Source organism: Dendropsophus ebraccatus, chromosome 8 (genome assembly GCF_027789765.1).
Source record: "Dendropsophus ebraccatus isolate aDenEbr1 chromosome 8, aDenEbr1.pat, whole genome shotgun sequence".
NCBI classification, from domain to species: Eukaryota; Metazoa; Chordata; class Amphibia; order Anura; family Hylidae; genus Dendropsophus; species Dendropsophus ebraccatus.
In genome coordinates, this window is record NC_091461.1 from 90,710,586 (window position 1) to 90,853,758 (window position 143,173).

The window sequence follows — 143,173 nt, forward strand, 5'->3', positions numbered from 1 at the left end:
GATAAAATTGGCAGCTTTCAGCTCTCGGGCCCTACCTGAGGTGCTGACAGTGTGCTGTAGCCGGCAGTCCCCTAGTGAGCATGGTACTTTTTGGTAATTTTCTGTCCAGAGGATTATGAACAATCTCACATCTCCTACTGTAATGAAGTGTCAAAGAGGCGCTGTTTGTGCTGCACCTCACCACTCCTCCCTCCTCCCCCTTCTTCATGAATAATCAATAACAGCTGTTATTTGCCATTAAATGACAGCCATCCGATCAATTTTAACAGTGTGTGAACATAGCCTTTCTGTGTTTTAAATCCACTCCTGGTTTTGGTTGCAAAATACTGACCAAAACACTGAGCAAACATTATGTGTGTGAACATAGCCTTAAAAATTATACATTAATAAGAAAAAATAAAATAAATAAGACCTCTATTTATTTTCCATCAGGTCTGTAGGAAGGTGAGTTACCCCTAGACCATAGCTCCAACACATTTTGGAACAGTGATTCAACATCTGAGTGTCTCAGACATAACCTGCCTACAGAGGACTGATCTGTAATCAGGGACACTAGCTGACAGCTGAGCGAGCAGGAGGCCGGGCAGCATTGATTGTTCATGAAGAATAGGGAGGAGAAAGGAGTGGAGAGGTGTACCAGAGTGTGGTACAAACAACACCTCTTTGACTCTTCAGTACAGTAGGAGACATGAGATTATGAGAAAATTACCAAAAAGGCCCCATGCTCACTAGGGGACTGCCAGCTACAGCACACTGTCTTAGGTTAGGCCCAGGAGCTGACAGATTCCCGTTAAAGGTAGCTTTACACGTACTGGATCCGTAACGGATTTCACGCTGCGAGTTTGCAGCAAAATCTGCTGCAGATCCTGCTAGTGTGAAGTTGAATGGGTCACATACCCGCAGCCCCTTTAACCGCCCGCAGCCCCCGAAGCATACAATACCTATTCCAGGGCTGCGGCTGTGTGTGAGGCTCCCGGGTCCCCTCGCTCCGCATCAGCCAATCAGCGCACGGCAGCACTGATTGGCTGATGGGGACCAACAGGAGGCGGGAGCCTTACACACAGCCGCAGCCTTGGAATAGGTAATGTAAGCTCCGGGCCGGAGGCTGCGGGTGGCAGGGGATTAAAGGGGGTGGGTTACATATCCGCAGTGGAATGAAAATTCAGCAGATATGTAACCCCATAGACCTTTACACTACTAGGATCCGCAGCCTGAAATCAGCTGTGGATCTGATACGTGTTAAGCTACCCTAAAGGGGTACTTGATGTGTAAATTATATTTGTTTAAAAATCGGAATCCTTCAAGTAATTGTCAGCCACTGTATGCTTTGGAAGAAGTCATGCACTGTTTCCAATGTGACACAGTGCTCCCTGCTGCCACCTCTGTCCATGTCAGGAACTGTCCAGAACACTATCAGTTCCTGAGATGGACACAGGTGGCAGCAAAGAGCATCATGTCTGACTGAAAAGGGCATACGGCAGATAATATGTTCTAGATGGCCTAGATGGCCTGAGTTTTTTTTTTTAAATAAAAGTAACTTACAAGTTTGTATAACTGGCTGGCATTTTGCTCAAATCAGTCGCTATCCACCAGGAAAAGTGTCACAGAAGCAGCTTTGTGTCCTCAGTCCTCTCACATTCTATCACTGCAAAGCTGCAATGTCACCAAGTTCTCCAGTGGTGCAGGCGCCTGTGTCACTGAGGGCACATTGATGGGACCCAGGTGCCATGGAAGCTACTGCATCAGCAACAATGATTCGAGGCAGGACAGGGAACACAAAACCCACAAGCACACAAACTTCCTGTCTCCATGACTCTGTCCAAAGAATAAAGGTGCTGATTTTGGAGAAAGGAGTCCCCAGAGAGGACACAAATACAGGTATCTGGCCATACATTTTATTATCAGCAACATGATCCTGATAAAGTCAGGATATGCCTGAAGGGTAGGGGTGACAGTATCACTTTAATACAAACCGCTTGACCGTACAATCACACCCAGCACCTAATATTCACACATATTATTAAAATTAAGTTCTTGTCTATCTGACCATTAACTGAATTGTCAGACACACTATAAACCCACATATATTAGGAATGGGAGGGCATATCAGTAAACTGGGTTTTGGGTTGCCTACAGGTCCTCTTTAACTTTTGATCCCTTATTAGGACTTTGGCTGTCTCATTCAGTGACTGACAGCACTCTTTGCATGGGTACACAGAGATTATTATGTTACTGATTAGGACTACACTCTGTTTAGGACCTCCCACTGGACTTGCTGTTTAGAACCACCCACTGGACTCACAGGCTTAGAAACTGCAGAAATTTAAACTAATAGGGGAGATTTATGAAAGGATGTAAAATCTACACTGGTCTAAACTGCTCACAGTAACCAATTACAGCTCAGCTTAAAGCTCTGGTAAAATGAAAGAGGAGCTGTGACTGGTTCCTATGGGCAGTTTACACCAGTCTATAGTTACACCCTTTCATAAATTTTGGGCCATAATCTTTAAATTACAATGAATCTTTTCCAATAAAATATATATTTATCTACTCTAAGCTTTTCCCGCATTTGACAGACTGCCAGTTCGACATTATAGGTTCCCTCTAAAATGAACCAATAGCCTCCCTGGGGGAATGGTGTTTGGCCCTGGTAGCGTACAACTCTCCCATGCTGTGACCAGCAGACTCTGGTGGGGAAGAAATGTCAAAATATCGATCTTTAATCCTCCATCCTGAAGCCTGGTAACAAGGCATAAGGGAGAAGCTGCAGTGGCATGTAGTCACACTGCCTCTGCCCTCTTCCCTAATTTAAAGGGGAACTCCAGTTAAGAAAAATTTTACCTTGTTCTATCACCACCTATAATCTAAGCTTGTTTGTAATACGTCTCTATTACATGAATTGGTCAATTTATCTGCAGCACACCCTGACTCACAACCTGAAGCTGCAGAAAATCCTCACTTCTTGGTCCACTCTGTCTCCACTCCTCTGTCTTCTCCCTTCTGAGGCAGAGGTCACATGAACTCTGTCTCTTCTATTAGGAGGGAAGCTGTACTGCCTCTTCTGTAACTTCACCCACCACTGACATCACTAATTAATCACCTGACCGAAGAAAAAAACAGTCTCTCCTGAGTAGTATAGGGGAAAGAAGACACGTTTGTTCCATCTCTCACTGTGTAATCTATGTAGATGAATAGATAGATACTGTAAAAGATAAAAAGATAGATAATGTACTGTGTTTACTGTGCAAAGCGGAAACAGATCAAGCCAGTGGTGGGAAGAGACGGGTGGGTTACCTTGCAGTTGGCTCCGAGGTGCAATGCATGTTGGTAGATGTAGTTTTTAGGAAGGGTGCCATGACGTAAAACTGGGATCATTTGTAAAAGTTTGATTCAGGGGCTAGGAGCAACGTAGGCAATCAGGAAAGGTGTCAAACAATAGTGAGGGATTGTGTATTTTGTTGTGTTGTGTATTTTGTTGTGTTGCATATTTTATTTTTTATGGAATCACTGGAGTTCCCCTTTAAGGTAAAGTCCAGCATTCAGGCTGCCAATCAAGCGTCAGTGGCTTGGAAGAGGATGGAGGCAGCAGGACTACATGTTGCTGCGGTTTCGCTCTCATGCCCAGTTATTGGTCGCTTGGATGGAGAATGAAAAATTAATATTTTAACATTTCCGCCCCCTTGAGTCTGCCAGGCACAGAAAGCTACTGCACCTAGCACCACCTAGGTCTTTTGTTCCCTCTAAGAAGTGCCAAATGTAGCATCAGAAATCAGGAAAATATTAAAAGAAAAAAAAAAAAAAAAATGAGCTTTGGGCTGAACCACCAGAAGGCCATCGCCTTCACCTAACTAGTTCTGGTTACCAAAATAGCATTTTTTTCCCGGTTGTGTTTTTTGGTTCAATAAGCAGCTATTTTTTATGGATATCCCCACTGGGATCCATTTATATATGGATACATAAGCATTATTATATCAAATAAGGCCACGGCTGGACACTGGTGATATGGTGGAGATCTAACACCTGGACATTTCTGCAGATGAGGCGGCGGGATGTGAGTCAAAACAAGGGAGGGTGGTATTAAAACACAGGGAAGGTCCCTATCTGTATCTGTTTTGTAGCATGTGTCCATTAATGCCAAGTACCTATTTAAATTAGCATATTATGCACATAGAATCTAAGCCCTAATGAAATGAGGACTGTGAAACATGCAACCTCCCATTACATGCAGTATTACCCCAATCCTGCAATAATAATCAATAACAAACCAATACTACCTCTGTCAGGTGACAGGAAGAGAAATCATTCATTGTTCGGTAACGGGAGAGAAAGGGCAGGGATGGCTCCCAGAACCATGAATCAATTCAGCTGCCCTCTGGTTTTTAGCAGGGAAACACTTCTCCTGGGTCTCCTGTTGGACTACAACAAAATGGCCGCCGCTGTCCATTGTTGAGGACACATTAGTGTTGAGCAGGTTCTATAACCGTTTAACGTTGGACGGACGGTCTGGGAACGGTGACGTCATCTCCAACCAAATTAGAACGGAGGAGTGGATGCGGGACCATGCGTTGCAGATCCGACCAATCCGCACCCAGGGAATGCTATGCCTGACATGCGTTTGGAACGCAGGAACCAGCAGTAGGCTAACGCGATTTCCGGGGTGGGAGATAGGAATATCGCTTACTATGTAGAGGAGTCACAGCTACTCACTGAGCTAGGCTTACCTATCTGGGAAATACATGAGAATAAAGTGCAAAACATACAGCATTGTATATAAGGCTGTCACACTAAACCATCCTATTACACCCTTCCCTTTCATCCCCACCACCTATTCCAGTTAACCCTTTAAGGACGGGGCCAATTTTCGTTTTCGTTTTTTTCCTCCTTGTGCTTAAAAGGCCATAGCCTTGTATTTTTCCACCTAGAGACCCACATGAGCCCTTATTTTTTGCGTCACTAATTGTACTTTGCAATGACAGGCTGAATTTTTGCATAAAGTACACTGCGAATCCAGGAAAAAAATGTGGTGTGGTGAAATTGAAAAAAAAAAAACGCATTTCTTTTATTTGGGGGGTATTTGTTTTTACGCCATTCACCCTGGGGTAAAACTGACTTGTTATGCATGTTCCTCAAGTCGTTACGATTAAAACTATATATAAATTCAAACCATTGTTAACAAATATATATTCCTTAAAATCGCTCCATTCCCAGGCTTATAGCGCTTTTATCCTTTGGTCTATGGGGCTGTGTGAGGTGTCATTTTTTGCGCCATGATGTTTACTTTCTATCGGTACCTTGATTGCACATATACGACTTTTTGATCGCTTTTATAAAAATTTTTCTGGATTTGATGCGACCAAAAATGCACAATTTTGCACTTTGGGATTTTTTGGCGCTTACGCCGTTTACCGTGCGATATCAGGAATGTGATTAATTAATACGGTTCAGGGAAGAAAAAGAGCGCGGCACCTCACACCTATGGCTGACACTAGTGCCTCTCGGCTGCCTCTTGGGGGGGGCATTTTTGGGTCTGGTCCTGTGATATGGGGGTTGCAGGGCCGTTCCATGGCCCCCCTTCCCTGCTCATGCACACCTGCGGGGGTGGTGGCCACTGACCGACACAGTGTGGACCCATGTGTATCAGATACTTGCAAGCGGTACATGGGGCAGTGTGGCTTGATCAATTCATACACAAAATTCTGATGTTTTTTATGCAGCCAAGAGGCACTAGTGTCAGCCATAGGTATGAGGTGCAGCGCTCTTTTTCTTCCCTGAACCGTGATTAATTAATAGTTTGGGCGATTACGCACGCGGCGATAGCAAACATGTTTATTTATTTATTTACTTTTATTTAAAACATGGGAAAAGGGGGGTGATTTCAAAATTTTATTAGGGGAAGGGGCTTTTTACTAATAACAATACTTTTTTTTTTTTACACATATACTAGAAGCCCCCCCTAGTATATATACTTTGATCTCTCATTGAGATCTTTGCTGTATACTTATAGCAGATCAATGAGATCGGCACTCGTTTGCTTTCGGCTGCTGCAGCCGAAAACAAACGAGTGCCGAGCCGGGGTCGGCGCCATCTTGGAGCGGACCCCGGCCGGCACCACACACGGAGATCCCGGGCTACACACGGCACCTGGGATCGTGGCGGTTCAGAGCGGGGTCGCCGCATGGCCCCGCTCTGAACACCTCCTGGAGACATATGACATACAGGTACGTCATATGTCCCTAAGAGGTTAAAGGGGAACTCCGGATAAGAAAAACTTGTTTTCTATTAAAAATATATGTATGTTATGTATGTGAATGACCCCCTTCCCCGTGTTTCCCCCCACCCACGCTAGACTCGGAAGTGTAGTGCTCTATACTCATCTGATCCGTGTCGACCCCCGTCCGCCATCTTGTGACAATGATGTAATCTTCGGGCGGCCGGCCAAACCGCTCCGACCGTCCCTCGTGCTGGTCGCCCTCTGCCGCGATAGGCTGAGCAGCTGATGACGCGGCAGAGGGCGGCCGGCACTAGGGACGGTTGGAGCGGTTTGGCCGGCCGCCCTTAAGATGACATCATTGTCACAAGATGGCGGACGGGGGTTGACACGGATCAGCTGAGTATAGAGCACTACACTTCCAGGTCTAGCATGGATGGAAGGAAACACGGGGAAGGGGGCTATTCACTAACATAACATACATTACAAAGTTGTATAACTTTGTAATGTGTGTTATTTAGTGAATAATTGTTTAGCGCCGCACTACCCCTTTATATTATCACACCAAGTTCCTTCAGCTCTGCACTATTTCACAGGACTGGATCCCATGGTATGTATTTATATATATATATATATTAAATGTACTTTTTTTTTTTAACATGGGAGTGTATGCATGATGCATACCATAAATTGGCATCTATCACAGCTACATAGCAGACGTATCCTTTAAGAAGTTCCCCCACTGGACACCGCCATTATTTTCCAACAGCGTGACCTGCTCCAAAAACCTTTCCTTATTGAATATTTAAGGGGTGCCACACTGGAGAGAAGCCATTCCTATGTTCAGAGTTTTGTAAAGGTTTTGCTCATATGCAACTCACAAAAAGTTAGGGATATTTGGCTTGCGGGTGAAATGTATGGAAACATTCATGACAGTGATATGAAAGGAAGGCATTTAAGTAGCAGCATGCAATAGTGATTTTCTCATCTCAAACAATTTATTGAAACAAAAGCCAACAGTAGTAGTGGGTATACCCCAACAAAAAATGTCATGTGACCCATTCCAGCTTGGCAATTACGTCTCATGATGTTCGCCTTACTGTCTGCTGAGGCATGGCATCCCGCTCTTCTTGAAGGGTGGTTCTCGGGTCATAGAAGTTCTGGGTTACAAGGTTATGGGCCTCTGCACAGTGATTCAGCAGATCCCATAGATTTTCTATGCGATTAAAGTCTGAAGGAAATGCCAGTCTCTGGTAGCCATTCCCTAATGATGCAACCTTAAAGACCTAAAGCATTGTTGTCTATGACTGTTAGATTAGGTCTGTATTGTTTATGCAGAGGCACAATGACTGGATTTAAGGACAACTCCCATGCTAAGAAAAAAAAACTAAAAAACAATCAAAAACATAACATATACTTATCATCCCTCCTGAGCTGTTACTGTTTGAATTTCCCACCGTCTGCTTCCCCCCTGATTTCCATTCTTGGTCTTTATTTTTTCCCTACTGGTTTCAGCTTCCCATGATGCACTTTGGCTGCTGTGACGTTGCAAGTGCCTGCCCCTCCATTCACTTCAACTCCCACCATACACTAAACATGACCCCCTTTCTCTCTTCAATCAGGCTGTTGTATAATCACACAGGTTGTCAGCAATGTAGTGTACATTGCAAAGTGACATCTGCAGGATGGCCGTCCCTAATTAAGTCAGGGCAGCAGGGGAGAGATAAGACGGGGGTCAGTCACGGAGAGAAGATAAACAAGTGACATGACTCCTTCACTCACTGAGTCCACTCGGCAGCAGGAGAAGGGGGGGGGGGGTCCTGTAGCTGCCTATGTGCTGGGAGTCAGTCCCGAGGGAAGATAAGCAAGTGACATGACTCAGATGGCTTGCAGTTGCTCATCCAATCGGACTGAGCAAGCAGAGTCACCTGACAAGGCAGGGGAGGCTGGTGTAACAGGAGCTAGAGCAGCCCTCCTGCTGATGACTCATCGTCACAAGAAGGAGCTGAGAGAAGAGCCTGGTGACAACAGTAATTAGGTATGTGTGAGTTTTCTACACTTCCTGGTGTGGGGTTGAGGGGGGAAAAGACCGGGAAGGAGGGCAGATGGGTGATTGAAGCATATTACACAGTTATATAACTTTGTAATGTGCTTCAATTACTGGGAAAAAGTTTTTCATGGAAGTTGTCCTTTAATGATTTTATCCAGATAGCATGGACTTTTCACTGTACCATTCACATAGCGTAGGGCAGTTCTGTATTGACTAGACACACCTGGCCACACTGTAACATCATTACGTCTGGTGAAAACAGTCGCTGATGCATAGTGATCGCCTTGACGCCCCCCAACATCATTGGGGCCCATCATTTCATCTTTGTGCTGTTTATTGCTGAAAGTCAATTTGCACTGAGGCCCACTGGTCCCTCGTCCAGCATGGAAGGAGAGCAATATGCTTTAGCCACTGTTGCCTGTGGTGGTGTTACAGTGTGGGCAGGTGTGTCAAGTCAATACAGAACTGATCTGCACTTAGTTTACATGCTATTTGCATATTCACAAACTTTTAAAGCCATGCTCTTGCCCATAGGCTAGGTTCACACTTATGTGGAGTAAACACCATCAATGGGATCTCTTGGGAATCCCAAACTGTTTGTCTGTACTTTGAGAGAGGCCCTGAATGGAGCCCAAACGGAAGTGTGAACCTATTCTATTTTTGGGGATTTTTACTATTGGCCTTTTTGGCTGTTTTTACAGACTTTTTTTTTAAACCAAACGTTTGGGCTTTTGGTATGATTTTTTTTTAGGTACTGGTCTAGGTTCTGCACTGGTTTGGTAGTAAAGACTAGTAAAAGCAGTAGTTAATGACCAGGCGACCACTTAAAAACATTCTAAAAAAACACTCAAGAAAAGAGCATAAGTTATTTTTTTGTGTGAAATCAACTCTTTAATTTCAATATATTTTAACAACAACCTTCATAGCGACATTATATAACACTTGTTTCAAATGTTTCATCTTAAAATATAGATGGAATAGCCATTCTCTTCTGAAAAGAACAAGGGTTAACATTGACAATGTCCTCTAGTTTACTGCGTCAGAACAATATGAAATGTACACAGGCTCATTACTCTCAGACATACGGAATGCTTACATATTACATTAATAAGACAAACACAAAAAATACTGTTATTTTTTTTTGCATAGTGCCGAAATCTTGTCTAATGACGCAATGAAGACCAATATTCATTGGATGCCATGCAAAATCCAGATGGAACTCTTTGTTCAGAAGAATGCATTTACCCTATTAACCACACCTACAGATTAAGAAATGTTAGAGAGTGTGTGTCTGTCAGGGTTCCAACCGAACGTCTCTCTAATAGTGTGCTGTCCAAATGTTCGGCTACTAGAACCCGCCACCATGCTCTCCGTAACTCAAAATGTTGCTAAGAAACCTTTACTAGACCTATGTAAACTAGTGCAATGGAGACATGAGCCTCTTGTCTAAATAAATTGGTGCTTTGCAAAAACTGGACTCAAAACGGTCAATCCTTCAAGGCAGCACAATCTTTATTCTATTGTAAAACATGCAGCCAAAGTTCTTACAGGTTCCTCAGCTTTCTTGAAACATACTAGCTTTAGGGCTTCTCCCAAGGACATGTAAGAGAAGGGATTTCAGTGTTCTGTATATACATTGTCAAAGGAGATCAGGAGCATACACTGTATGTACTACAAAGAAATGGTCTTATCTCCAGTTTCATGTACCCTCATCCAGTAGTTGAAGCCACTTATGGTAAAGCCCTTAGCTTGGTGGCCTAACTATAACTAAAGTCTGTCTTTCAAGAGACCCATATTGATGTTGGGTTTATTTGGTAGGGAAAATAATAGAGATAAACATTACAAGAATGAGAGTAGTTAAAAGAGAAATATTTTGACTATGAAAGTCTGTGTGCCTAACAAAAAACAGGTCACCATTACACCCCTGGCTCCTGATAAGGGCCTATTACACCAGTCGTTAAGAGGAGCAAACGAGCGCTCATTTGTTCCTTGTTCCCCGCTCGCTGACGCCGCTATTCATCGCGGCAGCAGCGAGCGGGTGAGTGCGGGAAGGGGCGGCGGGGAGCTGCAGGGGGGCTGCCCGGGTGATCGCTGATCGCCCAGGCAGCCCATAGGATATAGCAGCGTCTGCTGCCGATGCTCCTATTCAACGGAGCGACGGCAGCAGATCGCTGCTATATCAGTCGCTTGTTTTTCAACATGTTGAAAAACAAGCGCTGGAACGATCGGCCGACATGAATGATGTCGGCTGATCGTTGCACTGTATTCCACGGGACGATTATCGTCCGTAGCGGCCGATATCGGCCGAATATGGACGATAATTGTTCCGTGGAATAGGGCCTTTAGGTCGCCCTACTGATGGCTCATTTCCACATCCAAGGAGGTTGGTCTCTTAAGTGCGCTCTTTGTGGGCACTTAAAGAGTCACAAAGACATGTCTAAAGTTTTGATCAGTCAGGGTCTGAGTTTTCAAACAGTGACTGGTCAGGAGAAGCAGTCACTGTCTGACTGTCTGATGCTCTCTCTACTCTGTGTCCATCCAACAGGGACAGCTCCATAGACTTACATTATGTGGCCGTCCAGGTCATGTGACACAGAGCCAGGAGAGAATGCGCTGAGCACGGACATCTCCCACTTAGACCCTAACCGGCCAAAACTTTATACATGTCTCTGTAACATGTCAAAATTATTAAAGCAGTGAGTCCAGTTGCCGCCAGCAATTGAGGAACACACTGGGCGGCCAGAGCCGCTGCTTGTAGGAGCACTATACATATCCATGATCTTAGCTAAGAATAGAAACTGGATCCTGGAATGGTTTTCCTGGCTGTTATATTCTACAGTATTGTGTTCTATAATGGCCAAACACCTTGGCTATTGAGGTTTGCAGAAGGTAAAACAGAAATACTGAAATGACTGAACTAACAACATTTTCATGGTACAAAATAAAATGATATTGCAATAATGAATTATAGTTGAATACTACACTAGCCTACGAATAAATTACATTATAGGATAACGCTAATGATAAATTAAGAGAGAACTTTAGCTACAAAACCATTAGGATTCAGAAACTTCACCGCAGATGCTATACTATAACATTCATGGTACATCAGGACAGGCTGCACCAAAGAACTGGGCCTCCACTCATGTAGCAGCAGAACCTTGGATGGGAGTCATGGAACAATGAAAGTCACTATAGTTGTAGCGGCAGCACCTAATGCTGCCAGTGGTGCCAATGTAATGCGCCTATTAGGTTCTCCACAAAACAAACTTTATCCATCTTCCTTTGTAGATGGTAGAAACTAAGAAAGGGATTAACACCCCAGGCCACAAAAAGGCCATCACAATGTCAGCTTTACCTGCTGTCAAAAAAATATCTATAGACCTTGCCATGTAAATAACACTCATAGCATGCTATCAGAAAAAAGAGAACATGGCTGTTCCTACACTTGACATAATACTAATCAATTTTATCGATTTAAACAATACTGGCGTGCAAATGTCCATCACCTTTAGGCACTGAATTATGGGAAATGTACTGTAGAACTGTGCTTCCCATAATGTACCCCAGACACTGAACTAGGAGGGGTACTTTAATGTGTCACTGTTACTTAAAAACCGATCTGTCAGGGAGACATGTTAAAAGTTTTGATTGGTCAGGGTCTGGGTGCTCAGAGCCCACGCATTCATTAGAAGGGAGAAGCACTTGTATCTCTGGGTGAGATGGGGAGAGAAGTATTTAGCGGTGCCCTTCTCCCCACTCCTTCCAGAGATCTGTGGGGGTCTGAAAACCCAGCCCCGAGCAATCCAAATGCCTGACATGAACAGTTCATAAGTGAACCTGCTGAAAGGTCAGCTTCACGCGAACCCAAACTTTCGGCAGATTTGCTCGTCTCTATTTAGGAGCTAACAAAAAAAGCATCAAAGTATTACCCACTAGGAAATCAATCTGAAAATCGGGGTAAGGCTAACTTCACACACAGCACACAGATTTTGCAAAATGCCACTATTTTTCCTTTAATTGTCCAGTTGCGGTAAAGTAACACCCTATTGATGAAAAATTGCAGCAAAAACATCATGCGTAAACACAGTCCAATTGGATTGTGTACATAACCATATTAAAGGGCAACTCCACCAAAAATAAGTTTTCATTCTTTAGCAATTACCACTACAAAACATTACTTTTGTATCTCATTCATGAAATCCAGCCACCACACTATTCCTGCTCTTAAGGGTACAAACCCACTTGACGTATTTGCTGCGTGAATCAGTCTTAAAAATAAGCAGGCAAAACGCAGGTTGGCTTTATACAATTGTTCTGCGTTAAAATATGCAATTGCGTATTTTTGGAGCATGAAGCTACTTCCTTTTTTCGCACAGGTTGTTAACAACTGATGCTTTGCTAACAAGCTTCACGCTTCAAAAATACGCAATTGCGTATTTTAACGCAGAACAATTGTATAAAGCCAACCTGCGTTTTGCCTGCTTATTTTTAAGACTGATTCACGCAGCAAATACGTCAAGTGGGTTTGTACCCTAAAAGCATCACTCAGAATTTTTTGTATGGAGGCATATTTAAAGAGGTTATCAGGAGAGCCAAAAAGGTCCCATTGCTTCTGGTCTCCAGTGCTGCACTTTCTTCCTCTAATCATCTCTGGTGATAACTACCAAGATGAGAGGGGGGGGGGGGGATGTAGCAGGTGAAACCACACCCACATGCAATGTCCAATAGCTGCTCAATGTCACTGCCTGCAAAATGCTCCCACCCCCCTCTCATCTAGGAAGGTATCACCAGAGTTGGTCAGGGGGAGGAAGTGCAGCCCCGGAGAGCAGAAAAGTTAGGACCTTTTCTGTTCTCCGGATAACCCCTTTAAGTAGTAGCACTGATATTTTCCTAACTAGTGTTTTGTTGTTTTTTTTAATTTTGGACGATTCTCTATTTTTATTTGGGGGGGGTGAGTGTGAGTGATACTGTGTATAAGTGACAGTGGTGGGGAGTAGTGATACCGTGTATATGTGACGGGGGGGGAGGAGTAGTGATACTGTGTATATGTGACAGTGGGGGGGTAGTAATATGGTGTACATGTGTCAGTGATGCTGTGTATATAGGAGCTGTATACAGTGGGGTTATGTATGGTCCTTTCCCCCTGTTCCCTCATTATTAACCCTCTGTCTCTCCCTGGTGGGTTGCAGCCCCATTAAGCAGTGTGGGCCTGGCTCTCCCGCTCCCCAGTGTGTCCAGGACCCGACCCTCCGGCGGACGTGGTAGGTGGACGCTGGGTGATTAGAAATGATTATCTGGGAGTCAGTGTGACCGGGGTGCAGCTGTTCATAGCCCCCATTATCCCACGGCTTCGTTCGGGTCCTCCTGTGAAGATTTGATTGTTTTAAGATACAAGCGATTTTATGTAAGAGGGACAGTCAGAACCCGAGTCCCTGCTGGTGTCCGGATAGTGGATGCTGAGTACTCAGAGACCCCTACTCTGTATGGAGGATCATCGAGGATACATGGACAAAGTCATACCACGGTTAGAGGCCTCGCTGATACTATGTACGTATGCTCAGCTAGCATAAGCGGCTGGAGCCATGCACCTCACCGCCCTCTTCGAACCGCCCGCCACAGCGCACCTCACCGCCCGCCACCGCGCACCTCACCGCCCTCTCCGGACCACCCACCATGATTTTTTGTGAAAATCAAATTTACGATTTTCACAAAAAAAATCTAAAATAGATTAAAAAATTCTGGGCAAATTAATTTGATTAATCGCCCAGCCCTACCCACCTAGTGTCTACTATGTGCACCAGAAGTCAGTCTCTATGCAATTACATGGAGAAAGTGACTTCTGGTCCATAAAGTAGAGGCTGTGGGTTTGACTCCATGTGCACACTGTGCGGGCTAACACAAGGCAGAAATAGGAATTGTCATTTATTTAAAAAAAAAAAAAAGACAACTGATAAGAAAACCAAACTAAACTATGTAACCAAAGGGGAGGGAAAAAAAACTCCATAGGTTATTCTCATTATTAAAGACTATTATGATCAAGAAATGCATGGTGCATAATGTTATTATACATCCAGATAGGAAACAAGTGAGGACACCCCTTGTTTTTTTTTTATGAAAACATATGAATCTTTGATCTTCATAATAACAGAAAATAAAAGTATTTGCAGCACTTTCTGCTAAATCCAGGCTTTACCACAAATTAGCAAAGATCAAGGTAAAAACTGCATTATGGCTGCTGCACTGTGTAAATAGAGGACCCGGCCTTGACTTACACCTCAGCATTTAGTATGGTTTGCTCTTTATAATTGAAAGGTGTGGTTTCACCATAATAACATTCAACGACCATTACTGTCACTTTTTGAAAGGTCACGTTTTGATCGGTCAGGGTGTTCAGACCCCATTAATTGCTACATAGAGGCAGAAGAAGAGAACAGCCGAGAGCTTCTCTCCCAATCTCATTACAAGAATCAGGTTCTTTATTAAAGGGGTGTCCCAAAGAAAACCAGTTCTATACTGATGCATTATTTTTATTGAAACATATTTCGAACGTACATTTTTTTTAAGTGTAATTTGAAAGCTATAAACTCACTAATCCCATGTGCCTGCTTTGTTTTCTATTGCCCTTGCTTACGACCCACTGGGCATCCACTAAATTGGGTCACTCATGCTCAGCGCATTCAAAGCCTTCTGGCGGGGGTCCCGGGGCCTGTCAGATGGCAGATCGCAGACATGGGGAGAAAATCCTGAGGCCGGACTTTTTGTGCAACAGAATTGGAAATTAACAAAAATTGTGCATGCAAGGGAGCTCTCTATCATCACACAGAAGCCTCTGGTGGCACTTGCTATTCTCCGATAACGGGGGACCTGGACTTTCCAATGGTAATGGTTCATCTTTGTGCTGTATGGAATAAATCTGTTTCTGCACTTTGGAGAATAATTTTTGGACAGTGCTAACCTAGAGTACCACAACTTTTATTGGTTTGTTATTTACGGTCAGTGGTGAAAGTGTCAGGTTCAGTTACACCACCTTTATCTCCATATACTGTTTAGGTGAAGGCCAAATATTCATATGTTCACATGCATTAAAACTTCACATGGGGTGTCCTTACTTTTTGACATGACCGCATATAAGGATGATGTCCTTGGATAAGAACGTCTTTTTACTGTAACAACATCTTTTACATAAAACAATGACTGCTACTCTTATCACGAACTCTGGTGAAAACTGGGCCTCCCCATGGATGAGAATGGCTGACATGAGATAGCAACGCATGAAATGAGTAACAATAAGAGAACTCCATCATCCTGTGTGGTCCAGACAAATTCTCCAGGTGACCCCATTTTCCTCTCTGCTGTAGGTGATCACTCCCCCTCCCATAGAAAAGATTCAGTATATGAGCATTATGGATCTCATAAATTCCTAAATGCAAATTAAATCATCTCCCCGTTGTCAAACCATGTAAAAGTAGAGTTATATATTTTCAATGGAGTTCATACCTCCCGGCTATAGACTACGTACATCCACATCTACAGGGTTTTCAGACTGCAGGCTGAGGGATAATGGATGGGAGGGAACGGAAGTTATACACAATGCTGTAACGCTACAAACACAGGCAGAGAAAACATCCAATATGATTAGTATACAGCCATCACATCATATTTACATAAGGCAAAGAGGAAAAAAAACAAAACTACTGGACTACTGGAGTTACCCTTTAAAACAGGATGAGGAGCCCCACCTATGTGACATTTTACACGGGCGCAGAGTCACAGCTCGTCCTGGCCATTTGGTGAGGAGAAGTATGAGGCAACCTATAGGAAGGCGGTCAGCTCATTGCATTCGATGAGTAGTATTGAATGGGGTAATCGGCAATGTACGATTCTTCACTTAATTGGTTAAGCATGCCCTTGTATAAAACATCCATGATAAGAACTTCAGCCACAAGTCTCTGTTTTTCTTCCATCTTCCGTAACTTTGATGCTACCGTTATACCAAAGGCGTCATATTCGTCATTGTTTTTTGACAGGATGGCTGCGGCTTGAGTGAGCAGCTCATTGCTCAGGTCGTCATCATTGTACAGTTTGGCTTTCTTTCTCTTCCTTATAAATGGCATGTCCTCCTGGGGGTCGTAGTCTACATCCTCCGATTGGCTGTTACTGGTTACCTGAAAGTTGCATGTTTGAATGTCAAAATCTTTCTGCATCAAATGGTGAATACAATCGCTATGTGGGTATATTGGGGTCCCCTCTCTCTCCAGAATGTGATCATTATGACCAGTTCACTGCACCCTGCAGCCTGTGACCCAATACTGTCCCTATGGTTTTCCCCATCCTATCTTGCCAGCTGTCATTAGGCAGCTTTATCCAATCCCCACCTGATGATGATGGTTTGGCGGCCCCCAACCCTTGGGTGTATTATTTATGTTTATAATTGCAAAATCTCCGTGGCTGGGGTGGTCACTTTGTAGACGCCAACCCCCAGCTTTCCCAGAAGCCATGGTGGAAGATTAGGGAACTGCAAAATATAATGGGGGCTACCCAGTATACCGCTATGAGGAATTCCTACTGACTTATTAACTTATCACGCCTTGAGATTCCGTAACTGGTAGTTGGCGGAGTTACTTAAGAGTCTCGCCCCCTTTTAAATGGCGCCTTTTGACCTATCTTCCAATGCTACCTGCAGATGCATCATTCACGCTAGTCGGGTTTGGGGTCAGATGTTATTCTTATGGCTGGAAATTAAATAGAAGCCAGCACTGATTCACTAACCCAAACAAACTGCCCATTGTGTGAATGCGGTATATGGCTCGGAAGCCGAACGATTTACATTGGCTTGATGTTATATCTCCCACACACACCAGAGCAGAGTTTATTGCTAAAATTATTTGCCCAATGATTATGGAGAAAGGGGCCTATAGAACATGTAGTACCCTGCAGCAATTTCAGAACCTTTGGGCAATGTGGATTGACTCTGGGAATCACTAGGAGTTTGATTAGGTCTTTTCTGAGAAATCTCTACGATACAATTTTATTTAGTTTCACTCCCAAAATACTCAGTTACCTATGCACTCTCATGTTTTGCATGTGTGTGCCATTTTTGGTTATAAGATTATAGGGGCCCCACCCCCAGTGCTCCAAACAGCCTTAAACTACAAAATTGCACAGGAATGGCGAAGAGGATGAAGGTAAGAGACATTCCTTCATCCTCAGCTCCCTGTGCACAATAGTGAACTATCAGCAGATTAACCTGCTGATAGTACCCTTTAAATGTAAAAACATGTCCCCAAACAAGCCCTTTTAAAGGAGGGATGGACCACCAGGAATGTCACTTTTAAACTGGGTAATCTTCCACATATCCTATCAATACTGAGCTATTTAATGCAAAAAGTGCCAAAAAGTTATACAGATTCAATAAATTATTTCTATAAAAAAATGCAGTCTTCCAGTACTTATCAGCTGTTGTATGTCCCGCAGGAGGTGGTGTATTCTTCCCAGTCACCCACAGCGCTCCTTACTGCCGCCTGAATTGCTACTGCACTAGACAATTCCTGATATAAACAAAGGTGGCAGCAGGGAGCACTGTGACAATCTGGAAAGAATACACCACTTCCTGCAGGGCATACAACAACTGATAGGTACTGGAAGTATTTTTTTTATTGGAAATAATTTATAAATCTGTAGAATTTTCTTGAAGCAGTTGATTTGAAAATATTTTTCTCCTGAGTCTTTTTCCCAGGTAATGCATAATAGAGATTAAACACGTTTAAAGTGGACCTTTCCTGACATGCCTATTTTAGTATTCCCCATTCAATGGCAATTTTAAAACCAGTGTTACCAGTTGGGAGCTTGCCCCTGCCTTGTCAGTTTTGATTGAATAATCTTAGATAGTGTAGGGACAGGCCTCCAACTAGTAAATCCCAGTTGGCTATTTAGGTATACATTTTTAGTAAAAAATAACAGGAACAGCTATAGATGAACAAAGATATAAGAAAAGATGTTCTAGAATTGTTATTTCATAGGGAATAAAAAGTATTTACTAAAACGGGCAAGACAGAAGAGGCTGCAGGACCTTTAAAAGGGAACCCCCGGAGCACAGTATAAAGCTCCTGTTCAGCTCGCAGCACGAACCGGCCGCGGAGAAAATGAAGTTTTAATCCGCCAGCGTGTGGCAGGCAGAGACGGGCAGGTAGTCCCTGCTCTCTGTCTGTCAGCGTGCTTGAGTGACAGGGAGAGGCGCCAGTAAAGGGCCTCTGTGCCTATCATTCATCCCCTTCAAGCGTGCCGACAGACAGAGAGCGGTGACCCGCCTAGGTGACTACCTCTCCGCCTCTACCTGCCACGCTCCGGTGGATTAAAACTTTTCTCCGGTAAAAAGATTCTGCCGGTACGTGCCGCGAGCTGAAGAGAAGCTTTATACTGTGCTCCAGGGAACCAAAGACCACAAACAGTGAGAAGAAAAAAAAAAAAAAAAAAAAAAGTCAAAACATAACAGACAATTTATCACCTAACATGAAATACCTGAGACACATTAGTGGAGTCCTCCAGAATCTCCATGGTCTCATTGGTCTCATCAACTGGCTCTTCTTCTTGTCGGCATTCCTGGGATTCTCCGGAGTTGGATAACTCTTCTTTTGGGGAATCCTGATCAATTGTGAACTTAAGCAGGTCAAAGTACCACAGCCGGGGCACATACACATCTTCAGCGGAGGTAGCAGTCTTTTTAGAGACCTGTACTTTGTTAAATTCTTTCTTGAAGACTGTTCTCAAATTGGCAATCTTATGTTTAACAAACTGGATGTTGGCGCTTGGGCATACAGACCGGCAGAGGTTGACCATGCTGTCATACGCCTTCAGTCTCTTCTGTTTGTTGGAATAGTCAGAGATCTTCACGTTCCACAGGCACGGAAAGGACCGATACATGTCTATGAATTCTTTCAGGAACTGTGGATTCATGAGATATTCGGAATAAATTTTCTTTTTTGAGAGATCCATCTATTAAAAAAACCATTTATCACTTCTAACATCACAATCGGCAAAGTAAAAGTTAACCGGTAAAAGTTAACTCCATCAAAATTACTTGGTTCAGCCACGCAGCCATTTTCCATTTTAATCCAATGCTGCATCTACATGAAAAACATTCTAGGGTTAAACAAAAAAATTAAGTTCGTCACAGCCTGACCTCCTCTTTTAGCTACTGTCTTACCTAAAAGTGCCCATGCATCTTTTACAGCTTCTTTGACTAACAGCTATTCCTCCCCCATACACATGTACGCTCTGTTCTGCCATACATTCATGTGTTCTCCATGGGGATAGAGGAGTAAACTGCAGCCAGCTACCTCAGGTGGCAGCTTATTTCCAGAGAACAAAGTAATCAGGGACGACAACATACTAGATAATTTTTTCTTTAGGGTAGCTTCACACATACCGTATCGCTGTGTTTTTTACATGCGCGTTTTGATTTTCACATGATCATCATGTGAAAATCAAAACACGCATGTAAAAAAACGCAGCAAAAACGCAGCGATAAAAACGCAGCGATACGGTACGTGTGAAGGCACCCTAAGGGTGCCTTCACACCTACAGGATCTGCAGCAGATTTGATGCTGTGTTCAGTTATTTAAATGAAATCTGCTGCAGAAAATCAGCTGCAGATCCTGTAGGTGTGAACGCACCATTAAGGGACCCCCATACACATTACAGTCTCATCTGTCTGGCCGAGACAGATTTGGTGGAATTTTTTCTGAAGTGTATGGGGTCTGTAGGCCATGCCCTCTTATGGTATAAGTTCAGAGTACCTTTTCTACACTTTTGACAAGAAGTTTACAAGACAGGATTAAGAGACGTCCCAATTTTTTCTTGGCTGGAACTACCATCAGAAAAAAATTACCTTATGAGCACTTGCACGACTACTTTTAGCAGGAGACCACCATTTCTTGTAAGGGTTTCGCAGGGAACTTCGCCTTGTGTTCATGTGTACTGAAATAGATAATAAACATGAAAAGAATGTAGTGTATAAACCCTTTGATATTTGGGCACCCAACATTACTAAGTCTAAGCTATTCTATCCTCCCCCAAAACTATGTTGGATGGTGGCCTATGGTTTACCATATACAGCTTTCTCAGAAAATATAAATTGCTTATTTCCTGCAAAAGTAGTATTTATGTACACTGATTGTTCCTGGTGACCCGGTAACATAACTTTAATTCTTTTGCTTTCCAGGCTTAAAAATTTTGGCAGGATATACCTGTGCTCACATTTCAGTACCTTATGTCTTTCCCATTCTGTCTACAGCAGCAGTGGTGAGTGCAATACCATATTCATACTTGTGTTGTTTGGGGGCAGCCTTCCCCGCCGGTGTGCTGGCCAGGTTCTGGTGGGGCATTTTGGGTTTGGTCCTGTGACATTGGGGTTGCAGGGCCATTCCATGGCCCCCCTTCCCTGCATGTGCACGCTTTGTGGGGTTGGCGGTCGCTGACTGACACAGTGTGGAGTTAGCGTAGGGACCCGTGTGAACCAGGGGACCTGCACGTGGTACATGGGGCTATTATGGTTTGATAAAATTATATACCAACATCCTGGCGTTAGTTTTTAAAATAGGCCTAGCGGCATTAGTATCAGCCATAGGTGGGATGTGCAGTCGCTCCTTTCTCTCCATGTCGTATCTTAAAGGTTTTATGTTTCAACACCCTCATATTATAAACAGCAGTCTGGGCAACTCTTGATTTCACTTACTGGACAGATTCATTTTACTCTTTAGAACATGTGCAATTGTGCTATATAATAGATACTATTACTCACCCGGGCTAATGTCAGCAGGAATCGCCTCCTCCTTAACCCTTACACTCCTCTCATTTTCTCTTTGAATCTCTGGACCAACATCAACTACCACAATATTCAGATTTTCCTCCTAAGTAACACAAAGACAAAAACTCAGGATATATTATTATTTATAGTGGGCAGTACTATAGCAGTAGTACTCTTGTACATAGGGGCAATATTACAGCCGATATATTCTTGTGCACAGAGGTTAGTATTACAGTAGTTATATTCTCGTACATAGAAGGCAGTACTGTAGTACCTTACGTTGCAATATTAATTGGTTCCAGGACGACCATTGTATCTTGAGACCAAAACTCTATGGAAGTTTTCAGGAAAAATAAGCAGATAACTAATAAGGGTAAAGAAAGTCCTTACATACAGAAGTCAGAAAGAGCTACTGGAGACTGTAGATTACTTTTTATGTAGCGGACTGGAGCATTTTCAGGGTCCTGTACAGATCACACAAGGTCCCAAAAAATAAAATGAAGCCGCATATGTAGTGGACATGTGGTATCACATTATACTGTAGGGAGAAGATACTAGACAGCCACTGAATTCACTGCAGTAATACTGGGGTTTTACTAATAAAATTGCCACTTTTATTGGTCAATGATCTAGTTTTTCACGTGCCGCAGATCCTGACTGTCTGTAGAATTGCATGAGGAGTCTGGTCTCAAGTTACGATGGTCCACAAAGACCCACTGTATGTTTGAAAATATTGTAACCTGTGGCTACTGTGAGTTGTGGGACCATTGTATTAGTTTTACTAATGTGCATAGAAAGCATCCTTTTAGTAATCATATTCTTGTATATAGAAGTCAGTATTAGACTATTTTCACACTACGTGAAACTACGGCCGTAGTTTTGCGGGGTGGGACATAGCTTTATTTTTAATGGGATCCCGGCTGGAGCGTACACACATCGTATGTGCTCCGGCCGGGATCCCATGTGGCGCCGGAAAAAAACGGACATGTCAGTTTTCTGCGGCCGGAATTCAGTGAATTCCGGCCGCAGAAAGCCCTGTCAGTTCACACAGTCAAGCGAGCGGCTCCGGACGCTCGCTTCACTGTGGGCTATGGGAAGCTCTGATGCGGGCGCGCGCTGATGCGCCTGCATCAGAGGTCCACGGCCGGAAAGATCACCCGGCCAGTACTAAGACCGGCCGTTCCATGACGCGGCCGGGGTCACGGAACGGCCGGTTGTTCACGTAGTGTGAACATAGCCTTATAGTGGTTATAGTCTTGTACATATAAATATTATAGTAGTTATATTCTTGTATATAGGAGTCAGTATTATAGTAGTTATAGTCTTGTACATAGGAACAGTATTATAGTATAGTAGTCCTATCCGTGTACATAGTAGGCAGTATTATAGTAGTCATAGCCTTGTACAAAGGAGTCAGTATTATAGTAATTATAGTCTTGTATATAGGAACAATATTATAGTAGTTATAGTCTTGTACATAGGAGGCAGTATTATAGAAGTCATAGTCTTGTACATAGGAGGCAGTATTATATTAGCTATATTCTTGACTTTTAGGACTATATTCTGTATGCCACTGATACCTTAATATGTTTGTCAGCTGGACCAACGTCCTCTTGGCGATTCTGTGGATAGCGAGGTGTTGGACATCTTTCTGGCGAATTTCTGTTACTGGAGCAATCTGTGGGAAACACATACAATGACTAAACACTGTATTTTTGAATCTCTACAGGGACCTCATACTCTGGAGTGTGCTACTTGTCTGCATGTCTTTCCTGCATGTTCCCCACAACGGAGAGACCTATTAAAGAGTGTGTTCAGGGATCCTGGGCAATAGTTACTATGACCTGTATAGGTAATTATATTACCAGGTCTCTTTCACCATAAATTATAGAAGGATGAACACCCTGAACTGAGTATAAGATACACAGAAGGTTATGCTGTGTGATTTGGGGGGGGGGGGGGGGGGAATTATGTGAAGAAGAGAACAGTGGTCTAACACTGATGCCCCCTTCTGGCCACAAGTGGGAATGCAGAATAAGACACTTCTCTGGTAAATGTACAATAAGACAGACGTGCTGTGTAAATACTCACCTGTGCTAATATCTGTGGGTTCTTCCTCCTCCTTTATCTTCACAAGCCTAAGAAACTCCCCCTAAATGTTTAATGCAACCATGTTAGTAGACTTAACAACTATTAACAGGCAATATATGCAGTACTAATAGTCACACTAAATTCTGTAATACCTGTGATTTCTGAAAGGTAACATTCACACCCTCCTTCTTACATTTCTTATCATCCATTGCTTGTCAGTACAGTAGTGGCATACAGTAAAATGCTGGTGCTGGAAAAGAAAAAGGGGCACAATTTTTTTTTTTAGGCGTAACATTATTAGGCGTGATGGAAATTGTAGTTTGCAACAGCTAGAGGACACAGGTCTATTATGTACCTATACCCAAGACTGTATCTATGACCTCTACAATTAAGGCCCTATTCCACGGAACGATTATCGGCCGTATTTGGCCAATAATCCTCCAGTGGAATAAAAGGCAATGATCAGCCGACATCATTCATGTCGGCTGATCGTTGCTGTCGTTTGTCTTTCAACCATGTTAAAAGACAAAACTGCGATAGCAGCGATCTGCTGCCGTCGCTCGGTGGAATAGGAGCGGTGGCAGAAGACCGCCACTATCCTCCATGGGCTGCCCGGACGATCTAGCGATCACCCAGACAGCTTCCCCGCAGCCCCTTCCGCACTCACCCGCTTGCTGCCGCCACGTGTAATGGCTGTGGCAGCGAACAGAGAAGCAAACGAGCACTGGCAGCGCTCGTTTTCTTCTCACAGTCAGACCGTGAAATAGGGGCTTTAGAGAAAGGGATTCTTTACTGTAAAAGCAGTAAAACTATGGAGGTTTCTGCCAGAGGAAGCCTTCATGGTAAACTTACTGGATATTTTTCTGAAGTGTAAAAATGGGAGAAGTTACAGAAACTAGTATGCCACAATACTTCATGCCAACAGATATAAAAAAGAAAATTGTAACAAAGAAAAAAAAAAGAGAACAAAAAACACCCAAAAATGGGTCAGGTCAGCCATTTACCCTCACCAGCCTTATGCTGGGAGGGTAAAATTATATTATTACTTAAGCACGTCTGTAAAAAGCTACCTAGCACTCCATATGTGCAGCAGGATAACTTTTCAAGACCCCGGCCTCTAATACTTTACTACTATTGAGAGTATTGTAATGTAATGTAGTGTAGTGTATTACAATGCTGCCCAAGGCGCTTCCGGCAGGTCCGTGCAAGGCTTGCATTAGCAGCAGAGTGCAGAACTGCCAAGTTTTTGAAAAGGTATTCTGCTGCATGAACGGAGTAATAGGTACCTTTTTAAAGAAGTGCTTCAGCTTCATGTATCACAGAATGCTAGCGGTTCTAAGATGTGCGATGATCCTACAGTCCATAGACCGATGCTAATGACCATGCATTCTCCCAGAGCCCAAATCATAAAAAAATCTGTTCTTACATTGATATAAAGACATAAAAAAGTGAAGGGAAAAAAATAGCTGTATAACCGTTCCTCTTTAAGGTTCTGCAAAAGTGTTATGACGTGCCTGTATTAAAGCTTTTTCAGCACCTAAAAGAGGAACGGTTATACAGTGGTTTTTTTTTTCACTTTTCCATGTATATTTAGATATGAAACTGTAAACTCTACGTACACAGATACCATCTGTGCACAGAGCTCTGGGAGTCGGGTCGTGACATCACCATGTTATCCAGGAAGTGAAGCCTTGATGCAGTAGTAAGTGCAGGGAAAAAAAGCACTTAATCAGCATTTCCCGTAATAAGTGTATATTGGGGAGTTGAATAACTTTTGGGGGGCAATACAATACTTTAATAAAAAATGTTGCCGAACTTCTTCAACTCCCTGGTGTGATTTATCACCAGCATCATCCAAGCTTTCAGGGGTATTTTATTCTTGGTTGTAGTACAGACCAGTGGAGCTTCAGCACAGCAGTGGGGGACCAGAAGAGGAGAGTATAGCATGTGTATCATATATACCACCCCCTGCCCTTTTATCTAGGTCAATTAAAGCCATCCCTCTATGGGCGATGATCCAGACAAAACTTTTTTTTTATTACTTCAAATTTTTTTTTATTTAGGTGCAGTAAAGAACAGCATGCACTATAGTAGACATTTGCTGGCACACTTACCTGACCATTGCAAGCCTCTGGTAGACTGGCACAACTTTAATAGACACATTATCAATATGTCATAACCTGATGGTGCTAGTCCTTAAAGGGGTAGTGCGGCGCTTAGCAATTATTGACAAAATAACACACATTACAAAGTTATACAGCTTTGTAATGTATGTTATGTTAGTGAATGGCCCCCTTCCCCGTGTTCCCCCCCCCACGCTAGACCCGCAACTGTGGTGCATTATACTCACCTGATTCGTGTCGAACCCTGGCCGCCATCTTGTGACCAAGATGTAATCTTCGGCAGGCCGGCCAAACCGCTGCAGCCGTCCCTCATGCCGGCCCCCCTCTGCCGCATCATCAGCTGCTCAGCCACGATGGGCTGAGCATAACTAAGCTCAGCCAATGGCGGCTGAGCAGCTGATGACACGGCAGAGGGGGGCCGGCATGAAGGAGGGCTAGTGCGGTCCTCCCGAAGACTACGTCACTGTCCCCAAGATGGCGGCCGAGGTCGACACGAATCAGGTATGTATAGTGCACAACACTTCCGGGGGTGGGGGGGACGCACGGGAAAGGGGGCCATTCACTAACATAACATACATTACAGAGTTGTATAACTTTGTAATGTGTGTTATTTAGTGAATAATTTTCTAACGCCGCACTACCCCTTTAACCCCTTAACGACATCGGGCGTAAATTTACGCCCTCACAGCCTGGTACTTAACGCACCAGGGCGTAAATTTATGCCCGATGTTTCACACACAGCGATCGGGGAAGATGGCCTGCTATAATGTATAGCAGGCAATCTCTGCTCGTCGGCACGGGGGGTGATTAACCCCCCCATGCCGATGATCGCTGCTATAGGCTGATCAATACAGATCAGCCGATAGCACCTGAATACAGCTTTCCGGGTCATCGCTGACCCCGAAAGCAATGGCGATTGGTGCTGTCTGGGACAGCACCAATCGCCATAAGTTACAGAAAGATGGCGCTGGTGCCACCCCCACGATCGCCATGATAGGCCGGCCAGTACCGGCCGGCCCATCACAGCGATCTTACAGTTAAAAAAAAGTGTCTGGCGGGGTTCTGCACCCCTCAGCTAGGTAGCTGAGGGGTGCAGAACAGGTGTGTGTGTGGTGCAGGTGTACCATAGTCACCTGATCCTGGCCTCCGGAACGAAGATTCGCGGTCCCGCGCGTCCTCTTCTCCTTGTCGCCGCCACTTCCGGGTTCGTTCGGTCTTCGTCGGGAATCTTCAGCTCTTCGGGCTTTTCCGTCGCCCCCATCTTCGGCCATCTCCATTCTACTGCCCCCTAGCGGCTGATCAGTGTATATTGTACACTGATCATTTGCTTTGGGGTAAAAAGTTTTTGGGTTTTTTTTCCCAATTTTTTTTATTTTTTTTTTTATTCGCCCTAACGCCGCTGAGTGCTGATCAGCATCGCACCTAAGTGCGCCGCTGATCAGCAACTCCTCCTTTTTGGCGTAGGGGTGTTTTTCCCCCTATATCCTACCGCCACTGTCTGCTGATAAGTGCCGCACATAAGTGCGGCATTTATCAGCAGCTTCTTTTTTGGCGTAGGTATATTTTTTCTTACTGTCAAAAAAAAACGTTAAAAAACACTACATTACACCACACTACACAAAATAAAGTTTTACACTACACCAGAACACATTTACATACCCCATATACTAGTTCCGGTATAAAGATGGCCCCCAGGGTGTTTTCGGCTTCGGACGCATACGTTATTATTGCCTCCGATCCTTCTTTCCTCTATTCATCCTCATCATCCAGTGACGTGTCTGGGGGTAGCGTAGCGTACGCTGCCCCCCAGACACGTCTTTTCCGCCGGTACCGTCCAAATAAGAGATGACGGTATGGCTTGAAATTCTACAAACTCTGTGAGAGTACCTCAGGGTATACTTACAGATTTAGGGTAGGTGCACACTGCGGAATGGCGAAGGATAACCCTTTGTGCATTCCACAGCTGGCACCTGCCGGCCAACTGATGCAGGCGTGTGTCTCCACCCGTGTCATAGACTCTATTCTATGCACGGGCGGATTCCATCGTCCATCCAAAGAATGAACACATTGGTCGGAGAGCGGAATCCGCCCGTGCATAGAATGGAGTCTATGACACGGACGGAGACGCACGCCTGCATGAGTCTGCCGGTGGGTGCCAGCTGCGGAATGCGTGAAGGGTTATCTGTCGCGATTCCGCAGTGTGCACGTACCCTTAGAGTGTATAAAGGAAGGGACACCCGAATCCTGCATAAACCCCCCCCTCCCATCCTCGGAGTTAGTGGGAAGATCGTTCGGGAACTGATCTTCCCACTGCTGGATAAAGGTTACCACCTGTACGGGGATAACTTTTAAACCAGCACCCCCTCTTCTGGTCCCTCGCTGCCCAAGCTACTGTAGCTTGCGGCACGATCCAAAAATATCAGAAGCCGTAATAAAGCCCAAATATTTAGCAGCCATGGAGCGGACCCAGCGCTTCTGGATATGAAGGACCCTGTACCGCACCAGGACAACATTTTCCAGGTGACGTCCCCCACACTGGAAAACAGGAGACCCCAGAAGAAGTGCAGAGTGTGGCGTAACAGGGGGATCAGGAAGTACACCATTTTCCAGTGTGACACCTGTCCTGATCACCCCGACCTCTGCACCCCGACCTCTGCATACTGGATCGCTTCAAGGTGCACCACACGTTATTGGGGTTCTACATTATCTAAATTCTGTCCCTTATTCCTATTTCAGGGGTCACGTTGATCTAGGGATTATTCTAATTGCCATTATGGAGTCAGGAAGGAATTTTTTCCCTGTGATGAGGCTACTGTCGTCTGCCTCACAAGGGTTTTTCCTTCCTCTGGATCAACACAGGTTGAATTTGATGGACACCTGTCATTTTCAACCTTATAAACTAATAATTGGCCTAATACCCCCAAATAAATTAAAATTGTCCCTTTTCCCCAGCTAAATAGGTATGGCCGCCATTCCAATTAGAGGATGCCATGATGCAATTACAAAGCCTCTGTGCCGCCAGGACAGTAGAAACCCCCCACAAGTGACCCCATTCTGGAAACTACACCCCATAAGGAATCTAACAAGGGGGGCAGTGGGGATATGGCCCCCTGGTGACGGCCACATTTGGGACGTGGAAATGAAAAAAAAAAATTGTATTTTTTATTTTCACACCACATGTTCTACATAAGTGCCCATCACCAGTGGGGTCCATATCCTCACTTCACCCCTTGTTAGATTCCTTATGGGGTGTAGTTTCCATAATGGGGTCACTTGTGGGGGGTTTCTACTGTCCTGGCCGCACAGGAGCTTTGTAATTGCGACATGGCCTCCATCCTCCATTCCAGCCTCTAAATGGCGCTCTGTCCCTTTGGTGGCTTGCCCTGTGCCCATATGGCACATTATGTCCACATGTGGGGTATTTTCGTACTCAGGGGAAATTACCCTACACGTTTTGCATTTATTTTCTTTTTTAACCCCTTGTGGAAATGGAAAAAATCAAGGCTAGACCAACATTTAGGGTAATTTTTTAAAAAATTTTTACTCTAAATCATTGATCTTGTCATGATTTTTTCATTTTCACAAGGGGCTAAAAGATTTAAAAAAAAACACAAAATGTGTAGAGCAATTTCCCCTGAGTACGGAAATACCCCACATGTGGACATAAAGCGCCATGCGGGTGCAGGGTAAGGCTCCAAAGGGAAGGAGCGTCATTTGGTTTTTTGAGGCTGGATTGGATTTCGAGGGGCCATGTTGCATTTAAAAGCCCCTGTGTTGCCAAGACAGTTGAAACCCCCCACAAGTGACCCCATTATGGAAACTGCAACCCTCAAGGAATGTAAAAAGGGGTGTAGTGAGCATATGGACCCCACTGGTGACTGGCACAAATGTGGAACAATGTGGCGTGAAAATGAAATATTACATTTTTTTACACTATAATGTTGGTCTAGCCTTGAATTTATCATTTTCACAAGGGGTTAAAAGAGAAAAAAAAAATGTGTAGAGCAATTTCCCCGAGTCCGTAAATACCCCACATGTGGACATAAAGCGCCATGTGGGTGCAGGGAAAGCCTCCTAAGGGAAGGAGCGCCATTTGGATTTTGGAGGTTGGATTTGGCTAGAATGGATGATAAACGCCATGTCGCATTTACAGAGCCCTCGTGCTGCCAAAACACTGAAAACCCCCCACAAGTGACCCCATTCTGGAAACTACACCCCTCAAGGAATCTAACAAGGGGTGCAATGAGGATATGGACCCCTGGATGACGGGCACATTTGTGCCATGAAAGTGAAAAAAATGAAAATTTTCACTTTCACGTCACATTATTCCACATTTGTGCCCATCACCAGTGGGGTCCATATGCTCACTGCCCCCCTTGTTAGATTCCTTAAGGGGTGTAGTTTCCAGAATGGGGTCACTTGTGGGGGGTTTCCAGTGTTTTGGCAGCACGAGGGCTCTGTAAATGCGACATGGCCCTTGAAATCCATTCCAGCGAAATCCAGCTTCCAAAAGCCAATTGGCGCTCCTTCCCTTTGGAGGCTCGTCCTGCGCCCGCTTGGCACTTTATGTCCACATGTGGGGTATTTCTGTACTCAGGAGAAACTGCGCTACACGTTGTGTTTTTTTTTTCCTTTTATCCCTTTGTGAAAATGAAAAATTGAAGGCTAGAACAACGTTTTAGTGTAAAAAATAATTTTTTCTTTTTTCACGCCATATTGTTCGGAAAATCTATGAAGCACCTGTGGGGTCCAGATGCTCACCTCACCCCTTGTTACATTCCTCGAGGGATGTAGTTTTCTAAATGGTGTCCCTTTAGGGGTGTTTTTTATGTTTTGGCACCCCAGAGCCTCTGCCAACCTGAAGTATAACAGAGGCGTTGAAATTCACTAGGCGCTTCTTTGTATCTGAGGCTTGTGGTTGTGTCAAATAGCGCAATAGGGCCACATATGGGGTATTTCTATAAACTGCAGAAACGGGGCAATAATTATTGGGGTGCATTTCTCTGGTAAAAGGTTTATAATTATGAAAAGTATTCGATTACAATAAAATCTCTGCACAGAAAATTAAAATTTTCAAATTTCTTACACACTTAGCTTTTATTTCTGTGACTCCCCTAAAGGGTTAAAACACTTTCTGGATGTGCTTTTGCAGAGTTTGGGGGTGCAGTTTCTGAAATGGGGTGCTTTGTGGGGCTTTTTAACATACAGTCCCCTCAAATACACTTTAAACCTGAACAGGTCCCTAAAAATATCTGATTTTGAAATTTTACTGAAAATTTGGAAATTTGCTGCTTATGTTTTAAGCTTTCTATTGTCTAAAAAAAATGAAAGATAGTTTAATAAATGCTGCCAACATAAAGTAGACATGTTGCTAATGCTATTTAATATATAATTTATGTGGCATAACCATTTTCTGTATAAGCAAAAAAGTTTCAAAGTTGGAAAAATGCATTTTTTCACAATTTTTCATGTTATTTTGTTTTTTTTCATAAAGATTTGTTATAAGTATCGACTCCAATTTACCAGAAATGTAAAGTACAATATGTCACGATAAAACAATCTCAGAATCAGCAAGATAGGTAAAAGCATTCCAAAGTTATTAATGAATAAAGTGACACTAGTCAAATTCATAAAATTTGTCTCTGTCCTTAAGGCCATTTCAGGCTCTGTCCTTAAGGGGTTAAAGTGTCACTGTTGTTAGAACTTTTAAAACCTAAATGAACAGTAGATGTGGTATAAAGCAAGTTTGCAATTTACATTCATTATTTTTTTTTAGTTATCATGAAGAACACAGCACTTCCTATACTTTAGTTTAAACACAGAAAGTTCAGCATTTCCCAGGCCATCTGAGCGCTCACAGAGAAGGCAGTCATGTGACTGATGGAGACATTGAGCTGTCACACTCTAGGACTTCATGTGTTCTGTCTGTTTTTTTTTTCAACCAGCACAAGACTACAAATCTGCCTTCAGGAGACTGGACCTGGATTTCTGGTAAGTATAGCTTTGTTTTACAGCATGACAACAACTAAAATGATGAATGTAAATTGCAAACTTGCTTTATATCACATCTACTGTTTTAGATTTTGAAAGTTATAACAGGTACATTTTAAAAGCAGGCTTCTAGTGCTGTAAATATAGACCGTGTGGTGCCAAGGGATTCTGACTAAAGCTGAATTATTGCCAGTTGAGAAATGTAACTCAGCAAAGTGGCAGGAATTATAAATGTGATTACAATTAAACCTTTACTTCAAATACTCTATGTCGTTCATATCACCTTAGCTTATACATGAGAATTGTATGCCCATGCAAGATAATCCGTGGAGCCCAAAACCTCCAGTACAACGTGGATGTTTTACAAAGATAACCATAAGCCCTATACTGGCACATAGATGTCATAAGCCCTACATATAGGACACCTCCTTCAAGGAAAATGTCTAGCCAAATTTGGCAATAACAACTGACCAACAGAGATTTCTGAAGCCAGATGGTTACCTTCATGAAACAACCATTTTAAATAGACTCTTTCAGCAGGTTTATGCTGTTCTATCTCAGGGTAGCATAAACTAGTAGTCCAAACACACAAAATGCACCAACTTGCTTTGGGTGTGATGTGTCAATATTAGGGGAACGCCTCAAATCCCCTCTCCCATGAAGCTTTAAAATAAAATAAACTGACACAACTGTTGCAGTTCTCTTTTCTTTTATATTCAATATTTCACACTTTTACAATAGAAAATTAATTGGAATAATATTTCACACCCAAGTGCATAAGATACTTAAATGGACCCCGTCGTTGCTTCCGGCATGGTTGCTGTTAGAGTCCTCGTATCCTTCAATCAGCAGAGACCTCCATGATGGTCGGGAGGCCAGATGGTGGCGTAGTAACGCACGCGACGTTTCAGGGAGACCTTCCCCTTTCTCAAGCGTATAACCATAACTACTACGCCACCATCTGGCCTCCCGATTGAGCTAGACTGGAGGGGGCCGGGGGTACGGGAGGAGGCTATGCTGGCTGAAATGGACTGGAGGGGGCGGCACAGGAGGGGTGGACTGGGTGGGACGGAGTGGTGCTCCCGGACCCAGGCGACACCCCATATGCTCTTCAGCCCCTAATTTGCATAGGGGCAATTAGCGATTTTAGGAAGATTGCAGAGGCGCAGAGGAGGGGTTCTAACTGCTATCACCTTCTCAGGTAAAGAGCTCTTGCGGCATATCAGCAGGTTCTCTAAGCAGAACCTGCTGATAGTGCCACTTTAAAGTGACTGTACCACCAGGCCCTGGCTGAAGCACTGGAGGTGGGCCGACCCACCCCCAGTGGGAAGAAACCCCAGCCCCTCCATGACGTGACTCCATTAGAATCAATGGAACCCTATTATAGAGGGGCTAGGGTTTCCTCCCACTGGGGGTGGGTTGGCCCACCTCCAGTGCTTCAGCCTGGGCCTGGTGGTACAGTTACTTTAAGGCAGCATAAACCCAGTGACAGGTTCCTTTCAATGACACGTAGACGTACGTCATTAGAATGAGAAATTATGCACGGCAGTGGGAAACTAAACATCTGATATCTACAACACCAGGTGAACCAGTGAGATAAGGACTTTATGGTTTTACTGCACACAGAGGATTATGGTGAACTTTTACATTTTCCTGGAATATCCTATTTAAAGGGGTTGGCCACTTTATAGTAAAACAGTTCAGTGTACAGTATTAGTAAGTGTGCTCACTGTATATACTGCAGGGCTCCAGATGGCGACCAAAATGGTCGCCAATGCGACTGACATTTTGCAAATGGCGCCCAGATTTATTAATCTGGGCGCCATTTGCGACTGGCCCCGGCGGCGGCGCGCTGTTTCTTTAAGATGCGCGGCTGATGCGCGGCTGCCGGGGATTTCCCATCCTATCCCCGGCAGCGCGGCGCATCAGTGAGCTGCCTGGGGCCCTGACTTCCGGCACAGGAAGCGCGCGTCAGAGACGCTTCCTGTGTCAGAAGTCACAGCCCCGGCGTACAGGGAGCTCACTGACGCGCCGCGCTGCCGGGGATAGGACGGGACACCCCCGGCAGCCGCGCATCAGCCGGGGACAGCGTCCGAAGAAGAAGAGGATCGCCGGGGGAGCGGGTTGTCAGGTGAGTTTGTGTGTTTATTTTTTTTAAATATTGCTTAGCATAGAGGAAAGGGGGGGGGGCTTTATAATGGGGGGAAGAGAAGGGGGGCATCTATAATGGGGGGAGAAGAGGGGGCATCTATAATGGGGGGGGGAGAGGGGGCATCTATAAGGGGAGGGGGTATCTATAAGGGGGGGAGAAGAGGGGGCATCTATAATGGGGGGGGGAGAGGGGGCATCTATAATGGGGGGGAGGAGGGGGCATCTATAATGGGGGTAGAGGGGGTCATCTATAAGGGGAGGGGGCCATCTATAAGGGGGGGAGAAGAGGGGGCATCTATAATGGGGGGGGAGAGGGGGCATCTATAATGGGGGGGGAGAGGGGCATCCATAAGGGGAGGGGGTATCTATAAGGGGGGGGGGAGAGGGGGCATCTATAATGGGGGGGAGGAGGGGGTCATCTATAAGGGGAGGGGGCCATCTATAAGTGTAGGGCAAACTGGCTGCAGACACTGGGAGATAGATATATGCACAATTATTATTATCAGGGCCCCTCAGGTGTCTGTATTGTAGGGGGTCACTTGCATTAGTCACTAGGTGAGATATATATATATATATATATATAGATAGATATATCTATATATATATATATATATATATATATATATATATATATATATATATATATATATAAGTCTAGCTCAGTATGTATAGACTGTTGAAAGCTTTTAAAGGGAACCTGTCTCCCCCGGTGACGGGGTGACAGGCTCCCAACCCCCGTTAGAACCCCCTATACTCACCTCATCGCGCCGGGTCCCGCTTCTGAAGATGGTCGGGTCCCGCTTCTGAAGATGGTCGGGTCACGGATATCTCAGCCGCTGCAGCCTGACGCGCACACTGAGAGATGAGTCCAACGCTCATAGAGAATGACGGAGCGCTGGACTCTCCTGTCATTCTCTATGAGCGTTGGACTCATCTCTCAGCGCACGCCGGCTGCAGCGGCTGAGATCTCCGTGACCCGACCATCTTCAGAAGCGGGGTGAAGATGAGGTGAGTATAGGGGGCTCTAACGGGGGGTTGGGAGCCTGTCACCCCGGTACGGGGGTCGACAGGTTCCCTTTAAGTTCAAGTTCAGAAGAGTAAGCCTCATTAAAAGGCTAGCCAAGTGAAGCTGAAGTACTGAGTCAGACTGTATATGGTTGTCAAGTTGCAAGTTTCCATGTTGAACGTTTTCAAACTAAGAAAAGAAAGGATCTAAAGGAGGAGGATGCTGCCGTGGCCTCTGCACACAGTAAGTCCCATTAAACATAACATTAATTTTACATGGTTTAAAATGTTGGCGACCAAATATTCTATTTGGCGCCTAAATTTTTCAGGTTAGGAGCCAATGGCTCCCAGGTAAATTTTTTAGTCTGGAGCCCTGTACTGACAGCAGGTCCCTGTGTACCTCTTAGAACTAAAATCAGACTCCCCTCCTCCAGGCTGTACTTTCCTGCTCTGTGGTGAGTCTGTCCATAAGATGGCCGACATGGAGGAGCATGTGACCATGCCCCGCCCCCCCAGTCACAAACGGCAGTACAGTCTATCCAAGAAGTAAATAAAAACTGACTTCAAAAAGTGTACAAAAAAGGAAATTATTCATCGTGAATGAATGTAAAGTTATGCATCTGTATAGTAATTGTCTGCATGTGCCATATGTTCTGTAATTAAAGTGTCCCTGTCGTTATAACTTTTAAAATCTTAGTCAACAGTAGATGTGATATAAAGCAAGTTTGCAATTTACATTTTTATTTTTATTTTTTTTTGTTATCATGGAGAACACGGAACTTCCTGTTTTCTGACAATTATTTTTCTCACAAAACAGTAAACAGTCAGAAAAGAAGTCCTGTGTATCCCAGGCCATCTGAGCACTCACAGAGAGAAGGCAGTCATGTGATTGATGGACACATTGAGCCGTGACTCTCTGTACTGGCCGAAACTCCTGTGTTAAAGGACAACTCCGGCGAAAAAAATTTTTGGCTTATTTAACACACATTACAAAGTTATATAACTTTGTAATGTGGTTAAATACCCGGTCTGGCCCCCTTCCCCCACTTTCCGACTCCCGACCCCCACCCCGGAAGTTAAAGAATGTATACATTACCTATTACGGTCGTCACGGTCCTCTTCTCCCGGGCGGCATCTGGTGACGGGTGACGTCAGAGCTGGGGGGCAGTCCGAGTCTTCTTCCTCTTCGGCGTCTTCATTGAGAGTGAATGGAAGAGAAAAGGCTGCTGGTGCACATGCGCACCAGCAGCCTTTTCATTGGCTGGAGCGCATCACATGGCTTCCAGCTTGCTCAGCCTTTTCTCTCTCATGGACCTGGAAGCAAGAGACATCGCTGGACGGCGGACGCAGGTGACGGTGAGGCGGACGGCGGGCGAATGGATGGCGGAGGGATGGCGAGTATGGTGTCTGTGTGTGTCTGTTTTTTTTTTTGGGGGGGGTGCCGGAGTTGTCCTTTAAAGGGGTTGTCCGGCGATAAAAATTATTCACAGAATAACACACATTACAAAGTTATACAACTTTGTAATGTATGTTATGTCTGTGAATGGCCCCCTTCCCCGTGTTTCCCCCCACCCACGCTAGACCCGGAAGTGTGGTGCATTATACTCACCGCATCTCGTGTCGTCCACGGTCTCCGATCGTCAGCAGTGACGTCTTCTTCGGGAGGCCAGCGGATCTTCCCGAGTGCCGGCCGCCCTCTGCAGCGTCATCCGAAGCTCAGCCGCGATTGGCTGAGCATAACTGTGCTTAGCCAATCGCGGCTGAGCTTCGGATGACGCTGCAGAGGGCGGCCGGCACTCGGGAAGATCCGCTGGCCTCCCGAAGAAGACGTCACTGCTGACGATCGGAGACCGTGGTCGGCACGTGACAGGTAATGTATAGCGCACCACACTTCCGGGTACACGGGTGGGGGTGGTGGGACACGGGGAAGGGGGCCATTCACAGACATAACATACATTACAAAGTTGTATAACTTTGTAATGTGTGTTATTCTGTGAATAATTTTTTATCGCCGGACAACCCCTTTAAGTCTGTTTTCTTCAACCAGCACAAGTCAGAAAATCTGCCTTCAGGAGACTGGACCTGGATTTCTGGTAAGTACAGCTTTGTTTTATAGCATGATAGCAACAACAAAAAAAAAAAGTAATGAATGTATATTGCAATTTGCTTTATATCACATGTACTGTTGATTTAGACTTTGAAAGTTACAACGACAGGTACACTTTAAGGAGTAAAACTGGAGTCACTGATTTGGGTGGACTTGGTGTGTGTTACATTAACCCTTCCTAGTGGTGACAATGTAATTCCTGTGCCCTTACTGCTGTTATGGAGCCAGAGCTGGTGGTTTTGCTAGTAATACATTCACACGACCTTCGTCCCTTACTTGTCTGACCGCTCACAGCCCAGCACCTACTCGTCTCTGCTGTGCCAGGATATAATGCTGGTGGAGGCTGGTGCATTGAACTGAACAGGCTGGTCCAGTACAGTGCAGTACTATAGATGGCACACAGGGGAGGAGGGGGGGGTACTGGTGCAGAATAAAATCATCTCCAAATTATATGGAGTTTTGTGGTGGAAACAACGCTAAACTGTTCTATTCTCCTTCATGATATAAACATAATGAGATAATCTCGCCCCCTCTCTGTACAATGTGACCACACAGGAATCACTGGAGGGCAAATCTCTCTTGACCACTTCATGAGGACATTTAGTGGCGTGACCTCCCCCCTCTGCAGCATGCTGTGCATATAAGGGGGGTGACAGGAATGGCCGCCACATACCAGGTCCTGCAGACAATTTCACAGACGATATCCATACTTACACAGAGAAGCTTCGTTGCTCTTGTTGACTAAATCGCCGGAACTGGAAATATCGGCATCTGTGACGGGCCGCCGCTTTTACTTCCGGGTTTTGCGGTCCATTCCCCTGCTAAACACTGCGTTCCAGCGGGCGCCTGCGTAATTACGTCACGATATACGTTAGCGTTGCGTTCCACCTTGTATTTGCGTTCCAATAGTGATAACCCAGTAGTTTGTTGGATTATAACTGTGGCCGTTGGTTATTGGTTGTCCTCTGTTGTCCTGTTGTTACTCATCGCTCTGAACTACATTTTGCTTTATGCTCCCTATTTTTTACATATCATTGTTGCCCGCGAGTAGTAAACACGTCTTCTGTATAACTAAGCAAGCGGTCTCTATAGTAACCATCTAGAACAAAAACCTTCCCATACACAATCCAGTGTAGCATCAGCATAGCAGTGCTCTTGATCTTCGACAAAATGGCCGCCGCCGTGAATTGCAGACATTTTGGTGATTTACTTTTTTTCAATGAGAAGCTTGGAATACCATGACTACATTTCCCAGGATTCTCGTCTCTTCCCAGCCGCGCAATAGTGATGTCATCACAGAGCCGACCTTGGGGGGCTACAAAGAGAGGGCTGAAGGCTTAGAGCTGGGTGGTAAGATGAGGGGCTGTGAGTCAGAAGATAGATACTTATAGTGCAGTGCTGCATAGATTACATTGGCTAGAGAGAGTAGAATTTACAGTTATGAAATGCTCCTCTCTATGGTGGATGCATAGGGTATAGCGCCCCCTTGCTTTCTCCAATCCAGAGGGTAAAAGTATTGGCACACATTATGCAAATTATGGAGGTATCCAATCAGATGCCCCTAGTTGGATCACATGACCATACCTTTGCCCTCTATAGATTTGTCAAAGCATTGTTACCCAACTGTTAGTGTAACCACAGGTTGGGGGTCACTTTCCTCAATCAGTCCAGTCTGCTTTTAACCCAAATGAGTCACATGATAAATTGGGGACTTTGTTTTTTTATTGGTACAGATTTGGGGGGGTTTATATTATTTTTTTAACATATATATTGTAGTTATTTTATTGTCTTAAAGGGGTTATCCAGGCTTAGGAAACATGGTCGCTTTCTTCCAGAAATCACACCACTGTTGTCATCAGTTAGGATTTGAATTTGCAGCTCAATTCCGATGAGATAAATGGAGCAGAATAGTGATACCACACACAACCTAAGAATAAGGGTGGCACTGTTTTTCTGTCTTTCCAAGAAAGTAGCTGTGCTTTTTTTTAACCTCCTTTTTTTTTTTTTTTTTTTTTTTTTTTTTTACTTAATCTTTTGGAAGCTTTACATTGTAATTGCTTTTCATATTAGAGGGACCTATCTTGTTTTCTTAGGTGTAAGGGACGTGGCCCTGGCTGTGCCTATACCAGAGCCCATGTGTCAGTAAAAGTGACTTAATAAGTGACAAAATGAGCTTGAACCAGAGTCACATGACTGAGAAGATATTACACCTCACACTGGAAATTATCTACCTCCTGACTGGAGAGGTAAGAGATCATTCTGGGAAGTAAGTCACATGACATCACATCCTCATTGTGCCATTTGCAATATAGTTAAATTGAATGTACCATCAGGCCTGGTCTGAAGCATTGGAGGTGGGCCTATCCACCCCCAGTGGGAGGAAACCCCTGCCTTTCTATGATACGGCTCAATTGATTCTAATGGAGCCCCATCATAGAGAAGTGTGGGTTTCCTCCCACTGGGGGTGGATCAGCCCACCTCCAATGCTTCCGCCCAGGCCTCATGGTACATTCACTTTAAGGCTATGTTCACACTATGTAAAACTACGGCCGATGTCAACAACAGCCGTAGTTTTTGCGGGGTGGAACATTTCCTTAGTTTCAATGGGATCCCGGCCGGAGTGCATACACATCATATACGCTCCGGCCGGGATCCCGTGCGGCCCCGCAAATAACTGACATGTCAGTTTTCTGCGGCCGCAATTCAATGAATTGTGGCCGTAGGAAACCCCTGTCAGTTAACACTATGAAGCAAGCGGCTCCGGCCGCTCACTCCATAGTGTCCAGGGGGAAGCTCTAATGCGGGCGTGCGCTGATGCGCCCGCATCAGAGCTCTGCGGCCGGACAGATCTTCTGGCCGGTACTTAAGTACCAACCGCAATGATCCGGGCAGAGACCGGCTGTTCCGTGACCCGGCCGGGGTCAAGGAACGGCCAGTCTCTTACGAAGTGTGCACATAGCCTAAGACTGCATTCACACGTTCTGTGTTCCTCACAGAACACGGACGTGGATTGCCTGTAACTCTTCATACATTCCTAATTTCCTAACATTGCTGAGAACTGTGCTTGTTATAGGGGGATAGATGGGAATTCACCTTCAATTTTCTTAGGATTATGGACCTTTGAAGAAATCCAAGAAACCCCAGGAGTTGAGAGAAAAAAATAAGACACAGAGCCTCATCCCCAAATCTCCTCCATTCTCACCATTACACGAGGGAAGCAAACATGAGAAGATCCTAGAAATCACCAATAAGATCATAGAGCTGCTGACTGGAGAGGTGAGCGCTGCTGGGAATGCTGGGGCATAATACTGTAACACTTAGGCCTCATTCACACGTTCAGTCATTTTTCTGGACCGCAAAACCTCCTGCTATTTTTACTTTGTGGTCCGTAAAAGTCATCTGTATTTGCATCCGTATTGCATCAGTTTCTGTATCTGTTTCCCTAAAATGTGCATAGTACTAGTTTGCATACATTTGATCCATGTTTTTTGCGGACTTCGCGGATGCCATGCCACGGATCCCATTGGTAATCCGTGCTGCAATCATAATTCGCACTAGGGCATGTCCTTTTGTTTTTTACGGAATGGAATTAACCGGACTATGTTAATAGCCCAATATAATTCAATGTGCTCTAAGTTGCACCATAATTACGGACAACTTTTCTGAACGTTTGAATAAGGCCTTAGGGAGAGGTCTACATGATGGCTGGGTCATTGTGTGTGCACCAGGTTCCTATAAGGTATCAGGATGTCACTGTCTATTTCTCCATGGAGGAGTGGGAGTATTTAGAAGAACACAAGGACCAATACAAGGACATCATCATGGAGAACCACCAGACCCTCATGTCCCCAGGTAAGAGATATATCTACATGCACAAGTTCACTGATTAGTCCTGTGTAGACAACATATTCAGTCTGTGTATGGGTCTTCTTACAGATGGGTCCAGTGAAAGGAATACACCAGAGAGATGTCCTAGTCCTGTCTGTCTTCAGGATTTTGTAAAGGAAGATAAACTGTGCCCGGACTATTCGGTAATACAATAATGATAATGTGTGAGTAGTAAAGGTCCTATTAGAATGTTCTTGGGTACCACACATTTAAGACAGTCGTCTGTTAGAATATCAAAAGTTTTGATCTGTTGGGGTCTGAGTGTTCAGACCATGACGGATTGAGAGAAAGAACCTGGAGAAGTCAGCACTTAGCTCTGTGTCACCTGACCTTGACAGACTCCCAATGCAAGCCAATGGGGCCATCAAGGTCTCATAAACAAAGACCATGGAGAGGAGTGCACAGCAGCGCAGTCATCTCCCTGCTTGTTTTACTGACCCTGACCAATAAAAACCTTTACGGTAGCTTCACATGTACCGGATCCCCAGCGGATTTCACGCTGCAAATTTGCAGCGAAATCCGTTGCGGATCCTGTACTGTGAAGCTGAATGGGTCCCATAAATAGCTGTCTCTATGGGACCCGGCCCCTTTAACAACAACCCAAGTTGAGGAGTTGCCAGAGTGGCCCTCCCCAAGGTAGAAGTGTACTCTGCCGGAATGGTGGAGGTGTGTAGAATAAGAGATAGAAAATACTCGTACTCACGGACGACTTCTAGTCTTGACCGCCTTATGCCCCCTAGCTGCGAGCTACCAGTCATAGGTGGGTAATACAAGCCCCAGACCTTGTTTTCTGGGTTGAGCAAACTCCCGAGCCTTCCCAGTTGCCCTGCGCAGTGGAATACGCAGACGTTCTGTACCTTTGTTCCACTGGGGTCAGTTCCTATGACTCCTAAGGTAACTGCCCTGCACTTTGTTGAGAGGACAGTGTGGGCTAAGTGTTCCCTGTTTGGCTTTTCTACCCTTGTAGCTAGCTTAGCACTGCATACTGATCCTGTTACTCATAAGAAAAAACACTGTGGCTTGCTTAGCTTGTGTCCCCGTCAGAGGACCTGGCCACGACCAACTTCAACTCACTAACTAACCAACTCACTCCTCACAGTAGTGAGACCTAGTGAGAAGAACACTAGCTGCAGTGGATACCTCATCCAACTTGTGTAAGCCCGAGAGAGTTACCTTACTCAGGTGCAATAAGACTTAGGGGCCCATACTGGGTCACATACTACATACTTTACATATCTATTCTTCCAGAGGTCCGCAATGAACTAGTCATGCAGAAGTGTGGGAGAGTCTGCACCCCTATAGGGTTTAGTATAAGATATCTGTTTCTAAAAAGAAAAACATCATGGATATTTCTCTTTTTTTCTCAGGAGGAGAACTTTAATATTATAGTTGTTGATGTTGTACCTAAAACAGAACAGGATGATAAGATAAAGATTAAAGAGGAAGATACTCATGATGGTTTTGACTCTGGTGAGTATGATTATTCGGAAAGCACAGTGGAGGCCGCAACGTTGCAGACTGTTTGGTTTGGAACATTGATAAATTGATATCCCGATAGTTGTGATCTTACAATGACAAACAGATACTGTTACAGAACAATGACAGATTGACAGTGATGTTCCTTGAATTATGGTTCAGAGAACACAATGGTATTGCTTTAGCAGACCCAACCTGACTTTGACCGTGCAGCTTTTTTTACTTAGTATATAGAACTACATGGTGACTTTGGTCCTGCGACATGAAGATCACAATGTCACACTGCTGAATCTCCACTAATAATAGTAATTGTGCTTGTATTACAGTATCATTATTATTATTTATTTATAAAGCGCCCTTAATTCCCCAGTGCTAGTACAGTACAGCAGGTTTAGATTTCTGCTGACTGTCATGTTATAGCTACAATAATTTGTGGGCCATAGTAAGAGTGTCACGACATTCTAATATTAAAGATGTTCCCTCTGGGTCTCCACTTCTGTGTTCCTGTGATGTTCCAACCCCACAGGATCTTCCTGCTTAGCCAGTCAGTGGCTGCAGCGGGTCCCATCTCAGTCAGTGATTGGGTGAGTGAGCCAGTTCCTGATGGTTTGGAATGTCAGGAGCCAGGAAAACGTGACGACCAGGAGCATCAGCATTATTGCTGTGGGGGACCAGAGGAGGTGGGTATAGCATGTGTAGTATTTTACGTCATCCCAGCCTTGAAGCTAATTTTTGTTTACCCCTAGACAATTCCTTTAATGTCACATGGCCAAAATCAACATAGAGTCCTATCCTTAAAGGGGTACTCGGGAAAAAAAATATTTTCAAATCAACTGGTGTCAGAAAGTTATACAGATTTGTAATTCACTTCTATTTAAAAATCTCAAGCCTTCCAGTACTTTTCAGCTGCTGTATGTCCTGCAGGAAGTGGTGTATTCTTTCCAGTCTGACATGGTGTTCTCTGCTGCCACCTTTGTCCGTGACAAGGACTGCTTAGAGCAGGAGAGAATACCCATAGAAAACCTCTTCTTCTCTGAACAGTTCTGCAATAAAATAGTTTGGAGAGCACTAGGGATTATTGATACCCCATGGGTATAGCTTCTGTACACTAGTCCAGCATTGTGGGATAGAGACAACTTCCACTTTTTTTTAATTTTAGAAATTCATATAAGTGCTGTGGTGTCGGTTTCAGCTCCATGTATCGATTTATGTTGTTTTTTTGGGCTTTTTATAGACAGTGGCGTAATATACAACAGTGAAGCTCAGAGTTTACAAGAAAGGTCAGAGAATGTGAACCAGCTTGATCATTCAGAGCTCTCCAGTGGTCAGTCCGATCCAGATACACAGAACTTCAAACAATATATTTGTTCTGACTGTGGAAAATACTTCTCTCGCCTTTCCCATTTCACGATCCATCGGCGAATTCACACAGGGGAGAAGCCATACGTTTGCTCAGAATGTGGAAAGAGCTTTTCTTGTAATTCCTATCTGGTCAAGCACCAAAGAAGTCACACTGGGGAGAAGCCTTTCGCCTGCTCAGAGTGTGGAAAGTGTTTTAATCAGAGTTCTAACCTCTTCAAGCACCAGAAAACTCATACCGGTGATAAACCATTTATGTGCTCCCTTTGTGGGAAATGCTTTACCCAAAAATCCCATCTCGTCATCCACCAAATCATCCACACCGGAGAAAAGAGATTCAACTGTCCTGAGTGTGGAAAGTGCTTCAGCAATAATGCCAGGCTAGTTGCTCATATACGGGTCCACACAGGAGAAAAGCCCTTTGGTTGTTCTCTGTGCGACAAGCGCTTCACTCAGAAATCCCATCTGGTCAAACACCAAGTGGTTCACACTGGAGAGAAACCATTTGGGTGTTCAGAATGCGGAAAATGTTTTATTAGTAACTCACATCTTGTGATACACCAAAGAATCCACACAGGAGAGAAGCCATTTTCCTGTACAGAATGTGGAAAGAGATTCACCCAGAAATCGGACCTGGTTCGCCATGCAAAAATCCACATAGGAGATAAACCATATTCATGTACAACATGTGGGAAACAGTTTCTTTGCAAGGCGTATCTAGTCCAACATCACAAGGTCCACAAGGCGGAGAAGGGAACCTGACTACGTAGGAAGAAAAAAAAATTATTCATTAATTTAAAGAATGTAAGATATTTTAAATGGATTGGAGAAAAAAGCAGTAAACTTGTTTTCTTCTTTTTGGGTCTTATTTATGTCCATATACAGCCCTCTGATGCGCTCCCTGCTCTGGCTTAAAGGGGTTATTCAGGATTAGAAAAAGCAAAGCTTCAAACCATTTCCCAGGTTGTGTGCAGTATTACAGTTCAATCCATTTACTTCAATGGAACTGAGCTGCAAAGCCACACCCAAACTGAGGACAAGAGTTGTCCTTTTTTCTGAAAGAAACAGCCATGTTTTCTTAGCCCGCATAACCCCTTTAAAAGAGGAGGGTGGATCCAAGTTTTTAGAAATTCAGTAGCACAGTAAAATAAGACTAAAGGTTATATTGTGAAACCTAAGATTGCAGCAGCCATAAAAAAGTCTTGTATAGCATACATTCACTTCTGTTAAAACTGCCTCCCTTGCGCCTCATTAACAGAGTGAAATTAAAGGGGTTATCCAGCATTACAAAAACATGGCCACTTTCTTCCAGAGACAGCACCACCTTTGTCTCCACTAACTAACGCCACCGCTGCTACTGAATAAGATCCACTGTACACAGATGACCCTTACAGTCATATAGCAGTAGCTCCAGCTCTACACATGTTCTGTACTCCATATACATTACAGTGCAGTTATATCAGGTTACTCACAGGGGACGTCTTCTCTAATCAGAGACACATATTAGGCTCCTCACTCTGTCACCATCCTCATCTCTCTACAAACTGTACATCTGTATTGGCCCCTTTACACTCTCAGTTAATGGGTAGGCTGACTCTATCTGATCCCCCTTATAGAATATGCCCCCCTCTGTGTAGAGATGGCCCCTTGCTCAGTCTTCCATATAGATGGCCCCATGTGCATCTCCTTGGGAGCCCCTCTCTATGTAGTCCCTCTATAGTAGATGCCCCCCTTTGATGTCCCCCCTATAGATGGTCCCCTCTGTGTATCCCTTATAGTATACGGCCCCCCTTTGTGTAGTCCCCCTTTTCAGACTGCTGATCTCTGTGTATTCTCTCTTATAGATGGCTCCCTCTGTGTATTACCCCTTATAGATGGCTCCCTCTGTGTATTACCCCTTATAGATGGCCCCCTCTGTGTATTACCCCTTATAGATGGCCCCCTCTGTGTAGTCCCCCTTTTCAGACTGCCGATCTCTGTGTATTCTCTCTTATAGATGGCTCCCTCTGTGTATTACCCCTTATAGATGGCCCCCTCTGTGTATTACCCCTTATAGATGGCCCCCTCTGTGTATTACCCCTTATAGATGGCCCCCTCTGTGTAGTCCTCCTTATAGATGGCTCCCTCTGTGTATTACCCCTTATAGATGGCCCCCTCTGTGTATTACGCCTTATAGATGGCCCCCTTACAGATGCCGACTGTGTTGTCCCCCTCTGCCCCTCTTTTAGATGACCCCCTGTGTTGTCCCCCTTATAGATGTCCCCCTGTGTTGTCCCCCTTACAGATGCCCCCCCTTGTAGATGACACCCCTGTGTTGTCCCCTTATAGATGCCCCCCATGTTGTCCCCTTACACATGCCCCCCATATAGACGCCCCCTCCTTACAGATGGCCCCTATGTGTTGTCCCCCTTGTAGATTCCCCCCTGTGTTGTCCCTTTATACATGCCCCCCTTATGTTGTCCCCCATATAGATGCCCCCCCTTGTTGTCCCCTTATACATGCCCCCCTTATCTTTCCCCCCGGCTGATGCTGGCTCCCTGGGGGTGTCCCTGGGATTCTCGAGCAGCACGCGCACCAGGGAGCTGTGTGCGGGGCTGTTACTTCCAGGTCAGCGCTCCCTGACCCGGAAGTAACAGCCACGGCGCACACAGCTGCCTGGTGCGTGTGCTCCTCGAGAATCCCAGGGACACCCCCAGGAAGCCAGCATCAGCCTCTTGTGACTCTTGAGACCACAAGCAAAACACTGCTTGCAGTCACAAGAGTGAACGATCAATGGGATGGGCGGCGGCGGTTGGGGGACGACAGGGCAGTGCTCTTCCAGGAGGGGGGCCGCGGGCCCCCCTCCTTGGTGGGCTGGGTCGCAGTGGTGACCGCGGTGGCTATGCCACTGGGCCCTAGGGATGGGGAAGGCATGTAATGGAATGTTTCCCCGCAGAAACAGAGCTGCAGAGATTCAAAGAGTTTCCGCTTCCAACATGATATTGATACATCATGCCGCGTGGGGAAACACTCCATTACAGGGCTTCCTCGTCTGTAGGGCCCGTAATTTATGGGACAAGTGAATAAGCCCTTTGGGTGCAGGTTTTGTAATTCAGTTCTATTGCAGTGAATGGAGCTTAATTGCAAACCACACCTGACCTAGAGACAAGAGTGTTGCTGTCTCTGGAAAAATGTGGCCATATTTTTGTAGCCCTGAATAACCCCTTTAAAAAGATTGGGGGACATGTATCAAGCGGCAAAAGCGTATTTTTCGGCGGAAAGTGCCCATTTGCGAATAATTTTATTCGCAAATGGCCGTTTTGCAAATAAAATATTCGCAAATCGTCACTTTCCGCCCCGGTACGCCGGGGGGGGGGGGGGGGCGCGGAGTCCGCTCTATTCAGCATAAATTTCCGTAGTGCCGGAGCTGCGGGGACATTTTTAAGTCTGGCGCAGAAAACGCCAGACTTAATAAATGTCCCCCATGGTGTTCACACAGTTAGTAAAAACAACGTATGTGGTGTGTGCCCGCTTGAGCGTTTCAACCGGTCACATGCCAGATGGTGATGTGTGACGCCACTACTGTGGTGGTTGGTCGGAATACATCTCAGCCTGTAGCTGTACTGTCATGACGCCAGTGGCAGTGGGGCACACAGGTATGAAAGCACATCTGCTTTTATTTTAGGGAGGCTGGCTATATCCTTTCCCCTGTGGTCGGTGACTTGCCGGGCTGTGAGGGGGTCCCTTGGGCACTTATCATGGTGGTCCAGAGTGGAGTTGTGACCCACCCGGACTATCGGTACCGCCACCCACAGAAAGGGGAGATGACTCAAGGATGTGGTATCTACTGTGTAGGTACTGGAACAATAATCACTGAGTCCTGTTACCATAAATAAAATTTTCTTTACCCTGAGAATACTTTATACAATAGTTGACCATAGACTGTTGACATGACTGAACAGAATCTGTGCTGAGAGACGTAAAGTAGAAGAGCTGAGCTGACTTGGTTGTGTGCTGAAAACAGTAGAGAGTTTGTACTGAGAGTCCAGAACAGTGGAGAGGAGGTTTGTCGTGAAAGTCCCAAACCAATGTAGAAGTGTGCTCTGCCGGAACTTTGGAAGAAGAAGAAGTAGAACACTAAAGACTTGAAAATAGAAGTATACTTGTGCCCGTGTTTTGACCTTTGTTGTCGTGTACCACCTGTGGCCCTTTAGTGTCGGGTGAAACAAGGTCCAGACCTTGTTACCTGAGTTGAGCAGAGTGGTCAGGATTTTCTGGTGACACCCGTGCTGCGAGATAGAGTACGTAGGCTTCTAGCAACTTTGCTCTATACGGATCAGTTCCTCTTGCAGAATACTGTCCTGCACTTTTAGATGCATTCTCGGCGTGGGTTGGGGTAATCTCTGACTTGTCCTCACCTGAGTAGCTTAACACTGCATAGTGTGTAGAAGTGCTGCTTTCAAGAAACTGGTGTCTGCGTCTCCCATGTGCATCTATCCACTACCACCGACTAGACTACACTGGACAAACCGACTAGGTGTGGGAACCTGGCAAATCCAGGGACCAGCTGGACTACAGCAGGTACCATCCTATTTTGTGTCTTCTCTCCACCACGACTTAGGCAAGACTTACTAAGTGTGGGTGTGTACTTCCACTCCCCATGTGACGTAGTAGTTCAGGTGTCAGTTCCGCGGATTTACCAGAGGACTACAGGAACCAAAATAACGGCGCTTGACAGCTTCAGAGTTAAATAGTTACAATAGTATACTTTAATAGTCACATGCGCAGAACGTTTCCAGGAAATAATACCCCTTTGTCAAGTAAAAGAGAGAGAGAGACAAAGGGGTATTATTGCCCGGAAACGCGTTGTGCATGAGACTATTAAAGTTTACTATTGTAACTATTCAACTCTGAAGCCGTCAAGCGCCGTTATTCTGGTTCCTGTAGTCCCCGGGTAAATCCGTGGACCTGACACCTGAACTACTACTTCTCATCCCACAATCCCCTGGCTTGGAATCGCGCTATCTGCACTTGGGACCTGTCTGTTTCAGCTACAATCATCATTATTTTTCTCCACTGAAAACGCATAGAGGTGTTGTGTTTTTAGCACAACACCATCAGGTGAGCAGTTCGACACTCAGACTGTTTGCCCCTGCTTCCTTTCCCTTACGTCATTACCCTATGGCACCTTGCTTATCTTTTTAGTTTCCCCATGTGACAACTTCCTACAGGAGGTGTAATGTCCCCTGTGAGTGGTGAAGAAAGTATACAGAGAAAGGAGCATAGAGATAGGTAAAGAAGAAAAGAGGGCTCTCATTGGTACACAGATTATAACAAACCATAACCTATTAGTTACTACAGCTCTGCAATATAAAGGTACAGTTACATAGAGTAGCGACATGCACTAGTAACACCCGTGGTGAGACACCACACATACACAACATGTATTCCGCCAGAAAAATAATTTGAAAATCAGCTTGGCTTTCACATTTTTGTTTTTTTGGATGCTGTTGTTTTGTTTTTTTTTGCTTGGGTTTTTTCAGCCAGTTTGTATGAACGTACCCTAAAGTTTTGTTGGTCATGGCAGGTTTTTTGATTTACCAAAATCCTGGTAAAACACAAAATTGCAAAAATTTGGCAACACAGGCTGGGCAGTGTTGATCCAGAAGAAGTTTTACCACATAATAGTTTTACCACATTATGAAAACTATAAAAATAAATTTAAAAAAAAACAATTGTGACATTGCAGGTTTGATTTTTTTTTTTTTTTGTCCCCATTCTCCCTCCAAAATGTATAAATGTTCTTCAATACATTATTGTTTACAATCTACCTCTCATTTGGCTGCACTGAAGAAAAAAAAACCTTATGACCACTGGGGCCATTAAGGCCCCTGCGTTTTGCATCAGCTATATTTATTTGACACCTCAACTGCAACTGATGTTGCAAACTGCAGTTATATAGCTGTTAGGGCCAGGAGACACACAACACCTTCAATATATTTGTATCTGCTTCTGAAGTGCTGAGGTTTATACTGCCTCTTAGTTTCCCCTACCATTCTTATCTTTGATTGACACATAAAGCTGAGCCTCAAGCAGGGATAGGGTGGGAGAGGCAGCGAGGAGGCATAACACTTAGCACTTCAGGTGCTTGGTAAGCATCCTTATATTTCTTAGATTTAAAGGGAACCAATCACCCAGAAAATCAATGTAAAGACAAGGATATGTGCTGATAGATCACCCAGCACACTTCCCAAATATGCCCCTGTAACCTCTGTGCCCCCCTCAATTAGACAGTAATCTTACTTTGTTCAGGTCACGCGCTGTATGTAAATTTTTGCTAACTAGTCCTGGTGGGCGTATGTAGTCACGGTCCGGGGGCGTATCTAGTCACGGTCCGGGGGCGTATGTAGTCACGGTCCGGGGCTGTAATCACGCCCAGAGGGGCGTGATTCGGAGGCTTGCGGTCCAGTGACGTCATCCGGCGGCTTGCGTTCCGCGTCGCGGCCGCGCTGACGTGTTCGGGAACCCGCGCATGCGCAGTACGGCGGGAGATGACGGTGACGTACTGCGCATGCGCGGGTTCCCGAACACGTCAGCGCGGCCGCGACGCGGAACGCAAGCCGCCGGATGACGTCACTGGACCGCAAGCCTCCGAATCACGCCCCTCTGGGCGTGATTACAGCCCCGGACCGTGACTACATACGCCCCCGGACCGTGACTAGATACGCCCCCGGACCGTGACTACATACGCCCACCAGGACTACATACGCCCACCAGGACTAGTTAGCAAAAATTTACATACAGCGCGTGACCTGAACAAAGTAAGATTACTGTCTAATTGAGGGGGGCACAGAGGTTACAGGGGCATATTTGGGAAGTGTGCTGGGTGATCTATCAGCACATATCCTTGTCTTTACATTGATTTTCTGGGTGATTGGTTCCCTTTAAGTAAATACCAATAAATACCAAAACCAATCCACTATTTTACACATTTTATATTATAGAAAGTTCCCTTGGAAGTAAGCAGATAAGCGCCACAACAGGATACATGGAGCATTGGACATTACTTAGGCGTTGTCTGAGAAACAGATTTTTTTTTTCCAAACGCAGCCCGATTTCCGCATAAGGCACCATTTTATTTCCGAGCACCGCCTAGGGGAGAAGCACTGGAGGTGGGCCCCCGTCCCCAGTGAGAGGAAAACCCGGCCCTCTATGATGTGGCTACAGTGATTCTAATAGAGTCGTGTCATAGAGGGAGAGGTATTTCCTCCCACTGGGGGGCGGGGGCCCACCTCCAGTGCTTCACCCCCGGCCAGTGCCCGGCTTCGCCGCGCCGGCCCATTCATATGCAAAACTTAAAGCGACTCTGTAGCCACAATCTTTCCCCCCTAAACCACTTGTACCTTCGTATAGCTGTTTTTAATCCAAGATTTGTCCTGGGGTACGTTCAGCAGGTGATGCAGTTATTGTCCTAAAAAACAACTTTTAAACTTGCAGCCCTGTGCTAAACTGCCATGGCCTAGAGCAGTGATGGCTAACCTTGACACTCCAGCTGTTGCAAAACTACAATTCTCATCATGCCTGGGCAGCCAAAGCCATATCTTTGTTTTGCAACAGCTGGAGTGTCAAGGTTAGCCATCACTGGCCTAGAGTATCTGCCACTGGCAGGATTATCCCTATTCCTCTGCAGTGAACATTGCACAGGTGCCTTAACGATCCAGCCCATGTGCCGTGCTCACACAGCTGATGAATAGGAGCAAATCTGCCTGGAGCATTCCTAATGATGAGGAGGGCGGGGAGGAGGGAGAGAGAGGTTGTGCCAGCCTAATGCAAAGATACTCTAGGCTACGCCAGTTTGACTCAGGGCTGCAAGTTTAGAAGTTGTTTTTTAGGAGAATAACTGCATCACCTGCCGAACGGACCCCAGGACAGATCTTGGATTAAAAGCAGCTATACGAAGGTAGAAGGGGTTTGGGGGTTACAGATTGTGGGTACAGAGTCGCTTTAAAGTGAATATACTGATGGTACATTCGCTTTAAAGTGTACCTGTCATTAAAACTTTCAAAATCTAAATCAAACTTGTAAAATGAAGGTAATTTTCTCACATTAACCCTCCGTGCAGTTTTCAGGATATTAGCAGTTTATTTCATATGCTAATGAGGTCTTAGTGCACTGTACCACCCCTTGTAAAACTAGCAGAGTGGCGCAGATCAATAGGAGAGGTGCGCCTGCTGGGGTGGATCGGTGCACTGGGGGTGTAGCCCCGCCTCCAGCGCACCAAAACGCCTGATTGGCATATTCAACACACTAGAAATTAAAGAAGTGGAAAATCCCCCCCCCCCCCCCCATAATCTGCATCAGAAATCCATTCAGTGTTTGATGTGGATTTACACTGTGAATAACTTGCTGAAAATCCAAGCCGAAATGTAGAAAAATGACAAGTTACTATTTTTTTCATCCTGTAAAACTTACAATGTGTGTTTTTTTTTGTTTGTTTTTTTAACTCCACATATTTCAGTGTTGATATTTCCATTGAAGTTAATGGGAAGTTGACTTCAATGTGGAAATGTGGATCAGCGATTATTCCACATCCAAATCAGAGGCATATTTTAGCTGCACATACCCTATAACTCACATCATGTATCCTAAAGCCACAGGGGAATGAGAATAAGAAATCATGCTATACACTTTCAGAAGTATTACAAACGAGAAGCAAGATCACATGACCGGAGACTATCACATGACGTCGCCGCCGCCGCAGAGCAGCAGAGCGGAGCACGTGATCCTGAGGCTGCCCGCCGACCAGACCAAAGAAGTGGAATGGAACGCAAAACGGCGAGCGCCTTGGAACGCAGCACCCGGAAGTGGTCTAGACGATGCTTGGAGTGATTTCCTGCACGTTTATCTGTGGGGCAGAGGCTGTACGGCTTCACAGGCTCTAGGTGAAGGGGTCCTCACTTGCTGGTGTGTAGCTCCATATTACATGACTGTTTTATCACTATCACTGGATGCAGTATATAACGGGCGTGGATAATGGTTAGGAAAAGGTCAGTCAGACTGATGTTATAGGGACTGGGACCCAGGAAGGGGCTGGTTTCACCAGTCAGGTGTTAGTGGGTGCACCTGCTTAAAGGGGTTGTTCTATGATTAAACAGTCACCCACCTACAGAGGTGATAGGTATCTGCTTGGTGAAGGGCTGACCCCTGGGACCCCCATAGTCATGAGAAGTAGGGTACTTAATCCTTTTGGCTGCAGTGTCAATGCACTGGTCAATGCTCCGTGGCCTATGAATATGGCGTGCAACAATCCCTTTAGGCAGGGTTCACATTGTACGTTATTAAAAGATGACACTACATAGCACTACCGGTAATGGCGTTGCTCACACAAGGCTGTTTTCAATAAATTAAAGGGGTTATCCAGTGCTACAAAAACATGGCCACTTTCTTTCAGAGACAACACGACTCTTGTCTCCAGTTCAGGTGCGGTTTGCAATTAAGCTCCATTCACTTCAATGGAACTAAGCAGCAAAACCCTGCCTAAACTAGAGACAAGAATAGGGCTGTCTCTGGAAGAAAGTGGCCATGTTTTTGTAGCGCTGGATAACCCCTTTAATCAGAATTTTGGCCACATTTATAATAGTTTGCATACCACTGCAATGTCTTTACTGTACATGTAAAAGCTTTCTGACTTAGACTTTTTTTTTTTTTTTTTTTTTTTTTTTACAGAGGTGACGTCCACCCCTGCCACCAGGACTATACACTCTCAGGGTGGGCAGGATGGACATGGAAAACAATCATTTGAATGAAAGCGCACTAAAGCTTGCCCTGGAGATTATGTACCTGCTGACAGGAGAGGTGAGTGATGCAAGGACCATGCTATCACCAGTTTACCAGTCTGTTTCCAGGGACAGATAGAGGATATAGAGAACTTTGATCACCCGCCTATATACGTTATCTATCCTTGGTTCTTTTCTCCCCATCGTCCGCTTCAGATAGACGACTATGGCCTCTATGCCTACTTCTATTTTTTATAGAAGGGAATAACAGTCCTTAGTTAGGAACAGACACAACACAGCGCACATGTATCCGAGGAGCTAGGGATAAAAGTTTCTCCTATTGATGTTTTCTTAATTTCAGTAGAAGGTTCAGTATATGTAACAGACATGCATTATAATAAGTGCAACCTGAGCAGCTGATTAGGGCTTAATGCTTCGTTGTGAGCCATGAAAGTTGGATCCCAGGATCTCCGTTCTCATTATCAGATCTTCACTGATCAGTTGTCAAGCAGAATGGTGATGTGTTGTTTGTTGGACAACACCTTTAAAGTACATGTCAAAAGTTTTGATTGATCAGGGTCTGAGTGTTTAGACCGACAACAAGCTGGTAGAAGTTGCACTCAACGAGGTCCTCTCCTGACTCATTTGAGAAGACGGGCACATATTGCATGTCTACGGGGTTTGTCTCTTTACACTGAAACAGAGCGGAGAGAAGATCCCACAGCAGCGGTCTTCTCTCCGCTCATTCCTCTGATCAGTCAGGGTCTGATCACTTAGTCCTGGGCCGTGTTAAAGGAGAAGTCCAGTAAAAACTTTATTCAAGTATTGTATTGCCCCCCAAAAGTTATACAAATCACCAATATACACTTATTAAGGGAAATGCTTATAAAGTGCTTTTTTTTCCTGCACTTACTACTGCATCAAGGCTTCACTTCCTGGATAACATGGTGATGTCACGACCCGACTCCCAGAGCTGTGCGGGCTGTGGCTGCTGGAGAGGATGATGGCAGGGGGACACTGAGGGACAGAGGGCACTGGAGGGACACTGAGCATCCCTCTGCCATCATCCTCTCCAGTAGCCACAGCCCGCACAGCTCTGGGAGTCGGGTCGTGACATCATTATTTTATCCAGGAAGTGAAGCCTTGATGCAGTAGTAAGTGCAGGGAAAAAACACTTTATAAGCATTTCCCGTAATAAGTGTATATTGGTGATTTGTATAACTTTTGGGGGGCAATACAATACTTTAATAAAAATTTTGCCAGACTTCTCCTTTAAATTGTCAGGAAGAAACACCCGGCACTTCTGCCACCCAGCTGTTTGAAGAGGTCATGTAAGTGCTGCAGCCTTTCCTGCTTTCCTGCACTTGTTCTCGCATTCTCCATACTTTTATTGAAAGCAGTGCAGAGTTATCCCATTCACCTGAGGATAAGCTATTAATAACCATTTTAGGGTGCCTTCACATCTACCGGATCCACAGCGGATCTCGCTTCTGCGAATTCGGAGCGAGATCCACTGCGGATCCGGTACCATTCACCCTAATGATAGCACATACCCACAGCGGGATTGACATCCCGCTGTGAGTATGAGCTTTAACCCCCTGGTGTCTGCAGCCCCGCCACATCCCCCACTTCTGCAGCTCTGCCGCTGCCCACATCCCCCAGCCCGCACGCATCCCCGATCGCCGCCCGCCCGCATCTTCATAGCAACCCGCCGGCCGCCGCCGAGAGCATACATTACCTGCTCCTCGGCGCAGCTACTGGGTTGATGCGGACGGGCTGCGGGGATGATGGGGATGCGGGCGGCCATCTGGGATGCGTGCGGGCTGCAGGGATGATCGGGAATGCGGGCGGCAATTGGGAAAGCGGGCGCCGGGGCTGATGGGGGCAGCAGCGGAGCTGCGGCGGGCGCCAGGGGGTTAAAGCTCATACTCACAGCGGGATGTTAATCCCGCTGCGGGTATGTGCTATCATTAGGGTGAATGGTACCGGATCCGCAGTGGATCTGGCTCCGAATTCGCAGAAGTGAGATCCGCTGTGGATCCGGTAGGTGTGAAGGCACCCTTAAACTGTGGCAGAACACTTTAAAATTGTCCTCTGAAAGGGTGCCAGCCCTGCAGTACTTTTGATCTGCCTCTGCACATTAATAGTATAATATTAATCCGTGTATATATGCTGTGTTCTCTTTTATGTAGGTTTATGTTATCATTAAAAAACTTGGTGACAGCACAACATCAAGCAGTGTTCCTCAAGTATCAGAAGGATGGAACTTGGCCCAGAACACACTCATGTTGCCTTCACAAATTCCAGAAACACATGAAAAGTACAATAAGAAGAAGATCTTAGAACTCACCATAAAGATCATCGCACTGCTGACTAAAGAGGTGAGCGCTACTGAGAATATGGGGACTTAATATAGTAACACTAAGAGGCTTCTTGATGATGATTATATCATTCTGTGTCAGGTTCCTATGAGGAGTCAGGATGTCACAGTCTATTTCACCATAGAGGAGTGGGAGTATTTAGAAGGACACAAGGATCTATACAGGGAAGTAATGATGGAGAACCACCAACCTCTCACATCACAGGGTAAGAGGAGACTTTTATCTTGGGTAAATCGATTTGAGGATCATATATATATACACACACATTATAAGACCATTACATATAATTTCATCACTTTCTGTAATTGTAGGTGGTTTTAGGAGTCGAAACACAGAGCAAGAGACACATCCTAGTCATCAGCACTATTACCAGGAAGCTAAAAAGGAAAGCCAGAATGGCCCACAAGATCACCAGGAGGTGTTAATGGTGAGTAGTAGAGAGTCCTAAAGCCCTAAGGCTATGTGGAAAACATGGATATAGTCATTTGCTATATCCATGTTTTCCAGACAACCTTAGAGCTTCATCCAAGTTCAGCAGCCACCGCTAATCAGATGCCGAAAGTTCAGGTTCAGATCGACTCGAACCCGAACCCGGTTTGCTCATCTCTTGTGAATAGTACATGAGATCATTGAATAGATATGTTTGTGTTGTAATCTAAAGAAAGTAATGAGTTATGTAGGTTGGAAAAGTTAAAGACGTGCTGTAGGATCCCACTTTAATTGGGACCCACTTTAATTAAAGTAAGCACTTCTTAGGGGTGTAGGTCAGCCTCTGAGAAACCTCCATAGCTTTATTCCTCCTTGGCACAGTGCAGTGAGGAAGGGAATGTGGTCTTGGCATTCACCAAACCCAGACGCATCCATCAGACTTCCAGATAGAGAAGAGTGGCCCATCACTCTACATAATTTATTTCCACTGCTCCAGAGTCCTGGGGTAGTATTTTATTTTTACTGATCCATCCAATACTAGGTATAAAAGGCTTACATGCAGCTGCTTATACTGATTCCAGATGTAGCTTAGAACACTATTAAATCAGAGCCTTGGAGACTGTTATACATTATTCATCTCAGCACCCAGCAACCCTGCTCTGTAACTTTACATGGGCTCCATTTCATTGTCGAGTCTCTTAATTCCAAAACACTTCAAGAAATCTTATGAACTGATTTGTTGCAGCGGTGGTGTCCTACAATTATAGTAGCACACTGTATTTCATTGCATTATTTCTGGCGGTGGGTGGCACTATGATTCTGATGACTGCAGACAGGACCTAAACTTGCAGCGTAGTTTTGGCCATGTCCAGATCGCATTCTGAAAGCAAATGTGGAAACACAGCTTTAGGGTTCTCATACACTTACAGTTTTGTTGCTTTTTTGGTTTACCTAATTGGACCCTAGTTGATTTTAGAGCCTATGCAATTTACAATTTTGTCTTAAGTTGACTGTCTGGGCTTTTGCATGTGTTTTCCAGTAATTTATGACAAGAAAAACACCTGTAATAAAGCCTGGTAATGCCGATCACATGGCAACTTAGACAAAATTGCATAGGCTCTATAATCAATTATGTTCAAATTACATAAACAAAAAAATTAACAAAACTGGGAATGTGCCTAAGGGTATGTTCACACTTAGTAAAACAGGCGGAATTCCACAGCGGAACCCTGACTGTCTCAGTGTGCCATAGCCCGTCTATGGGAGAGAGCGCGCTCCTCCACAGCCGCCACTTTCCGCTCAAAGAAGTGACATGTCACTTCCTGGAGCGGAGAGCGGCGGCAGCGGAGGAGCGTGCGCCCTCTCACTCACCCACATCAGGACACTGAGCATGGCGGGATTCTTCCGCCGTATTTACTCAGTGTGAACATACCCTAAAGCTTTTACTTACCAACCCAATTCAAAGAACGTGACTTATTTGTATTCTGTGGTCTGTAACTGCTTTAGAAAATACAGACATTTCTCATAAATGAGTTACAATCCTGTTAGTTGTTTTTTTTTATTACCTAAAATACTATTTACTTGCAACGTGAGAACATGGCCTTACATGTACTCGATTTATTGTGGAAATCTAAATGAACATGTGGATGATCAATGCTTATACACAGAGCTACAAATCCCTTGCATAGCACAAAGAACAAGTGGAACATGCACATGCTTTTTTTGTTTAATATATTCAAATCCCTTGCATAGATAGTAATAATGCTAATTTACAGCTAAATCTAAAGCCACTAAAAGGATGGTAGGAACTTTCTGTTGGTCATGCCGTGCCTTTGCCTTCCATTGGCACTATATGGCAGGAGGATTTTCTCATGTATACTTCGGATGTAACTCATGTAAACTGCTCACAGAAACCAATTACAGCTTTGTTTTACTAGAGCTGAAAAATTAGTTGTAATTGTTTGCATTGGGATCAGTTTACACCAGTGATCTATGCGGCCATCGCTGGTTCTAAACAATTGTTTTATGTTTTTAGGATGGAATTGTAAAACGTATAAAAGTTGAAGTTGAAGACCAATATCAGATGAGCTGTCCTAAACCATGTAAGGAGGAAGCAGTTCCCACAGCCATATGCCCAGGTTAATAAGAGCACCTTGGTACACAGTAACTATATGTATACTCAGTTTCGGCCTGCTACAGTGTAACTTTCAATGACATTGTGTGTTTCTTACAGAAGTATCCAACATAAGAAATACAGTGGGGGGATGTCCCAATAATTCACATGTGGTGTGCAAGGCTGAGGCAGATACAGACTTTGTCCAGGTATATATTTTTTCTTATTCACTATATGTATCCATGTCACTTTACAGTCCTGTTCATTATCAACCCTGGCTTGTAAAGAGCTGCAGTGCGATTGTATTTCTTCTCTCCTAGGTGTGTCATACAATGCAAAAATATGAACTTATATGCAATAGTTTAAAACCAATAGAATCCTTTTGAGAGTAAAAAGAAAAAAAAAAATCAAGTGTGGTGTACAGTTTTTGTTCTCCATTTTTGCCAGATTTTGTCACATTTAGAATTAGGGAAATATAAATAGGCTCCTCTTCAATTTGTTTAGAACAGGGGTGTCAAACTTTTTTCCCTCAAGCCATTTCAAAGCTACAGTTGCTTGGACCGCCAATGCTTTAGCTGTTCAGGCATAATGGAAATTGTAGTTTTCCAACAGGCGACATTTTGACACCCGTGATTTAGAGGTTGCTTTAATACTTCTCTGTTTTTAGACTTCTCCTCAAAGTCATCAGCATCCACCTTCACCGGAGTCTGTTTACCGAGACCTAATGATGTATAAGGAAAGAAGTCATGTGATTAAGAGGATCCTGGAGCTCACAATGGAAATTATCTACTTGCTTTCTAGAGGGGTAAGGGATGCTGGGAATTATGTTACATGACATGTCGTCATTGACATCTGAATAGCACTCTTCTATGGAGCAGTGGGAAGAAGGAATACATTACTTTCTCTTAACCCACAGGAATATGTAATCCTAAAGTCATCTGGAGAGCATGTTATACCAAGAAGCTCCAGCCAGGAGTCAGCCGGGCAGAACAGTACCCAGGACTCCCTCATACTGCCTACGCCAAACTCCTTGACTCATGACCTACACAATGAACAGAAGATCTTAGAAGTCACCAACAAGATCATTGAGCTGCTGACTGGAGAGGTAAGCACTGCTGGGTCATTATACTGTTATATCTGCCAAAATCTGTTCAATTTGAAACAAAAAATGACTTGCGCCACATTTTCAGTGTCTTTTAGACCATTTTAAGATGCCTTTCTACCTTGCTTGATAAATGAAAGAAAAATCTTAGCCAACTTATCAAAGGTGCAAAGCTTTACTGTCACTTCAAACCTTTGACGTGTCTGTAGGACATCTAAGATTAAAGTCGTGAATTTTTTTTTTTTTTTTTTTTTTTTTTTGCAGAAATCAATAGTCCAGGCAATTTTAAGAAACTTTGTAATTTGGTTTATTAGCCGAATTTCTATTGTGAAAAAGCAGTTTGAAGCTCTCCCCCTGTCTTCATTGTTCTTCTATGGAGAAAGGGAAATGAGACACCAAGACAGGGCAACAAAGAGTTAATTAAAAGCTACATTACCTGGCTCTCTCCTCTGATGTCACCACTGACCTATCTGACCTCTGAATAGCACTCTGTATAGCTCCCCCGGGGTGTAATCTTTTGTTCTCTGCTCTCTGCTACCGACATTTCTCCTCCGTCTCTTTTCCCCCCTCCCCTCTTCCATAGCACAGACAGGATGCGTCTGATTGAGATTTCCTGATTCTGAGCAGTGGATGACAGAAAGGAGAGGAGGGGGGGCCTGGGGAAAGGCTTTTTTAAATGCAGATAATGGCATATTTGCCTAATAAACCCAATTACAAAGTTTCTTAAAATCGCCTGGACTATTGATTTCTGCAAAAAGAAAATTCACGACAGTGACTCTTTAAGTAATCTAAGAGCATCCAGGATAGAGTAAATCTTCGAGTGATTTATGAAATCTCCAAATACATGAGCTACGTTTCAATCCCACAAGGGTCTTTATCAGCTTGTGAGGTAAAAACATAGCTCACATCTTTAATGCCACAAGGCTTTCCCCTGGGATTGTCAGCCATCTGATGTGGATCTACTTTCTACATTGCCACATTTCCAATTTTGTGCTTTTGGACTCTTGCCATTGGTTATATCTGTGGGACGTGTCAAAATCCTTTTTATTAGTAGGCTTCTCAAAGTTCAAACCTCTACGGATCATTTACTTTCTGGTTCACTGCAATAAGTGAGATATAGCAGGGGAGCCTGGGGGTGAAGTACACAGCTGCATGCTTCTCCTGGTAACCCAGACCCCAAAATGTATGGCCTACTACCCTATACTACACAGCCAGAAAGATGCATCAGATTTTCAAGCAATGTGAGGCACTGTTATAAACCTGGTAAATTCTTAATATAATCTAAGTTTACACTGTCTAAATGTATTATTCCCCTAACCCATGGGTCTAGATGATAACTGTATTATTGTGTGTATCAGGTTCCTTTAAGGTGTCAGGATGTCACTGTCTATTTCTCTGTGGAGGAGTGGGAGTATTTTGAACAACACAAGGATCTGTACATGAAGCGCTTTACATCACCAGGTAAGTGGAGAACCTGAAGGATTATGCCTATAGATTTAGTTGTTACTTGTCTATGCCAATAGTTCTAATTTTTGCACAAACTTGGACCATAAAATGGTTAGGTGCCACAAAAGTCTATGTTCCCAGTCTAAATAACAGCTGGACTTAAATAGGTTGTCTTGGGAGCAGAAAACATCTTACCTGTTCTTCTCCCTGGCACTCACTTCCACTCTCTGCATCTTTCAAGACAGGAGGGCCTGGGTGACAGTCGCAATTGTTGCATACTATGTCCACAGAGTCTCCGCAACATCGTGCAGATATTGGTCTTTGTATGTAAGCATGGTTCCGCCCGCATGTGATTATCCTGACTACCACACGTCCCCTCTTGTCTAGGAAGGTACATTATACTTCTGAGTTGTGCCGAGGGTGGAAGTGAGCCCTGTGGACCGGAACAGGTAAAACATTTTCTGCTTCCCAGACAATCCCTTTAAAACGTTCTGGTTCTGCACTGTGTAGATGGATGTGTACTTTAATATGCCATAACATAGTACATTTAATTTTAAAGTGTACCTATCAGTTGGAGACCACAGAAGGATATGCTGAAAAAATCCTGCAGGTAAGGGGTTCACCTCTTATGCGGGCGCTAGCCAGAATCCTTGGAAGTGCTGTAGTCTGAATTGTAAGTGTATTATAATACACTCAACCGCTCTTCTGGGCGTTCTGTCCTCGGCTTGCATGAGAAGAGAATCACATACCTGCAGGATTGTTTCAGCATATTCTACAATGGTCTCAAAGTGATAGGTATGCGTTTAAGGTGGAATCTTAATTTGATTTACAGCTGTTTTCACAGTGTTTGTTGTGATCTTGTCAGTGGGAGGGAGAGGATCCCTTCTGATATGTGCCCATCAGCTAACTTATTAACAAAAAAATAAATATTCTATGGGCAAAGGGAAAGTGTATGTATTTGATTTTATACAGCGTTCAGAGAAGAATGGTATGTAACCAATGTATTTTCCTTTCATTCAAACCCTCAGGTTATCGCACCAGTCAAGGTTTTATTAAGAGAGATCCAGCACCGTGCAGAAACGTCAGTATTTCTTCAGATCACTTGAAGTACAATGCATCTAGTTTTTGGAACAGAAAAACTGTTTACATTAGAATTGATGGGACATAGAGCCATACTTTGTGTGGTAAATGAGTGAATGGTGTTATACAAAAAAATTAGCCATATAAAAAGGAGATTGTACTGGCAGTGCCGGGCTGTTGCTACGAAAAATATTATTTAGCTTCTTACACATAATAAACCATAGTAAGGGAAAAATGATGCTGGGAGACAAAATACTAGGAGCATGCTACAGGATCTCAGAATTTGTGCCAACCTGCATGCACATACAGTACATCCATATATATATACTTATGGAATCTACAGTGATGGTCCTAGCTGGGCCTTGGGCCTCGATGCACCATATTATACTATATAGGTTTATATATTTTTTTGTTTTAATTAACTTAGTTAACTTAAAGTTGCCCATGTGACCCAAGGTTCATATAAATAATGTAGCAAACAGTTATTAGTTCACATGTAGCCACACCAGTCTCGTAGTTCAGTTATATGTAGCCACACCAGTCTCTTAGTTCAGTTATATGTAGCCACACCAGTCTCGTTGTTCAGTTATATGTAGCCACACTAGTCTCTTAGTTCAGTTATATGTAGCCACATCGGTCTTTATTGCAGTGATACATTTATAAGGATATAAAGCCATTTCTGCAAAATTATTTATTTATTTGTTTTATTTATTTTATTTATTTTTAATTTCCTAAAACATTAAAAATGCCATCTTTAATTTTCCAGACTTCACAACATACATCTCATGGTCAACAGAATGCATTTCAGGGCGATACTGACTTTTCCGACTCTGAAGAGGTAAGTCTTTTTTCCCTCAGCACTGTATTACCATATTTTTATTTCTACGCCTGTATCTATTTATTTTTTGGCTCCATTTTAAGATGAATGAATAACTGCAGTAGATATACTTTCTTTTCTTTGGTTATTTAGACAATATCTGACAGCGAAGACTATGAGGAAGATGAAAGTCAGTCAGAGACTGACATAGAAGAGGAAGTTCCCTTGTCGAAAATCAATGACCCGGTAATCTATTTTAATAGAACTTGTATTTCTTATTTAAAATTGAACTGCAAAGGAAGCATAATGTTAAGGACACAGAAAATGTAGTATTTAGCATTTTCTTTTTTCCCTCCTTTCCTTCCATGAGCCATATGATTGTTTTTGCGGGATAAATTCTACTTTGTAATGATATGGGCCAGTTTACTATAGATGTACAGGAGAACAAAAAATACTTGCTTTGTGCTAGGTTTTGACAGCAACTATCAGCTGCTAAAAGCAGCCGGCAGCCGCTGGATATGGAAAGCGCTTTGCTTCCAAGCCCCCCCTATATCAACTCAACATCCAGGTTATGGTGGACTAAGGGGTTTATGCTGTGATAAAGAATCTATAGAAGGATTTCCAACATGTCCCTGTATGTGCTGTGCCTCAGGCACATGTTCGTACTCCATACAGTAAGGGTACCTTCACACATGGATTTCACACTGCGAATTCGCTGCGGATCCATTGCCCTTGTATTTTCTATGAGAATATTTATTCGCAGGGGGGTTAACTGCCGACCGGAGCATACTATACCTGCTCTGGGCTCCGGCTTACTTTGGGGGCTCCTGGCGTCTGCACATCCCACTCAGCAAATCGGTGGCTGCGGTGGGACAACGCACTGATTGGCTGAGCAGGACGTCCATCCGGGACCCCCGAAGCAAGCTAGAGCCCGGAGCAGGTAATGTATGTTCTGGCTGGTGGGAGGTTAACTTACATACTAGCAGCGGGATGTCAATCGCGCTGCAAGTATGTATTCTCATAGAAAATAAAATGCAATGGATCTGCAGCAGATTTCATGGTGAAATTGCAGCGTAAAATCCGCTTGAGATCCGTTACATGTGAAGACACCCTAAGGGTATGTTCACACGTACAGGATCCGCAGCAGATTTGATGGCCCTGAATTGATTTGCTTTGAATCTGCAGCTTCAAATCTGCGCCATCAAATCTGCTGCAGTGCTGCAGGGTGCGTTCACACGTACATGATTTGCAGCAGATTTGATGGCGCAGATTTGAAGTTGCAGATTCAAGTAACTCTGGGCCATCAAATTGGCTGATTTGCTGCAGATTCAAATCTGCGCCATCAAATCTGACGCAGATCCTGTACGTGTGAACGCACCCTAAGGCTGGGTTCACACACTGTATACTTCAGGCAGTATTTGGTCCTCAAGTCAGGTCCTCATAGCAACCAAAACCAGGAGTGGATTGAAAACACAGAAAGGCTCTGTTCACACAATGTTGAAATTGAGTGGATGGCCGTCATATAACGGTAAATAACTGCCATTATTTCAATATAACAGCCGTTGTTTTAAAATAACAGCAAAAATTTGCCATTAAATGACGGCCATCCACTCAATTACAACATTATGTGAACAGAGCCTTTCTGTGTTTTCAATCCACTCCTGGTTTTGGTTGCTATACAGCCTCACAAATACAGCCTCAAATATACATAGTGTGAACCCAGCCTAAGGGTGCGTTCACACGTACAGGATCTGCAGAAGATTTGATGGCAAATCAATTCTGGGCATGCAGATCCTGTATGTGTGAACGCATCCATAAAGAGAATCTGTCACCTGTAGTTCCAAACTGCTGACATTGTTAGACAGCCGTTTGAGCCAGGAGAAACAAAGTAGTTTTCATATAGCAGTCTGTGCTTCCAGAATGTAGAAAAATGCTTTTATTTTCTAGTAAAGAGTCAAAGTGGCTTTCGTGAGCTCCTGAAGTACAGCATCTCCTATACCTGACCATGCTAAGGACTTCTTCTAGCTGTCAATCAGACAGGGAGGGAGGCTTTGCCAAGCTCTTAAACAGCTCAGCGACTTACCTGGCTTCATGTTAATGCTAATCCTTATTTTTTAAAAACATAAATACTATTTTTTTTATTTTATTTTATTTTTTTTTTTTAGGACTTGCAAGTTCTCTTGAATAGATTACGAAAAATGGTGAAGGAATCAGAAGATTACAATCCACAGTGCTTCCAAAATGATCCAGAGTGGGGACCAGGTGAGGTTATTCCAGCTGATTCACTGTATTCAAGCATACTGTTAGACGCTATTAAAAGGTGTAGAGCGCCACAGCCCCAAAATAGTGAAGCGGGGATAGCTTCTAATCACCACTGCCTCACTATGCCGTGGCTTGCAACACGATTATCGTTACTGTGGAATAGGCAATCAGTTACAATTGTGGGAAAACCTTTTCAATTATTGCAGTATAGGCATATGCATGAGCCATTATGTTATTCTACATCATGCAGTTTCAGTTGTTCAACCATTTATATGGTGGGATCCATAGATCGTGCTTTTTTATCTTATTTTTTTTGTCTCCCCTCCTCTCTTTCAGGTTGTTGAGCAATGCTGCCTACCAGTGCTTGCCAAGTTTGACCCAAATAGTCATATCCTATTTCCATCATGCAGAGTCAATTGAAGTAGGAAACCTTCCCCTGAGCCTCATGAGAATTACAGTGGATTTTACTGGATGAACAATGAGGACCTTGCTTCTGACTTTTTATAAAAGAAGCACCCTATGTTTTTTTATGTATATAATACTTCAGGAATTTTGTTACAATTTGTAAAAATGTAGTATTTTATGGTGAAAAAAATTAAACAAAATTCAATTTATAGTTATTTTCTTCCTCTGTGTGCACTATTACTAAACCCTGCTATTTCTACCGTGATATTTGGTTATTAAGAAATTCAGTTAAAAATGACAGTTATCACAAACTTATTGAAATGTTCCAGCAGAAACCACTTTTCGTTTCCGACAAAAAAGTTTGTCACTGTCATTAAAAATAATTTCTGACATGTCATCAGACATGTGAAAAGTTATTTATCCTAGCGGGTCTCACTGCTGCTGTGATAAGGAGGGGAAAGACGGCAGCAGCGCAATCCGCTCCCCGGCCGCTAGCTTATTCCAACAATGTAGCCTCATAGACTTCCATTGGCAGAATTTGCCGATCAGGAGACACAGCCGGGAAGTGGATCGCGCTGCTGCCATGCTCTCTTCCCATCTATATCTTTTGATCACAGCAAGTCTCAGCAGTGAGACTGATGACATGTCAAACATTATTTTGAATGACAGGTACTGTTAAGTCATGTGTGACTGTACATTTGTCTATTCCTACAAAGTGAAACCAAACTCTGTGGTGCTCTTATACAGTATACCACCATTATTTCATATGTCCATGCTTTGGATTGGTTATAGTGACAATATTGGGTGACTGGCCGACAGGCATGTTGTAGTACAGAGGCATTCAGCTGCCTTTGCTTACCTGCATGACATTGATGACATCATTGAAGTGGGTGTCACTGGCTGCCTGCCCCCCCTATGGCTTTGCTCTGCTTTGACGCTCTCCTCTCCGCACACTGAGGTCAGTCAGGGCAGTGACACTCCCAGACTTCACACACTCACTGTACAAGGAGGCAATGCGCATCGGGCAGGATCCGTGATGGAGGAGGGGCCTGTCCTTAATGAGGGAGGAGCAGTCAGTGATGGAGGAGGGGCCTGTCACTAATGAGGGAGGAGCAGTCAGTAATGGAGGAGGGGCCTGTCACTAATCATTGATGAGGGAGAAGTGGTAAAATAATAGGGAGGGGCCTGTTATTGATGAGGGAGGAGCAATAATTAAAGAAGGAGGGGCCTGTCATTGATGAGGGAAGAGCAGTCAGTGATAGGGAAGAGAATTAACCCTTCTATCACTGTCACTCTGCAGGTGGAGGAAGCTCATAAGAAGCACAAGGGGCACAATCGGCAACTGGTCAGTTCTCATGATATAGGGGGCCAAGTCTACACTGAAAATACAGTGCCCCCCCACTATTATCCCTGAGACCCCCAGGTGTTCTTGTGCCCCACACACACCACACACACGCCCCTGGGCTCCCCATATCTCCTTCTGCCCTCCATCAATACCCCTGAGACCCCTAGGTGTCTTTGTGCACCCCATAACCCCCCAGCTCTCTTCCTCAGACGCTACACAAGATCAAGAGTGAGCTGTGAGTAAAGATTGAGTAGAAGATCCAGGATCTGCAGTAGCTGATCATGAGGACGCCTTCATCGTGGAGCTGGAGGCCGAGAATATGAGGTGGAGGCTGCAGATTACCTTCTTCCAGCACAGCAAAAGCTGCTGCCTGTGATACCCAGCACGGCCACAGAGGGCATTGACATGAATGATGCTTGAACCCCCATTTTTTATTAATGTGTCATTTATTTACATTTTTTAGGAATGAAGTAACAGCCTTAAAATGATCCTGTCACCCCCTGATTTCAGCAGGATGGTGTCAATGATAAAACATATAGGCAGACCCCTCTTTTTGTGTCCGACCCCGGAAGAAGCTTGTGTCAGCGAAACGTATGTCGGGTCTTGGGTCCAGGACTCTCTGCCTATTACTCTTGTTTACTGGCAGGTTTGTGGCTAGGCTGAATGTAGTAAGACTCACATGGATTTGTAGCCATCTCTCCTGTATTGCCTTTGCTTTTTGCCTTTCCCTTCTATCTACATTTTATATTGCACCAGCTGGACTGTTATTTCTTTTTGCACTTGCATTTCATTTGTATTTACAGGTCCCATTAATTTGGTCATTTGGGGGAATACTGCATAGTGGTAGTATATACTGAATATAGGTTATTGTCCAGCTCCCCCACAGTGCAACACTGCCAGAGTGAGAAGCCATTGGCAGCTCCCTTCCACAGACCTGATGCACAAGTGACATCACTTGTGTGCTCTGAGCAGCGAGAGATGTAGGATGTGTGCTGCGCTGAAGAAAGTTTTTTTTTGGTTTTACACAGGGGCATGCTATGCTTAACTGGTACCAAGGTGGCCACAAGTACTAAGCATCACTGGTATCCAGGCAACCACAAGTACTAGGCATCACTGGTATCCAGGCAACCACAAGTACTAAGCATCACTGGTATCCAGGCAACCACAGGTACTAGGCATCACTGGTATCTAGGCATCCACAGGCACTAGGCATCACTGGTATCAAGATGACCACAGATGCTAATCATTGGTATCCAGGCAACCACAGGTACTAATCACTGGTATCTAGGCAACCACAGGTACTAATCACTGGTATCTAGGCAACCACAGGTACTAATCACTGGTATCCAGGCAACCACAGGTACTAATCACTGGTATCTAGGCAACCACAGGTACTAATCACTGGTATCTAGGCAACCACAGGTACTAATCACTGGTATCTAGGCAACCACAGGTACTAATCACTGGTATCCAGGCAACCACAAGTACTAATCACTGGTATGGACTAAACATCACTAGTATCCAGGCAACCACAAGTACTAACAGTTTTAACCCGGAGCCTCCCTCCCTTTTCTACTAATATCAGCAGTGACTCCCCTTCTATGGGCCGCTCCCCTCCCCCAACACCACTTTCCCTATTAACCACCCCAGGACTCCTTTAGGAACCGCTGAGGAAATATCACGTGACCCCTCCCAGTCACTCTATATATTACCCCTCTCTTCCTCAGCCCTATAATAAAGCATATCAGGTCCGGAGGAGGATGCGACCGCACCCACCATACACACAGCCACGGAGGGGCCGAAGTCCCGGTGTTCTGTTCTGATACTGAATGGAACGCATAACCGCACGTCCCGTGGAACGCACACACCGGAAGTAAGGTGTCAGGAAGAGAAGTGAGACGTCACGTTGCAGCAGTGAGATGAACAGGAAGATGCGGCTTCTCTGGGTAAGTGCTGATCTGTCTGATCTGCAGGGGGAGTGCACAGTGTACCTGCCCTTTACATGGCTCCCCTAATAACTGCGCCCTGGAGTGCCCTCATGTAATAGTTACTGATATTCTTTATATTATATTATAGTTTCTGTGCGATCTGTAAGGCTCAGTGATGGTGCAGCCTATGTATAGTGTGATATGTTATGTCCATTATGTTGTCACTTGCAGTTTGCATTTTGCATTTAGCATAGGGCACTAGAGCGTCTGCACACAAAGACTGACTGGCATCCATGTATAGTGCATGGTCCGGCAGGCTGTTGTTCCCTGTTACCACCTTTTGCTGGGTAGGGGTCCAGTGTATTGTTCTATGTAATGTATTATAAGACGTCAAGAGAATTGCATTCCCCCAAGATGGCTACTTTATGACGTATACCTTCCATTCCTATGTGTGACAGATATAGGTTATCTTGTCTACCGATTGGATTGGGTGGTTACAGTCAGGGCCGTACTTACCACTAGGGACCTGTGGTCTGGTGCCAAGGGCAGCACCTTGCAGAAGGAAGGAAACAATTTTAGTTTTTTTACTTTTTTTTAGTCCCCTCCTCCATTTATCTGGTATGGTAATGTATGGCCTAAGACTGATCAGATATCACTATGATGTTCAGAAACTAGAAAATCCTAAAGCTAATTGGTGAGTGAAGATGGGGCATCTGCAGGTTTAGTGACTAGGGCAGCAACAGCTGTTAAAGTGACTGTACCACCAGGCCCAGGCAGAAGCACTGGAGGCGGGCCGACCCACCCCCAGTGGGAAGAAACCCCAGCCCCTCCATGACGTGACTCCATTAGAATCAATGGAACCCTATCATAGAGGGGCTAGGGTTTCTTCCCACTAAGGCCTTATTCACACGTTCCGTAATTTACGGATCCGTATTTCCGTATCCGAGTTAGTGCACATTGAAGTCTATTGGGCTATTCACACGATCAGTAGCAGAAATGGATGAAAATCAATCCGTAAAAAAAAAAGACATGTCCTAGTGCGGACCGGGTGCGGACCCAGATTTTTTCACGGATGCTCTCATTGACATCAATTGTCTACGGATTGTTTGCGGATTGCAACATGTTTGGCATCCGTATTTCCGTAGAAAAATATGGATAACTCATGCTCCTATTGTGCACAGCAGTATATAGAAGTGCTGGGATCTATAGTTCTCTGGATCTCCGGGCTGACAGCTGACGGAATTCCGCGGACATTTTCCGCGAGAATTCCTCAGTCTGAACCCGCCCTATAGCAGAATCAGTAGACGAATGTATTGAGGCAGTGTTGGTGATGGTATATCAGAGAGCTGGGATCTGTAGTACTCCACAAGGTGAAGACCATACAGAAGGGTGCCTGCTCGGAACATTGCATACTTTATATTGTGCCGAATTTAGCTGACAGGCCATTCATTCACTGCTCACAGTCTCTTAATTGATTCATTGATATTTTCCTAACCACATAGTAAACACCAATTTATTGAGCTAATTGGTAATGATGATTGGCAGCTGGGCTACAAAGGTACAATTACCAATTACCTCAATAAATTGGGGTGTTGATTGTAAACACCCCAATTTATTGAGGTAATTGGTACTTGTACCTTTGTAGCCCAGCTGCCAATCATCATTACCAATTAGCTCAATAAATTGGTGTTTACTATGTGGTTAGGAAAGTATCAATGAATCAATTAAGAGCACTGAAGGCAGAACGGCACAGGAGGATCGCATAGGAGATCGCATCCTTACCGCAGGAGGGGTCTGATGATGCCGCAGGAGGGGGTCTGATGCCGCCGGAGGGGGTCTGATGCCGCCGGAGGGGGTCTGATGATGCAGGAGGGGGTCTGATGCCGCAGAGGGGGTCTGATGATGCAGGAGGGGGTCTGATGCCGCCGCAGAGGAGGTCTGATGCCGCCGCAGGAGGGGGTCTGATGCCGCCGCAGGAGGGGGTCTGATGCCGCCGCAGGAGGGGGTCTGATGCCGCCGCAGGAGGGGGTCTGATGCCGCCGCAGGAGGGGGTCTGATGCAGCCGCAGGAGGGGGTCTGATGCAGCCGCAGAGGGGGTCTGCCATTCATTCACTGCTCAGTTGAAGTCTGGTCCAGCAACGGATGGAATACGGATGGAATATGGATGGAATACGGATGGAATACGGATGTCCAATCCGCAATTTCTCACGGGTTGTTTCAGGACCAGAAAAAAATACTGAACGTGTGCATAAGGCCTTAGGGTGGGTCGGCCGCCTCCAGTGCTTCTGCCTGGGCCTGGTGGTACAGTCACTTTAATACGGCCCTGGTTACAGTATATAGTATACAGGGATTGGGAACAGCCAAAGCCTAAGGGCCCTATTACACTAACAGATTTATCTGACATATTTTTTCAGCCACAGCTAGGAATGGATTTGAAAAGAGGAGAAATCTCGGTGTTTCTTTTATGACCTGTTCTCTGTTTATAGTCCATTGCTGGCTTTGGCTGAAAAAAAAAATCTGTCAGATAATCTTCAGGACATCTGTTGATGTAATAAGGCCCTTAGCTATCCAGGCATGATGGGATTTGTAGTTAGCCCTTAGCTGTCCAGGCATGATGGGATTTGTAGTTAGCCCTTAGCTGTCCAGGCATGATGGGATTTGTAGTTAGCCCTTAGCTGTCCAGGCATGATGGGATTTGTAGTTAGCCCATCCCTGTTTAATAGTATAGGTCCTAGTGATGTCACCCCGATCCATGTTGTATAACCCCTGACTTGCGTCCATACCTATAGGTCAAACGTGTCTGCAGGTGTATGATGTTGATAGTGGATGGATATAGTAGTAATGGGGGATTTGCTGGAGCTGATGCTTCTTATACCCTCCAAATAATGTTGAGGACCAAAAGCACATCCTTATAAAACTCCTATAAGCATTCTATTCTGTACAATGCCAGCAGATGTTGGTTGATAGGATTGAGCTCCCTGTGGAGCCATCAGAGATGTTGCATTATCCTTTTGATGTATTTTCACCTTATCATTTCAGAACCACCACATGGCCTGACCACTGTTATGTTTACATAAGATGGACGCTACCGATTACAAGAAAGACCGCACCATCCACCCGCAGGAGCCTCAGGTAAGCTGAGTGTAGGAGGCCATGTTTCTATAGTCGGAGATAACTATATTTCACTAATCCTGTAATATATAATAGGATGGAGTTCAAATACATATGCAAGTGGAAGATGGAGAAATCCTGCGTGTGAAGATTAAGGAGGAGGAGATCCCTGCTGATATTAGCCCACGTGAGTAAGAATCTGAAAAGGGTATAAATTGTTTGCCCAGCAGGGGGCGTCCATGGCTAAAAGCCTTTTGGGCCTGTATTTCTCAAAAAATGTTATATATACACTGCTGCAGCCAAGTAATTGAAGCTCAAAGCTGGACATGATGGAGAATTGAACTGCAGAGTATAGCTTTTTTTTTTTTTTTTTTTAGTAACTTTGAAATCCCTTTAAAGGGATTGTCACATGCTAGATAGACAATCATAGCTGCTTTTAACCAACAAAGTGCTGCAGCTTTTCTCAGGCTGTGTATAGTGCTACAACTCTGCTCCGTTCACTTCAAAGGAAGTGAACTGCAATTCCACACACAAACTGAGAACAACTGTAGTGCTAATCCTGGATAACTCCCTTTAAGAAAAGCATTGTTCAGTTTCTCATGGTTTGCTGTACATTCAGTAGCTGGGGAGAAATTATGATTGTAATCCTGGATATTGAGTCAAACTCGCATTTACATTGAGTTACCACAATGCTAATGTAAACCACCAGCATCATTTTTGGCAATCCATCAGCAGTCTGATGCTTCGGGGAAAGGATGGGGGGGGGGTTTACAATAAAGCATCATTTCGGCAACAGTTGTGTTGCTTTCTCTGTACCAGATCCAGAAAAAGTGCAAAGAGCACAAAACTGCTGGTTTTTAAATGATTCTTATTTGCAGGTACATATTCTTTGTGGAGACTAGTGGGACAGGGTATTGTATTGTTATACATTGTATTATGTGTGTGTATATATGTATTGTATACAGTGCGTTGTATTGTCTTTTGCAGATGGATCTAGTGACAGAAATACACCAGAGCCACACCTCAGACTTCGTTACTCACATGGCTTAAATCCTGACAAAGATGTAAAGGTACCATCGGCATCCAAAAGACATAGGGGTTTTAATTCTTGTTGCTGAATGTTGGACGTATCATCACATGACAAAGCTTTGATGTGGCACCATGTAGAGCAGTGCTTCTCAAACTTTTTCTGCTGGAGCCTCACCAGACTGACCAAGAGGATGCCTGGGCCTCACTATCTGTGGTAAAAGTCCATTTAAAAGCATAAATAATGCTAGGGCTACCTTTTTACCCGTCTCCCAATCCCTATATACTAATAAAGCAAGTACAAAATAAATTAATAATGTTGCTAAAATTGAGATTTTTGTAAACAGCAAAAGGACTGTGTAGATCAGGGGTCCTCAACTGGCGGACCGCGGTCCGAACCCGGACCGCGGAGGCCAGCTGTCCGGACCCCTGGTCAGACCTCCTAACCGCCCCGGATCCGGTCCGTCCCGCTCCCCACCGCACTCCTCCCGCCCCATAGGCGTACTGTCCTTAGATGTCAGTACGCCTGTGGGGCTGGGGGCAGTGTCGGTCCGGCCCCCGGCTGATACGCGCTCTGGGGATGTCCCGGGGATTCCCCAGCAGAGCGCGCACCACAGACCTCAGTGTACGCTGCCAGCCTGTCCTTCCCGGAAGTGCAGGCTGGCGGCGTACGCTGAGGTCACTGATGCGCGCTCTGCTGGGGAATCCCCGGGACATCCCTACAGAGCGCGTATCAGCCGGGGGCCGGACCGACGGGAAGAGAAGAAGACAGCCGCAGCGGGGAACGAGGTGCTAGGTGAGTTGTTTTTGTTATTTTTTTTTTCTGTCTGGGGGGCATCTACAAGGGGAGAGCGCACAGGTGGACTATATACTACAGGGGGGACCTCACAGGGGGCTATATACTACTGAGGGGGCTATATACTACTGGGGGGAGTGCACAGGGGGTTATATACTACAGGGGGGACCTCACAGGGGGCTATATACTACTGAGGGGGAAAGCACAAGGGGGGCTATATACTACTGGGGGGGACCTCACAGTGGGCTATATACTACTGGGGGGAGAGCACAGGGGCGCTATATACTACTGGGGGGAGCTCACAGGGGGCTATATACTACAGGGGGACAGCGCACGGGGGGGCTATATACTACAGGGGGAGCTCACAGGGGGGCTATATACTACTTGGGGGGAGCTCACGGGGGCTATATACTACTGGGGGGAGCTCACAGGGGGCTATATACTACAGGGGGAGAGCACAGGGGGGCTATATACTACTGGGGGGAGCTCACAGGGGGCTATATACTACTGGGGGACAGCGCACAGGGGGCTATATACTACAGGGGGAGAGCGCACAGGGGGGCTATATACTACTGGGGGGAGCTCACAGGGGGCTATATTCTACAGGGGAAGAGCGCACGGGGAGGCTATATACTACTGGGGGGAGCTCACAGGGGGCTATATACTACAGGGGGAGAGCGCACAGGGGGGGCTATATACTACTGGGGGGAGCTCACAGGGGGCTATATTCTACAGGGGAAGAGCGCACGGGGAGGCTATATACTACTGGGGGGAGCTCACAGGGGGCTATATACTACAGGGGGAGAGCGCACAGGGGGGCTATATACTACTGGGGGAGCAACAGGGGGCTATATACTACTGAGGGAGAGCGCACAGGGGGGGCTATACACTACTGGGGGAGCAACAGGGGGGCTATATACTACCAGGGCAGTCACCCCCTTTGTACCTAATATCAAAGGCCTGGTGAGAGAGAAAAAAATGCCAGTTTTCCCGCTAATAAGCAGCAATTCTGTATATAAATAGTTGAACGTTTGTGACAAAGTAAAAAAAACACGTTTCCTACTGATGTTCAGCTCGGACCTTCACCTGACAATAGACCCCGGTAAGTGGACCTTCACTAAAAGTTGTTGAGTACCCCTGGTGTAGATCTTAGTTGCTTTGTGAAAACTGGCTCCCCAGCTGGGCCTCACCAACAACTAGGGGGCGCCTCACTGGTGAGGCCCGCCTCAGTTTGAGAAGCACTGATCTAGAGTATACTGTTCACTTTTTGACAAAAAAAAAGCACAAAGACAAGCAATTACACTGAAAAGAGACATGGAAAATCTCTATTATGAAGAAGAATTAAACCATACAATTTAGAACATTGTCTGTAGAAAAAGACCACCTGGTCCATCTAGTTTGCCCTTAAATTATTTCCTTTCTTATTATCTTAGATAGATAGATAGATAGATAGATAGATAGATAGATAGATAGATAGATAGATGTTTATCCCAGGCAGGTTTCCATTCACTCCCTGTAAATTTACCAACCATGCAACCTTTGCTGGTTATAATCTGGTGCCGTGTATAAGAAAATGTAAGAATTAGTGAGTGTCGTAGGAGCGCTATATTCATGAATGTTTCTACTGGTTGTTCTACTTCTGAGCACCTAACTTCTTCAAGGATTGTAAGCACTAGAATGTGAGTGCCGGTGTAGCCCCTTCATTGATTGAAATTTCTCCATTAAGGCGACTCTGTACCCACAATCCGACCCCCCCAAACGGCTTGTGACTTCGGATAGCTGCTTTTAATCCAAGATCTGTCCTGGGGTCTGTTCGGCAGGTGATGCAGTTATTGTGCTAAAAAAACAACTTTTAAACTTGCAGCCCTGTGTCAAATTGGTGTGGCCTAGAGTACCCATGCCCTGGGAATGCGACACTCCTCCATCCCTCCTCCCTGCCCTGCTCATTATTAGGAATGCCCCTGGAATATTTTCTCCTATTCATCACCTGTGTGAACACTGCACATGAGCTGGATCGTTAAGGCACCTGTGCAGTGTTCTGACAGGTGATGGATCGGAAAAATAGGGAACAGGGCACGGAGGAGGGACGCATGGGCGTCACGATCTTAGGGCATGGGTACACTAGGCTACGCCTATTTGACACAGGGCTGCAAGTTTAAAAGTTTTGTTTTTTTCGGACAGTAACTGCATCACCTGCCAAACAGACCCCAGGACAGATGCTGGATTAAAAGCAGCTATCCGACGGTACAAGCGGTTTGGAGGGGGTCAGATTTTGGGTAAAGAGTTGCTTTAAGACTATTACAAAGAGTGTATTCATATATCTATTGTTTTTTTCTTTAGGAAGAAAGATTGAATATTATTCTGGTCAACCCAGATCCAATGTTTGATGAAGACAATTCTTACATGGATAACAAAGAAGAAGATATTCCTATAGATTTCAGTCCCGGTGAGTAACAGTACACTGGCATCAGGAGTCATCAGCCCTTCATTAGGTTGCTGCTTTGCAGTTCTCTAAAGGAAGCGCAGCAATGTATGTTGATGTAGATAGAATGTCTGTTTTACCAACTATGGAACTATTACAGACTTCCCAGAAGTAAATGGGCACTATCATTAAATAAAAAACTTTTAACATCTCAAAAGTTTTGATCAGTCATGATCTGGGTGTTCAGTCACCCACCCATCTGTTGAACCAGTGCGGGAAAAATGCTTTCTTTGTCCACAAAGCAGGAGACAGACTCCTATACTAAGCAAGACAGGGAAACGGGAAAAGAGGCGCTCAGCTGCATGCTTCTCCCTGTTGGTTAAAAAAATGGGTTCTGAACACCCAGACCCCAACTGATCAAAATTTTTGTCAGAACATGTCATAGGGCACATCCAAAGTTTTTGATGACAGGTATATTTTAAAAAGTAGATTGGATAATCTTACTAGTATTGTTGATGTAAACTTTTAATAGCGGATTTTAGCATGATTAAAGGGACAGGTGGGGTGGGGTTCTCCAGCTCTTCTCCAAAAGAAAATTTCAGGGCAAAGAAGGATTGGGTATGATGGCAGTGACTTTTCCCTGTTTCTATTGAGAACACGAGTGTACATGTGTATGGGGAAGTCAGGAGGAATAGCTGTCACCCAATAGAGCCATTAATTGAAGATGTATAGGTACTGTGTGGGTAGCCACTTCACCCTTTATATCAAAGAAATATTAAATTGACTAATTGGCTTTAAGTTTCTCACAAAATAAGTTGGGCGAAAGAGTCTAGATATAATGCCTACTATAAGTTGCATTTGTAGTAAAGCTTTTGGTCACATGACCTGATCTGATCCTGATAACGTAAAATACAGTGTTTCTCCAAAAATAAGACCTACTCCGAAAAACCTGGTTAACCCTTTGAGGGACTGGTGCCTACCCTGCAGCTGTGTACACTGTTCTGATCCCCGCAGACACTCTGCTCCCTCCCCATAAAGTACAGTGCATTGCAAAGTCCAAATGCCAGAACCTATGTTATACTCCGTTCTCCACCTGCTTAATACTGTAAAAGAGAAGCTGCAGGGGAGGCAGAAATAATAAGAAGCCGGTACACACAAGGGGACAGTATGGGGAGATGAAAATCATACAGTACATAGGCCAACTACATAGGGGGGAGGGAGGCTTAAAGTATGGGGGCCTAATTACAGAGGGGAGATTTATGCAGTATAGGGGGAAGGAAGGTATACAGTGTAGAGGATGTACACAGTATGCGGGAAGAATTACAGAGGGGGAGGAAGGTGTACTGTATAGGGTGCCTTACTGAGCCTGAAGCTGGCTTGGCATCGGGGGGGGGGGAGGGGGTTGCATTTAGATCCGGTCCTGGATATACTGTATAGGTAACAGTACATTTTTACCCCCAGACAACATGAGTTCAAAAAGAAAAAGCTACTCTGTGGAGTATAAGAAAGGAATAGTGGAGGAGTCCCAGGGCAAAAATCTCACTGCTTTCTGCAAGCAAAAGATGTTGGATATCCGAATGGTCAGAAAATGGCGAGCAGAGTATGATAACCTCAGTGAACAGGTTTGCAAGGGAAATGCTAAGAAGCGCAAGTGTGGATCAGGTCGGCATCCATTATTTCCTGAGCTGGAAGACATAATATGTGAATGGGTTGCTGACAGGAGAGCAAAGGCTTTGGTTGTGCGTAGAGCTGAGATTCAAGAATTTGCCCTTGCATTGGGACCACAATTGCACATATTCCCAAAATATTTCAAAGCATCAAATCGCTGGCTGGATGGCTTCCTTCAAAGATGTGAACTGTCTCTAAGAAGGTCCACAACACTGGTTAAGCTAAACAATGGGGAAGTTATTAAACGTGCACTTGCATTCAAGTCCTTTGTTGATGACATCGACTTTTCTAAATACCAACTTTCCAACATGATTGCTATGGATGAAATGGCCGTGTTTATGAGCCAAGGACCACAAACTGCAATTGATTATCCGGGTGCCGCCTACGGTTATGAAAGTGCACGTGTTACCTGTATTTTGGCAATTCGTCTGGATGGAACTAAAGTCCCACCTCTAATAATTGCTAAAGGCAAGAAGGATAATATTGAACGCATTTCAGGCATTTATATTCTTGAAACCAAAAAAGCCTGGTGCACACAAGCAGTTATAAGGCAGTGGGTCAATTTAATGCTGCCGCTTGTTATGCAAGGTGGCCAAAGGGGTCTGCTAGTCTGGGATTCAGCCAGTACACACCGCACTAAAAACATGAAGAACTTCCTCCATGAGAGCAAAATAGATACGGTAATGATTCCCGCAGGAATGACTGCCTATCTCCAGTCTCTCGATCTTGCAATAAATAAGCCATTTAAGGACCATTTGCGCATGGAAATCAGTAACTACATGGAAAAGAGAATGGAGAGAAATCAGTGCGGCAACCTTGTGAAGCCTAAACTGGAAGAAGTTGTGACTTGGGTGAAGAATTCATGGGAGAAAATCTCGGACAGTTGCGTTGCCAAAGCGCTACAAGCAGGCTACCTAGACAAGAGGTGTTCATTTCAGGAAAGCGCCATTGCTACGCATGAGACGTTGGGGCCCATGATTCTGAAGGAAATAGAATCACAAGAAATCTACAGTAAAATTCAGGATTTGGAGTGTTATGATGATGTTCCAGAAGATGATGACATGACAGTATTTGAATAAATGTTGTTGTGTTTTTTTGGGTACATAACCAGTTAATGTACATCAGAAATTAAATAGATCTCGAGAAGTTAATGTTGAAATGCAGAGTTTGGAGACTTATGCTGTTAACATGATTCTTCTGTATTTGAATATTTGAATAAAAGATTTTTAGTTTAAGCATAAATGTATGATTGTCATTCATGGGGAAAAAATAAAAAAAGCTCTTCCCCGGAAAATAATCCCTAGCCCATTTTTTAGGGGAACAAAATAATATAAGACTGTCTTATTTTCGGAGAATCACGGTAGCAGTGAAATTGGTATTCATCATATGTTATATATGAAGGAGGTAATGTCAGTATTTGTCAGGTATAGATTGTAAGCCCTAGCTGGCAGGGTCCTCTCTCTTTATGTACTAGTCTGACACGTACATTATTCATGTTGTTTTCTTGATTTTATGTCACATTCTAAATGTTAAACATTGTTTTGCTTTTCTTTCAGATCAACTGGTGTCAAAGTTTTTTTATGTAGATTTGTACTGTACTTCTATTTAAAAATATCAAGTCTTCCAGTACTCTTCCTGTATTCTTTCCAGGCTGACATGGTGCTCTCTGCTGCCACCTCTGTCTGTGACTAGAACTGCTCAAAGCAGGTAAGGTTTTCTTTGTGGATTTGCTACTGCTCTGGATTGTTCTTCTCACAGACAGAGGTGTCAGCACAGAGCACTGTGTCAGACTAGAAAAAAAATACTCCACTTCCAGCAGGACATACAACAGCTGATAAGTACTGAAAGACATGAGATTTTTTAAATAGAAGTAAATTACAGATCTGTATAACTTTCTGACACCAGTTGATTTGAAGAAAAAAAAATTCCTCTTTAACTCCTGTGCAAAGCTGCTCCTTGATGAATATGACATTGACCCAGCAGCTCCGAGAGGCGCAGTTGCTTCTAAATCCCCTTTTACAGAGACAAGAGTTCAGTCAAAATGGGTGGACCTGATATGCTGCTCCTGACAAATGTTTTTGTGTCGTTTTTACAGTAACATCAGAACCTCTTGGGACTCTTTCACAAGTTAAGAAGTATGTAAATCTTCACCCATCCATTGTACAGGTCATAACTTGCCCCATACATTGACCATTAACAGTTAGACCCATGTCACTTTTTTTAAAAAAATATATATTTTTTTTTACCCCAGTAGGAGAAACAGTAACGGCAGAGCCAGCACTTTCTCACACACACGGAAAAGACCATCTGCAACAAGGTACATTACATTTTCTGGCTATGTTCACAGAACATATCAGACCGGCCATTCCGCGATGTGTATACGCTCTGGCCGGGACCCCATATCGGATAAGGTTATGTTGCTCTTCGCAAAAAGTACGGCCGTTGTTTTACGTAGTGTGAACATAGCCTCTTAGTGGACAAAATTGCTTGTTATGTGACTCTGTGATTTTCTTTATTCCAGGATGTCAGATAGTCGAGGCTATATTGAAGTAAACAGCCTGATAACTGCAGTGTCCCATCAACCGGCCATCTGGGATGCCAGGGATCCTAGTTACATGGACCGGCTAAAGAGGTCCCATGCATGGGAGAGAGTATGTCAGGAGATGGCTGAAGACTGGGATGACTTACATACAAAGATCAAAGACCGACGATGTAAGTATACTGCCCCATAGGTCATCTGTATTATACTTTCTGTCCAAGCTTCCAGATTAGTAATGAAGAGGCTGTGGCAGTAATATAATTAATTTATTTTTAATATAAATAACAGTGAAAGATCTGCAAACTAGATGGCGTTCTTTGAAGGACTGTTATAGGAGGGAGCTACAGCAGCAGAGGAAAGCAGAGAAGAGTGGGGGACCAGCAGTGAAGAGGAAGACATACTTGTACTTCCGCCAGCTCCATTTCTTGAAGCCTGTTTTGGAGGCACGAAGACAAGTTTGGAAGCAAAAGTCAGGGGACTGGCAAGTTTTGTCTTCCTTTTTAATCTATTCTTTTGTTCTTAGAGTTTTAGCATTGATTATAAGAGATGTATGCATGGAAATCCTCGCTTCTTAATAGATTTCGCATGACTGGAAACCTTTTTTTTTTACAGCCATTCTGGGAACCTTCGAGACAAGGAATCAAAGTTGGAGCCTAAGTCGTCTGTCACATCTGCAGCTCCAAGGTCTGGTGCTACCTCATCTTTGCCGATAATGGAAAGTTCCCATCTGGAACAGCCCCCAAAGAGGAGACCGCAGGAGAAGCAGTCCATTCCTACTGTGAATTCCCCCGTAACCTCCCAGGAAATTGTCAGAGAGCATCAAGAACTAGAGAAAGATGCAGACTATCACTTCTACATGTATATTATGGCCGTGACTAAGAAATTCTCTCCGGAAAAGAAGTGGGCTTTTAGAATGAAGATTATGGAGTTGCTTCAGATGCATTCTCTGGACCAGCAGTCTCCATCTTCCTACTCCCCCCACCTCACCTACTCATACACACCAGAGGCTCATACTTCCCCATCTACTTACCAACCTGCTTATCCCGATTATTATCCCTATGAACCTTCCCATCCTCATACCTCCAGGCACTCTCCAACCTACATTCCTCCTAACCACCAACACAAGTCTTCAGATCCGTCTATACTACCAGCCCCTCCTAGTCAGCCACATTCACCTATAGAATCCCCCTATCGAAGCCCCCTCTCCCGCTCTTCACAGACACCTTCAAGTCAGGCCAGCTTAGATACGGAGGGTGACAGCTCGTTTTTGGACTACTAAAAAAACAATGTTATGTTACAAATATATATATACAGTTTATTATAATATATATACAAATAATATATATGTATAAATAAAATAATTAAATGTGGAATGTAAACAATAAACTTTTTATTTGTTTAGAAACGTGTCCGTTCTTGGGAAGTTTCGATTGAAAAGCAATCACATATTTGAAGTTGGATCACCCCTTTAATACCATATGGGCTCATCTCTTAGGTAAAGCACCAGACAGCTGTGTGGACTGTCTGCTATAGTCCGGATAATATGTCCACCTATTTACAATAACTTAATGAATACATGGAGGTTTTTTTTTTTAATTATAAAAAATGATCAAGATGTCAATGCAAAGAATATTTATGCTGTCATAGACGCAGTTATGTTTTATGACATCAGAAATACAATAAACAACCAATATTTAAAGTGACTCTCCAGCCATTAATTTTATTGCATAAGGGACATTAGCAGGGCAAGGCCAAACAACTGCCCTGCTTCTAAGAACTAAAGAAAATATCTGGCTATAATGCCATTGGAAACACTCTTATTGATCAAGATACAGGGTTTTATTTTCTACCTAAATCACAACTCTCCTATCTGCTGGGACCTCCAATGATCTCATGTACCCCTGGTTAAAACAGAGCAATGTTCAAAGATGTGTGCTGCTGATCTACTCGGCTCTATGGGCCTGAAGAAGGTGGCCAAAAGCTAGCTATGTTTCTTCTACAGTTTGCCTGCTCTGCTTCATCCAGGGTATCTGAAGCCATTTAGGTGAAACATGAGCCTGTTTCATTCTTTATGTGCTCATTAAATTAAATCATTCTGGCTGTGAAAAAATTATATTCCCTTTATGATCAAACAGTAACTGTTTTAATGATTTGAGTAAGGTCAGGCCAGAATCTGGGTATTTTATTTTCATTCTGCTCACATGTAGATACATGAGAAATCCTGTAACAAAAAGGTCATTCATTCTTGTAATGTAAGCGGGCCTGTTCACACTACGGATTCGTTGCGGAGATTCTGCAGGAAACCTTTGTACGCGGACTCTGCGAATCCCTCGTGCTATGGCTTTAAATGGGAGGGCTCGCACACCTCCGCTCAAAGAATTGACATGTTAATTCTTTGAGTTGAGAGGCGCGGAGAGTGGAAGTGCGTGAGTCCATCCGCTGGCGGAGGTTCCCAGTGGAATCTCTGCACCGAACCTGGAGTTTGAAGGGGCCAAAAGTCCTACTGTCACATGATCTTTGATGTGTCATGCTCAAAATGCAGGAAAGTCCCAGTCTTCCTTGCTCTCAGATTTTTAGTATAAGAGGTAAATTATAAAAAGAGTTACTTTTTGATTGTAAGAAAAATGTCAGCAACACAAAATATCTACTACATCTAAACATAAGCAGAAAGACGGTGGGTCTGGTAAGTGCACATCACACATACTGAATGTAGGAGCCTTGCTGTCATGATTGATGGATGTAATTTAGAGATGTTCTTAAAGCACAGGGGTAGGGAACCTTGGCTCTCCAGCTGTTGCAAAACCACAACTCCCATCATGCTTGAACAGCCAACACTAAAGCATTGGGTGTCCGGGCATGATGGGAGTTGTAGTTTTGCAACAGCTGGAGAGCCAAGGTTCCATACCCCTTTTTTTGCTTACCCCCCAACTTTATGGATGGCCAAAAAGAGACATTTTTGGTTCAGGCCTTATTATGACTACTGCATAAGTTTTTAGTATCTGCTGATCCGCAAACACAGAGTACTTTGTAACCCCTTAATTCCTATGCTGCAATTCAATGCCTGGATACTGGTGATTCCTATTGACACTGGGGAAGGCTAGTACCTATGGTTGCCTGGATACTGGTGAGACAAAGTACCTGTGGTTGTCTTGATACCAATGATCCTAGTATTTGTGGTTGCCTGGATACTGATGAAGCCTAGTACCTGTGGTTGCCTAAATACCAGTAAAGCTTAATACCTCTCGTTGCCTGGACACAGTTGATGTCTACCTGTTGTTGCCTCTATACCGTTAAGGCCTAGAACCTCTAGTTGCCTGGATACCAGTGAAGTTTAGTAGCTGTGGTTGCCTGGATAACGGTGAGGCCTAGTGCTTGTGGTTGCCTGGATACCAGTGATTCCTAGTACCTGTGTTTGCCTGGATACCAGTGATTTCTAGTACCGGTGGTTGCCTGGATACCAGTGATTTCTAGTACCTGTGGTTGCCTGGATACCAGTGATTTCTAGTACCTGTGGTTGCCTGGATACCAGTGATTTCTAGTACCTGTGGTTGCCTGGATACCAGTGATTTCTAGTACCGGTGGTTGCCTGGATACCAGTGATTTCTAGTACCTATGGTTGCCTGGATACCAGTGAAGCTTAATAGCTGTGGATGCCTGGATACTGCTGAAGCCTAGTACTTATGGTTGCCTAGATACCAGTGATGCCCAGTACTTATGGTTGCCTGGATACCAGTGATTTACCTCAACCTATAACCAGGAAATACCCTCCAAAACATTACATAATCAAATGTCATTAAATGATATATTTTCTTTATTAGTTCACATATGTAGCAATAAACTCAGAAAGTATGAAATGGGAGGAAGAAAATAGTCATACAAAGTGGAAGTGCAAAATACAGTACACAAATATGGTAGCAACCCTGCATATAACAATAAACTGCAATAAAGTGTCTAGCCCGTATAATACATCCAGAGAAAGTACCCATGGAGGTGCAAAAACAAAAAAACAGGTAAACTTCAATACACAGGCTCCCAAAAGTAAGGGTAAAGGCAAGGCACAAAATGAAAACAACACTATCACATGCTGTATCAGAGGAATATGTCTAACAGAAAGCAACCCCAATGTGCATTAAGGTGCTTTGTACCTGTGGTTGTCTGGATACCGGTGAGGCCTAATACCTGCAGTTGCATGGATACTAGTGATGCCTAGTACCTGTGGTTGCTTTGATACCAGTGACGCCTTATACATGTGGTGTCTGTGGTTGCCTGGATAAAAAATGAAGCCTCGTACCTGTGGTTGCTTGCATACCAGTTGCATGGATACTGGTAACGCCTATTAGTTGTTGTTGCCTTGGATACAAATGATGCCTGGTACTTGTGGTTGCCTGGATACAAGTGATGCCTAGTACCTGTGGTTGCCCTGACTCCAGTACAGCTTAGTACTTGTGGTTACCTGGATACCAGTGATGCCTTGTACCTGTGGTTGCCTGGATACCAGTGATTCTGTGGTTGCCTGGATACCAGTGATTACTAGTACCTGTGGTTGCCTGGATACTGGTGAGACAAAGTACCTGTGGTTGTCTGGATACAAGTGATGCCTAGTACCTGTGGTTGCCTGGATACCAGCGAGTCCTAGTACCTGTGGTTGCCTAGAAACCAGTTAGACTTAGTACCTGTGGTTGCCTGGATACCAGTGATATGTAGTACCTGTGGTTGCCTGGATACCAGTGAGTCCTAGTACCTGTGGTTGTCTGGATATCAGTGAGTCCTAGTACCTGTGGTTGCCTGGATACCAGTGAAGCTTAGTAGCTGTGGTTTCCTGGATACCAGTGAAGCTTAGTAGCTGTGGTTGCCTGGATACTAGTTATGCCTTGTATCAGTGGTTGCCTGGATACCAGTGATTACTAGTACCTGTGGTTGCCTGGATACCAGTGATTACTAGTACCTGTGGTTGCCTGGATACCAGTGAGTCCTAGTACCTGTGGTTGCCTGGATACCAGTGAAGCTTAGTAGCTGTGGTTTCCTGGATACCAGTGAAGCTTAGTAGCTGTGGTTGCCTGGATACTAGTTATGCCTTGTATCAGTGGTTGCCTGGATACCAGTGATTACTAGTACCTGTGGTTGCCTGGATACTGTTGAAGCCTAGTACCTGTGGTTGCCTGCATAACAGTGAAGCTTAGTACCTGTGATTGCCTGGATACCGGTGAGGCATAGTACTTGTAGTTGCCTGGATACCAGTGATGCCTAATACCTGTGGTTGTCTGCATACAGTAGCGGTCTTTGGCACCAAGCGCCCCAAGCAACCGCTTGGGGCCCCCAACATCCAGGGGGGCCCCCACGCCCCGCTCTTCTCTTGTGCTCAAGACCGCTAGACAGGGCCGCTGCCCCGCTCGCTTCTGCGATCTGAACTGTAACTATGAGCACTCGTAATGAGCGCTCACAGTTACATGCAGCAGCACTGACAGGGCAGGAGCTATTGGCTCCCTTCCTGTTAGTCACTCTTGTTGAAATGTTTTCCCTGCGGTCACAAGTGGCCGCTCTGTCCTTGTGGTGCCGGTGCTCCAGTGACATCACTGGAGCATTGCGCCAGGACAAGGGGAGCGCGGCCTCTTGTGACCGCAGGGAAAACCCTTGCGGCCGCAAGAGTGAAGAGAGGAGGAGACGCCCGGACCCAGGTGAGTATAAGTGTTTGTTTTATTGAGTTATATACTATATGGGAGGGGGAGCACACAGCGGGGGTCAATATAAATTGGGGGAGCACACAGTGGGGCTATATAACGGGGAAGACACAGGGAGCCTATATATAACTGGGGGAGCACACAGGGGGGCTTTAGACTACTGGGGCTTCACAGAGGGGTCTATATACTACTTGGGTCAGCACACAGGGGGTCTATATACTACTTGGGGCAGCAGAATGGGGTCTATATACACACAGGAGGTCTATATCCAAGTGGGGGAGCACACAGGGGGGCTATATACTACTGTGGGAGCACACAGGGGGGCTATATACTACTAGGGTAGCACACAGGGGGTCTATATACTACTGGGGGAACACATATGGGTCTATATACTACTGGTGGGGCACACAGGGGGTCTATATACTACTGGTGGGGCACACAGGGGGTCTATATACTACTGGGGAAACAGAGGTGTCTATATACTACTGGTGGGGCACACAGGGGGTCTATATACTGCTGAGGCAGCACACAGGGGGTCTATATATAACTGGGGGGCACACAGGGGTCTTTATACTACTGGGGAAGCACACAGGGGGTCTATATACTACTGGAGGAGCACACAGAGGTCTATATACTACTGGCGGGGCACACAGGGGGTCTATATACTACTGGGGGAAGACACAGAGGGTCTATATACTACTGGTGGGCCACACAGGGGGTCTATATACTACTGGGGACAGCACACAGGGGGTCTATATATAACGGGGAGCACACAGGGGGTCTATATATAACTGGGGGAGCACACAGGGGGTCTATATATAACTGGGGGAGCAAACAGGGGGTCTATATATAACTGGGGGAAGCACACAAGGGGTCTATATACTGCTGGAGGAGCACACAGTGGTCTATATACTACTGGGGGAGCGCCCCGGGATCTATATACTGGTGGAGCACAAAGGGGGTCTATATACTACTGGGGGAACCACACAGGGGGTTTATATACTACTGGAGGAGCACACGGGGTCTATATCCAAGTGGGGGAGCACACCGGAGGTCTATATCCAAGTGGGGGAGCACACAGGGGAGCTATATATAAGTGGGGGAGCACACAGGGGGTCTATATACTAGTGGGGGAGCACACAGGGGGTATATGCAACTGGGGGCAGCACACGGGGTATATACGACTGGGGCAGAACACAGGGGGTTTATATACAACTGGGACAGCACACAGGGGGTCTATATACTTTTGGGGGAGCACAAGGGGGGGCTATATATAACTAGGGGAACACACAGGCTTCTATACACTACTGGGGGAAGCACACAAGGGGTATATACTACTGGGGGCAGCACACAAGGGGTATATACTACTGGCAGCTGCGCACAAGGGGTATATACTACTGGGGGCAGCACACAGCGGTCTATTGTTGTGGAGTGCGTGTCGAGGGGGGGGGGGGCCCAGACATAACTTCGCTTGTGGCCCCAGAAATGCCAAGACCGCCCCTGTCTACATACCAGTGATGCCTAATACTTGTGGTTGCCTGGATACTGGTGATGCCTTTTACTTCTTGTTGCCTTGACACTGGGGAAGGCTAGTACCTATGGTTGCCTGGATACTGGGGAGACAAAGTACCTGTGGTTGTCTTGATACCAATGATCCTAGTATTTGTGGTTGCCTGGATACTGGTGAAGCCTAGTACCTGTGGTTGCCTGGATACTGGTGAAGCCTAGTACCTGTGGTTGCTTAGATACCAGTGATACCTAGTACCTGTGATTGCATAGATACCCGTGATACCTAGTACCTGTGATTGCATAGATACCACTGATACCTAGTATCTGTGGTTGCATAGATACCAGTGATACCTAGTACCTGTGGTTGCCTAAATACCAGTAAAGCTCAATACCTGTGGTTGCCTGGACACAGTTGATGCCTACTACTTCTTGTTGCCTCTATACCATTAAGGCTTAGAACCAGTAGTTGCGTGGATACCAGTGAAGTTTAGTAGCTGTGGTTGCCTGGATACCAGTAGTGCTTGTGGTTGCCTGGATACCAGTGATTCCTAGTATCTGTGGTTGCCTGGATACCGCTGAGTCCTAGTACTTATGGTTGCCTGAGTGCCAGTGATGCCCAGTACCTGTGGTTGCATGGAAACCAGTGATGCCTAGCACCTGTGGTTGCCTGGATACCAGAGATGCCCAGTACCTGTGGTTGCCTAGATACCAGAGATGCCTAGCATACCTCCCAACTTTTTGCATTGGCCAAAGAGGGCCATTTTTGGTTCAGGCCTTATTATAACTACTGCATAAGTTTTTAGTATCTGCGGATCCGCAAACACAGAGTATTTTGTAACCCAATAATTCATATGCAGCAATTCACACATCCTCTGATTTTGGGGATCCGCAATCTGCAATGTAAGAAAATAGGTCTGGTTGTAATGCGGTCCAAAAAACCATCCGCAGTTGTGTTCAGCAATTCTATGACATCACCATTTAAGCTCTTTCATGACTGGTTGGGACATCTAGTGACATCATTTTATGCCACCCTCCCCCTTTTTCTTTTGTGGATCTTCAGAATACGGATTACCACAGATTATATTTGTGAAAATGATGGGTGAATGTGGACATTATGGGGGGGATTTATCAAACATGGTGTAAAGTGAAACTGGCTCAGTTGCCCCTAGCAACCAATCAGATTCCACCTTTCATTTTCCAAAGAGTCTGTAAGGAATGAAAAGTGGAATCTGATTGGTTGCTAGGGGCAACTGAGCCAGTTGCACTTTACACCATGTTTGATAAATCTCCTCCTATGTCTCTTGCCTGTATATAACAATTTTTAGGATCCAGCTTGCACCACATGATGGAATAATATGCAAATTTGGGTTTATTATACAGTAAGAAACCAGATACTTTCTAGAGTAACTTAAAAAGTTTAATACACCTACAAATCCCAGAAAGTGACTAAATATGTAGAATCATCCTTGGGGGTGAAACCCAAAAACTTAACTGACCAACACCTATAAAGTTCACCACCCACAATAAATGCAAGAAAATCAAATATGGTTAAATATTATACTTTATTGACACTACATCCAATATTAAAAACACCCATTAAAAACAAAAACACAAAAAAGAAGGGAACTCGGTACCAGCTGAGTGTGGGATAGTTGGTGTATAACTATACAGTCCTAGTGCTGAAAATATAGCATAAATACATAATTGTACAAACCAGCCTCTTGATAAAGCGAGCAGCAAAACGTGCGTCGAGGCGCACCTGGTATGGGGTTACTTTGTACCTATGGGTGAACGGGTATGGTGAGGTGCATGGACTGCAGAGTACTACTTTATGCATGTGTCTCACTAATATATTTATTATTGCTATTTATTAGGATTAGCTCTGAGCACTTGCACTTTATTTACCTCTTGCAGTCCATTAACCAGTTACTTATTTGATTCTCACCTTCCATATATGTTCTCTATACTTTTTTTCATTTATGTCCAGTGCTATACATGTATGATCTGATATTCTATTTTTGAGTACCAAATTTTGGTTTGTACAATTATGTATTTATGCTATATTTTCAGCACTAGGACTGTATAGTTATACACCAACTATCCCACACTCAGCTGGTACCGAGTTCCCTTCTTTTTTGGGTTTTTGTTTTTAATGGGTGTTTTTATGGATGTAGTGTCAATAAAGTATAATATTTAACCATATTTGATTTTCTTAATTTTTTTTTTATTTTTTATTTTTTTCATTATTTTTATTAATGCCAATCTCATCTCTAGGTCAAAAAGAGAGACATGTAAGAGGCAAAGAGGGGCAGAGGGACAAGGGTCAAAAGCAGGGACTGTCCCTCTAAAAGAGGCACACTTGGGAGGTATGGTTTTGCAACAGCTGAAAAGTCAAGGTTCTCTACCCCTGCTATAGCAGTTCAAATTGAGACTGTAAAGGTGCGTTTACACGGAACGATTACTGTTCGAATTTGCGCAATAACGATCGCATTTGAGCGAAAATCCGCTCGTGTAAACACTGCGAACGATCAAGCTACGAGCGAGAAATCGTTCATTGTGATCTTTCAACATGTTCTCAAATCGTCATTGGTTGTTCGCTAAAAATTTGCAGATTGATTCGTGTAAACAGTCTTTCAGCATCAAGACTGGATTATTGTAGGTTGAAAGGGACTTTTAGGGTAGCTTCACACACCGTATCGTAACAGATTTGATCTTAATAACTGAACACAGCATCAAATCTGCTGCGGATCCTGTACGTGTGAATGAACCCTTAAGGAGTTTTAAATCCTGCCAAACACCTAAGATTCCGGTAGCTGCCCCCTGAACACGTGTTTGGCTGACACTTTAGTTGGTCGGACAATCTCCAGGTTCTATTTAGAGAAGAGATGAGAGTTCTTGGGCTCGTCGCCCTCCTCCCATACACATAGCTGATCACATGATCATGACAAAGTCTAAGGTCCTTTTGCTCCAGCAGCAGCACAGCTTGGAGTGTAACTCCTTCCACACAGCTGACTGATCACATGATCATGACATCATTAAAGGTCCTTCAACTCACAAGGACTACCGTCCTGGGAACTATAACAGGGGGTGCTGGGCAATATTCCTACCACATAAGGACTAGAGGATATAAACATTAAATAAACCTGCAGTGACTTGGTGGTGGCCATGTTTGTGTAGTCTATATGGATGTACTTGGAAAGTATTTCCCCTTTAAATCAGACTGGGACTGAACAGGTACAAAACTAAATGTTCCAGAATTCTTAGCTAAACAATTATAGTCTATTATAGGATGCTAGAGGGAAAAGCCAAACGAAGTGCCTATTCCTAGTGCGTAGCGTCATTGAATATGATGGCGTATATGGTGTAGGCGGGGGTGTGCATCCTGTCATAGGTCTGTAGAAGCGCTTTGAGAGCGTGAAACAGCTGTAACCGGCAACACACTTTGCTTTTTTCACTGGCGTCCCACCTGCTGTTACGATGATTCGTTTTTAAACAATAAAGGAACTATGGATTTACTACAAACGTGGTGAGTGCCGCAATATTTCTAGGTCTATATGATCCTGTCATAGGAACACTGCATGTTTTATTGTAAGAGGGCTCCTAGTAGACTTACCCTTTAAACCATTACACATAGGGATGTGTTATAATTGCAGCGTCCTAATAACCCCGACAGTGACAGCTGAAGAGCCCCCCTTCCCCCTGTACTGCCACATAGAGAAAGTTATAGTTTATCCCATATAACCCGCCCTTACAGTGATCCAGAAAAGTGATAGCCCAGTCCCCTATATCAGTTACAATGACAACCTCAGTAAATGCCCTTATAGACGGGCTGATGGACTCCAGACAACGAGCAACAATCATGGCGCCCTATAGCAGTGAGCTATTGCTGACAATCCAAGACCATTGTGTTGTTATGAGGACATTTAAGACAATATTAGACAATAGATGTCAGAATCTAAAGTCTTCTTTATATGTCTCTACAGAGGATACTTCATGCTTGGTGCATCCTGACCAGGTTTGTAGAGCACACAAGATGAACACATACCAAGGGCACGTGACTGAAAAGCTGTTACATCTCACCTTGGAGATCATCTTCCTGCTGACTGGACAGGTAAAGGATTCTGCAGATCATCTCATACATCAGCACTTCTCTATCATTTGTGAATAGAAATTGGAGAAGTATAACAGCAACGATCCTAAATTATATTTAATTTGCGTAGGATTATGGACCCATAGAAAAGTCTGTGAAGCTGACCAGTGACCAACACGAGGCAGGAAGATGCAAAAGAACCCAAAGCTCCATCATGGTACACGAGCCAAAGAATGAGCAAAGGATCCTAGACCTCACCAAGAAGATCACTGAGCTGCTGACAGGAGAGGTGAGCGCTGCTGGGAATACTGGGACATTATACAGTAATGCCCGAGAGCTGTCTGAATGATGATGTGCTCTAATGTTTGTCAGGTTTCTATAAGGTGTCAGGATGTCACTGTCTATTTCTCCATGGACGAGTGGGAGTACCTGAAAGGACATAAGGATCTGTACCAAGATGTCTTCACGGATAATCACCGGACCCTTACTTTAATGGGTAAAAAAAAGTACTTTATTTATTGTAAACCTATGCAATCTCCTAGTTACACCAATCATCTGATCATCACATAAACCACCTATTCAGTCACTCTATTTGTATCCTACAGATGGATCCAATAAGAAAAGTTCAGAGAGATGTCTTTCCCCTCCCTATCCACAGCATGCAGAACAGGAAAATCCCAATATTCTTTATGATTACAAGGTAAGTTCTACTATGAGTTCAAGTTTACTAAATAAAATCTGATCTGTGCTTAATGTTATATTATTAAAGGGGACATTAAAGGGGTAAACCGGCCAGGACCCCTTTTTTAAGAATGGCAGGGAAAGGAGTGGGTAAAACAAAAAAATAACACATCCACTTACCTCCCTGGCTCCCACACTGCCACCTGCCTTCCGCCGCTCCGATTCCCCGTGTGTGGCCACTTCCTAGTATTGAGATGTGACAATACCAAAATCTGCAACAGATTTGAGTTTGTTGGTTTCTTGCTTGTGTCCGTCATTTTGCTAGATTTTACCTGTAACAAAAATGTTGCATGCAATGTTTCTTGTCCTGTTATCGAATGGAGCCTTCAACCCAGATTTATGATCGGTGGGTTTTAACGTGAACTGGACAAGCCAATGTGTCATTGTAAAAGATGAAGGGGATGTGGCAGGTCAGGCCGCACAAGCTAAACATAGATGGCCTATTCTGATCATCAATGTAAAAGTCTCAGTGATCTCCTTTAACTGAAATTCACACATTTATCATATTCAATAACTTTAGAATGAAGATATCTGTAATATTAAAGTTGAAGGTAGTGACAGAGAAGAAGAGACTCGTGCAGAAAGTGGTCAACAATATAAAGTGGAGGAAACCTGCCCAGGTAAGCAAAAGCTGTGTGTTAAGTCAAGACAATAGTTTTTTTTTTCTTTATGTCACTGTTCAGAATTTTCTTGTGTCTCCTAACTACTATACTATAGCTGTTGTGGCATGATAGAAATTATATTTCTGCTTGCATAAAAATAAAATGTCCACTCATCATTGTAATAAAATAGAAACAAAAAATCATCAAAGAGAAGGAAAGAGCAGGCACTATGGCTAATCAGGCCTCGCAGACACAGCACCGATGACAACTGGCTCGCTGGGGTGGTGCTTGTGGATGCAGTAATAGTGGAACAGTCCAACAGAGAATACCACTGCACTCACCGGGTCAGCGAAGTAGATGCTTTATTTCAGGAAGATATATACAACATATGCAGGTGCGTTCCACAGAAAGGAGCAACGAACGTTTCGCGCTTGCGCACTTCAACTGGCTCGCATCGATATGTTGTATATATCTTCCTGAAATAAAGCATCTACTTCCTGACCCGGTGAGTGCAGTGGTATTCTCTGTTGGATTGTTCCATTATAAAATAGAAATGTTGCCAACTTCCCAGCATACTTATCTCTGTCCAAAGGACAGGGATGAGGTCACTTCCTGTGTTTAGTCTCTATTTCTTTTTGAGGGTGGGTTCATAACGAGGAATTTTCACGGATAATGTCTGCGGAATTCCGCTGTCTGTCCGCGTGCACGACTGCATGCCTTTCCGCCGGCTCCATAGACACCATTCTATGGGCCGGCGTATTCCGCTATCAGCCGAAAGAAAAGTGACATGTCACTTCTTTCGGCAGATAGCGGAGCACGCCGGTCCATAGAATGGTGTCTATGAAGCCGGCGGAAAGGCGCGCAGTCGTGCACGCGGACAGACAGCGGAATTCCGCAGACATTATCCGCAAGAATTCCTCAGTATGAACCCACCCTAAAAAAGAAAAGACGTGGAGGAAGGATGGACTTTAGTTTGAGAAAAAGGGAGACATATATTACAAAAGGGTACTTCTCCCTTACTGAATTTATGAAGATATGGACTGCTTTTGCAGTCTGTATCTAATTCTTTACCTATTCCTGTGGTGTAACGCTGGGCAACGCCATCTTGGCGACTTCACTGCGTTCCAGTGCCAGTACGCAGAAACGTCACAAAGAGGGTGGCGCCTGGCGTTACAGCATCTGGACACAGGATTAAAGTAAAGTTTTAGATACAGACTGCAAAGGCAGTCCATATCTTCATAAATACAGTACGGGAGTAGTACAGGGACATTTAGTAATAAGCAGCGATCTTGCGCTGGATAGGATCATGGGAGCCCTACCTGCCGCTTTGCATGCTGGGAAATTCCGGTCTTGCTCTGACTCTGAAAAGAGCCAGTGCGAGCCCATAAAGAAAAAATTTATATAGCTACTGAACGACCCTTAAAAAAAAAAATTACATTTAAAGGGGAAAAAAATTATGTAATAGGTAATTAAATGAAAGCATAACAATAAAATAAAAAGCCCCATCATTGGTTCTCTTTAAGGTTGATTTTAACATAGAATTTTATTTTTTTTATTACAAAGTTACTTGCAATCACAATACCTATTGGTTTATGACAATGCCTCTTTAAAGTTTCATTTTCCACCTCACTCCTATGAGCAAAAGACATAGGGGGAGATTTATCAAACTGGTGTAAAATAGAATTGTCTTAGTTGCCCCCGGCAACCAATAAGATTCCACATTCCAAGGTGGAATCTGATTGGTTGCTAGGGGTAACTAAGACAATTCTACTTTACACCAGTTTAATAAATCTCCCCCATAATTCCTGACTATTGGGTACAAACTCCACATAAAAGTAATTGTGACATGTCACTTGCTATAAATCGGCTTCTCTTCAGATTTTAAGAAATTGTGTTTTTACATTTTCAGGAGAGGAATTTAACGTTGGGACTCCTCCTACAGACCATGTTACATTTCCAAACGTAAAAGAAACACATGGCATCCCCAATAAATCTTTAAATCCTATCTCCGATATCCATCCATTCAGGTTGAGAAAAGAAATTCTGTCTGATTGTATAAAACCAGGGACTTTAAGTGGCGTTCCCAATGTTGTTTCTAGTTCCAGCCATCATCGAATGCGAGTTCAGCAAAACAACACTGGGGAAAATCTAAGTCTTAGTTCACAATATGGAAATCACAAAAGTGATGGACTGTTCTCTTGTCCTGTGTGTGACAAAAAATTTCAACGAAAAGCTTATCTCAGGGTGCACCAGAAACGCCATATCGGTTACAATCGATATCGGTGTGTAGAGTGCCTAAAGAAGTTTTCCTGTGTGTCTAAGCTCGTCCGACATCAGGCAGTTCACAGCAGCAAAAAGCAGTTTCTCTGTAATGAATGCGGAAAGTGGTTTCTTACAAGGGACAGCCTTATTTGTCATCAGGAAACCCACATCAGGGAAAAACCATTCCCCTGTCCCAAGTGCGGCAAATGTTTTTTGCGAAAGTCAGTGCTCATGAGACATTTGAGAATACACAATGTAGAGAACCCCTTCACCTGTTTGGAATGTGGGAAAAGTTTTACCCAAAAATCTGACTTGGTACGACATGAGAGAACTCACACTGGGGAGAAGCCATATACCTGCCTGGCATGCTTAAAAGGCTTTGCCCAAAAATCTGGGCTTCTGAGGCACCAACAAATACACAAAGATTAGAGGGAGACTCTCGTCAGAAATTATTTAGGGGAGAAGTCCGTTGATTTATAAAATCCTGCAGGGGAAGGGGAGGAATTGATTACGAGTAGAGATGATCGAACAGTGCTTATGTTTAGGTTCATACAAACTCGTACCATCGGTATTAAACTCCTGCAGTGTTCCCGTTCCGCGGGGAAGGTGGAGACAGCCCGAGTCCTGCCTGAAAAACAGGAATACAGCCTGGGCCATAGATTGTATTCCCGCTTTCCAGGCGGGACTCGGGCTGTCTCCACCTTCACCACAAAATGGGAAGACTGCAGGAGTCAAATACCGATGGTTTGATTTCGTACGAACCTAAACATCAGCACTGTTCCATTATCTCTAATTACAAGTACTAGTACCCCATGCCCCGGGACCAACCTCGGGACTCTCCCCGGAAGGCTTTTTCCGCCCGAGTTGTGATGATGTCATGATTCGGGAGAAAAAGGCCTGTCCCGGTTGATGGACTGGCCGCTCAGCCAGTGACTGGAGGGCGTCCCGCCCCAGTCACTGACTGGCTGAGCGACCAGTCCATCAGCCGGGTGGTGATATGTCAGCGTTTGAGATCCCAGAGTCCCGAGGCTGGTCCCGCCGCTAACTGCAGGCACGGTGGGGGTAAGTTAATACTTGTAATCCATTTCCACCCTGCCACCGCCGGCTGTCGGATTTTATAAATGACCGGACTTCTCCTTTAATTATTAACATTCATTGAAGAAGAAATCTGATACGTTGCACAGTGACGTCTCACTTTCCGTCAGAGTAGGCAACTTGGGATTACATACAATTCTCCCAGCATCTCTTTCACTTTTCAAAACTCTCAGCAAAATACTGTTGCGATCTCTTGGCTTCCTCATAGTTTTTTCCTGAATCTCATTGATAGTCCGAAATCTCTTCTAAATGTGAATGACCTTTTATATACTTTACTGCCTAACTCAATGAGGGGTGTGGTTTGTTGGAGTCTGTGCGACAGAATTGTGGTGTAACATCTCAGAGTAAAGTAAGCCAAGTAATTGTTGGTCTAAAGGGCGTTTTCCATTGGCCATTTATCAACAACAATCATTGCTAGAAACACTCATTCGGCTGCTAATTGGCCATGTAAAAATGTCTGCGATCAGCCAAGGAGCAAGACATTGCCGGCTCATTGGCTGATTACATCTTTTAAGCAGCCCTCTAAATCACTGTTTACAAGCCGTACATCTTACTGTGTATACAGGGGATGTGCAGCTGATAGCAACGCATTTAAAGAGCAAGCCACACAAAATAGCAAAAATAGGGGGGTTGGGGGGGACGAGAAAATAAAAACAAGTAAAATCACCCGTCCTCGTGCCACCATTGCTCCCGGGTCCGGTTGACGGCTGCTGGCGGCTGTTATCTTTGGCTGAAATCCGGGTATGTCGCACACCCGACTCTTTCAGCTACAGTGCCATGGTCCAACTGAGCGAGTCAGCAAGTCTCCTGTCCCAGTCACTGATTGGTTGAACGGGCAGTCACTGAGCCGGGGTCATGATGTTGCAGCTAGGAGAGCTGTAGGACACTGGTAGCGGTGCTATGGGGCATGAGGATAGGTAAGTTTACTTTGTTTACTATTTATTATTTTCCTACAAGGATCAGTTTCCTACAGGCCGCTCAGTTAATTGTGCCTCTCTCTCTCTCTCTCTCTCTGATTGATGCTTGTTTGTGGCCGTGAAAAGCCATAGAACAGCAGGTGTTAAGAGACCCTCAAGATATAACAGCCTGAGACATTGTGATAAATCTTTTGAAGACTGTCTGTTCTCAGACTGCACTGTTTAAAAATTAGACAATACAGTGGTACCTTGGTTTAAGAGTAACTTGGTTTAAGAGCATTTTGCAAGAAGAGCTCACAGTTTTTCAAAATTGTGACTTGGTTTAAGAGCATTGCTTTGGTTTAAGAGCTCCTGGTATTGGGTGGGAGCTTGAGTGGAGGAGTGGCATGGCCTGCATAGCGGGGTCTGCAGCACAGTACTCTGACCCAGGAAGTCTCTCTCACCTTCCAATTTATAGCAGATCCACTTCGGGCTGGGGCTTGCATCAGGGGACAGGACTGTGGGGGTAATCTCTTTATAGCTTTAACCCCTCTCTCCCCGGACAGAGAGTGCTGCTATACTGTGTCCACATCTGCCCTGCTTATTCCTTCATGTTCCCTGCAGTCTCTATCAGTCCTTGTGTTTCCCATCCTCTCCATTCCTGCTATAATGTGCTTGCACTCACACTCAGCTATACACACTGCTGCTATAATGTGCTTGCACTCAACACTCAGCTATACACACTGCTGCTATAATGTGCTTGCTCTCACACTCAGCTATACACACTGCTGCTATAATGATTATAAAATGATTTTTGGGGTGTGGAACCAATTGTCTACATTTCAATTATTTCTTATGGGAAAATTTGCTTTGGTATAAGAGTGGATTTGGATTACAAGCACGGTCCCGGAACGAATTATGCTCGTAATCCAAGGCACCACTGTATTAGTAAATTGAGAACATTAGCCAAGATTTACTAAAATTGTCCTAGTTGCCCATAGCAGCTAATTTCAGTTCAGGTTTCATTGTACCGGAAAAATCTGAGAAAAGAGAGCTGAGCTGTGTTTATGAAATCATGTTTGCAAGTCAGAAATCTGTTCAGTCAGTTCCCTTCTCCTGCTCATACAAGGTATTGAATCTAGTAGATTTAGACTACGTTCACACAAGGTAAGTTCCACGGTAATCACGGAGGTTGTTGCAATGGACGTGATTACTGCGGTACTAACGTTGTGCTGCAGTCCGGAGTGTATACTCTCCTGCCGGGATCCCTAGCGGCGCCGTAGAAAACTGACATCAGTTTTATGCGGCCGCTATTCATTGAATAGCAGCCGCAGAAAACCCTGTCAGTGCATGCTGTGGAGCGAGCGGCTCCGGACGCTTGGTCCATAGTGCGCAGTGGAAAGTTCTGATGCGGGCGCGCGCAGATCAGAACTCAGTGGTGCTAAAGATCATCTGGCTGGTACTGCAGTACCGGCCGGGATGATCTTTTCTGAGACCGCCCGTTCCGTGGCTCTTACAAGGTCTGAACATGGCCTTATATTGTATAATGTGTGATTTCTAGAAACATTCTATTATGTAATGTTGTTGTCTTTTCCTCCTTTTTATTAAGGCAATGTTTTATTAAGGCAATGTACCTTTTAATTAATCTGGAATACAAATTGAAGTTGCCACTTTTTTGTAGTGGATAATAAATTCATATGCACGCTATAGGAATAACTCTAATTCCTGGTTGGGCACTGTTCCTTAAAGGGGTTTTCCAGCGCTACAAAAACATGGCCACTTTCTTCCAAAGACAGCCCTGCTCTTTTCTCCAGCTTGGGCAGGGTTTTTCTGCTCAGTTCCATTGAAGTGAATAGGGCTTAATTGCAAACCGCACCTGAACTGGAGACAAGAGTCGTGTTGTCTCTGAAAGAAAGTGGCCATGTTTTTGTAGCACTGGACAACCCCTTTAAAGAGATTTTCTATCAGTGTCTACTTAAAAAGGACCTGTAGCCAACTATAAATGTTAGATGTTATTATCATTAAAGGGAAACTAACAGCAGGTTAGAAGCACCCTCTTCAAGAAATAAAATATTTTCTTCTCCTGGTACCTTTTGAGTTGAGCATATATTTGCCTGTTTGCATTATTATGTGCAGCACGACTTATGGGGCCAGTTGTGAGTATTTATTTACTCACCATACATAAAGTTAGGGCCAGAAATATTTGGACAGTGACACAAGTTTTGTTATTTTAGCTGTCTACAAAAACATGTTCAGAAATACAATTATATATAATATGGGCTGAAAGTGCACACTCCCAGCTGCAATATGAGAGTTTCCACATCCAAATCGGAGAAAGGGTTTAGGAATCATAGCTCTGTAATGCATAGCCTCCTCTTTTTCAAGGGACTAAAAGTAATTGGACAATGGACTCTAAGGGCTGAAGGCGTCTCCCTCGTTAACCTGTAATCAATGAAGTAGTTAAAAGGTCTGGGATTGATTCCAGGTGTGTGGTTTTGCATTTGGAAGCTGTTGCTGTGGCCAGACAACATGCGGTCAAAGGAACTCTCAATTGAGGTGAAGCAGAACATCCTGAGGCTAAAAAAAGAAAAAATCCATCAGAGAGATAGCAGACATGCTTGGAGTAGCAAAATCAAGTCGGGTACATTCTGAGAAAAAAGGAATTGACTGGTGAGCTTGGGAACTCAAAAAGGCCTGGGCGTCCACGGAAGACAACAGTGGTGGATGATCGCCGCATATTTTCTTTGGTGAAGAAGAACCCGTTCACAACATCAACTGAAGTCCAGAACACTCTCAGGGAAGTAGGTGTATCTGTCTCTAAGTCAACAGTAAAGAGAAGACTCCATGAAAGTAAATACAAAGGGTTCACATCTAGATGCAAACCATTCATCAATTCCAAAAATAGACAGGCCAGAGTTAAATTTGCCGAAAAACACCTCAAGGAGCCAGCTCAGTTCTGGAAAAGTATTCTATGGACAGATGAGATAAAGATCAACCTGTACCAGAATGATGGGAAGAAAAAAGATTGGAGAAGAAAGGGAACGGCACATGATCCAAGGCACACCACATCCTCTGTAAAACATGGTGGAGGCAACGTGATGGCATGGGCATGCATGGCTTTCAATGGCACTGGGTCACTTGTGTTTATTGATGACATAACAGCAGACAAGAGAAGCCGGATGAATTCTGAAGTGTACCGGGATATACTTTGAGCCCAGATTCAGCCAAATGCTGCAAAGTTGATCGGACGGCGCTTCATAGTACAGATGGACAATGACCCCAAGCATACAGTCAAAGCTACCCAGGAGTTCATGAGTGCAAAAAAGTGAAACATTCTACAATGGCCAAGTCAATCACCAGATCTTAACCCAATTGAGCATACATTTCACTTGCTCAAATCCAGACTTAAGACGGAAAGACCCACAAACAAGCAAGACCTGAAGGCTGCGGCTGTAAAGGCCTGGCAAAGCATTAAGAAGGAGGAAACCCAGCGTTTGGTGATGTCCATGGGTTCCAAAGGATTCGCAACAAAATATTGAAAAAAAAAATATTTTGTTTGGGTTATGTTTATTTGTCCAATTACTTTTGAGCTCCTAAAATGTGGAGTGTTTGTAAAGAAATGTGTATAATTCCTACATTTTCTATCAGATATTTTTGTTCAAACCTTCAAAATAAACTTTACAATCTGCACTTGAATTCTGTTGTAGAGGTTTCATTTCAAATCCAATGCGGTGGCATGCAGAGCCCAACTCACCAAAATTGTGTCACTGTCCAAATATTTCTGGCCCTAACTGTACGTACCCTTGTGTGATATTTTTGCACCCAGCATTCCGACATTGTTCTTAAAAACTGTAGGGACTCAATTTTATGATGTTTTGGATGTTATAATAACATTTCAATAAAGTTTTTGTTTTATTCATTGTTTACTTTTTATGTTCTGTATGTGCTATGTTTTTGGTGAGTGGCATTTCAAAAGGTAATATAAATGACACAATAAAGAAGAAGTGCATGGCACTCACAGGAAAAACTTCATGGTCAATTGGCCGTCAGTTATTGAAGGTTGTGGGCACCTTAAAGCGACTCTGTACTCACAATCTGACCCTCAAACCACTTGTACCTTCGGATAGCTGCTTTTAATCCAAGATCTGTCCAGCAGTCCGTTCGGCAGGTGATGCAGTTATTGTCCTAAAAAAATACTTTTAGGGTAGAAACCCACTTGCCGGATTTGCAGCGAGTCTCGCTGCGGATCTTGTCCCTATAATTTCAATGGCAAACAAACACGCAGCAGGGATCCCTGCTGCGAGTTTGTCCGCAGCCCACCCCATTAACCCCCCGGCTGCCGGAGCTGATACTTTACCTGATCCCGGCTCTGGCTTGCTTCCGCGGTTCCTGGTGTCAGGCAAGCCGCAGCAGGGACCAGGTGAGGTATATGCTCCAGCCAGGCGCCCGCCCGCAGCCCCTTTAACACCTCCTGCAGCCCCAGCCACCTGATCGCTGCAGCTGGCTGGAGCATATACTTCACCTGGTCCCCGCTCCGGCTTGCTGAAGACACTGGGAACCGCCAAAGCAAGCCGGAGCCGGGATCAGGTAAAGTATCAGCTCCGGCGGCCGGGGGGTTAACGGGGCGGGCTGCGGACAAACTCGCAGCAGGGATGTACATCCCTGCTGCGTGTTTGTCTGCCATTGAAAGTATAGGGACAGGATCCGCAGCGAGACTCGTTGCAAATCCGGCAAGTGGTTTTCTACCTTTAGGGTCTGTTCACACGTACAGACTCGCTGCATATTTATCGCTGTGTTTCTCGCACATAAATCCACAGCGATACTTATTGCTATCAAGTCAATGTATGTGTATTCTTGCTGCGTGTTTGGTGCGATTTTTACATGCGAGTTTTGATTTTCACATGATTTTCACAGGCAAGTTCAACACCACAAAAAAGGCAGCTACTTTCATGCGAGTTTGATGCGAGTTCTGTGCGAGTTTTACGCAGCAAGTCTGTACGTGTGAACAGACGCATAAACTTAAAGCCCGTGCCTAACGGGAGTATCTGTGCCCTAACTTTGCACCACCCCTCCGTCCCTCCTCCCCACCCTCTTCATCATTAGGAATGCTCCAGGGAGATTGCCTCCTATTCCCCACCTGTGGCAGCCCGGAACATGGGCTGGATTGTTAAGGACCTGTGCAATGTTCAGCATGGAGAAAATGTTTCAGTGGCATTCCTAATGATGAAGAGGGTGGGGAGGAAGGACAGAGGGGTGGTGCAAAGTTAGGGCACAGATACTCCCATTTGGCATGGGTTGCAAGTTTAAAAGTATTCTTTTAGGACAATAACTGCATCACCTGCCGAACGGACCGCAGGACAGATCTTGGATTAAAAGCAGCTATCCGAAGGTACAAGTGGTTTGGGGGGGGGGGGGGGGGGGGGGGGTCAGATTGTGGGTACAGAATCACTTTAAAGGAGAAGTCTCATGACCTAAAAAAAAATAATAAGTAATGGTGATGTTTTATTTCAGGGAATAACAGCAAGTAAGTGCTCTGTGGAACGTACTTGCTGTTATCTCTGTCACTCACTGAAGAAAAGCATGACTTCTATTTATAGAAGTGTAGCACCACCAGAGTAAGGGAAAGCCCCCCAGTAAATGCCAGTCCTGAAGTTTTCTGCACAGTAGTGCCAGCTGCTCTCTCACTGAATGCTAATACAAAATTAACCTTTACTTACCCCGTACTACCACTCCGCAAGCTAACAGCCGCCGGCAGCTCTTCCAGCTGCACAGTCACGTACCTGGCTGAGCAATTGCCCGATCAGCCAATCAGTGACTGGGCCGGGACACATGTTTGTTAAGCAAATGGTTGTTCTCAATGTTAAGACAAGCGGCACATAGAAGTTTTTATTTTTTTTAACTTTGTCATAAGACTAAAGAATGTTTTTCATCACTTCCATTATACTAATATATATATATCAACAGATATAGGATTTAAATTTACAAATAAAAAAAATTCTGTCACAGAGTAAGTGCGTTCTGTTCAGATTCTGAAGTCTCTACCATGTGAGATTTCTCATGCTTAACAAGATTTGCTTTGTGCATAAAACATTTGCCACATTGCAAGCAGGAAAACGGCCTCTGCTTTGAGTGCGTCACTTGATGCCTCATAAGAACGGCTTTGTTGGTGAAATATTTCCCACAGTAAGAGCAAAAGAATGGCCTCTCCCCCGTGTGGATCTTCTGGTGCTCCATGAGATTACCTTTCTGTGTAAAGCATTTGCCACACTCAGAACATGGAAAGGGTTTTTCACCAGTGTGAACAATCTTATGCTTAACAAGAACAGATTTGTGTCCAAAACATTTCCCACACTCTGAACATGAGAACGGCTTCTCCCCCGTGTGACTTTTCTGGTGCCTCACAAGAATAGTCTTGTTGGTGAAACTCTTTGGGCAAATGGGACATGAAAACAGTCTTTCTCCTGTGTGTATCCTCTGATGGTCTAAAAGATTTGCTCTCCTTACAAAACATTTTCCACAGTCTGAACAGGAATATGGCTTTTCACAAGTGTGCGTTTTCTTGTGTTCAACAAGGGTTGATTTACGAGCAAAAGATTTACTGCAAACTGTACAGGAAAATGGCTTATCACCCATATGAACAATCTGATGCCTAACTAGAGAGGACTTCTTTGTGAATCCTTTCCCACATTCAGGACAAGAAAACGGTTTATCATCTTCAGGATTGTCCTGCTGCAAAGTAACTTTAATGGAATATTCATCCCTTAGAGCAATATATTTTCGTTCAGAAACACGTGCTGGTGGCATACGGTGGGCATTTCGCTTGGTTACAGTTTTGGTAGGAGAGCCATGATGGATATTACATTCTATTTCATGGATAGAAGGGAACACATCACATTCCTTATTAGTGTAATTTCTGCCATTACGTCCATCTGCTGGAAAGGAAAAAGTAAGAATGTAGGTATTTTTTATACAAGTAACAATTTTTTAAGGACTTAAAGCCTGAACTGTGTACCTACAATTGATGAGCTAGTCTTCTCTAGGCAGGTGTCTATCATATAAATACCAGTTATAATACTATACGTCTATAATGCTGCATTGTGAAAACTCTGCCCCCCATTGTTTGTCAGCAGCAGCAACAGTAGCCCAGTGTAACTCATTCACTGGTGTGGCTGTTTCATGTTTTTTTGCTCACAGAGCAACTTGTGAACCCAGTGCAACAGTAACCCCTTCTCCCCTACACCAGCCTTTTAAAATACTGTACTGTGTAAATCATCCCCCAGAGTAAGCCTACTCAGTGAATAATCCCTAGTAGAGTTAAGCAAATTTCAAGTAAGAATGGGTTAGTCCAAACCCAGGTGTGCAGCATTTGATTAGCGGTGGCTGCTGAAGTTGGATGCAGCTCTAGGGAGTCCTGGAAAACACGGATACAGCCTACGGCTATGTTCACACAACATATAAACAATGGCCATTGCTTGGCATTTACAAACAACGGTTGTTGTATTGAGTGTCAAACAACGGCTGTTGTTGCATTGAAAATTGCACTGAAATTAATGCACAACGACTGGAAATAATGGACATGTCAACTATTTCAAACTCTGTAGCAAACAACAGCTGTTGTTTTAATACAATGTGAACACGTTGTGCCATACATTGTGAAGTAAGTTGCGTGAACATAGCCTATGGCTGTACTCTAGTCCCTAGCACTATGTCATGGCATAGAAGTAAGAACCGAGTGTTGTGTTTTCAGTAGGCAACTAAGGGAAAGAAAGGCCTATGTGTGCACTACTGGAAAACAGCCAAGCTCTGGTCCCATATCCTAAACTGGAGTGAATGAATAATAGCTGTGCACCATGAAGAAGGATGCTTAGGGGCCCAAAAACAGTCATGACAGCAGGGTTAATCTAACAAATCCAGACATGCTTTTTTAAGAAATTTGAAATTATGGGAAAGTCTTACCTATGCTGGTATCTGTAGGTATTCCTTCCTCTTTATATAGATGGTCAGTGTTTGCATGTTTGTCTTTTTGATTCCTATTTTGGCAAACTGTATCGCTTGCATCTTCCAGGTTTTCATCCTGAACAAACAGAATAGCACTAATATAAAGTTTCATGTACAGTCATTTTAATTACCATGTGTTTGATGTCCATGAACAAACACCATTGTTTTAATCTGTACTAAATACTCTCAGTATGTTGAAAGTTTATGTCTGCAGTCCTAACAAGGGTTTATGCAAAAAAAAGGGATTTTATAAATAAATAAGAAAAAATGAATGATTGCTTCATCCATCACCTGACATGAGTGGACAATTACAGCTATATACTGCTGTGAAAAGCCTTCCCCCTAGGTACATACCAGTTTTCCCTATTTCCTAGCTCTCCCATTGCTCAGACTTGTACATTTCCAAAGCCTCTTGCTATGTTATAATTCCCCTTTTGGCCCATTGGGTAACTTCTGTTATCTACCTTTTCATCCTGTGGGACACTGTCATGTTGTTCTGAAGGATCGTGTGAATCAACAGGACTGGGAGAACTGAGATATTCCTCTGTAAAAAAGACTGATTGTTACTGAATACATTATATACACCTGTGTGTATAATAAATTACATATGTGACCTCTATAGGTTCCAAATCCAATCATAATTCCTTCACATACACAGGTGTATTGAGTACAATCTATATTCCTATGGTGTTGTTCCAAAGAAGGTATGAATCCTTATGAAACAGACACCAAATATGACAGAACAAATCCCCAAAAAGCCAATACCCATAACCTGTAATTATTTTTTTTTAAGAAAGACATCCAGGTCCTTTTCCCACCTTGATCATAGGGACACAGTTTAAGTCTTACTGCTCTAATAGGGGTATTCCACTCAAACATACCTTTCGATATATTGCTGCCCATACTGAGACTGACAATTCATTCAATACTTCTTATTATCTATTCAGTCTCCTTCCCCTAGTTCCGAGCTGCTGCTTTCTGCTGAAAACACAAAAATCTGTGTGTAAGCTTTTCACTCCTCCTCCCCCCTCCCTTCTGAGAGAGATGGTGTAAACATGTCCCTGACTGGCTTTATTTGCAGTATTGTAGCTTCTTTGTAATGCTGGGTAGGTTAAGTTGCTAATTAACTCACTCTGATCGAAGAAGCTACAAAGTTGCAGATAACGCCTGCCAGGGACTTGTTTACATCAGCCGTCTCAGAAGGGAGGGGGAAACAGAGAAAAATGGTCACACACAGATTTTTGTGTCTTCAGCAGAAAGCAGCAGCTCGGAACTGAGGGAAGGAGACTGAAAAGATAACAACAAGTATGGAAGGAATTGTTAGTCTCACTATAGGCAGCAACATATCAAAAGTCATGATTGAATGGAATACCCCTGTCCATTTTATAGTTGTTTTTATATAAACATTTTTTTTTTTTTTTTTACAATCAGAATTTTTATTGAGAATATTTATGAATGATGAAAAAACATTGAGCAGCACAAAATCTTATAATCAGGAACATGCAGGTCCCTGCATAAACTATTTCGATATGTGATGCTCAATCAGTAAATATTATATATAATATATATTTTTAACTTTTATGCCCAAAAACACTTGAACAGTTTTGATATAAACATAGAATGCTGAATATATTACATGTACTCATATATAAGGATGTTGTAAGGAGACCATTTCCTTTAAATAGTTACTGTCTTTTTCAGTTACTTCTAAAAAGTCCCTAAAAGTGGCTGATTCCAGAGACTTAGAGCCTGAGACACAGCTGCGGGGAGTGTATGGCAGTGATTGGTGCTTCCTGGCTGTCAATCAAATATGACTTGTTGACTTTATTTTAGTCTATGGAGCAAAGGAATGGATCCAGTGTGATCATTAAAGGGGTACTCCGGGCTAGGGGTATTTTTACTGTATGGCCGTGAAGGGGGTGGATATAGACACCGCTGTCCACTTACCTCCTCGGTTCCAGCGCCGGGTCCTGGATCGCGCTGCCCCATTCTCCCGTCCGGCTACCGCCTCCTGGTCTGAGCTGCAGCTTGAGACGTGACGTCTCAAGGCCGCTCAGCCATTTAGCGGTCGTAGTGGGGTCACACCTCGGCCGCTGAGTGGCTGAGCTGCCTTGAGACGCTATGTCTTAAGCTGCAGCTCAGACCAGGAAATGGGGCGGCGAGATTCGGGACCCGGTGCTGGAACGGGGGTGGTAAGTGGACGGCAGCGTCTATATCTACCCCCTTCCCGACCATACAGTAAAAATACCCCTAGCCCGGAGTACCCCTTTAACTTTTCAGATGTATGAGGACATGTAAAAAGTTACTGCAAATGACAGTAATGCTTTAAAAACACATCTGTCATTTTGGCATAGAGAATGTCCTCTTGACATGGTTACATTCCTTGTAGGTCCCTTATAAGTTACTACGCATGTCACATTCCAACGTATCCAACGCTGACTGAGTAGCTTGACATGAGGGCATTGTAATATGACTTTCTAGGGGGACAAAGAGAGAATATAATTTTTAATGAAATATATTATTTACCTGTTATGATACTGACTGGAATGTCTTCCTCCTCACACTTCTGACCATCACTACCAAACAAATCCTCTTTCTCAGTAACTTCGACCTTAATATCAATCAAGTCTTCACCCTAGGCAGCCAGAAACAGCAAGGTTAATAAAACCTGGAGGTGTAGATAAAGAATCCCACAAAGTTGATCTAAATATAATAGAATTGCAAGATTAAAATGTAGACAATGTTGCACTGCAGAGGCGTAACTACCACTGTAGCAGACATAGCGGCTGCTATGGGGCCCACTCCTGCAATACACTGGGCCCACGGAGCTGTCATCATTTGTAGCACCTAGTGGACGAGCGAGCCTCCTGGGTTTTGCAAATGTCCTTTTAACTGCAAGGGGGGGGGGATAAAAAGTTTGCTATGGGGCCCATCCATTTCTAGTTACGCCCCCTGTTGCACTGGTCTAATTATAGATGAAGATGGCTTAAAGGGACTCCCTGGCTGCCTACTGAGCTGGTGGCACTGCTGGTCAGGGATCAATAAAGGCATTCAGAACTTACCTTTGTTGCCTGTTTTTTATTTTCATTACAAAAAACACCTTTATTTAGGCCATAGTGTAAAGGAAGCGGGGCCTATCATTACCTGAACCCAAGCACCAGTATGCCTCTTTTTTCAGGACACATTGACACCTTACAGGCGACACACAAGTGTAAAATATCCAACCATACAGACACATAATATCCCTATGGTGTAGCAGTGCAGCGCTCACCTCTCCAGTCAACAGATGAATGATCTTGTGGGTGATTTCTAGGATCTCATGCTCATTGTTTTTATCCTGGTTTGGGCTCTGGCTCCTGTTCCATCCTAATAACATATATGCATTACTGCTGGGAAGCAGTCGCTCACCCGAACTCTGGTTTACAACACCATAATCCTGTATATAGAGGGGAAAAAAGCTAATGTAGTCATGGATATGTCAATTTCTTCATTAGTTTTAGGACCCTTTAAGGGGGTAATTCAGCAAAAAATGTTTTTCTTTAAAATCAACTGGTGCTAGCAAGTGCCAGAGATCTGTAATTACGTCTATAAAAAAAAAAATCTCAAGTCCTCCAGTACTTATCAGCTGCAGTATGCCCTGCAGGAAATGGTATGGGGGGTCTATGGGGATTTGCTACTGCTCTGGACAGTTTCTGTCAGGGACAGAGGTGGCAACAGAGAGCACTGTGTCAGACTGGAGAGAACACATCACCTCCTGCGTGGCATACAGCAGCTGATAAGTACTGGAAGACTTGAGATTTTCTAACAGAAGTAAACTATAAATCTTTGGCACCAGTTGATATGATAGAAATGTATTTTTTGCTGAACTACCCCTTTAACCACTTCCGCCATCTCCCCATAAATGACTGCGATATAGACAGAAATCCCTTACCTCTCCAGTCAGCAAGTAGATTATATCCACTGTGAGACTTAATATTGTGTCAATCAAGTGACTCTTGTCCATGGTAAGGACCTTGGAGACTGACAGCGATCATGGAGGAGAGAGGGAGGGGGTCACCTATTGAGAGAAAAGGAAGTGCCTTTAAAGGGGTACTCCAGTGGGGGGGGGACTTTTTTGCTGGGACCGGGGATGAGGTGGCCAAGGGAAAAGGCGGGATCTGTGCGGACTTGAAACGGATCCTGGAGCTGCGGGGAAAGCTGCATTGGGTGGTTGCCTAGTGAATGAATGTAGCAGGGATTTTCATCCCTGGTCTCAAGATCACTGGGGGTTCCAGCGTTTTCTTAGTTGCCCTATCCTGTGCATACTGTGGATAGGGCATAACTACCCCCAGATGAAAATTGCCCTTTAAATGGGTTGTCCAATATATATTTTTTAAGTGCAGTTATAAAAACCAAATAAAAAAAAAAAACTATACTTTCTTTCTTCACTACCCCACAGTTGCTGCTGTTATGAAGGCAGAAGCAGCGGGTGGTGAGTAGTTTTATGTTGATTTTTATGTTTGCCAGCTGTCTGCACACGTTTAATGTGAGCCTGCCCTTTCAAAAAGATTTCTAAAAATCTCCTAAGGGTACTATTGCACCAACAGATTATCTGACAGATTTTTGTAAGCCAAAGCCAGGAGTGGTATTGAAAAGACAAGGAATCTCAGTCTTACCTTTATGGCCTGTTCTCTGTTTATATTCCATTCCTGGCTTTGGCTCCAAAAAAAAATCTGTCATATAATCTGCTGGTGCAATAGTACCCTTACCAATTGACCGTTCTTCTACTTCTCATTCACTTCATTTCAGGAGCAGGACCAGGGCTGGGCTGTTTGCCAGTAGTACACAGAGAGATTTATCTGACAGATTTTTAAAGCCAAAGCCAGGAACAGATTATAAACAGAGAACAGGTCATAAAGGAGAAACAGATTTCTTCTTTTCTCAAATGCATTCTGGCTTTGGCTTAAAAAATCTCTCAGATAAATCAGATAATAGTGTAAACACGCCATTAATCCTAACTGCTATTTTATAACATAATGCGATATAAGTGCACAGAACAGGCTGACTGGGCTGGGGGATGATTTATACAGTACAGTAATATAGATGACGTGGAGTGAAGAAGGGGTTACTGATGCACTGGCTTTTACGAGATGCTGTAAGAGCAGAACTGCAATAAACAGCAGCAGCGATAAGGGGTTACACGCTATAGTTGTTGAGGAGATAAAAGGAGGGGAGCATTACACTACAGCACTGTGGTCATACATAAGTGATACTTACACAAGAGACAGCTGCCACAAGCTTTATGGGTGTTCGGAGATGAGAGGGAACCCATGATTTACCTTTCTGGAAATCTTTAGCAGGCAGACAGGTTCAGCTTGCAGGTACACAGCCCAGTCTCTCTCATGCTTTCTCTCTCTCCAGCACATAGTAGACCTTAAAGGGGTATTCCCATCTCAACTAAAATAGTTAAAAGTGTAGGGTTTGTTACATTAAACACCATCAACCAAAAATGACTGTTACTGTTAATGAGAGACCTATAACAAAACACAAGAAATGGGGATGGGGCTTCTGCTATGTGAAGAAAAGCAGGAAAGCCTGAAAGTGCCTGGGCTGTAGATGATCCACAAAAGTAAATCAAAGCTTTCCTTGCATCTCTGACCACCCATAAAGCTCATGACATTTGTCCCTTGTCCCCACTGCTGTATGACCACAGAGCTGCAAAGTAATGTCCTCCTCCCTTTATTCTTCTCAGCTGTTGCTGTTTCTTATGTCTCACCTCACAGTGTCTGGCAAATCAGTGCATCAGTAACCTCTTCTCCCCTTCATATGCCATCTATAGTACTGCACTGTGTAAAACCAGCAGAACAGTCATCCTGTACAACCCACTTTCACCAGCACTATGTCACCAGCACTAGATATCTAAGTAAGGCCTGTGTGTGTACTACTGGTCATGTGCACCATATTGGAGAGGGGGGGGGGTGTTAGCGATGCTCAGGGACTCAAAACCAGCAGTGGGAGCACTACCACAACACCATTAAACTGTCTAAGGGTGCCTTCACACCTACTGACTCGCAGCGTTAATAACGCTGCGAGTCGGCTAGGTCCTGGCTGATCACTGTCAGTACATACACGCAGTGGTCTGAACGACCGCTGCGTGTATGTAAATCTGCCGGCCGCTTAACCCCTTCTGATGCCGGCCGCCTCCCGCTCCGCTCTGTATACATACCTCCTCGCTCCACGGGGTCCCGGCGTCCTTCTCTCCCACCCGGCCAATCAGTGGCTGCGGCAGGGCAACACACTGAATGGCCGGGCGCGAGAGCAGGACGCCGGGACCCCGTGGAGCGAGGAGGTATGTATACAGCGCGGAGCTGGAGGCGGCCGGCTGCATGTATGTACTGACAGTGATCTGCCAAGACCTAGCCGACTTGCAGCGTTATTAACGCTGCGAGTCGGTAGGTGTGAAGGCACCCTAAGGGTACAAACACACACACCCTATACACAGCAGATTTGATGGTGCAGATTTGATGCTGTGTTCAGTTATTTAGATCTTATCTGCTGCATACCTGCTGCGTATCGCAGCAGAAAATACGCTGTGTATACGGTGTGTGTGTTTGTACCCTCAGGGTGGGTTCATCCGCTGAGATTCCCATACTGTCAGTTACAATAGGTTTGCATAGTCGCAACGGAATTTTCATCCCGCTGCGAGTATGTAACTGCCACCCACTTAAACAGCCACGCCCAGGTGAATACTTTACCGGTCTGTGCTCCGTCTTGCTTCCGTGGCTCCCGACACCCTAACGTCCCGCTTAGCTAATCAGTGGGTGTGGCGGGAATTGATTGGCTGAGAGAGACGTCGGGGAGGCGGGAGCTCCAGAAGCAGGCTGAAACACAGCGGGTTAAGGGGGGCGGCGTTTACATACTCACAGCGGGCTGAAAATTCCGCTGCAACTATGTAAACCTATTAAAACTGACAGTACGGGAAAAATTCTGCTATGTGTGAACACAGTCTAAAAGAAAAACTGTCCTTATTGCCAATAGCAACCAATCACAACACAGCTTTTATTTTATATTCTGCATTACATATATGAACGCTGTGCTGTGATTGGCTGCCACAGGCATCAGAGACACTTGAGGAGATTGAGGCGCTGTCTTATAGTAAGATTCTCCTAGTTGCCTATGGCAACTAATCACAACTCAACTTTCATTTTACCAGAGCAATGAGGAATGAAAGCTGAGCTGTGATTGGTTGCTATGGGCAACAAGGAGAATGTTACCATAATAAAGCTTGATGAGCCTCCCCTTTGTTCTTTATGACAATTTTCACATATCTGACCTATAACAAGCCAGTAACATTCTCCCCACTAGCAGAGGCATCTGGTAACTAACGTGAACAAATGTTGTCAATAAAGTTTAACTATTTAGGGGCCAGCAGCCTTCCTATACGTCTGCAGGGCTGTAGTCACGTGACTCGCATGCAGTCCAGGCCGGCCTCACCTGTCTCAGGTCATGGGCTTGCCCCCTCAGCGCCTCTCGAGTCTCTCACCCAAGTTGACGGCAGCGACCTCCCTTCCTGCCACGTCATTATACATCCAGTAGGATTTTTATTGCTATCTTCTTCAGACCCGCGATGCAGGCTACAAGAAAATGGCGTCCGAGGTGACGACCAATTACAGAGCACAGTTTTCTCCTCCCCTCGCTAGGATTCTGGTGACGTCACTACGCGAAACAAAAAATATTATTCGCGAGGGGCGTGGCTATAGGGTCCGCAGAGGTTCCATTAGCAGATGGCTGCAGGTAGGAGAAGCGTACGATCTGCTTCAGTACTACCGAAACCGACGCATATTCAACTGGTCCAGTATAGCGTTAGTGAAGTAGACGGGTTTCTCGGAGGTGACGACATTGCACAGTCACGTGACCAGGGTAATTCACGTGACCGTATAGGCATCGCAGGTCCTTTAGCTACTCCAGTAGCACATCCTGGTGATTGATCACGTGGTCATGACGTCATCAAAGGTCCTGTAGAAGTCCTAATCATCTACCAGCAGCCTGTGAAAGTGCACCTGGCCTTTTACATTGTTGCATATGTAATAGATACCTCCTGCAGATATAGATCACTAATTCAACCCTAAATACCATGCAGACAATACTATTATATATAAGGAAGAATTGACAGCAATATATAAGTTCCTGCAGCCCAGCTTCTGCAAAAGAACTACAATTCCCATAATTCCTTACTGTGCCCAATCTCTATTTCCTGCTACCAGACTGTTGTGTGTCCTGGTAAGGTAAGCACACCCCTTGTGTATTTATATGCAATTGTTGCAGTGTTACTAAGAGATAATCACTGTCATGAATTCCTGGGTGAGCTCATTGTACATTTACAGCACTTATGAGATGTACTTAAAGGGGTACTCCCATTTCAGAAAGTTATCCCCTATCCTGTGTATAACTAATTAGTTGGGATCATGTGCTGGACCACCCAGAGATCCCAACAACTGAGAATAAATGGCTTCCCAATGAATGAAGAAGCACACCATTTATTCTTTATGGGCTTCCGAACATTGCTGAGCATTGGAGCATACACGAGTCCGATCGTTCACCATTTGATTACCGGTGGCTGAAGAAGTTGGAAGCAGCTCTAGGGAGTCCTGGAAAACATGGATACAGTTGTATCCATGTTTCCCAGGACTCCCTATGGCTGCATCCAACTACTTAAGCCACTGGTAATTCGCGATCGTTGCACGGGGGGCAGTGCACCAAAACTACATATTTCCATATGGATTACACTCTTAAAGGGGAACTATCAGCTGGTTGGTCGAATCTAAATTGCTGATATGTCCCTACTACACAGGAGATGCCGAGGATGAAGGTATGTTTCTTACCTTTCTCCTGAGCGTGGTTCCGGTGCAGTTACTCGTGGTCCCCACGGAGACTTTTGGGAGCACTGCCCTCTCTCATCATGCCGATCCGACACCAGCCAGCCCGCCCCTCTCTAATGATAATGAATGGAGTAGATTGGCCGGGGGTGGGCCAGATTGGTGGGACGGGTAGTGCTCCTAACAGTCTCACCAGATTCCAGGGAACACGACTAACTGCGCAAAGGAGGAGTGTAAGAGGTGTACTTTTCTCCTCAGCATCTTCTGTGCGATAGGGACATATCAGCAGGTTAGATTTGTCTAACCTGTTGATAGTTCTCCATTAACGTTGAGGAAACTTACCTTTATCATAGCGACATATTAGCAGGTTAGATACTTCCCTTTAAAGGGGAACACCAGGTAGAGGTAAAAATATTAAACTTCTGTGGAAGCATTTAGCATTACTTACCTATCTATCCCAGTTTTGAAACTACCAAAAATCCATTTGTTTTTTTTAGTTTTTTTTTGTGGTTTTGTTTTTTTTTTGGGGGGGGGTTGTTCTGTATTGTGTGGTTGTACTTCCTGGTTGAGCAGTTGTACGCAGTACTACAGGTTGCATAATGAAATGCTTTCCATCAGCTGTTCTTCACAGTCCCCCCCCCCCCAAATCTGTGGCAGAACATCTAGGCTGTGTTCACACATTGCAGTTTCATTGTGTTACTGAATTATTTGCAGTACTTTATAATTTCATTGTGGTCCCACCCACACAGCACGCTGTATTCTCTGCCTGTAACACCACACAGCATGCTGTATTCTCTACCTGTAACACCACACAGCACGCTGTATTCTCTACCTGTAACACTACACAGCACGCTGTATTCTCTAACTGTAACACTAATATCGAAATAAAGTAAAGAACTTTTTGAATTTTTTTTTTCTTTTCATCTCCATGCAGATATTATGATGAAGCATCTGTTATCTGCATAATTTTTGTGAATATGATGCAGTACTACAATGAAACTCCAACATGTGTATAGATAGCCCTAATTTTACTGCAGACTTTTGCACAATCAGTAAAATCAGCGCAGCAGCTGCTTTTGGCCGGTGAGAGATGGTGAATCACTCAGGGGATTGGGGGATCCAGCCAAACCTACTGTGACATCACGCCCTGCCCCCTGTCTGCATCATCAGCCTGCGCTCAGCAAACACACACAATGTGAGACAGAGGCATCTTTGTCTCCTAAGGTGGGATAGCAGAAGGAGCAGGAGACAACGTGGATTGGCACAGAGGCCATTTTTCTTCACTTTCTGGATTTCTATCAGCTGCCAGTGCAGCAGAACCGCACAGATATGGTAATACATTGTATAGACACATCTATATAACTTTTAATGTACTTTTAATAGAAAACTAGTTTTCCTTATCTGGAGTTTCCCTTTAACAATAGAGCTCTGTAAATTTTGCCTCTGTACTTTGCCTACTTAATAACATATAATTTTGTTTCCTTTTTCACCTTAACAGATGTATGTGAAGCTGGATGTGTTCTATACCATTACATCTCCTTCCGATCTCAGAGCTACTAACAAGGATTATAATATTAATCTGTAAATGGAAAACCCCTTGCATATTCAAAGATATGTTCAAATGGAAAGCAAGCAGTTTCTTCTATTGGAAGATTGCAAAGTCCCTCAATCCAGCACTAGTATGTTAGTGGATAATACAAGACAATACTCATCAGTAATTATTAAGGCGGAACCAGTGTCATGTGATGCCGGTAATCCTACAGACCTTGCCAGTTTTACACTTACAGATCATAATGGACAAGATGCATCTGTTTATATTAAGGAGGAACCAGTGCCACCTGATGTTAAATACATCAGGGACAGTGCAGTCTTTACACCCAAAGATCATATACAATATACATCTATTCATGTTAAGGAGGAGCATGTTTTATGTGACAGAGAAAATTCTATTAATTCTGTCATTTATGCACCCATAGATTATGGACAACAAGATGTCTCCTCTTATATTAAGGAAGAATCAGACCCATATCATGGCAGAGGTCTCACAGACCCTGACATATATAATCCTTCATATCTTACAGAACTTTGCACATTTGAAGTGAAAAAGGTAAAAATAGGTTCTGATGTTTTTAAGCCAATGAATCATACACACGAATTTCTACCTAAGGAGGAATCCGATTTAGGTGGAGCGTCAACCACTGACAGACATTTAACCACAAATCATACAAAATGCCCATTTTTTCATGAAAAGCAGGGACCAGATTCATTCACTGACCACAATACTATGGTAGAAAACCTGTATGCACCCAGTGCAGTTTTATCACATTTACAGAGGGAACAACTCAAGCAAGAGAACTCAGTTACTTCTCCCATTAAAAGAAGCCAAGAAAATGAAGACTCTGAATATATACGTGTGGAATGTGGAAGAAGCTTTGGTAATATTACAGATCTGGGAAAACATCAGTGTTATGTTGAGCAGAAGATATTACAAAATTATGAGTCTAAAGACATTCAACATCCAACATCCAACAATCAACAATATGAATGTTCAGAGTGTGGTAAAATTTTCTCTACAAGTCACCAACTGCTCGTCCATCAGAGAAGTCACACTGGAGCAAAGCCATTTGAGTGTTCTTTTTGTGGGAAACAGTTCTCAGAAAAAGGAAAGGTAGCCCGGCATGAAAGGACTCACACTGGCGAGAGGCCGTATGCCTGTAAAGAGTGTGGTAGAAAGTTTGCTGAAAAAGCCAAGCTAGCCAGGCATCAAAGAACTCACAAAGGTGAAAAATGCTTTGAGTGTGGAAAACATTTTTCAGATAGTACCCAGCTTTCTGCACATCAGCGTATTCACAGAGGAGAGAAACCTTTTGAATGTTCAGAGTGTAGTAAATGTTTTCAGAGCAGTAATCAGCTCCTGGTGCATCAGAGAAGCCACACAGGTGAAAAGCCGTTTGAGTGTACACAATGTGGGAAACGGTTTACAGAAAAAGGTAAACTGGTGAGGCATGGAAGGTCTCACACCGGTGAGAGACCATTTGAATGTGCTCAATGTGGAAAATGTTTTGCTGAGAAAGGCAAGTTGTCAAGGCACCAAAACACTCACTTAGATGAGAAACAATTTCATTGTTCTGAATGTGGTAAAGATTTGAGCAATAAATTGTCGCTCATCATTCATCAAAGGATACACACAGGCCAGAAGCCATATGTTTGTTCTCAGTGTGGTAGATGCTACGCATACAAATCCTCTCTAACAAAACATCAAAACATCCACTCGCATGAGAATCAGTACACTTGTTCGGAATGTGGGCGACATTTTAGTGAAAAACGGAACTTGGAAAGGCATTACCGGACTCACACCGGAGAGAAGGAGTTTATATGTTTAGAATGTGGCAAACATTTCTGTGATAAATCGTCCTTAGTAGTCCATCAGAGAATTCACACTGGGGAGAAGCCATACGTGTGTTCATGCTGTGGGAAATGTTACAGGGACAAGTCTTCTCTGAGTAAACATGAGCGACTGCATAAAGAGGAGAAAGGAGGACTTGGTCAAGATTAAGTTAGGACTGGAAAAAAAAAATGGGCACCATCTCCATACATCACAAGGCTAGAAGAGTCCCTTAAATATGATCATCTGTTCTGATGTATTCTTTGTCAAGGATGAATAATGTTGTTAAGTGGTAGTAACATGGGTGGATTGTGACAACCATCTGATATCCATTTTTGTGGGAGTGTAAGCATGGCGGACTTCAAGGAGTCTGATCTAAATTTTAGGGATATACTAACAACGAGAGAAATGGTTGGTAGAGTTTCTTAGGTTTTTGTTTTTAGTCAAAGATATAGAAAATTAGACATACACTGTAAGCTGATGCATGTAAATGAGGATGGAGACTTGTTTTTATAAAACCATAATGGTGGGACATGCCATATAACACTAATCGTGAGATTCAGATATGTCAAGGGGAATTTCGTCTCCTATCGCAGAATAGGCCTAACAGGTCATGTCAAGGGACTGCATTAAAACTGCTAAAGAAAATGTGTTCAAACCACAGGCGTCAGACCTGTGGCCCTCCAGCTGTTGCAAATTAAAAATTCCTGTCACAGCTGGCTAGGCATGATGGGAATTGTAGTTTAAACACCTTTGATATAAACAATAGGACTAACCTCTATTTTGCATTGTTATCTTGAATGTATATCCCTATAAATAAAATAATATTTTCTCCAAAAAATGTGAGCCTTTGGTTATTGTTTTAAATATCCTTTAAGAACATGTAAAAAAAACAACTCTTGTCTATTTTTTAAGCTATTATAAGTAGAGTAGGGATTCAAAGGGTGAGAAGGGGCTATACATTTCTTGAAATTTTAAGTAATTCTTTGACAAATTGGCAGCGGCAGCATAAATACCTGCTTGAACCAGTTGCAAATCACATTTTTTTTGTGTGTCTTTTAAAGTGAATCTGTCTTCTTTTACACTGTGGTGAAGCGTACATGTTATTTTGATTGTTTAGGTCATTATAATTACTACAAGATTGAATGTGTTTGTTTTTTTTAACTAGTACATTATTGCATTTACATTATTTCTTAAAAATCAATATGCTTTAAATTGTCCAATTCTTACTCCTATAGTTTTTCCTTATAAACAGCTGTATCGGCCTTTTTTTTTTTTTTTTTTTTGCACCATGATCTGTTTTTATTGGCACAATTTTAAATGCAGGTGGGGCTTTTTGACTGGTTTTCATTTTTGAGATCTAATATCACCCCAAAAAAGACTGTTCATCCTACAGGATCTATAACATTTTTTTTGTTCACCTTTTTTTAGTTAAAAAATATTTATTTTATTTTTTTTAGTATTTATTTGTATTTTTTCCCTACACTTTAAGTCTTATGAACAACTGCTTGCTTATAGGGATCAATATAACACTTACAACAAGCCAGGTTTGACAGTGCAAAACTTCCTTCATTTCAGTCCTATGAAACAACTGTGGAATATGCTGGAAGACAAGTCTTTATACGTGGAGGCCTCACCTCACAACATACAGGACATAGTGTCCCTGTCATTTCAGAAATATTCTTGACATTTCATAGAGAATTATTCTAAGTTGTAGGTTGGGGGGGGGGGGGGGTAGGTTTGGGTTTTGAGGTCACCACTAGAGATGGCTGTATCCACGTTTTCCAGACAACCTTAGAGCTTTATCCAACTTCAGCAGCCCCAGCTAATCAAATGCCGAATGTTCAGGTTCGGATCGACTTGAACCCGGTTCGCTCATCTGTAGTCACCACTTCACTAGAACAAGCGGGGAGAAGTGCTCAGACAAGTTTATCCATGCTGTCTTGGCATAGACTCTCTACTGAGCCATCTTCAGCAGCATGGAAAGTGGGGAGAATCTGTACTCGGCTGAGTGCTTCACCCCAGTCATTCCCCTGATTGTGTGCTGTCACCACATCAGCAGATCCTTGTTGCACAAGTTTTGGGACAATTTAGACCAAACCATGAGATGACAGGCACCAGGGTGTATCTAGTCAGGGCCGTATTAACCACTAGGCATCCGTGGTCTGGTGCCTAGGGCAGCACCTTGCAGGGGGGCAGCATCAGGTAGCAGGGGGAAGAAAACAACTCACGTTCAGACTTGCCAGTAAATCTGGTGTCTTTTTGAGGGTGTAGGGGTTGAGGTATGATCAGATCTGGTGTGGAGGTATGTTCAGGTCTGGTATGGCTGTGACGTCTGGAGCTATTACTTACCAATCCTGTGGTGAGAATTACTTCGGACAATATGCAGACGGCTCTAATCATTGATTCAATGTGGAAATTTGTGTTTTAAGCAGTTAAAAACCATGACAATGCCATTCAGACAATTTTTCTTCAGGTATAGTGCCTAGGGCAGCAGCAGCTGTTAATACGGCCCTGTATCTAGTAGATGTTTTCTAGGTAGGTTTTTCCTTTTGAAGAACATCTGAATACAAGGTCTAAAGTAAATAAAGAGGATAAAATCAAACAATGAGTCAAAAATATTACACTTGTTTTTTTGAGGAAAACTATCCAATATCTCATTTGTGAGTGGAAAAAGTATGTGAAACTTAAAGTGCTAGTGCGGCCAGCCGCCTTTCCCTCTCCCGTTCACTGCTGTGGAAGACAGCGGAGAGGAAGGAGACCAGGACCGCCCCCTGCTGTGATGACATCGACCCATGATGGCGCCTGTGAGAAGAGGACAGGGTCGACAGTGTTTTGGTATGTATACTTTATTTACCTTACGGGGGGAGGGGAGAACGGGGCCAGACCGCTTATTAACACACATTACAAAGTTATATAACTTTGTAATGTGTGTTAATTAAGCAGAAAAAGAAAAAGGCCACACTACCCCTTTAAGGCAGGGTTTTTCACATATGCATTCGGAATGTCATCTAAATGCTGTGGAAAACCACATCCCCAGTTCTCCCCCAATAGCAGTGCAATGTGTCTGGAATTATCTGAAATATTGCCTATTGGGAGAACTAGGAGCATGGTTTTCATAGCAATCAGATTGCATTTTTAATATTATTTCTGGCTTTGTTATTTTTATATCTTAATTTACCTCTATTCATTTTATATTTTTTCTTTTTCAGGTATTTCTCCATTCCTGTGTATCCATGTCACATTTTGTTGGCTGTATTCACTTGTGTAGCATTGGCAACCTGTAACTGCAGGCTGCTAAAAATATCACTTTAAAGGGGTTATCCAGCGCTACAAAAACATGGCCACTTTTCCCCCTACTGTTGTCTCCAGTTCAGGTGCAGTTTGCAATTAAGCTCTATTTACTTCAATGGAACTGAGTTTCAAAACCCCACCCAATCTGGAGACAACAGTAGGGGAAAAGTGGCCATGTTTTTGTAGCGCTGGATAACCCCTTTAAGAATATAACTATGCAATGTGAGGCTATGTTCACATGGCGTAACATGTCGGGTCATGGAGCGGCCGGTGTCAGAGAAGATCACCCTGGCCGGTACTGCGGTACCAGCCTGATGATCTTCACTGCCGCTGAATGCGCCCACATTCGAATTCCCCACTGCTCACAATGAAGTGTGCGGCCGGAGAGGCACGCTCAATTGTGTGCACTGACAGTTTTTCTGCGGTCGCTATTTAATGAATAGCAGCTGCAGAAAACTGACATGTCAGTTTTCTATGGCACCGCTAGGGATCCCGGCTGGAGTGTAGCCAGTATGACGCGAATACCGTAGTAGTCACTGCCATTGTTGCGGATCGCCAACAACGGCCATGATTACTACGAAACATACGTAGTGAGAACATGGCCTGACAGTGAATGGAGCTGAAAGCAGTTGTCTCTAGTCAAAGCGAACTTGCTGAACCCTCTGCATTTGATTCCCGGTAGCTAGAGAAGTTGGATTCAGCCCTAGGGCTGCCAGGAAAGCATGATGTTTTCCAGGAATCTCTAGGGCTGCATCCAATTTATCCAGCCACCAGGAGTGAAATGCTGATAGAGATGAGTGTAACTTGGGCATTTGAATACCGACTTCCATGCACAAGCCCTATACTTATTAATAGGGCTTGTGTATGGAGTTCAGCATTGGACGTGTTCCAGTGTCTGCTGCAACTACACCCTAGTGTAGTTCTGGGAAGAACAGTGATAGATTTGCTTCATGGCCCTTTTACACAGGCCAATTATCAAGTAAGTGACCATTTTGGCCAGCGATCAGCCGATGAATGATTAAATGACTGTTGTTCAGCAGGTTACATTTTTTGTGCTACCATAAAATCATTGTTATCGCCTACCTATCATTATGATCAGCGGATAATGATAAATTTGCAAAGCCTGGTTGCACAACTGATCAGACCTTGTGAATGGTCTGGAAAAGAGAACTATCAACAAGATTGACGCTCACTATCCGTAGCTCAACCCCACAGCCTGTCTAAAAAGGCCCTTGGTGTTAGCAACGAAGGGATGGATGGACACAATTGCCCTTTTCAGAATGGGTAGGTCACACAAAGTGTACTGAATCATACAAGAAGCACTGCTGCTATGTACAGTGATAAGAGAACACCCACAGCAGATGGACTTACATGCTCCTGAGCATCTATAGCTGTCAGCACCAGGGAGAAGAAATACTAGATGGGCAGTGGAAAGAGAATCTGTGCTAATAGATTAGAGCCAGTTAAAGACCTTACATCCAGCAAATATTATCATCTACATTAACAGAACTTATAAACCACCATAGACTAAACTTTTTTTTAATAGACATTTTAGAAATTGAAAAATAAGCTCATATTTCAGTGGACATAAATACACTTAAAGTGACTGCACCACCAGGCCCAGGCTGAAGCACTGGAGACGGGCCGACCCACCCTTAGTGGGAGAAAAACCCTGCCCCTCTATGAAAGGGTTCCATTGATTCTAATGGAGTCACGTCATGGAGGGGCTGGAGTTTCTTCCCACTAAGGGTGGGTCGGCTCGCCTCCAGTGCTTCAGCCTGAGCCTGGTGGTACAGTCACTTTAAGTTAGCCAAAACAAAATCCCCAAACATTATTTTCTGTGTGTCTTCTGATGCTCTCGGACATGCGGCTTTTGGGAGAAACATTTTCCGCACTCAGAACACTTGAAAGGTCTCTCTCCTGTGTGGATTCTTCTATGCCGCAGGAGATCAGAGTTACTGATAAATCCTTTGCCACATTCAGAGCAGGAATATGGCTTCTCCCCTGTGTGTGTTCTTTGGTGTATGATTAACTGGGAGTTGCAGGGGAATCGTCTCTGACACTCAGTACAGGAATAAGGTTTTTCTCTTGTATGTATCCTCTGATGGATGACAAGAGCAGATTTGGTAGCAAATCGCTTAGCACATACAGTACACACGAAAGGTTTCTCTCCAGTGTGGATTCTTTCATGGATAACAAGATGAGAGCTGCTGGAAAAGCATTTTCCACACTCTGTACAGAAACACTTTCCAGGACGCATTGACTGTTCTTGTGATTTAAAGGCAAAAACTTCTCCACACTCCATACATACTGATTTTTTTAAGTCTTGACGATCATCGGATTGATTACGTAGTAATTTGTGATGTTTACATGTCTGATATCTGCCTTCCAAAGGGTTCACCTTACACTCTGCACTGGACTTTACCAGTGTTTTACCTTTACTTAGCTTGGTGACAGAATCAGAAGCTGTCTGACCTGGAACACAGTCCATAGAATTCATAACCACCTTTTCTGGGCCTTTGTGAGTTATCTGATGTCTAAAAAGACCTAGCTTAGTATTGAAGCATTTACGACATAAAAGACAAGTAAAAACCTTCCTTCCTGATTGACGTTTTGGGGGTTTTGCTAAGTTAGATTGATCACACAATAAACTTCCATGTTCAGAAACAGAATATTGTTCCTTGCCGGTTGTGGTTCCTTGAGTTGTTGCCATCATTGGCCTAAAAGGCATCTTATTTTCTAAATGCTGCTCAGCTACATCAGAAGGATGAATAAAACCATCATCTATTTTATGGGCTCCACTATCTTCTTCACTATCTCCTGAAATATGAGTTATTATATAGTCCAGTTCTGTACAACCCCCGGGAGTAACACGGTCAGAATCTATAAATGTTTCATTTCTGCAAGATTCTTCCTTCAGATGAGGTGATTTGTGCTGTATATAACCTATAGGTGTGGAAACATCATGGACGGGTAAATCATTTTCTTCATATGCGTCTGGTTCCATCTTAATAGGAGTAAAATCGGACTGTGTGTGATAGTCCGGGAGGTTTTCAACATCACAAAAGTTTGGCTCCTCCTTAATATAGATATGGTCTGTGGGTGTATAAATGTCCATGTCAACAAAACTCGTATCCTGGGATCCTGGTTCTTTGTCCTGCCGTGTCTCTGCTAAATCTGTTACATAGAACAAAACACTTAACTCAAAATAAAAACCTTATTTTAGACTTTTTCACACATACATTATACATGAATTAGACAGCTTGCTATGTAGATATATAAAACAAGAGTATAACTTCTATCACTTACCTCAATTAAAAAGAACATAGAAAAAGTTAAAGAAGTCACAGCTAAAAATCTGGTGCAGCCAGGGGGTGGGAAGAACATAATAAAGAATGTATACTTACCCTTCCCCTTGCCCCCCCACAACACTTCATCACAATCTGCCACCAGACTTCATCTTCTCCCGGATTCTTGTTGTGTCACAACCCTGGGGAAAGTACCCACTCAACCAGTCAGTGAATGCAGCGATGTCCCACCCTAGTCACTGACTGGCTGGGCAGGGACTCCTGAGCCAGGATTGTGACATGACATGAGCTAAAGAAGGCAAGTGGAGGTCCTAGAGCAGTGCTGCAGGTAAGTATACATTGATTATTGTGTTCCCCCCACACCCTGCCTGCTTAAGATTTTTAGTTGTGTCTGGAATTCTCCTTTAATGGCCAAAATACACCTGCTAAAAAACAATATAGACCTAAATGTACAATAAAATGTTGAAGGGGTACTCTAGAGAAAAATACAGTGGTGCCTTGAATTACGAGCATAATTCGTTCCGGGACCATGCTTGTAATCCAAATCCACTCTTTAACCAAAGCTAATTTTCCCATAGGAAATCATAGAAATGCAGACAATTGGTTCCACACCCCAAAAATAATTATTTATTATTCTGAATAACATGTAAGACAAAAAAAAACAAACATCTAGAAACAGCAGAATATGTGATATTATAAGTTACTGTACAGTAATGAAGAGGATGTGAAACACAAGGGCTGACAGAGACTGCAGGGTGCATGAAGGAATGAGCAGGACAGATGTGGGCCCATACATGCAGAACTCTCTGTCCGGGGAGAGAGGGGTTACAGCTACGAAGAGATTACCTCCACAGTCCTGTCCCCTGATGCAAGCCCCAGCCTGAAGTGGATCTACCATGATTTGAAAGCTGAGGGAGACTTCCTGGGTCAGAGTACAGGGCTGTAGACCACACTATGCAGACCCTTTCCCTCCCCCACTCCACCTCCAACCACGTACTGGGAGCTCTTAAACCAAAGCAATGCTCTTAAACCAAGTCACAATTTTGAAAAACTGTGAGCTCTTAAACCAAAACGCTCTTAAACCAAGTTACTCTTAAACCAAGGTATGACTGTAATTGTTTTCACATAAACCGGTGTCAGAAAGTTACACACATTTGTAAATTACTTCTAAAAAACACAAGCCTTCCAATACTTAACAGCTGCTGTATGTCTTGCAGGAAGTAGTGTATTCTTTCCAGTCTGACACAGTGCTCTTTGCTGCCACCTCTGTCTGTCAGAGTAATGTAGATTTTCTATAGGGATTTGCTACTGCTCTAAACAGTTGCTGTCATGGACAGAGGCGAGCAGGGAGCACTGTCTCAGACTAGAAGGAATACACCACTACTGCAGGACATACAGCTGCTGAAGAGTACTGGCAGGCTTGAGATTTTTAAAATAGAATTTACAAAGCTGTAAATTTTTCTTGCACCGGTTGATTTAAAACAGTTATTATATTTAACCTTTGTATTATATAGCCACAGGTTATGACTGATAACAATAATGTCAATAGAACGGCTTCTTACCAAACGATGTGAGGAGCTGCTGATTCTCCATCATGACACAATTGTAAAGATTTGTATGTCCTTCTAAATACTGCCACACCTGTAGAGAGACATATACAGAGATATGATCTTACTAAACAAACATACCTATGTTTCAATGTAAAATGTACTGCCATCCAGAGCAGCGCTCACCTCTCCAGTCAGTAGATGGATAATCTTGTTTGTGAGTTCCAGGATCTTTTTGTCGTTTGTGCCACCTTGTAGAAGTGAGTTATGTGGGAGCTCTGTAATGGGGCTCTTGGTTCTGTTTAACCCCTCTGAACTATCTGTGTCATGTTCTTTGGAGGTCTTCTTCACAACTATGTAGTCCTATGAAAAAGTACTCAGTTGCTTAAACTTGACACATAGGTGTCTTTTTAACCTATAGGTGTCATCAACTATGTAAGCCCTCTTTGTAGCCATTTTGTTTTAAAAAAGAAAGCTTAATGCGAATGTACCATCAGGATTTTTACATCAATAGACTGGCGCTGGGATGCTGGTGCCGCAGTCATTTTTTTAAAACCACGGCCCGATTACTGCGTATGGCGCCGGTCTATTCCCAGTCACCAGGCTGGCCTGAAGCACTGGAGGTAGACTCGCCGGCCCCAAGTGTGACAATCTCCCCTCCCCTACGTGACGCAGCTCCATTAAAATCAATGGAGCCACGTCACAGAGGGGAGGGGTTTCGTCACACTGGGGACAAGCGGGCCCACCTCCAGTGCTTCAGGTGGCAGTCTATTGATGTAAAAATCTTAAAGTGATGTACCTGATGGTACATTCGCTTTAAGCCTCAAAATATATAACCTGGGATCGAAAGAAAATATATAAACATCGTCCCAGAATTCCTTACCTCCCCAGTGAGCATGTAGACGATTTCCAATGTAAGATTTAGGACTCCCGTCATGGGACTTCTGTTGGGATCCATCCTCATCAAGAAAGGAGACACTTGTAGGACAGGTGACCAATTCAGCACACACTTGCTGGTCAACAACCTTTCAAAGAAGAGAAATGATGAACAATGAGGACATTAACCAATATATTCTAAAATGGTGATGTCACGACCTGTCTCCCAGAGCTGTGCGGCTGTGGCTGCTGGAGAGGATGATGGCAGGGGGACACTGAGGGACACTGAGCATCCCTCTGCCATCATAATGACCTCTCCAGAAACCACAGCCCACACAGCTCTGGGAGTCGGGTCGTGACATCACCATTTTATCCAGAAAGTGAAGCCTTGATGGAGAGGTAAGTGCAGGGAAAAAAGCACTTTATGTGCATTTCCCACAATAAGTGTATATTGGTAATTTGTATAACTTTTGGGAGGCAATACAGTACTTTAATAAAAACTTTCACCAGACTTCCCCTTTAGGTATTATATGTCTGTGATATAAATGGCTTTAATATTATATGTTAGCACTGAAGATATAATAGGCTTTAGTGTATATTATAGGCATTATCTGAAAATGACATGTAGGCACTATATGACCAATAGTATCTGGATAATATCATTTCATAAATACATTTCAGTATGGCTGCCCGCCACATCATCCCTTTTGCTATTATATGAGCCTCATCTCTTCTGCGGAGTCTTTATATATATATATATATATATATATATATATATACACAAGCCATTGGGTGCTATCAGGTTATGCAAATTCTGATACGAACACACACGTGTGTGTGTGTATATACTGTCATACAGTGTGTGTGTGTGTGTGTGTGTGTGTGTGTGTGTGTGTGTGTGTGTGTGTGTGTGTGTGTGTGTGTGTGTGTGTGTGTGTGTGTGTGCATACATATCCACTACACTCTGATCCCTTTATATGAGGGTGCCTGTCAGTGTCTGTAACCGTTGTGCAGCACAATATATGGAATATAACAGCCCCACAGCGCCTATATGACAATAGTGACTCCACCATGTACATAAACAGGCAGATAACACACGGTGCACGCCTCCTCCGTGAGCCCGTGCCCTGTTGCATCACGTCATAATCGTCAGAGCGTGGAAAGCTACGATAATCACCGGTACTCACCCACACACACCGCTCCCGGTCACCCTTTTTATGTATTTATTACGTAACCCGGAAAAAAAAACTGTTAGGCTTCACAACCACTTTGCTTCCGGGATTTGCGTTCCAAGCCTCTGCTTGAGACTAGGAGCAGGTGGGAGAGGCTACAGCGGCTGGCAACTGTTGTCATGGTAATCAGGTGTCCGCGCTGTAGAGCAGAGATGGGGAACTTTTCGTTCCTTTCAGAGGTTGAAACAGGGACAGGGAATTTTTGCCATTCAGCTTTGACAGAACTATTGTTCCCGTGATGCCTTTGGCTGTCTGATAGGAAATGTAGTTTTGCAACTGCTAAAGGGCAAAGGGTAGGGAACCTTGGCTCTCTAGCTGTTGCAAAACTACAACTCCCATCATGGTTGGACAGCTAAAGCTTTGGCTGTCCAGACATGATGGGAGTTGTAGTTTTTGCAACAGCTGGAGAGCCAAGGTTCCCTACCCCTAAAGGACTTCTAATGACGTCACCACCCCCCTTGTCACATGACTTTTAGTGGTCCTTAAAGGGAAGGTGGATTTCCATCATATTGTGTATCTTATATTTTTCTGGGCTTCCACTGTAAATAGGGTGTGTGATATAAATGACATTCTGTGCCAGCTGATGATATTTGTATACAGAAGTCACAAGAGGTGAACAAGAAGAGACTGCCAGCCTAAAGTGCCATTTCCAGGCACACTAAAGACTTTGGCTATGGAATAAGTGACTTTGGACTCTGCAGGCTATTATGGCTAACTTCAGCCAAGGATATTGTGACTAGCAGAGATGAGTGAATTTAAAGTAATAATAAAGCGAAGCGCTTTGTTATCTCTGAAATACGCTCATCAGTCGTATGCCTTCTAACTGACTGCTCTGTGCCGCTCCTCCCTGAGTGCTAGGAAAAGCTGGATCCAGTCCTGGGAAACTGGGAGAAGGAGTGGCAGTCAGAAGGCAGCCGGCTGATGAGATAACAAAGCGCTTTGCTTCCTCATTACTATATACTCGCTTATCTCTAGTGACAAGTTCTCACAGGGGCTGCCCCCATGAACAATTATTACATTCAATCATTTAGTTACATAGATATCTGCAATAGAGTTGAACGTAACCCGATCATGCTTGAGTCCAACATTTCAACCTCTTTGCGTCTCCGTAGGGACCACGCTCTGAAAGGCTCTGCAGCTGGGGAGCTTCTCTATTAGCCGATCCAGATCCCGTTGCCGCGCCGGCTAATTAAGCATTTAAACATAGCTGTCAAACCTGACAGCTGCATTTAAATGCTCTGCACCTGGTGTCCTTGGTGTCTATTGAGATAGAACTCCCCCCCCGGGTACAATGCGATCGCAGTGGGGATATCCATTTTTCTGCCCGGGCCACAGTGTTGCACTAATGCTCATCCCAGCTCGGCAATACATTGATCTGGGCTGCAGCAGCCCAGAGCAATGTATCACTGATCTAATGGATACATGCTTTGTATATACACAGCACTGATCTCTATGAGAGATCAATGCTGTGTATATACAAGTCCCCCAGGGGGACTTCTAGTTAAAGTAAAAAAAAGAAGTAAAAATGTTTTTTTATTAATAAAAAATCCCCTTCCCTAATAAGTCCGAATCACCCCCCTTTCCCATTTTAACCTATATAAATAAACATTCTTGGTATCGCCCGAACTATTAAATTATCACATTCCTGATCTTGCACGGTAAATGGTGTAAGCACAACAAGTATCATAAACGCAAACAAGGTATTGACAAAGTACAGATCATGGTGCAAAAAAAACTCCTCACAAAACCCCTATAGACCAAAAAATAAAAGTGATGGGAATAGAGCAATTTTAAACACATTTAGTTTATAAAAAAAAAAAAAAAGATTTGAGTTTTTTTAAAAGCTGTCAACTAAAATAAAAGTTAAATCGTTGCAATTGTACTGATGTAAGGTCAGTTTTGCCATAGGGTGAACGGCGTAAACACGAAATACCCTAAAAAAGGAAAACAAATTTCTTTTTTTTTTTCAATTTGACAGCACAAATTATTTTTTTCCGGTTTCGCAGCATATTTTATGGGAAAATAAAGTCTGTCATTGCAAAGTACAGGAAGTACAGGAATAAGCTGGAAATAGTAGGTGGTGGAGCCGGCACTCGGGGATGTGGATAACTAAAACATAACTTTTATTTGTGCATTCAAAGTGGTACTCCATAACAGGACCTACGCGTTTCGCACCAATGCCCTTACTCATGGTCCACAAGAGCTCGTGCACCCACCACCTAGTTCAACGGTTGCTGTGGATATATCATCTGGGTGAGCTGTATCCTTCCTTCTTTTTACTTTTTGCAAATTGCAAAGTATAATTGGTGTTGCAAAAAATAAGGGCTCATGTGGGTCTCTAGGTGAAAAAATGCAACTGCTATGACCTTATATACACAAGGAGGAAAAGCAAAGGCGCAAAACTAAAATTGGCTTTGACCTTACGGGGTTAAATATCGGTGGCTGTAGAAGTTGGATGCAGCCCTGAGGCTGCCTGAACAACATGGATACAGCCAAAGGCTATATCAGGGGTACTCAACAACTTTTAGTGAAGGTCCACTTACCGGAGTCTATTGTCAGGTGAAGGTCTGAGCTGAACATCAGTAGTAAACGTGCTTTGTTACTTTTCACAAAGGGTGTTGAACTATTTACATACAGAATTGCTGCTTATTAGCGGGAAAACTGGCATTTTCTCTCTCTCACCAGCCCTTTGAAATTAGGTACAAAGGGGGTGACTGCCCCAGTAGTATATAGCCCCCCTGTGTGCTCCCCCAGTAGTATATAGCCCCCCTGTGCGCTCTCCCCCTGTAGTATATAGCCCCCCTGTGTGCTCTCCCCCTGTAGTATATAGCCCCTGTGCGCTCTCCCCCAGTAGTCTATAGCCCCCCAATGCAATCTCCCCCAGTTTATAGCCCCCTGTGCTCTCACCCTCCCATATAGCCCCCGTGTGTGCTCTCCCCCAGTATATAGCCCCCCTGTGCGCTCTTCCCCTGCCATATAGCCCCCCTGTAAGCTCTCCCCCTCCCATATAGCCCCTCTGTGCACTCTCCCCCAGTATATAGCCCCTCTGTGTGCTCTCCCCCAGTATATAGCCCCCCTGTGCGCTCCCCCCAGTATATAGCCCCCCTGTGCGCTCTCCACCAGTATATAGCCCCTCTGTGCGCTCTCCCCCAGTATATAGCCCCCTGTGCGCTCTCCCCCAGTATATAGCCTTCCTGTGTGCTCTTCCCCAGTATATAGCCCCCCTGTGTGCTCTTCCCCAGTATATAGCCCCCCCTGTGTGCTCTTCCCCAGTATATAGCCCCCCTGTGTGCTCTTCCCCAGTATATAGCCCCCCTGTGTGCTGTTCCCCAGTATATAGCCCCTCTGTGCGCTCCCCCCAGTATATAGCCCCCCTGTGCGCTCTCCCCCAGTATATAGCCCCCCTGTGCACTGTCCCCCAGTATATAGCCCCCCTGTGTGCTCTTCCCCAGTATATAGCCCCCCTGTGCGCTCTCCCCCAGTATATAGCCCCCCTGTGCACTAGCCCCCAGTATATAGCCCCCCTGTGTGCTCTTCCCCAGTATATAGCCTCATGCGCTCTCTCCCAGTATATAGCCCCCCTGTGCGCTCTCCCCCAGTATATAGCCCCCCTGTGTGCTGTTCCCCAGTACATAGCCCCTCTGTGCGGTCTTCCCCAGTATATAGCCCACATGCTTTGCTCTCCCTCTCCCATATAGCATAAAAAAACAAAAACACTTTATACTCACCTGCGCGTCTCCTGCACGTCCTCTTCTCTTCTTCCTGTGGCCGCACCGCAGCAGTCACTAGAGGCCGCTCTCCCCGCCCGCGCAGGAATGTCACTCGAGCACCAACACCAGAGGGGGAGCGCGGCCTCTTGTGACCGCTGCGGCCAGAGAGAGGTGACTGACAGGGAGGAAGCCAATGTCTTCCTCTCTGTCAGTGCTGCCGCTCGGTATCTATGAGCGCTCGTAGATACTGACTGTGCAGGGAGCAGCGCCGCAGCCTGGGTCCGGACAGCTGGCCGCCGCGGTCCGCCAGTTGAGGACCCTTGGGCTATATCCATGTTTTCCAGAACTCCCTAGGATTGCATCCAATCTCTTCAGCCACAAATATTCAAATGATGATAGATTGAACTCATGACTCATGCAATTTATGCTGGCCGCATTACTGATGGACCAGTGTAATATGACACTGGCATTTCTGATAAAAATTATGTAAGACTCTTAAAAGGGTGTCCAGGGTTGGAAAAACATGGCTGCTGTCTTAAAAAAAAAAAAAACCTTCTACCCTGTTTGGGTTTGGTTTTGCAGCACAGTTTCATTGAAGTAATTAGGATTGTAATACCACACACAACCTGAAGACAAAGATGGCACTGTTTTTATATGTATGTATGCATGTGAATTCACTTTTCAGGGTTGTGGAAATTTTTTACCATCAGTCAGAAGATGTATCCGACCCCTTTGCACCAATACTATGTAGTGCAGACCTGTACAAACTGGTTTAATCAGAAAGACTGAAGTAGACATTAATGGGACAGGTGGAACTTCAAGAGGCGTCTGCAGCTTTAAGGGGGTTATCCAGTGCTACAAAAACATGGCCACTTTCCCCCTACTGTTGTCTCCAGTTTGGGTGGGGTTTTGAAACTCAGTACCATTGAAGTAAATGGAGCTTAATTGCAAACCACACCTGAACTTGAGACAACAGTAGGGGGAAAGTGGCCATGTTTTTGTAGCGCTGGATAACCCCCTTTAAATATGGTGCTGTGTATGATAGCACACAGGGAAAAGCAGCAGGAGGTGAGTATGTTTTTTGTTTTTTTTTATTTCCTGACCATAAAAAGCAGGGGGCCTTAACATTCTTAATGTAGTAAATATTTCAACCAGATTTTTTAAAATGGAAAAACAGCATTAGTTATTAGATATAAATTGGATTTTTACTGGAAATCTATAAATGACACAGCACCTAATTTATCAGCTGTTAAAATTCCACCCAATATTTTACAAGGTGTTCACTAACACAGCGGAGTTTCTATTGGCTATAACTGAACACAGCCTCAGAGAAAAGACTACAATGAAGGCAACACAAAATGTCATTCAGCAAATCTTTATTAACCAGCTATTCTAGGAGGCCCCATAGATTGCAGTTACAGATGCAGCATTGCTTACAGATAATACTCACATTGGATTTAAATGGAAACTTCTTCTTATGACCTTTTAGTTTGATATTTTTCCACAATTTAATGAATAGTAGCACTTAACTGTCTTCGAGAAACAAAGAACTGTTCATTGTGAGCCTCCTGGTCCATGTCTAAAATGGCAGAACTACAAAGGACACAGACAACGCAGCAGGAGAGGGGGCAGGGTGGGCATGTCGGAAGCGGCAGTAGAGAGCAGAGGGGGCATGAAGTAAGAGCAGCATTGCCTCAGCAAATGCCTCAGCATTAGAGATGAGCAAACCCAGTCACTCTGCATTTGATTACCATTGGCTGAAGAAGTTGGTTGCAGCTCTAGGGAGCCTTAGAAAGCATGGATACAGCCATAGGCCATGTTCACATTATGTATGCCGAAGCCGCATGCTCCATTGTGCAAACTGGCAGGTTCTCTTCAATGAATAGCGGCCACAAAAAACGGACGTCAGTTTTTTGCGTGGCCGCTAGCAATCCCGGCCAGAGTGTATACTATGTGTGTACACTCTGGCCGGGATTCTAACTGCAGCACAATGTAAGTTAAGTATTAATCACAGCCGTGTTGCAAATCTGTCGTATATTTTATTTAGTACCGGCGATTTTAAGAAACTGTGTAATTGGGTTTATTAGGCAAATATGCCATTATCTGCATTCAAAAAAGACTTTCCCCAGGTCCTCCACTCCTCTCTCTCATTCACTGCTCATTATCAAGAAATCTCGACTCTTTTACATCAGTCGAGCCCTGTGTAACCTATAAAGAGAGGAGGAGGGAGATTAGTCACCAGCAGAGAACAAAGGGACCTGTGTGAAAGCCAGTATTCAGAGGTCAGAGAGGTCAGTGCTGACTTCAGATCCCTCAACCCCTCCCCTCTCCATAAGAGAACCATGAAGACAGGGAGGAGAGCTTCAAACTGCTTTTTCATGTTAAAAATGCATTTTTCGGCTAATAAACCCAATTACAAAAAGTTTCTTAAAATCACCTGTACTATTGATTTCTGCAAAGAAAAAAAAAAAATTGTAAACGACAAATGACACGTTAACTAACTTTGTGTGAACATGGCCATAGGCTGTATCCATGTTTCCCAGACTCCTAAGGACTGCAACCAGTTTCTTCAGCCAATGATAATAAAATGCTGAACGACTGGGTTCGGACAAACCCGAACATGCTTGAGAGTCACTCAAATCGGTCCCTGTCCCCCTAAGGGATCACAGAAATTTGAGTGATGTAAGGCGCTGCGGAATAAGTAAGCGCTATATAAATAAAGGAATTATTACAGCTGATAAGGATAGAGGGTGAAGGCCGAATTTTATATTTGTGCTGTTTTAACTAAATGGAGTGCGGACTATGCTGCCCTTACGTATTCTGCTGCCATATTCCAATTATAGGGTTGAGCTGTGAATCCATTAGGTTTTTCAGGGTACAAACACCACGTCTTCTCCCTCTCCTGTCTGTCAGTATTGCAAAATTTACTCTCATGGATTTGCCAGAGTCTACTAGGCAAATGCCATTAGAGCAAGACATATAATGAGGTAGGAACACCTACATTCATGCCCAGGGAGCTGGCAATGCAAACTGTAAGAAGCTGTAAAATACAGCCTAGGAGACAACAGCTATACTAGTATACAGTAAGACATGCAAGTATCAAATAAAAAGTAATGTTAGGCACATCTCTAATAGACATACTGAACAAACAACTGGAATTTAGTCTCTATAGTTATTCCCCCTAAAAAAGATAAATCCCCTGATCCTCTGGCACGTTATTCCTGGTTTACTTGTACAGGTCTAAATACTACTCTAATTTATACACCATATACCATACACCACAGCTATTTCATCTACGCTGTGACAACCACTCTCTTACATAAAAGTGAATACTCATCCCTTCCTCACTACATTTATGCACATGTACCTTCATCTACTACCTGGTGCCTATGAGGGTGTATAGTAGAGAGGTCCCTAATTTCCTCTCACTAACCAATCTTTAGTCCCACTTTGTCAACTTCTGTGTGTTTTAGGCCAGAAACTAAAAACTAAGTAAAACAGGTCTTGGGATGGAAAGGTCAAATATTGACACCTTAAAGATAGAGACTTTTAGTAACTATATATTGCCTTATCTAAGGGTAGTACAAGCTACAATGTATCACTTACGCTGCTCTGTGCAGCTGATTCAGGGATATACTCCTGAATACCAATGACTCTGGGCACCGCACATTTTCCTCTCCATTATTTGGATGTGCTCAGTAGTCCTGTATATTCATGAGCACCAGCTCCCTCTGCTTACCGAATGCTGTTTGGCAATTGTCTGCCTATACTGTGTATATACATTGTGTTTAGGCAGACAGTTGTTAGGAGGGCAGAGGGAGCTGTGCGGCTCAAAGCCCATTCTCCTGCATATTAGGTGAATGGCTGTACAGGATGACGTAAGCAACACACTGTTCTGTTCAGCATTTGTCACTAGTTTATGCTGCCTTCGTTTAAAACAGCATACACCTACTGACAAATTCAGTTTACACATTAAAAATGAGTTCCTAGGGAAAAAGGCAGCTCTGACCCCTTGACAGGCACCACTACCTCATTTATGCAAATTCCTTTCTAAACTAGGATACAAGTAAACATGAAAGGTGGAAACTAAGCCAAATCTGTCAGAGTGGCATGCAGTGAATGATCATTTTGGTGCAGTACAGTATACACGATAGACAAGTTTCCATATGGCGCCCCATTCTCAACATTCACTACACAAACATTTTGGCACATGGCTTTAAAAAAAAGAGTATTTAAAGTATCCCTTGGAAAAACTTGGACATGTCAGTCCAATGGCTGTTGGCTGATCTCTAGATATTGCCAAGAAAAGAAAACGTCCACTGGCCACTATTTAGCTGCTCTGGATGGGCTCCACAGATGTATAATGGACACTTCTCCTGCTGAAATCCAGAGATTGGTTGGCGGTGAAACGCTAAGACCCCCACAATTTTGGGAGATTTTTAGCCATTCCCCTTTTTCCTAAAAAGGTTTTAAAACTGTTGAGGAAACTGCAATAAAGAAAAGTGTGTAAAAAAACACCTAATACGTTTGGCACATCCCATGTAATTGACTTTTTGGCACAGGTTTATGAGCATTACTTATTTCATCTTTCCTCAAATCTTTGTTCAGTCTAATTTAAAAAGGCTGCCCCTCCACAATAGCTGACATGGAAAGTAACCTGATAATGCCTTGTAAGTCACATTTCCCATCACAAGAGTGGCTGTGGTCACCAATAGCGGGGCAATATTAATGCTGATATTCCCAGCAACACTGCACAGCTATTGGTAAAGAACGGAAGGTGTGGTACGGACAGCATGCATTCCTCTGCATGTGGGAATGTGGCCTTAATGTTCCTAGCTTTGTTACCTTCTTCAGTCCTCACTTTGCACAAGGCTGGAAAAACAGGGTCAGAAACCCTTATAATATCAGAAAGGTAAGTCACCTGGCTAGGCCCAAAAAAATGTTCATTCATGTTGCAGATAGAGAAAGTAGGGCACCTTAAGGCCCATAATCTAAAATAAATGCAGCCAATAGAGCCCTCTAGGTCATGACCATAAAGGACGCCCATTCTTTGCAAAGTGGCACATTTCTTACTACAGCCATTTTTGAGCATCATTTTGTGTTGCAAATGAGGCTCAGAAAACAGTGTTCTATTGAACTCAATGGATTCACACAGTTAAGTCTAATTTGGTCTGTATAAAATCAAGCGAGGGCATCTCTTTTTAAAAGGTTAACGTGCTAAAATATGTATTTCTGGATGTAAATATACAGAAATATGCTCCCTCAATTTTCCCCCCAGGAAAAAAGCTTTTCATTTAATCTTCTCCCAGTGTCTTTTTTTATACATACATACATACACACACACACACACACTAACTGCTATTATGTTAGAATGTCTATCACTCATTGGGAAAGAGGTACATACTGTATTTCACTAATGCTGTCATTTCTTTTACTGCTAGTAGGTGTATGTGGGAGGTTACACAGATGTACTGTTAGGATTACATATATATTATTATGTAATACACTAACTTATGTAATGCACTAAAAGACAGCATTGTCTCTATGCAGGAAAAACCATCAGATGCAAACTGGAAGTAACATGTGATACGGAAAAGTGAGACTCATAGGAGGGCAGCTCATTAAAAAACAAACGATTAATAGGCAAGAAGACAAGTGCAGTGGTGAAGAAAAATATTCTGATACTCATTAAAAAAAACCATTAAAATTTTTTAGAAAATACTGTTAACACCAGCTCCCAAGATGTCTGAGACCACTCTGGCAAGAGGTGGCCTCAAAGTTCAGTTGTTTGCCATAATTATTGAATGCTAGTGGCTAGCTGATGGCCACTAGTACTTGAGATTCCCTGCCTAATTCATTCAATATTTTTTTTCCTACCGTAATTTAAAAACGTTTAAAAAAAAAATGCAAGTGTCCATCATAAACCCTTCATCTATTACTGATAAAATATCTTTCACAGCGTACTGTAAAGAAAGGACTTGAGTATATCTACATTGTGCTGACATCTGGTGGCCAATATGAAAATTGCAATAATTTCTACATATGAAAAACTAAGAGCACCCGTTTGTGTAAACAATGAATAGGCTGTAGGCTGATCTTCACAATTCTTTGATATCCAACCCAGACCAATAAAAATATAAAACTCCTCTTTAATAGAGAGGCCATGCAATTGTTAAGTTCAAAAAAACTAACTTTAAATGAAAGGGGACTTAACCCAACAAACTGATCTGATGCTTATATACATGATCAGAAATGCCAAGTTGTCCAATCTGCACAGTAATATACATGTTCAGATCAGCCATATTTTTTAGAGTCCTGGCCGATCATAATCTGCATCCTAATAAAGATAAAGGTCATCTTTAATCTTGAACATGTATGAATCATGAATTTATATAATATAAATGTCTTCATGTGGAGAAGACTGAGGATTTTCGGTTGCGTGAATGTGACTGTGTTGAGCGAGACGTGCCTGAGAACTGAAATACTTCCCACAGTCCATGCATGGGAATGCTTTCTTTCTTGTATGACATTTCTGATGCCTTTTGAGATGGGAGTTTCTAGAAAAGCTTTTTCTACATATAGCACAAGAATACGGTCTTTCCCCAGTGTGAATCTTCAGATGCCTATGAAGATAGGACTTACATGTAAACGTTTTGCCACACTGAGAACAAGAATAAGGTCTCTCAGTCCTGTGTATCCTCCTGTGCTGGACAAGATTTGAGTTGGTGGCAAAACCTTTCCCACATTCACCACAAAAATAAGTTCTCTCCGTTAGGGAAACTCCCCAATCCTTGGTTGCATCTGTGGGATCATTTATGTATTCCTCACCAAGGGTGTTGGCATATGCAGTTTCTTCGTAGTGAGTTCGCTGATGTCGTTTAAGTTCATAATTGCTAATAAAACATTTATCACATTCCGGGCATATGTAGGGCTTCTCCCCCGTGTGGACTCTCTGATGACGAATAAGATGGGAGTTTATTGTGAACGTTTTCCCACAATCAGTACAAGAGTATGGTTTTTCTCCTGTGTGAATTCTCTGGTGAAGAGCTAGGTTTGCACTGGTGGTAAAACTCTTCTCACATTCAGAACAGTGATACAGTCGGGCGCCTGTGTGAATCTTCTGGTGCAGAACGAGATTCGATTTGGTTGTAAAACATTTGCCGCATTCTGAACAGGGGTAGGGTTTTTCTCCCGTATGTATCCTCAAATGAATGGCAAGATTGGAGTTATTTGTAAAACATTTATGACACTCGGGGCAGTAATATAAGTTTTCGCCTGTGTGGATTCTTTTGTGGATGGTAAGATTGGAATTTGTGGTGAAGCGTTTTCCACATTCAGAGCAGGAATATGGCCGCTCTCCTGTATGTGTTCTTTGATGTATAAGAAGATGCGAGTTCCGGAAAAACCGCTTTCCACATTCTGAACAAGAGTATGGTCTAACGCCGGTATGTATCATCTGATGTCTATGGAGCTGTGACTTGCGTGTAAAGCATTTCCCACACTGAAAGCACATGAATGGTCTGGGTTTGGATGGATACATCTGACCATTCTCTTGTATATGGTTTACTCCCAAATATAGTTCGTCAAGATTTTCTTCATCACATAACATGGATTCCCCATTCATATGATGAGACAGAGCTTGCTGAATATGATCTGATGTATCCATGTTCGGGTCTTCCAGCATGACCTCTTCAAATGAAAATGGCTCCCCCTTAATATGAGCAGACGGAAACTGGGCTCTATGATTTATGGGGGTATATATATCCGTGTCTGGAAGATCTTCTTCATCCCCTGAGGCCTGCTCCTCCTTAATTTGGATAGATGAATATTGGTCAGTTGAATCATCTGTAATGGTATAAACGGTGGTATCTTCGGGAGATTCTACCTCAAAGGGGAATGATTCCACCTTAATATAAGAACCGGGGTAGTGCTGTTTGATAGATGTGGGTATATATATTTGGGATTCTTTGGGAACATTTTTTCCACCCAGCTCCTTTTCAACATGAGGTTTATAGTGTTGTCTTTTACTAGATTTTATATATATTTCACCATCACGAATATGTACTTCTTCACATGAATGAGGTACGTCACTAACGTTCTCCAGGCAGTCGTCCATATCCGAAGTCTCGATATTTATAACAATGGGAGCGTCATTCGCACAGTCCAGCGAAGGGATATGGATTTGGCGTGCTCGAGAGGTTTTTGTGACTTTAGTAACATCTGTGGGAGAGAAATATACTGAGTGATGTCAACCATGTAAGACGACACTAAATGTGCAGTTCAGTTTAACTAGGCGGCAAATCTCCATGACGGGATGTGGGTCAAAAGGTGAGGAACATTTATTGGCATGAGTTACTTTCCAAAAAAATAGCACAGTGCTATATTAGGCAAAAAATCAATGTGATGTCATTTTTATGTAACAAGGAGTCGGGAGAGAATGCATGGACTCTACCTGGCTTGTTCTTTTAAACGGTTGGAGTCTGAACACCCGGACCTCGAGCTATAAGAACTTTTAAAGGGGTTATCCAACAGTGCCCCCTGCTGTCCATAAACGCCGTTACTTTAGAGACAAGCTGTCTCAGAAGTGACAGTCCGCTCAGACAAGCACTGGCTGAGATGTGGCAGCCCCGCGGTTAGTGTTTGGCTTAGCCGGATGCCACTCCCGAGAAGAGCTTGTCTAGGAAGTAATTGTGGGAGACACCAGCGACACCGGCGAAGTGCGGAGAGGTAAGCATAGCACCTTTGTCATGTTTTCTCATATGGCAGCAATATATTAAAAATGGCCTATCGCTGGCTAACCCCTTTAATATGTCTCTTTGACTTATCAGAAGTCTTTTAGTTTTAGGAGTGCACACCCCTCCCTCCCCCCCCCACTGATTGACAAGATTCCTGGTATGCACTTAAACCTATTGGACTGTCACTCACCACAATGAGGGCCAGGCTGAGCTCAGGAATGTAGAGGTCTTATAACTCTGTGGTCTGTATTATTTCATCACTCCTCTTAGATATAGAGGTTAGACCTTTCCCTATAATATGCTATCCTTACCAAGAGAAAATCACTCAGCAGACAGACCCACTTTTTTCTTTTTACTCTCTTCAATCCTAAATTCTTTATAAACTGTTTGTGTAATGGCCTAGGATAGAATACTTGGTAGAATACTTGGTGGGATGTTTTACCAAAGCCCAATATGACCCTCATGAGTTTATAGGTGATGCTATAAAGCAGGGATGGGAAACCTTCAGCCCTCCAACTGTGGCAAAACTGTGGCAAAAAAAAGGTTTCCCATCCCCGTTATAGAGCACCCTAATAAGCATATAGACCCTGGTGGTTTTCATTATGAGGCGCAATTCTAAAAATTCATTGTCCTACAAAGTTTAACCAGAGAAAACCACCACGCCATGAAAGCATGTCTCTATTTACCAGAATGTACTATTATACATGTTTGATTACATCAGTTTAGGAACTAAGACATTTCTCTTCTTACCTAGTGATCTGAGGGGCTGATGAGTCTTCATGATGTCCTTGTACTGATCTCTGTGTCCTTCTAAATACTCCCACTCCTCCATGGAGAAATGTACAGTGACATCCTGACACCTTAGAGGAACCTGGCACAGACAATAATTCATCAGACACACATTTGGCGTTGTTGTGTAATGTCCCAGCATTCCCAGCAATGCTTACCTCTCCAGTCAGCAGCTCAATGATCTTGTTGGTGATTTCTAAGATGGTCTTCTCTTGGTTGCCATTATACATCTGTGAGTAAGGGGAAGACTCTCTGATGGAGATCTGGTTACTGTCCCAGCCTCTTGATAAAAAGGAATGTCTATTGGCCTTCAAGGAGTCACTGGATTTCTTCACAGGTCCATAGTCCTAAAACACAGATATATTGGTAAAAGCTCATAATACTCTGCAGGTCTTGGTTTATCTACTAATGATTTCTCACCTTTTAATAAAAGGTACACTAATTCTAGAAATGAACAGATAAAGCAACCAAGAGGTGAGACGTGCATTGTTTTCACACAGCAGTCTCAAATCATTTTCTATCCTTGTCTGCTTTACAAGTGCAGAACAGCAGAAGACACTGGGTGAAGACAACATTACTGCACATTTCCTGTGGCTTAAAGGGGTTGCCCAGCGGGAAAAAAAAAAATTTCAAATCAACTGGTTTCAGAAAGTTATATAGCTCTATTTAAAAAATCTAATTAAATGGATCTCTAAAGATTCCCATCAGCCAGCCATATTTACAGCAATGTTCATTTACATTTTATAATGTTACTGCAATCTCAATACCAGCTAAGACCCCCAGTTAACAGGTCCTTACCCTCAAAACACCTAGCTTGTTTATTGTTCAGTGGCATGGCAGCACAGTCCCACTGAAGTAAATGGAGCACCAATTGCAAGATCGGCTCCGTATCAAGATTCTTGCCATCTGAGGCAAAGACATATCAGCAAGATGTCAATATCTGTGATAGACAGATCAGCATGGGCCCCATTTAATTTAAAGTGACTGTACCACCAGGCCCAGGCTGAAGCACTGGAGGCGGGCCGACCCACCCTTAGTGGGAGGAAACCCTAGCCCCTCTATGATAGGGTTAAATTGATTCTAATGGAGTCATGTAAGGGAGGGGCTGGGGTTTCTTGCCACTGGGGGCGAGTCGGCCTGATAAGGCCAGGTGATGTGATTTTACCTACTTGCACCATACCTATATGACTACACCTATATATACTGCCCTCTGAGTTAGAAGAAGATGATTAGAGCATGATCAGAGCGTGATCAGAGGGTGACAGAGAGATGTTCTGGATGAAGAAAAGGAATGCTGGCAGCACGTCAATAAGAACAGCTCCTGGAAAATCATTTGTAGTCACAATAACCAAGGAGAAGAGAGCCAGAAATCTATAAACAATTTATGGAAAATAACACATTGTGCAAGCCTGACTGCGCCGTACAGGAAACTGTTACCATTTATGGACTGGCCTATCAGAGTGTGACATGTATGTGTCTTGTGACTTGGAACCCCGCCTGTATTAAATATTTACATTTCATATGAATACACTACGCATGTGTAGTACCGCCCCATATTCTGTCTATAAAATGTGATTACCATAATAAAACTTAGGCCATTTATCCAGGCTTACAATCATGATACACTGTCTTATTTGTGTCTGTGATTTATAAGTGACGAGTTGGTAATACTGCAGGTTACAGCTCTAGATATATTTAAAAACCATCCATCCTGGGAGGACCTGGCTCCATAGAGTCAGGTCAACATCTAAATTTAGACTTATCAGGCCCACCTCCAGTGCGTCCGCCTGGGCCTGGCGGTACAGTCACTTTAAAGTTTAGGCTAAGGAGGTGTGCTTTGCAACAAAGTTCAGTCTGAGCCCAAATTTGTACACTCTCAGCAAATTACTCAGATGTAGCCACTGGCTGACTACGTTCAGAGCGCGGGTATGCCGGCAGCCGGTTTTGGTGATGTTGGCATGTCTGAGAAGACAGGAATAGTGTCATGAACTCTGTTTTACACTTCTCAGCTCTATTGACCCTCACGTATTGCCTCAGAGGCACAAACAGCAATGTGAATGAGGCCTAATACCACCCAATGTCGAATGGGATGGGGTATTTGGCAGTTTTTCATATCCTGGAAAATCCTTTTTTTTTAAACACAGGAGTAATGTCATGTGACTCCATTCCCAGAATCCCTCACCTCTCCGGTCAGCAGGTAGATGATCTCCAGGGTGAGGTGCAGCACCCTCTCAGTTACATTGTTCTCGGCCTTGTCCATCCTCAGTGCCTTATGCAGTCCTGGACTATACAAGGAGCCGATGACTTGGGGTTCTGCACTTTTCCCTCCTGTCCATCATATAAGGGGGAAAAAAACAAGACAAATCACATGCTATGTCCACAATGTGTCTAGCAGCTCACACCATTACTATTTCCTATCAGACTGTCAGCTCTTTGGTTTGGTATACCTCTCATACATCGTTCAGCTCCTAACTTGTCATTGTTGTTTAGCCCATTGTAGAGGAGCAATAACTACAGCGCCCCCAGTGGATGCGGGCGGTAATGACATTGCAATTGTATAAAATGAAGCCCAGTCATCTTGCATCCTAGTATACATTGGGCGCCCTGCTACTACAATTCAATTTCGGAAGGATGCCCCGTCTATTCACCTGCGCTCACTAGCACTAAGGAGGCGCATCAGCCGCTTCTC

General features: G+C 43.9%; 8 protein-coding genes across 18 annotated transcripts in view; 3 read left to right on the top strand and 5 right to left on the bottom strand.

Annotated features, from left to right (window-relative positions):
- Positions 1 to 4,489, bottom strand: part of ZNF25 (zinc finger protein 25) — a 19,003-nt gene extending 14,514 nt beyond the window's left edge. Inside the window, 1 exon segment of the mRNA XM_069981869.1 lies at positions 4,275 to 4,489. The gene's annotated coding sequence lies outside the window, so the exon portion shown is untranslated.
- A 9,405-nt stretch (positions 4,490 to 13,894) lies between these two features.
- Positions 13,895 to 37,344, bottom strand: LOC138798725 (uncharacterized). Of its 2 annotated transcripts, none has more exons than XM_069979291.1 (8): positions 37,249 to 37,344; positions 23,310 to 23,407; positions 23,158 to 23,218; positions 22,647 to 22,744; positions 21,061 to 21,169; positions 20,149 to 20,237; positions 18,780 to 19,202; positions 13,895 to 16,426 (listed from the first exon to the last, which is right to left on the bottom strand). In XM_069979291.1, exons 2-8 carry the CDS (start codon positions 23,364 to 23,366, stop codon positions 16,088 to 16,090), a joined length of 1,176 nt encoding a protein of 391 aa, XP_069835392.1. In that variant the 5' UTR covers positions 23,367 to 23,407; positions 37,249 to 37,344; the 3' UTR covers positions 13,895 to 16,087. The 2 variants fall into 2 exon arrangements, with proteins under 2 accessions (XP_069835392.1, XP_069835391.1); XM_069979290.1 differs by having other exon boundaries at positions 18,780 to 19,253.
- Positions 37,345 to 37,750: 406 nt separating this feature from the next.
- On the top strand, positions 37,751 to 117,801 carry LOC138800063 (zinc finger protein 420-like). The gene is made up of 13 exons (XM_069981870.1): positions 37,751 to 37,884; positions 38,628 to 38,780; positions 39,643 to 39,810; positions 40,263 to 40,386; positions 40,471 to 40,565; positions 41,790 to 41,892; positions 43,133 to 44,001; positions 55,205 to 55,393; positions 55,475 to 55,598; positions 55,705 to 55,820; positions 57,858 to 57,960; positions 58,056 to 58,144; positions 115,194 to 117,801. Exons 2-13 carry the CDS (start codon positions 38,703 to 38,705, stop codon positions 117,162 to 117,164), a joined length of 4,029 nt encoding a protein of 1,342 aa, XP_069837971.1. The 5' UTR covers positions 37,751 to 37,884; positions 38,628 to 38,702; the 3' UTR covers positions 117,165 to 117,801.
- Positions 58,584 to 65,263, top strand: LOC138799613 (uncharacterized). The gene is made up of 8 exons (XM_069981058.1): positions 58,584 to 58,740; positions 58,852 to 59,040; positions 60,396 to 60,498; positions 61,512 to 61,564; positions 62,330 to 62,401; positions 62,534 to 62,626; positions 64,546 to 64,642; positions 64,979 to 65,263. The coding sequence occupies exons 1-8, from the start codon at positions 58,660 to 58,662 to the stop codon at positions 64,984 to 64,986; spliced, it is 696 nt and encodes a 231-aa protein (XP_069837159.1). The 5' UTR covers positions 58,584 to 58,659; the 3' UTR covers positions 64,987 to 65,263.
- Positions 90,102 to 95,296, top strand: LOC138799596 (oocyte zinc finger protein XlCOF8.4-like). 2 transcript variants are annotated; one of them, XM_069981022.1, is made up of 7 exons: positions 90,102 to 90,595; positions 91,053 to 91,180; positions 91,290 to 91,448; positions 91,532 to 91,655; positions 91,765 to 91,859; positions 92,421 to 92,520; positions 94,412 to 95,296. In XM_069981022.1, the coding sequence occupies exons 2-7, from the start codon at positions 91,103 to 91,105 to the stop codon at positions 95,191 to 95,193; spliced, it is 1,338 nt and encodes a 445-aa protein (XP_069837123.1). In that variant the 5' UTR covers positions 90,102 to 90,595; positions 91,053 to 91,102; the 3' UTR covers positions 95,194 to 95,296. The 2 variants fall into 2 exon arrangements, with proteins under 2 accessions (XP_069837123.1, XP_069837124.1); XM_069981023.1 differs by having other exon boundaries at positions 90,102 to 90,303.
- On the bottom strand, positions 102,630 to 112,670 carry LOC138799590 (zinc finger protein 629-like). 7 transcript variants are annotated; one of them, XM_069981009.1, is made up of 8 exons: positions 112,227 to 112,670; positions 110,010 to 110,189; positions 108,685 to 108,810; positions 108,025 to 108,189; positions 107,280 to 107,388; positions 105,218 to 105,297; positions 104,712 to 104,829; positions 102,630 to 103,684 (listed from the first exon to the last, which is right to left on the bottom strand). In XM_069981009.1, the coding sequence occupies exons 3-8, from the start codon at positions 108,754 to 108,756 to the stop codon at positions 102,756 to 102,758; spliced, it is 1,473 nt and encodes a 490-aa protein (XP_069837110.1). In that variant the 5' UTR covers positions 108,757 to 108,810; positions 110,010 to 110,189; positions 112,227 to 112,670; the 3' UTR covers positions 102,630 to 102,755. The 7 variants fall into 7 exon arrangements, with proteins under 7 accessions (XP_069837110.1, XP_069837105.1, XP_069837104.1 ...); XM_069981004.1 differs by having other exon boundaries at positions 102,630 to 103,687; positions 110,072 to 110,189; positions 112,227 to 112,669; XM_069981003.1 differs by having other exon boundaries at positions 102,630 to 103,687; positions 112,227 to 112,669.
- Positions 117,802 to 122,075: 4,274 nt separating the features above from the next.
- On the bottom strand, positions 122,076 to 127,159 carry LOC138799583 (zinc finger protein 3 homolog). The gene is made up of 5 exons (XM_069980977.1): positions 127,096 to 127,159; positions 126,026 to 126,167; positions 125,329 to 125,505; positions 125,158 to 125,236; positions 122,076 to 123,464 (listed from the first exon to the last, which is right to left on the bottom strand). The coding sequence occupies exons 1-5, from the start codon at positions 127,152 to 127,154 to the stop codon at positions 122,119 to 122,121; spliced, it is 1,803 nt and encodes a 600-aa protein (XP_069837078.1). The 5' UTR covers positions 127,155 to 127,159; the 3' UTR covers positions 122,076 to 122,118.
- A 5,160-nt stretch (positions 127,160 to 132,319) lies between these two features.
- Positions 132,320 to 143,173, bottom strand: part of LOC138799570 (zinc finger protein 572-like) — a 10,890-nt gene continuing 36 nt past the window's right edge. Inside the window, exons 1-6 of one of the 3 annotated variants that reach the window (XM_069980936.1) lie at positions 142,932 to 143,121; positions 142,667 to 142,812; positions 140,643 to 140,831; positions 140,446 to 140,566; positions 137,603 to 139,180; positions 132,320 to 133,168 (exon numbers count right to left, since the gene is read on the bottom strand). In XM_069980936.1, the coding sequence (XP_069837037.1) occupies positions 133,149 to 133,168; positions 137,603 to 139,180; positions 140,446 to 140,566; positions 140,643 to 140,831; positions 142,667 to 142,812; positions 142,932 to 142,938 (2,061 nt within the window). In that variant the 5' untranslated portion in view covers positions 142,939 to 143,121 and the 3' untranslated portion in view covers positions 132,320 to 133,148. The other 2 variants (XM_069980935.1, XM_069980934.1) reach the window with 2 other exon arrangements.

What these genes read in the sequence shown, in the direction of transcription:
- LOC138798725 (XM_069979290.1), bottom strand. Translation starts at nt 23,366, where the DNA reads ATGGATGATAAGAAATGTAAGAAGGAGGGTGTGAATGTTACCTTTCAG. An exon ending in CAGCTGACAAACATATTAAG is followed by an intron (nt 21,170 to 22,646) that starts GTATCAGTGGCA and finishes TGTGTTACTTAG; the next exon opens with GAGGAAAATCTGAATATTGT. An exon ending in ACTCCACTAATGTGTCTCAG is followed by an intron (nt 16,427 to 18,779) that starts GTATTTCATGTT and finishes TGCAACTTTCAG; the next exon opens with GTAACCAGTAACAGCCAATC.
- LOC138800063 (XM_069981870.1), top strand. Translation starts at nt 38,703, where the DNA reads ATGAGCTTGAACCAGAGTCACATGACTGAGAAGATATTACACCTCACA. An exon ending in TCATGATGGTTTTGACTCTG is followed by an intron (nt 41,893 to 43,132) that starts GTGAGTATGATT and finishes GGCTTTTTATAG; the next exon opens with ACAGTGGCGTAATATACAAC. An exon ending in CAGATACAGACTTTGTCCAG is followed by an intron (nt 58,145 to 115,193) that starts GTATATATTTTT and finishes ATTAATCTGTAA; the next exon opens with ATGGAAAACCCCTTGCATAT.
- LOC138799613 (XM_069981058.1), top strand. Translation starts at nt 58,660, where the DNA reads ATGATGTATAAGGAAAGAAGTCATGTGATTAAGAGGATCCTGGAGCTC. An exon ending in TTGAGCTGCTGACTGGAGAG is followed by an intron (nt 59,041 to 60,395) that starts GTAAGCACTGCT and finishes TGTGTGTATCAG; the next exon opens with GTTCCTTTAAGGTGTCAGGA. An exon ending in TGTCGAAAATCAATGACCCG is followed by an intron (nt 62,627 to 64,545) that starts GTAATCTATTTT and finishes TTTTTTTTTTAG; the next exon opens with GACTTGCAAGTTCTCTTGAA.
- LOC138799596 (XM_069981022.1), top strand. Translation starts at nt 91,103, where the DNA reads ATGAACACATACCAAGGGCACGTGACTGAAAAGCTGTTACATCTCACC. An exon ending in TCTTCCTGCTGACTGGACAG is followed by an intron (nt 91,181 to 91,289) that starts GTAAAGGATTCT and finishes TAATTTGCGTAG; the next exon opens with GATTATGGACCCATAGAAAA. An exon ending in AGTGGAGGAAACCTGCCCAG is followed by an intron (nt 92,521 to 94,411) that starts GTAAGCAAAAGC and finishes TTACATTTTCAG; the next exon opens with GAGAGGAATTTAACGTTGGG.
- LOC138799590 (XM_069981008.1), bottom strand. Translation starts at nt 108,756, where the DNA reads ATGGACAAGAGTCACTTGATTGACACAATATTAAGTCTCACAGTGGAT. An exon ending in GTGTCCCACAGGATGAAAAG is followed by an intron (nt 104,830 to 105,217) that starts GTAGATAACAGA and finishes CTGTTTGTTCAG; the next exon opens with GATGAAAACCTGGAAGATGC. An exon ending in ACCTACAGATACCAGCATAG is followed by an intron (nt 103,688 to 104,711) that starts GTAAGACTTTCC and finishes TTTCCTTTCCAG; the next exon opens with CAGATGGACGTAATGGCAGA.
- LOC138799583 (XM_069980977.1), bottom strand. Translation starts at nt 127,154, where the DNA reads ATGCAACAGGGCACGGGCTCACGGAGGAGGCGTGCACCGTGTGTTATC. An exon ending in TGTGTTATCTGCCTGTTTAT is followed by an intron (nt 126,168 to 127,095) that starts GTACATGGTGGA and finishes CTTCTTTGAAAG; the next exon opens with GTTGTTGACCAGCAAGTGTG. An exon ending in GCAGCTCCTCACATCGTTTG is followed by an intron (nt 123,465 to 125,157) that starts GTAAGAAGCCGT and finishes TCTATGTAACAG; the next exon opens with ATTTAGCAGAGACACGGCAG.